This window comes from Lissotriton helveticus, chromosome 5_1, assembly GCF_964261635.1.
Source record: "Lissotriton helveticus chromosome 5_1, aLisHel1.1, whole genome shotgun sequence".
Taxonomy (NCBI): Eukaryota; Metazoa; Chordata; class Amphibia; order Caudata; family Salamandridae; genus Lissotriton; species Lissotriton helveticus.
In genome coordinates, this window is record NC_136065.1 from 2,119,436,228 (window position 1) to 2,119,569,629 (window position 133,402).

Genomic DNA, 133,402 nt, shown 5'->3' on the forward strand with positions numbered 1-133,402 from the left:
CCTATTTGCTCTTGCCCTTGAGCAATTGGCCGCCTGGATCAGACAGGATGTATTCCTAAAAGAGCTTCGATGGGCAGAGGGTTGGGAGGACAAGATCTCGTTGTATGCTGACGATATCCTCCTTTACCTTACCCGGCCTCGGAGGTCTTTGATCGGAGCACTTGACATTTTTACTAACTTCGGCAAGAACTCCGGATATAGTATTAACTGGAGTAAGTCCCTCCTTTACGTCCTGCATGGTAGCCCCCCTGTGCTTCAATGCGGCTGTCCCATTAAGGTCGTCACCGAGGGCTTCACATACTTGGGCCTCTTTATATCCAAGGACAAGGCAGTGATGTATGATAGGAATCTGCTCCTGCCCCTTCAACGACGTAAGCGTGATGCCAGCACCTGGAAGAAGCTCCCGGTCTCCCTGTTGGGCCGGGCGTCTCTGTTTAAAATGATGGCGCTACCCCGGTTCCTGTACGCCTTGCAGAACTACCCGGATCTTGTGCCGTCTTCCTATTTCATGGCTATTGAGGCGGCGCAGAGGGACCTTCTCTGGTCCGGTGCTCCCCGCATTGCACTGCAGAAATTGATGCTGGGATGGTACGACGGGGGGATAGCCTTACCGGATATCCGTAGGTACTACTGGGCTGCACATCTCTCGCTATTAACCACGGTACCTACTGTGATGGTAACAATCCGGGGTATGGTATGGACGGGTGGCTCTTGCCGGGGGGAATTACGAAGCAGCACTCTATTCCAGGCCTGCCAGACATGCACTTACAGGGCCAAACCCTTCACTCGGTACAAGTGTGGCACGCTGTCCAACGCAACATGGGCTGGCACAACACTCTCACTATGGCCACCCCGCTCTGGGTCTCTGAACGACTAGGCTTACTGGGCCGCACCAAGGGGTTCCGGAACTGGGACCTCATTGGTATCTCTCAGGTAAAGTACCTCTGAGACGCTAAATGGGTAAAATCCTTCACATACTTACAAAATACATTTGAACTAGCGACCACGGAGTACTTTAGGTATCTGCAAGTCCGTCACTCACTTCAAAAGAACATTCCACATGGCACTGTGCCTCCTCCGGCCTCCCCCCTGGGAGGACAGGCTACTAGACAGTCATATACAGGAACACGCAATCTCACTCACATACAAGAAGCTTATCAATAACCTATCTGACTTACTTCTGGGCTTGAAGGGGAGGTGGGGGGCGGATGGTCTGGAAATCGACGAGGAGGAGGGGAGGTGTGCTCTAACCTCCCCAAAAGAGGTGGCTAGGCTAAAGAGGATGGGTAGGAGCGAGGATGATGGGTGTCGGAGGGGATGCGGAATGGTTGGCTCCTTCTTCCACATGATATGGGAATGTCCGATACTACAGTCATATTGGGCAAAAGTGGTCCGGTATATGCAGGGTGTTTGGGGAGCGGAACAGCGTCCAGAGGCGAAACGTTGCATATTGAACATATGGGAGCCAACGGATCTACCGGCGAGAGGGAAGCTTTGGGTGATGCTTGGCCAGATGGTGGCTAAGCGCAACTTTCCAAGACATTGGGGAGCAGTTGCACCTCCAAGACTTGGAAACGGGACATGGATTGGTGCATGCTCCAAGAGAGGACTGTGTACATTGCCCGGGGATGCCCCAAAAAATGGGGGGCGGTATGGGATAAATGGAACGAATACAGAGGTGACATTTGTGATCCGCCCCAGCCTCGCAGCTCGCTACTTGAGGCAGGAACCTGAGAGAGATGATAAACAGCGATGTAAATGCCATGTAAATTATGTAATGTTGTATTCCCTGTGTGAACCACTGTGCGCCATGTAAGTCTAGGGTGCAACTCTGTACACCATTGTTTTTGGTTTTCTTACTTCAATAAAATGATTTTTTTTTTAAAACAACAAGTGAATTTATTCACTATTCACAGAAGAACGCCGGGAAATGCGTCCCGATGGCTCCGAAATCGGCACTCAGTGCGCCCACAAAATGGCAGCCGCGCTCCACGTCATCACGCTAACGCGTAACGACTGGAGCGCGACACTACATATCTCCCTTCTTTATAACAACAACAACAAACATACAATTAGTCTCTGGGTCTCCAGTGCAAAAGTTACTTTACTGCACTCATCTCATAGTCTCGGTATTTGGCAAGTCTCACTATGTTTCTTCCTGCACGTGTACGCCTTACCGGAGTAGAGATGAGGCCCTTCTCACTGTCCTCTGCCGTGTTCGCCTGTCTCCTTCCTGTTCCCATGGGACTCCCTACTTCAGGAGTCCTGTCAGTCTTCTCCGGGTGTTCCTCTTCAATGGGGTTGTCTTCCTCTTCCTTATCAGCTCCACTTCTTTCTGCACCTATCCCTTTCCCCCTTTCGCATGGTGATTGACTGTCAGCGGGTGAACTTTGGTTCTCTGGTATCTGGGACCCATTATCTCGTGACCACTGTAGTATCTTGTTGCACTTTGCCATGCGATCCTGTGACCACACATTTCCGTCGCTCAGTAATGCCGCTCTGTCGTACACCTCCTGTACTTCCATGGGCAAGCTATATTTGCCCTCTCCCTTTCTTCTCAACTGGTCCAGTTTGACTCGTACCCACTCTCCATTTTCCAACATGGTATCCTTCACATTTCGCCTCTTATTGTAGAGCTCAGTGTATATTCTCTGCGCTCTCTCTAGATTGTGTTGAACCACTGCCGGCGACCATTTGCTTGTGACCGTCTTCTCCTTCCACGCCAGATTATCTTTGGTGAAAGGATCACGTCCCTCAGAATTTGGAATGGACTGTATCCAGTGCTAACGGGCGTAATGCGGTAGGCCCACAGCATACTCCTTACTTCCTTTTCCCAGTCTTTGCCCATCGCTATGGCTGCCTGTATGGAGCCCATTATGACGCGGTTAAACCTTTCAGCTAGTCCATTGCCTGCTGGGTGGTAGACCGCCGTGTGTTTCACCTTGATGCCATTTCGTGCAATGTACTGATACCACTTTTCCGATGTAAATTGAGGCCCGTTATCAGGAATCTAAGAACTGTTTCCGTGTCCATCTCCTCCTGTATATCTATCTCTGGCCACTTTGAAAATCGATCAATGAGAACACACACGTACTTCGGGGTTCCCTGTGCATCCAGTACTCGCCCAAGAATTCCTCCCAAGGGTTGGTAGGGTTGTCGAACTTCCCCAGTGACGGCCGTAGCAGGGTCTGAGATTTATCCGCTCTTTGGCACTGGTCACATTCACGTACTTATCTCTCGATCTGGATGTCCATTGCCGGCCACCAGTACGCTTGAATGTCCCCTGGTCTCCAATGGACAATTCCTCCCGCACCTCAAAGAATTTTCTGTGTTCCGCCTTCAGGTGTCTTTTCTCCGGCATCCTTGCAGTAGGAAGCTTTTGATTTCTTTGATATCTGTGTCGTTGTCATACGCCTGTTTCCATTCCTGACCGCTTATCATTCTATCCGGGTCTTCTGCAAAAGCTACTCTGACATCGTCCTCGTCAGCGCCAGTGGGTGCTTCCTCCATGGCTGAAGCTCGGCTGAGATAGTCTGCCACCTTGTTTTTAGTTCCCGGGATGTACTCGACATCGTATCTGTAATCTAGCAACTTCAGAATCATCTTGGCGATCCGGGGTGTAGCGCTTGCATGACCGTGGGACGTGAGTACTTTGACCAGGGGTTTGTGGTCTGTCTTGAGTAGGAACCTCGTGCCCCATAAAAATTGGCAGAATTTCACCATGGCCCACACTGCCGCCAGCATCTCTTTTTCTATTACCCTGAATTTCTGTTCTGTCGGTGACAATGACCTGGACACAAAGCTGACGGTCGCCATCTCTCCATTCTTCCTTTCTTGCATGAGGACTGCCCCTAGTCTTTGTTTGCTCGCATCAGTGGTCAATATGGATTGTCCTTGTGGATCATATCCTTGTAGAGGGATTGCTTTGCTGATGTCTTCCTTAATTCTCTCAAATTCTCTTCGTGCCTCTCCTGTCCATTCAAAGGCTGTTTTGTCTTGTATGAGCAGCCTCAGGTGGTATGTCATGGTGGCGAAGTGCTGTACGAACTTACTGTAGTATTCGGCCATCTCTAAGAATGATCTTACTTCCTACTTGTTCTTCGGTGCGGGTGCTTCACATATGGCCTTGACATTAGCGTGTTTGGGTGTGATGCCTTGCTCACCTATCTCGTGTCCTAAGTAGGTCACTGACTCCATTCCAAACCGGCACTTATCCCATTCCGCTGTCAGGCCATTTCTTTCCAGTACTTGCAGCACTCTCGCCAGCTTCCTGTCGTGGTCCATTTTATCCTTGCCCATCAGCATGATGTCATCTTGGAAATATTGTACTCCCTCGATGTCTCTAAATAATTTGTGCATCAGTTTTTGGAACTCCGCCGCTGCTGACGCCAGGCCGAATGGCATCCGGCGGAACTGGTAAGGGCGTGATAAAAGATGTCAGTTTTCGGCTCGTGTGATGCAGGGCTATCTGGTGGTATGCAGACGTGAGATCACTGGTGGAGAACCACTTTGTTTTTGCTAGCATTTCCTCAATCCTCGGTAAAGGGAACTTCTCCAGGATTATGCATTTGTTCAGCTCCCATAAGTCCACGCACAGGCGTTGGGTTTCATCACCACCACCAACGGGGCCAACCATCCTGAACAGTTTATCGGTTCAATGATCCCGTTGTCTTCCAATCTCTGCAGCTCTTGTTGCACCGCTTCTCTGATCGCTATGGGTATATTCCTCACCTCGTGAGCCACTGGTGTGACGTTCTCTTTAAGATCAATTCTGTGTGTGAATTTCGTTAGTCTACCAACCTTTCCTCCAAACACCGTTGGGAACTAGCTTTTCATTCTTGTGAAATTTGGCTGATGCTCTGCGCTGGTCATCAGGACTTGCGTGTCCCCTCCTGGGTTCAATTGTGTTGTGTTGTAGCTAATCGCTGGGCGGCACACCAAATACAGGACACAGGTTAGTCGGGTACTTCCTTTATTCTCATGTTGTACAGCTGCTCGTCAACACGTCCACCCTCGTCTCTGTCCTGGTCATTGTCTGTCCTCTTCCTGTCCCATCACCGGAACTGGTGTCCGGTGACGACCTGGTCACTTTCCCTTAGGGCCCACAGGGTCCTAACGCCCTACTGTCGGTCGCCCACCCTATCAGGACACGACATCTCCCCCCTTGTTGCAAACAAATGTTCATGACACATTTATCATAACCACTGTCGCCCACCATTGACAGTCCTCATTCGCAGTTACATTGATGAAGGGGAAAGAACGAAAAGAGAGAGAGAGAGAGAGAGAGAGAGTGAGTATTTGTCATTCTACATTTCTTCAATGAGTCTCTGTTGTTTACTGCATGCCCTTCGTGACTCTAGTGTCTCCATCGCTTCCTTGTCCTCTATCTTCTACCTTCCATGTGGCTGCAGTTGTCGCTGCCATTTCTTCTTTCTCCGCCTTCTTTGTCCTTGAAATGCTATCTCTTTCTTGTTATTCGTTGTTTGTCGTAGACAGCCGTTATCATCCATCCTTTCACTTTCGTCACCGCCAGTGACTCTTTGGAGAACTTGTTGTCTTATCATCTATATTATTTCTGTCTCAACACCTTTGGTCCTGGCCCTGCGGTGCCTCTTTCCTTTATTTCCTTGGTGCGCTTGTCCGCTCTGCTCATTGCATGTCTTTGTCCTTTCTTTTTTTTCTTTTTTTTGCTGCTCTTTCTCCTGCGGTATGTCTTTTCGTGTTGCTCCTTTTTACCCCTTTTTTTTTCTAGGCTCTCCTTGTCCTTTTAGCCTTTTCTAGGCTCTCCTTGTCCTTTTCTCTTGTGTCCCTTTTGTGTCCTTTTTTCTTCTTCTTCTTCTTCTGTTATTCTCCTTTTCTTTTAGCCTTTTCTAGGCTCTCCTTGTCCTTTTCTCTTGTGTCCCTTTTGTGTCCTTTTTTCTTCTTCTTCTTCTGTTATCCTCCTTTCCTTTTAGCCTTTTCTAGGCTCTCCTTGTCCTTTTCTCTTGTGTCTCTTTTGTTGTCTTTGTGTCTCCTTTTTCTTTCTTTTTCTTTTATGTTCTCCTTTTCTCTTTCCTGTTTCTTTGGTCCCTTCTTTCCTCGTTATTTTACTCCTCTTTCTTCTTTCTTCTTTTCTTTATTGCTTTGTAACTTCTCTTTTGCTCTTTCTTTGTCCTTGCGCAATCTTTGTCCTTTTTTTTCTTCTTTGTTGTTCTGCTTTCTTTCCTTTTGTTTTCTTTTCTTTTCTTTGTTGTGTCTCTTTTCTGTCTTTTATTTAGCCTTCTCTGGCTTCTTCCACTCTCTTGTTCTTCTTTCTTATATATGTATATATTCTTTCCTTCTTTCTCCTTCTCTAAGTCCTCTTTGTCCCTCTTTTCTTTGTTATTTCTCTTTTCTGTCTTGTGTTTAGCCTTCTCTGGCTTCCTCCCCTCTCTTTCTTTCACTCTCTTTTGCTCCTTTCTTAACTCTTTTCTTTTCTTCTTTCTCTTTCTTTCTCTTTTTATTTCACTTATTATTCTTTTGTTTTCTCTTTTCTTATTGCACTGTCTTCTTTCTTTTTCTTATTGCTCTTTTTCCACTTGTGCGCTCTTTTGCCCGTTATTTATCCTTTATTCTTCAATCAAGACATTTATTTCCTTTGTCTCCCTTTTCAGACCTTTTCCGTGCTTATCTTTCTTTTCTTCTTTATCTTCTTTTTCTTCCTGTCTTTTCTTCTTGCTCGCGTTCTCCTTAATTCACCTTGTCTTATGTTCTTCTTCTTCTTTGCCCTTTGCCTGGCTTTGAAATGGCTGTTCTGTTCTTTCCTTTGATCATTTCTTGAGTCTCTGTTTCTTTTGGTATGCTATGTTGTGCTCCTTTTTCTTTATCCTTTATCTTTTCCTCTGGCACCTTAATTGTGTTTGTACTTATTATTCTTCTCTTTTATCTTCTTTTGCCCCTTGCTTTTCTTCTTTGTTGTTTTGTTGTGGGGATCTTTAGTCCCTTTCTACCTCTGTTTACCTTTGTTTCTCTTCGTGTTCTTTAATTGTCTCTTTTTCAATGTTGTTTCACTTATTTTCTTCTTCGCCTGGCCTTGAAATGGCAGCCCCGCTGTTTCTTATGGCCTGTTTCTCCAATGTCCCATTTAAAATGGCCGCCGTTATCTCGCGAGATTTCGCGATCGAAATCTCGCTTTTCCTGACCTCATAATGGCCTCCTCATTTGTTTCCCACTTTCATTGGCTCAGCCGCCTGACTTAGTGATGGCCGCCGAGACTCCTAAGCTCTCGCGGGACCTCGCGCCTTGTTTTCAAAGGCCCGCACTTGTTCTTAGCGCTTACCGCGATCTGCTGCATCTTTCCACTGTCGCTGTCTGGTGGGCTCCCGCGTCGCTCTTCCCGTCTTCCATCTTACTTGCGGCACATCCAGGGTGAGCACCTGCTTTTTCCATGATGGTGCACGTGCTGGACACACGTCGATCCGTTTCTTTCCCTCGTCGCCAGTGTCGTGTTGTAGCTAATCGCTGGGCGGCACACCAAATACAGGACACAGGTTAGTCGGGTACTTCCTTTATTCTCATGTTGTACAGCTGCTCGTCAACACGTCCACCCTCGTCTCTGTCCTGGTCATTGTCTGTCCTCTTCCTGTCCCGTCACCAGAACTGGTGTCCGGTGATGACCTGGTCACTTTCCCTTAGGACCCACAGGGTCCTAACGCCCTACTGTCGGTCGCCCACCCTATCAGGACACGACAAATTGTATGCCCAAGTCGCCTTGGTGGAACCATCCCAGCACCGAGGGACCCTTCTCAGCCACATATAGTTTGCACTCGGCACTGCGTTCTTTAAACACAAACTTTAGGAGTCGATTTCCGACCATCGGAATGGGTTCGCCCATAAACGTGACGGGACGTATGTCTGGAGGCTCAAGGTGTGATTACAGGCTAGGTTCGAAACTTTCACTCCACACTGTCCGTTGTACAATAGCGTACGGAGAGCCAGAGTCTGCTACCATCTTGACTGGTACCCCTCCGATGACCATGTTACATTGTGGTTTCCTGGAGCGCCTGCAGTCAATGCCCAGCACTTGTTCTTCGACGTACAGAACATTGTCGTCTTCATCTTCCCCATCTTCGTCAGCTCCCTCATCTTGCGCTATGTACTTAACTGTTGGCTTTTTCATTTTGCGACGACACACCTTTTCAAAGTGTCCTACAATTCCGCAATATATGCATTTTGCCCGGAAGGCGGGCAACGTTTATCATATGTCGCATGGGATGGGCTCCCGCATCTGTAGCACGTGGTGGTGCCGTCCTTGTTCGGTCTCTTTGCCTGGGTGGGACGTGGAGTCCATTTCCCTTGCACTTTCCCTTCCGTCTCCCTGCCTCTTTCCAGTGGTTCCGCTTCAACAACTCTGTTGACCATGGGCCTCGTGGTGTTCTCTCTCTTCGCGGCTTCCGCACATCTTTTGGATAGCTCTGCCTTTTTCACCATAGCTATAACTTCCTTCAGGGTAGCATCACCATTCACACATAGCTTGTCCTGGATCGCTGTGTTAGTCGTGTGCATGACTATTTGGTCTTTGATAAACTCATCATGCAAGGCCCCAAATTTGCACGTGGTCGCTAGTTTCCTCAATGCCGCCACGTAGTCATCGATGGACTCCTCCGTCGCTTGTTTCCTCTGCTGGAAATTGTATCTGTCTATGGATGTGCACACTGCCGGTCTGTAATGGTTGTTTAGGACTTCTATCGCGTGCCGAAACACGTCAGCGGCCTGCCGTTGCGCGGGGACCAGATTCTGGAAGACCCTGATTCCTTCCGGGCCTAAGTTGTGGAGCAGGATTCTCTTCCTCCTCTGGCTGGGAAATGCCTCTCCACTCTCATCCTCCAGAGCTTCCAAGTAGTTCATAAAGTATTCTCTCCAGTCTTCCCACTTCATCAGGGGCTTGCCCGGTTTGGGTAGGAACGGGATTGGAGTAGCCGCGGGCCGTGGAGGGAGTTACGGTGGGGCAGGGAGGCGGGGAGGGGGAGGGGCAGGGTGGAGAGGGCTAAAAACCGGCACATGGATAATTACAGGTAAGTAAACAATTTGATTAATAAAACGAATTTCGTAGCGCGCACTGCATCGCATTTTGCGATGCAGTGCGCGCTACAAAATTGGCGGCCGCGGCCGCGCTCCACGTCATCACGCTAACGCGTAACGACTGGAGCGTGACACTACAATCTCTGTACTGGGGTGAATGTATGACATGGTTCTGCATTCTGTCCATCAACTGTTGTTTTTGCATATATACACACACAATGGATGGAATGTGCTGTTATTGGTTGATGGTTACTATGGACACCCCTTAAGGACTCATGGGACTTTAAGTTTTTATTGTGTTTAACTTTAAAAGCTGCTGGCGCAATAAAAAGTGAAGACTGGTATTCATAATCTTCGCCGCCAGTCCTGACATAGAATTTGTTATTCTTTTCGCAAATGCTAAAAAAAAACCTATATTGCTACGATTATTTTCCCAGTTTAGTTGCCAGGGCGACTGCAGTTTGTCTTCCTCTTCGGTGCCTGGTTTCCGCGTCACTTGGTTGTCCGTCTTTTCTTTCCCTTAAACACTGCACACTTGTCCGCTTTCTATGACGTTGGCGATATTTGTTTTCCCTCACGTGATCTGTCAAAATATGACAGGAAAGTTTAGGTCCGAATCTTGCGCATGCGTTCTTTCATGTTTATGATGGCAGGATGTTAGAACTACATTCCCCAGCATTCTTCGCGGCTCAAGGCTACCGACAGCCCCGCTGTGTCCGCCGCAGAGCCTTTCGGGAGCTGTAGTCCGCAGTGTAGTGCCGCACAGTGCGCGGCAGGCCCCTGGGTGTCCACCGTCCGGAGGCCGGGCACTGATCATGGCCTCTGCGGGGAGCGAGGAGCGGCCGCACCAGAGGCCCTTCCTCATAGGGGTGAGCGGGGGCACGGCGAGCGGCAAGGTGAGGAGCGGGGGAGACCAGAGGCCGGGAGGGCCGGTGACAGGGCAGCCCTGAGGAGGGAGGGAGGGGGCCCTGAGGAGGGAGGGGGGGGTCGAGGGCGGGTTTCTGGGTCGACCAAGGGCCCGGGGTCGCAGGGTAGAGGTCAGGGGTGACAGGGCAGAGGTCAGGGGTGACAGAGCAGGAGGCAGGGGCTGGGCAGGTGACATGCAGCAGGAGGGCACAGGGGTGACAGGGCAGAGGTTAGGGGTGACTGAGAGCAGGAGGCAGGGGCTGGGCAGGTGACAGGGGGGCTGTCAGCAGTGACAGGCAGCAGGAGGGCACAGGGGTGACAGGGCAGAGGTCAGGGGTGACAGAGAGCAGGAGACAGAGGCTGGGCTGGTGACAGGGGGGCTGTCAGCAGTGACAGGCAGCAGGAGGGCACAGGGGTGACAGGGCAGAGGTCAGGGGTGACTGAGAGCAGGAGACAGAGGCTGGGCAGGTGACAGGCAGCAGGAGGGCACAGGGGTGACAGGGCAAAGGTCAGGGGTGACAGAGAGCAGGAGACAGGGGCTGGGCAGGTGACAGGCAGCAGGAGGGCACAGGGGTGACAGGGCAGAGGTCAGGAGTGACAGAGAGCAGGAGACAGGGGCTGGGCAGGTGACAGGGGGGGCTGTCAGCAGTGACAGGCAGCAGGAGGGCACAGGGGTGACAGGGCAGAGGTTAGGGGTGACTGAGAGCAGGAGGCAGGGGCTGGGCAGGTGACAGGAGGGCTGTCAGCAGTGACAGGCAGCAGGAGGCCACAGGGGTGACAGGGCAGAGGTCAGGGGTGACTGAGAGCAGGAGACAGGGGCTGGGCAGGTGACAGGGGGGCTGTCAGCAGTGACAGGCAGCAGGAGGGCACAGCCTGGGGTGACAGGGCAGGGGTCAGGGGTGACAGAGAGCAGGAGACAGAGGCTGGGCTGGTGACAGGGGGGCTGTCAGCAGTGACGCAGCAGGAGGGCACAGGGGTGACAGGGCAGAGGTCAGGGGTGACAGAGAGCAGGAGACAGAGGCTGGGCTGGTGACAGGGGGGCTCTCAGCAGTGACAGGCAGCAGGAGGGCACAGGGGTGACAGGGCAGAGGTCAGGGGTGACTGAGAGCAGGAGACAGAGGCTGGGCAGGTGACAGGCAGCAGGAGGGCACAGGGGTGACAGGGCAAAGGTCAGGGGTGACAGAGAGCAGGAGACAGGGGCTGGGCAGGTGACAGGCAGCAGGAGGGCACAGGGGTGACAGGGCAGAGGTCAGGAGTGACAGAGAGCAGGAGACAGGGGCTGGGCAGGTGACAGGGGGGGCTGTCAGCAGTGACAGGCAGCAGGAGGGCACAGGGGTGACAGGGCAGAGGGCCAGTAGGATTGCCACCCAGAACCATGCCCTGAGGACGCCCTGTTTCCAGGCCCGGGCTTTGATTTACCTCATAAGCACTGTGGCACACCAGCGCAAAGTCACTACAGAAGTTACTTGAACAGTTCAATCATTATCAATGCAAAATGTTCACTATTGTTCTGTCCATTCAAAAAGTGTACTAAATAACAATGTGTTCTTGTGGTTTGAGAGACTGACATTTATTGCAGTATTATACTTCTACTTGTATTGTGTACTCTTTTGTAACATGCACACGTCACTTTCCCTCTTGAAATGTATCGTTTGCTACCTCGTGTACTTTGTTTGCAGTTGATACTTGCACAATTGCCACCATTGCTTCATGTAACGTAACGTTTGTTCTTGTGTTTTGAGTATCTGCCATTTAGTGCAGTTTTATACCTCTATTTGTACTTTGTACGCTTTGGTAACATACACACGTCACTTTTTCTCCTCTTGTAATGTATCGTTTGCTATCTCTTGTATTTTGTTTGCTCTTGATACATGCACAATTGTCACCATTGCCTTATGTAACGTAACGTTTGCTTGTGTAACATGCTGACTTGTAATTTTTCCTCATGTTTCACTACTGTTCCTATTGTGAAGCGCTCTGGCACCTTCGGGTAAAGTCCGCGCTATATAAAAACGCATAAAATAAATAATAAATAAATAAATAAATGACAGAGAAAACTCCAGAAAGTGATCCAAATTCACGTCGAGATTTCAGTAATCAATCTTTAATCCAAATTCACACAGCCTTTCGCCTGGCAGGGCTTCCTCAAGGCTGCAAAAATTACATATAGAAACATCATATTATATCTAATTTTAATCACATCTATATAAAATCAACTATGTCACTGTGACATTAAAATATTCACAACTCAAAGGACTCTAAAAATATCCGTGCAAAGAACCATCACAAAAGATAACAACACAAGCCAATGAACTGTTGTTTCCAGTCCCGGGTTTTGATTTGTCAGCAGTCACTAACCCGGCACTCATTCAAGCAGTCAAGTGTACCACAGGCATGTGAATGTTTCAACCCTCACTCAGCTCAGGCCAGGGCCTCTTGTGAATAAGGAAGAGGTGTCTTTCAACCCTCACTCTCTCATCCCAAATCAGGGCATCCTGTTTATAGCATAACAGGTCCCCCCATCCTAGCAATATACACCATGCAGAGAGTTGTAGCAGAGAATTTAATGATGCACAGCCAGCGAGTGTTGACATTCAAGCAGGTCCGCTCCCAACTCTCACTGTCAATCATCAGAGCCTCACAAGGGTGACTTCAGCAGGGACATGGAAGGGTCCAGCAATAAGGGCTTGAAAGAGGAAAATACTACAGCCACCACACTTCTCACCTTTCTACAAAATAAGCTTCTTCAAACTATAGCACAAACATTGAACCTCACAGCAAGTCTGACAACACCTACATGTAGAAAAGGAGAGTTCATACTACAAAGAAAGCGATATTTCAGCAAAACAATGAAGTAACGTTCATTTTTTAAAAAAAAAATTTTTATGCATCTTGTACCGCGCAAACTAAAACCCGAAGGTGTCAAGGCGCCTAACAAAAAAGATCAGAAAGCTAGCACTCACGCGCTTAAATTATACGCTTGAACAAAGAGGCGGGTTTTAAGAGCAGCTCTAAAAGTTTGCAGGGAGGGGAGGGACCTGAGCTCTAGTGGGAGGTCATTCCACCAGTTAGGAGCCAAGATGGAAAAAGCCCTGCCACCCCATCTGGCTTTCCGAGTGCGAGGGACATGAAGAAGAAAATAGTTAGAGGAGCGAAGGTTCCTGCCAGGATTATAATAGGTCAAGATGGATCTAATGCCTGTAGGGCTACTTTTTGCCAAGGCCTTATAGACCATACACATGGACTTAAAGACAATGCGCTCCTTTATCGGCAGCCAATGGAGCTGCTTTCTAGCCAACGTTGCCGAAGAGCGTCGGGGAAGATCAAGAACAAACCTGGCTGCCGCATTCTGGACTACCTGCAAGCGCTGCAGCTGACTCTTATTCAGTCCAGCATACAGCGCATTGCAGTAGTCCAGACGGGACCCCAAAAGGGCGACAGCCAGTTGCCTTCTTGCCTGCAGGGAGAGGTAGTTCCTGATTTTCCTAAGAACATGGATTATACCCCAGCAGGTAGATACGGTCCTGATGACCTGTTGGTGCATATCAAGCATAGGGTCAATCATCACCCCGAGATTCCTAGCCGAGGAGGTGGGTTTAGGGCAGGAACCGAGCGAGTCAGGCCACCACTCCATGGACCAAATGTCTTCCCTTCCGCCGAACACCATCACCTCGGTCTTCTCCCCATTCAATTTTAGTGAATTATAAATCATCCACTGGCCGACGGCCTCCATGCAAGATCTAAATCTGGAGGCCGTCAGCTCTGTTGACTGGGAGAGAGACACGAGGATCTGAGTGTCGTCCGCGTAGGAGACTACCTCCATCCCAAAAGATCTAATAAGTCTGGCAAGGGGGGTCACATAGATGTTAAAAAGGGTGGGACTAAGCGCCGACCCTTGAGGGACCCCACAATGCACAGACAGGGATGGAGATAGAAATTTTCCCAGCATTACCCTCTGCTCCCTATGATCTAAAAAGGAGGAGAGCAGACCCAGGGCTGCCCCCCGGACCCCAATCTCACCCAGACGAGATGTTAAGACCCGGGGAGATAGGGTATCGAAGGCAGCCGTAAGGTCCAGAAGGATCAGGAGGGATGTCCGACCCTCGTCCACGCTCATACGGATAGAGTCGAGGACCAAAGTGAGGGCGGACTCGGTGCTATGTTCCCTCCTGAAACCATGCTGGGAAGGGTCCAAACAACCCGACTTCTCCACAAAGGCAGCTAGATGCCCATTTAAATGGGACTCAAGCATCTTTGCTGGGGCCGGGAGCAGTGAGATGGGGCGAAAGTTTTTTAATACCCCGGGATCTAGGGAGGGTTTCTTAAGGAGAGGCCTTACCACAGCATTTTTCCACTGCTGTGGAAAAACACCCTCCCTCATAACCCCATTCATGATCTCAAGTAACGGGGGTAAAAGAGATCATCGACACTGCTTCATGATCTTAAGAGGGCAGGCGTCTAATGGAGACCCTGACTTCGTTTTCTCAAGCAGCATGTCAAGATCTTGTAAGGAAAGCGAAGGAAAAGATTCCAAATAGCCGGCCACGGGAGGCTCCGCCACGGAAACATCCGGGACTGCAATGGCCGGAGGCTCAGCCGTTAGGAGTCTCTGTGACTCCAGGGAAGTGTAGATGTCCGATATTTTGGACTGGAAGAAGAGGGCAATGTCATTGCAGAGCTCCTGAGATGGAATAACGGGATCGGGGACCTGAAGAGATGTAAGGGAGTCCACGATCCTGAAGAGCTCTTTGGGAGATGAAAGGGAGGAAGTCAGGGTCACAAAGTAGTCTTGTTTGGTCCCAATGACTTCCGATTTGTATCTCTTGAGCAGGGCTTTGTGAGCTTCCCTGTCTTTGAGATCCCAACTTGCATGCCAACGCCGTTCCTGCCTCCTGACTTCCTGCCTTAGAACTCTAAGTTGTTCCGTGAACCAGGGAGCTGAAGGTCTTTTCCTGGCTGAATGGCACGTCCGAGCCGGCGCCAATTCGTCCAAGGCCTCTATAAGAGTATTATCATAGTGCGCGGCCGCCGAAGAGGGATCCATCTCCCAAGTAGGAGACAGACTAGGAATCCATGGGTCAAAAGAGTGTTCCCCGATGTTTTTGAGATTCCTACGTACTTCAAAAGTACTCTGAACTTTCCTGGGAGTTTCATGGCTAGAGAGAGACACGTTGAAAGGGACAGCCAGATGATCTGACCAGGAGAGGGAGAAGGGATCCGCAACTAAAAGTCTCTGGTCGTTGGAGAAAATCCCATCGAGCGTGTGTCCCGCTCGGTGGGTAGGGCCTTTCACCAATTGGGAGAGTCCACATGCTGACAGTGCTTCCAACAGCGTGGAGGTGTCATGCGATTCCAATAGCTCTAAGTGAAAGTTAAAATCACCCAAAATTGTTAGGTTCTCCCGACCAAAGTAGGGCTCAAGGAGTTGAAGCAGTTTTAGGCTAAAATCCGCTCTTGGCCCGGGCGGACGGTAGACCAAAATCCCATTAAAAGGAGAGTTAGAGGCATCCTGTAATGAGAAGTACAGAACCTGGGTGGCATCCTTAAGGTCAGATAGAGACATAGTATGACATTGAACATTGTCCCTATGTAGGATGGCTAATCCACCACCAACTCGGCCTACTCTGTCCTGCCGAGTCAGGCAGTACCCATCAGGAACCGCTTCAATCAGGTCTGGGCCCGAGGAGTCCTTAGCCCACGTTTCCGTAATAAAAACCCATGTCGGATTTTTCTCCAAAACCAACTCCTTGAACACAATGTTATTTTTAATGAGTGAGCGCGCATTAAGGAGCAAGCACTTAGCACTCAATTTACTCGAAGATACTGGCGCGCGAGGCTCCCGGGGGGGGACAGGGAGAACGAAATTCCCGCCAGCCAGATCTGTCTTGAAGCACCCACATCCCTTGGACACGGAGAGGTCCTCAGGGGTGAATCTGTGGAAGCATGGTGCAGTAATAGGCCGGAGGCGCAAAATATCCTGTAAAGAATATTTTAAAACACCATGCCCACCCATGACCGACCTATGGGTCCCGCCGTCCAGCCCGTCCTCAGCGCGGACGGGCGCAGACGGGCGCAGACGGGCTGGACTCTGGCGTGACTCCGGCGTAGCGACGGCTTACCCGCTGCGCGCACACGCTGCGCGTCATTTCCACTGCTTAATATAGGGCTCTAGCTAGTCCACCTGACTGCTAGAGCGCGGCGAATGTTGGCGCTCCCTTGCACCCACCCAAGATGGCGCCCGCCAAAATGCAAACGCGAGGGTCCGGCCCGCTCCAATAGCGGTGAAGGGCACAGTTTACAATGCAGCAATGCGACCAAAGTGTTTCTAAAATCCGGGGACTAACTAAATTAGCAGCAAACAACTAAAAGACAAAGCAGGTAATTAAAAACTGTAGCGCGATAAAAGTAAGCGCAGTGCAGCAAAGGTCGATACTGTTCTTACCTCAGCCCCTTTATAGTAACTGACCACGCGCTGCCTCTAGCCAGTCCACCTGACTGCTAGAGCGCGGCGAATGTTGGCGCTCCCTTGCACCCACCCAAGATGGCGCCCGCCAAAATGCAAACGCGAGGGTCCGGCCCGCTCCAATAGCGGTGAAGGGCACAGTTTACAATGCAGCAATGCGACCAAAGTGTTTCTAAAATCCGGGGACTAACTAAATTAGCAGCAAACAACTAAAAGACAAAGCAGGTAATTAAAAACTGTAGCGCGATAAAAGTAAGCGCAGTGCAGCAAAGGTCGATACTGTTCTTACCTCAGCCCCTTTATAGTAACTGACCACGCGCTGCCTCTAGCCAGTCCACCTGACTGCTAGAGCGCGGCGAATGTTGGCGCTCCCTTGCACCCACCCAAGATGGCGCCCGCCAAAATGCAAACGCGAGGGTCCGGCCCGCTCCAATAGCGGTGAAGGGCACAGTTTACAATGCAGCAATGCGACCAAAGTGTTTCTAAAATCCAGGGACTAACTAAATTAGCAGCAAACAACTAAAAGACAAAGCAGGTAATTAAAAACTGTAGCGCGATAAAAGTAAGCGCAGTGCAGCAAACCTATTCGTGTAACTCCCAAAAAGTAGAAATAAAGCAAACCAAATCGCAAATACGAGAGTTTAACGGGGACTTTGTGTTGCTGTGAGTATGCAAAAATGGTACGTTTGTTAAGACAGAAACACCATTCAAGAGAGGGACACATTTAGCATATTTGCTCAGTGTGACACTCTTACTAACACATCATGTTAGCTTCTTTGTAATTTACCCAACTGACTGTCTCCCAACAACCAAACAGCATGACCATTCACGTCTGACACTCACAGGGTTACAGTATTGACCAATAGCTTCTTTGAGCTTTACGAGGTCTCCATCAGCAAAATGTGATTCATTCACATTATGTGATTACAACACATCTTTCTCTTATCTCTCACTCCCTTTGCCTTCGCCCAAACATTGTGCAAGGTAATGAATGGCACATGGTTTATATGCAAACAACTATGGTAGAAGCGAACAGATACCAGCTTTTCTACCATGGATCAGTTCCAAAGGTTACTGACCTGTTGAAAAGTGGAGTTGTCCTGTACACCCACACCAATTCACGCACCGACTCAGCAATACATTTCTTCATTCTTACAGCACTCTGAACACACTCCACCAAAACCCGATTAAAATACACAACCATAGAATTAGCCTTGGGTCAATGTAATGGAGGTCTAATATGTCTTACGGTGCTCTTGTCCCCAAAAAATCACTCATGATGAAAGAGAGATACATTTGACACTATTATCTGTGAATACTCAAACTGGAACACCTTCTTTAATGAAAAAGTTTCACTTAGAAATTGACCCTGAACAGAAGCCGAGGGTTCATGCTGAAACTTAACCTCAACCCATCGAGTCAGATCAACCAGTATTGTAATGTAACTAAAATTAGTTGGTGATATATGAACTGGGCCTAAAAATCCAAACCAACTTTCTACCAATCTCTGGCTGAAGCAGATACTGGGATTTCGTCTGGGGGAACAAGTTATCAGTCGTTTATTACATATGAAACATTTAGGACATTATTTTATAAGATCTTTTCTTCTTGATCTAGCCAGGCGGAGTGGCGACCCCAGGCCCCAGGATTTCTCTCAAACTCTCTGCTGTTAGAATCAGAAGGAACATTCTGTTAAAATTACAGTACTCTTGAAACCTGTAGAAATGTGATCAGAAACTAATAAACTGTGAAAAGGGGTGTGTGTTTATCAGATATGATAAAGAAGTAATACCCTGAAATATAAATAGTGTGTGAATCACTGAAAACTGATCTGCTGTGGCCTCTTAAAATATTATTTAAAGAAATATAGGTGGTGCTGTCGCAAAACAAAGTAACAAAATGAGGAGAAAGCAGGTGGCTTTCATTTACATGTCATTACATGAAAAGGTAGGCAAAGGAATGGATATGGAAGGAAGAAGAGTGGACAAAGAAAACAATTGTGGATGGAAAGAACAATTTTAGTTTTGTTCAGAGTGAAGATGAAAAGAGTGGGGTCTATTTCAACTCTGGGTGTTAGGTGGACAGCAAGAGTTGGTATGGTATAGTTTCTAACTAAAGGAGAAGTAGAACACACGTTTTATAAATCATCAGTATATATGTCAGCAGAGACTGAATGAGGAAAAAATAGAGACCAGTGGGGTAGTTTAGTTAGGGAGAAGATGTGGTCTAGTGGCCAGGGTAGCAACTTTGGAACATACAGACCTGGATTTTAATTTAAGCTTCAGCACTTGACTGAAAATCGTGTGATTATACCAAACCATTTAATCTTCCTATGGTTAAAAAACGCAAACCTGTGAAATGTAATGCATTTGTAAAATGTGAAATGTTATTCAATAGTGAAATTCTAAACTTATAAATCACAACTTGATGTACACAATCTTATATTTTTTCCCCTGAACTCTCTATTAACGTACAGCACTCCATGGCTCTTTATCTAGGTTCGTGCTAGATAAATACCACAAATACTTGCATACAATAAGTACATCCATACTGAGTGTTCTGAGGGCCTAGCCTTGCGCAAGACTGTAGCAAAGACGCAGATGAGAAGAGGAGTTAAGGTAACCAAACGCATGCTGTGCCATAGTAGGAAAGCTGATCAGGTGCACAGTCAGTTATCATATGTGGCGGAGAGAGTAGAGCAGAGCACCCAGTGATCAACTGCATTGCATGCTGCTAAATGTCCACAGGAGCTGCTTTTGAATGAGAAATCTAAAGACTCCGTGGAACAACTTTCATGGAACTCCACGGTGGGACAAAGTGGCCTTAGTGTCAGTGTAACCAGGACAGCAGATGACTGGTCCCTTGCACCCAGCAATTTGGAACCTCACAGAATGCAATCTATCTATGAAGATAGGAAAGGTAGCTAAACAAGCGTCCTTTCCACAACAATGAATTTCCGCCCTTTACGTTTGGATCCAGTTCGAATAATGTTAAGTACTTCATACAGCAGTTCTCCTGTTTCCTGTCACTTTTAAAATACAACTGATAGTATTAACTAATTTAATGATAATGAACCAAGTCTGCCTTGCCGGGATTCAAACTCTAGACTTGCAGCTCATTCCATATTATCAGACGAATGGTCACTGAGCCTTTCTGATGGAATGGACTATCATATGATAGGAGACTTTGAATGGATGAATAGATTCGGTGAGGCTGCAGTCGGCCAATAATTGACTTCGCATTTGAAGACACAAGGACCTAGCGTAATTGAAACACTGCTACGCCCTATTGGCATTTGAAAAGGACACTAGGGAAATTCACCCAGGTTCACAAACTTGCCACTGCACCAGCCTGCATGCTTGTCCTGGCCTTGTTGAAGACAAGAACACTGAACTGCTTGCTTGTTCTTTTTTTTATTCTGGCTGGGAAAGCATAGCAGAGCTGCCACTCTGTCTGCCTAGATCAAGCCATGTTCTTTTCACTGCCTAATTCCTTCTGCAGCTTGGAGTCCATCTGCACAATACCTTTGATTGGGGAGTTGTTCTTTGGACAATGAGAATCACACAGCATGTACCCAGCCTTTATGGCAGAGCCTAATTACCTTCAGTAGGGTTATGAAGCCTACACAAGAGCATTTTAAAGTTGAGAGTCTGCCTTGGTGAGCACCACCTGTTCCCGCTACTCTAAAAAGCCTTGTGGACATGGTATTATGATAAGAACTGAAGTCAAACTGAAGACCCAAGTATTCCTATCTGACGTCTTCACCTCTGGCAACGTTAGATCAACCCGTAGGTATGAGAGACTTGTAAATCTTCTACAGGTTCTAAATTCCATTATCTTTTGGCCCCAGAACTTCCAGGGCTTATTTAATCATCTTGGATAGAACAACACATTTAGTGCATAAAACACCTACCTGTGGCTTTACAGCATGGCATAGCTTTGATTCCCGTCCTACCCTATGCTTCCATTCTTATCCACTGTACATACATGGCACTGCAATACTGTGTATTTTTCAGCGTTGTAGGCATTAGAAGATACAGGGACTGTGATGGGTGATGGTTTGGAGATAAAGAATCTGTAGAGGGGACATAGTATCCACCAGACCCAAACTTACTCAAAGTATGTCACATGCGAAACTACAGGAATCTCATATTTGAACACATTTTCTCTACACGTAAAAAGAAAGCTAATGGCTACTCGGATTGGGTGGCTGCCAACATTGGCCGACCAACCATCTTGGAAACATAGTGGTCCCAGGACTTGTAGACTAAGTGGGGCAGCAGTGCAAGACTTTATCCATTTGATTTGTATATGTCCCTTTTTAAAATCTAAGTGAATTTTAATCTTGAAAAATCTTTTAACATTATGGGCATTTGCTCCTGTCGAATAGTCATAATTAGGGTTCTTGAACCAATCGATTCTCAGCCTAACTGTAAAATGATGAAAGTTTTGATGTTTTTGAAAAAGTAATAAGGTCTGAGGAAGAAAACAGTACTCTGTGACGATTACCGCTCAAATAATTTCTACTTGTGATCGTAAAGCAATATACCATGAGTCACTGTCTGCTTGAACCTTGCTGTATTATTTGGTCACTGAGGCTGAGGTGTTTATTATAAATGAAACTTTACTGGCTGGATCATTCTGGCATTGTAGCACCTCAGGGCAATAGATGGCGCGTGTGCCCACAGTAATAAAAATTAACATGTCATAATGTACTAGTCAGTGAATATTGTCATGGTTTTTATTAACTTAAGCTATAAAGTATTGATTGTTTGCTCTTAAGAGTTACTGCACCACTTTAACTATTTGCATGAGGGGTCATGTCCACCTTTCACTTGTTCCTCTAGAAGTCCATCCAGCCCATTTCTTGAATATATTCTTGATATCTCTGTCTCCGTTTTACTTTGTTCCACAAGGGCCATACCCTTTTATCTGGTTGTCGCAGGAACCCTGAGTACTTGCTCTTATTTACTTTTCCGGTTTCTCAGTCCACAGTTTGTGAGAAGATCATGGAACTCCTAGGACAAAACGAGGTGGACCATCGTCAGCGGAAGGTGGTTATCCTGAGCCAGGACTGTTTCTACAAAGTGCTGACCCCTGAGCAACAGGCCAAGGCCCTGAAGGGACAGTACAACTTTGACCATCCAGGTACAGTCCTTGACCTCCACATAAAAGAGCAGAGAGATTGAATGAGTGAAGAAGAGAGGAGGGTGGGCCTGGTGTACTGAACCTGGACTAGTACAACTTTTTACCAACCAGCTGTAGTCGGTGACCTCAGTAGGGATGAAGTGAGTGAGGAAGGGAGGATGGTGGGCCTGGTGTATTGCGCATGCTCATGTTACATTGAAGCCAGACTGCTTCCATTATCTGGAGGGTGCTCATAAGAATGTCCAACCTTCAAGGGATAGGAAGCTTCAACCACCCAGGTACAGTATTCATCCACCTTTGACTGGATGGTGAGTGATGGCCTAGGGGTACTTGGGGAGCAGGCTGGTGTACTGAGGATGGGCATGCTTCTACAAGGTGCTGAAGATCGAGATAAATGCTGAGATACCGAAGGTATTTACTATTGGAGAAGGCACTCATGGGGACATTTTGGAAATACCCTCATACATCAACTAAAACAACACAACATTTCCCTTTCTGGATCTCTAACCCTGTTGTTTAAGGTTCTACTGTATTCTCAATAGTTGTAGAATTAATTGCACACAGACATTCTGGTCTATAGATAGTATCTACGAATTGACCGCAGTGTATTAAGGGCATTAACAGTTGGATGCCCAAGTATCATTGAGTTCACTAGTTTATTAAATCTAATAGAACCATAAACAATTGGGTTATAGATTCAGAAGTCAAAATATTGTATTTTTAAGGCCAGTAGAATGCCTCCACCAAGGCACAGCCCTTCCCAGGAATGTGGTGGTTAAAGATGGAATGCAGGTGGGAGGGAATGGGCCTCCAAAGTACCAAGCATGTGTCTGGAACACTGAACAAGGTCTGCTTCGATGAGATGCTGGCCCCTAAACAGCACTCAAGAAGTGGAAAGGGCACTACACCGCCTACCACTTAGGTAGAAGATGCATTTGTCCAGGATAGGTATGGGTTGGACCGTGAGTAGCGTGAATAGGTCTGTTGTCCTGAAGGTAGGACTTTTTCTACAAAGTATTCACCAAAGGGCAGGACCACAGCCCAATTGGGGCAGTACAGCTTCATCGACCTACACACAACCAGTGGCCAACTGGGAGAGCAAGGAGAGGTCGATGGAGGGCCAACGGATGCGCTTGCTGTTCTGAGCATAGGCCTTTAACCTTGAGTCAGGACTGATTCTTCAAAGTGCTGATCCCTAGTTTCTCAGATGGCCTTTGAATGGGAGGCACAGTTACCATGCAGGTACAGCTGGGTTTACTAGCAGATTGGCCTGCTTCAATAGCACTATTCCTGGAGCCTGAGGCAGTGTTCCTACATTGGAAGTACAGATTTGACCACACATGCTCAAGTCTCCTCTGCTTGAGGAAGCAAGGAGGGATGGAGCTGCATAGCTGAGGGTGGGAGAAAAAAGTGCTTTAAGAATTTGTATATTTTAATATTTCAGCCTCTGTCTTTGTTTGTTCATTTGTTTGGTGTGCTCGAGCTTTTGTCAGTGATGCCTAATCCAAGTAGTGGTCACTGGACTCTTCTCATGGACTGCAGATAGACATCAATGTATTGGTTTCAGTTTCAGTGATTCCTTGTAAATGTAAATGTAAATGTAAATGTGCTGGATTTGTAGAGCGCACAGCTGCCCGTAAGCGTCCCGGCGCTTGCTTAGGGAACCCGTCCTGGTATTCCCCTGTGAGAAACCCCGGCTGGGTGTCCACAAGGTGAAAGCCAGGCATCCCGCCGCGAGGGGCCGTAGTGGAGATTAAGCAAGCTATTGCCCAGAGTCGCAGAGTGTGACCCCCGTGAGTTGAGTAGGCACCAGAGCGAGAATTGTCGAGTCCGTGGAATTTTTTTTTTTTTTTTTTTTTAGCCCGAGACCCGCCGAGGCGGGGAATCGAACCCTGGTCCACAGTTGATCTCAGCTTCCGGGTCTGCCGCCTCTAACCACTGAGCCGCGCTTCTTGTATTGTAGTAAATGTGCCTTTACATCCTTTCATTTTTGTGTTGTTATAAGTTCATTTTTACACTGTTACTGGCCAATTTCTGGCTTTATATTGTATAGCATTGTAGTGTAACATTACTATACTCGTCAAGATTGCGTTGAGGCTGAAAATGTTTTGCGGTTGGTCAAATAAGTAATAACTTTTGTTTTGCACAGTTGTTGAAAAGTATTGGCAGAGGAGTCCTCCATTACTAGAGTTTTGGTGCTGTGCATGAAGCATGTGTGTTCCAGAATAGGCAAGTGGCAGAGCAACATTACTTGCAAATACACCAAAGAGTAGAGCGGCAGTCTGTAGCAGAAACTTGATAATATCTGTGTAAAAGGGAACTGAGAATGACCCTTAATGTTTGTAAAAAGGAATAAGTGAAAATGGACCCCATTAAATTCTGGTGTCAGGCTGCAGTTAAAGGATGGAGTGTCAGGGACGGGCCTGCTCTGTTTAACCACCTGGGGTTATAAGAGTAGACCCAGTGTACTGGAGGGTGCAACGCGTTGGTATCCGAGCAGAATGTGAAGGAGTGAGGGAGCCTGGGGTAAGAGTGACTAAGTATCTCCAGGACAACTTCTACCTTCTGTACCAGACATTGCTTTGTGCTTGAACGTAGACAGTTTCCTCTGCTTGACCTGCATGCTCTAAAGACTGCGGATTATCTCTTTATCTCTCTAGATGCTTTTGACAATGATTTGCTGCTGACCACCCTGAGGGCTATCCTCGCGGGGCAGGCCGTTGATGTACCCACCTACGATTTTGTCACCCACTCCAGGTAAGGTGCAAGAGATTTGACTGTACACTCAGATGTTACAGCACATTCCACAGCAGATGCATTATGTCTAAGCATGTATAAATAATGTAATTTGATACCTAAATATTAAGTAATACACACAAGCTTTCCAGCTTGTCTAGCGTGGTTACAGTGTAAGGGCCAGAATGCCCCAGCACCGTTAAAGAGTTCCCACTCCCATCCAACACCCTCTCCCACCTGCAGCTGAGCCACCTCACTTGTCTTGCTGACCATCTTTGAATACCTAAAAGCAGCACCCTTTCCCTCTACAATCTAAACACCTACTATTGATGCTGTATTGCTTTTCCTGCTAGTCCCCCTCTATGCTAGTCACTGTAAAACCCTCAGCATTTATAGTGCTCCATTGCTTTGTAGCTCGCTTGCTTCTCATTGTATGTGTGACATGAATACACTCATACGTTGTACAGATGTTAGTACCACAACACTATACAAGTTGCATAATAAATGGAAGAGGTGTGGCACCGCGGCTAGGGCGACTGACTCCGGAATCTGGGGATCACGGTTCGATCCCCGGCACTGGCGGCAGATTAGCCCAGCACCATGTGACTCTGGGCAATAGCTTGCTTAATCTTCCCAACGACCCCCAGCGCCTAGAGACCCTTACGGGTGATTGTGCGCTTTACAAATGTGGATTATTATTATTATCACATAGCATATGGTCACAGATTTCCATTGTATGATCTGACATAGGTAGAATTGATAGCCATCCATCCATTAGGTGAAGGTTACAAGGGGGAAGAGGCACAGCAGAGTGAAGCAGCTGTGGTGAAGACCAAAAGCCTCTATAGTTACCACACCTGAGGCTCCTTTTTTATTTCCAGCCTGATCCATCAGAGGTGTTGAGTTCATGCCAGATGTCACACATTCATTGTTTGGTGTTGGACCAGTTGACAAGAACACCTTTCCGCATTATCACAAAGCCAAATTCTCAACCAAATCTTCCTACAAAGCTTAATTAGGCATACGGTCTGACCTCAATCATACAAAAGGTATGGAATGGTTGTAGATAGTCTAACCACTAGCGATCACTCGAGGTAGCATTCTAACCCATCAACGTAAGTTGTGGTTAGAATAGACTATGCTAGCGCTGTACCCCTAAATGACTACAAACTGCCAGCATGCCATTGCATATAGCCATTGTTTACATCATTTTTCACTCTCTCTCAGGATACCCTTCCATCCACTGGGCTCTGTCTAGCTTTCAATGGGCTATATAACAATAGGATTGTTCCCTTTTATGAAGCAGTGATTATTGTAATTTTCAATATTTAATGTGAAATAGTTTTCACAGGCAGGTAGTTTGCTGTGAATTACTGGCCACTCCTTGATACCTCAATGTTTAAATTAATAAATCTCGATGAGCAGTAGGTGTACTTTAAAATTATTACCTAATTGCTTTATGGCTGGAAAGTCTTGTTACTGAAAAACATGATGCCTCAATTTCTGAACCTATTAGAAGAATCTCGGTGGGAAGAAGGATGTGTGACTGTCAGATACTCAAATGGAATGTCAGTGGTAACAGAAATACATTCCAAACGTGTTTCATTGCTGCAATAAGGTCAGGCCATCTATTTCATCCACCAGCGGATCTCACTTACCAATCATAGACAGTGTGCCCCTACTGTGGATGGAACTCGAGAAGGAAATCTGTGTACAGCTGATCCCTTAGACTGCTGCCTTTGAGAACTAAGCTTAAGGCAATAAATGAGAGGGACAGTAATGAAGAACTACATGAAACACAGCCTGTAAGAGCCACTTAGCTGCTGGAAATTTACTGATTTCATTTGTCAGCCCCTGTCCCGAAGGAAGAATTTAGTCAAATCCTGTGTCAGTCCTACAATGTCAACTGGATAGTCCTTACACTTGACTAGTATAGTGTGTGTGACAGTGCAGCTGACAGGGCCAGCATGTGCCTTTGACTGTGTGATGTGGTGCTGAAAGCACAGTTCTCCAATTGGTGCATATACTGCTTCCCTGTATTGATTTAAGGTTATACTGAATACATTATCCCACCCAATAAGACTGAACATGCCTCACAACCCCTCTCCTATCTTGTTACTTACAATTGCTGAGTTTCAAATGCAGCCAGGCCTGAATTAGCCTTTATTTATTAGAGATGGTTTGTACTTTACTGTAAAACCCTTCACATAGGGTCCCTTCACAGCTCATCCTTCTTCATGCTATTAATCTAATTCTATCCTCATACTCTGAAGTCAGATGTCACAGAGCTCCTGTGAGGGTGCTGGGCTGACTCTGTTTGCCTTTAAAAGTTGAGGGTTCCTCAAAAACATTCAAGGGGACCCTGTGTCAGTGGCTGCCTCCGGTGCAGTTTTACTAACATGTTTCTGTCACTGCTAGGCCACTGGCCTTATATCTTATATGCTCTCTACCTCGCACACTGTCTTCTTCTGTTATGGAACCACTGTGCAGAAGATTCCTACCTGTATTTATATCTTCCTCTACTCACTCCAGAGCCCTTCTTTCTATTGTAGAGGGAGGTGTAATCTACACACTCCTGTAATGACCGACTACATCCATTGCCTTACTGGGCTTTAACCTGAGGACATAAAGGCAGGCTGTGACCTGCCCTGCTTGTAATGGAACTACCTCCTGTGTACTAAAAGCGTCAGGGAGTTCTTAATCTGAAACATTGGGGCTCACATTCCCACATAGCAGAATACTGGGAAGGGCGACCTTCAGTTGAGCACAGCACTGCACCAGCTTTTGACCAAAATTGCAGTGCAATCAGTGGATTTGTATAGCTCTATTAAATTCAGAAAAACTTTTTGTCAGCAGCATATTATCTGTTCTCTGACTAAACAAGACCCTACGCTTAGAGAGGGAAACATCCGTACACTGCTCCCTGAATATTTCTGGGGTTGTCAGGGGTTGGTGAGAGGGGCAAGAAGAGAGGGAGGAGAGTGGGAGGTAAACAGTGGTCATTGACCAAGAATCAGGTAATGAACATTTAGTTGTAGCAAAACAACTCTCTCTATTTTAAGAAGAATACGATTGTCTTGATCCAAAACAATTAGGGTTTTGACTGGGTTGTGGCACAGAACAGCCCTTGCACTAGCACTTGTACGTGAAAAACAGAGATCTGTACTGGATCTGGGTCACTCAGCCGCCTTGGTTCTGTTGGACCTGTTGGGGGTATTTGATACGGTTGATCATTCTTTATGATGGACATGAAAGAGCGAGGCCTTCCTGGAGTAGTCATTCTCCTCTTTTCTAGACAACCAAGTACCGGCGGCATCTCTGCCACGTACTGATCCACCCCTATGTCTATGACATGTGGAGTTCCATTGGGCTCTCCAGTATCACCCAGGCTTTTCATTGTCTATGTCCTGCCCCTACTTAAAGTAATCAGACAAAAGTAATGGTCAATTCAAGCAACACAAAAGGTAGCATGACAGCATCTAGCGTTCTCTCCAGTAGTGCCCCTCTTGCCTCTGGAAATGTTTGTCATTCTGCTTCCTTTTGGATGGGAAATCCACACTCTTACTTAAGTTAATGCAATCTTAGCATCCAGCTTTCACTACTTAAAGCTACTGGGAAAGATTATTACATTCCTACCAAGGGGATTTCTTGCATGTGGGGCTTCGCCATGTGATTACTGTACCATTCTCTGTCTGGGCCTGCATGAAAGTATCCTTGCTAAATTACATCGGTTCAGAATTCTGCAGTGCCGTAGAGGCCTAACTCCAGAAGTTCAGTCACACCCTGCAACCTGAGTCCGCTTGTACTGGCTTTCTGTCAAACAAAGAGTTATCTTCATAATTCTCTGTAGCCGTTGTTAAATGCTGTCACTCAGATGGAAGATATATGAGCCTTCTATGGCCACAACATTGAAACAATCTGTATATATCAAATCCAATCATTCATACCTAACATCTTAGGAAAGCCTACAAAACCCAGGTCTTCTGATATGTTGTTGTGGCTTCTTTAATTTTCACCTTCTTTCTTTCTTGTCACAGTGCTCCTTTAGTGTCTAGATGTTTATTTGAGGTGTACTTCTGCTTACAATATTACAAGAGAAATTGGCAAACATCAGTGATTTGCAGCCCTCATGGTGTCTACTGTAGCCTTCAGTATCTCCAGGAACCACACAATCTTCTGTAGGCCTCCCTCTATTTTCTTTTCTCTTCCTATTCAGTGCTGCCCACACCCTCCAGATCCTCTACACCCCACACAGTATTCTGTATCATGCACATAAAATCATATACCCTCAGTCTCCTGTAGTCCTCACTTGGTGACCCGCTCAGTGCCCAATGGTCTAAAGTCTACTGAACTCTTTTACTGTGTCTCCTGTACACCTTATAGCCTCTGGTACCTTTCACACTATCTCACAACTACCTGGTTGCAGGCTCTGGTACACCTCACACAGTCTCCTGTATCCCTCTCACCTCCTGTGCTGTTTAACTTTCTCATACCTCTCACACAATGTCCATACCTGTTTTACATTCCCCTCACACGTTCTCCTGTACCAATCATGCTCCTAGTTTCCTGCTGTACTCCTCACAGTCTCCTGCAACTCTAATACTATGTTGTGTTCCCTCTTCTTACAGGCTTCCACAGACCACAGTTGCTTACCCTGCAGATGTGCTGCTCTTCGAGGGGATCCTTGTGTTCTATAGCCAGGAGATTCGGGACCTCTTCCAGCTGAAGCTCTTCGTAGACACCGACTCGGATGTCCGGTTGTCCCGCAGAGGTACGAAGTGGGCACTCATGCATTCCAGGGGGATTGGGGCGTAAGGGCATGGTGCGATGAGCCACCTGCTTTTGTTTGAAGTCAAACTTTAGTAAAAAGACAGGACTACTTTAGGAGAGGTTTGATATTGTCAGAGCTTTCAAGTGGCCTAGCAGGGGCAGCTGAGGCCTCACAAGCAACAGCAACAACACCATACCAATTCCTAACAGACATATAATACAGATCACATGCACCAGAAAGATGACACAAACTAATATAATGCAATATGAACGGTATGATGTAAAATTATGATTTCTGCTCCACATGGTCATGTCACCTAGTCTGGCAGCTCTTCTAATGTCGTCACTTCTACTCTACTTTTGATATGTGGTTGCAGTCAATGGAGAGTGTCTTTAAATGCAGAGTAGCTCCTACTCCCATGTAATGCTGCATATTTTGTAATCTGATATTACAGCCTTGCCAGACTGAATGCTTGCTTACTCCTCACAAGCACACTTCTAAAAAACAGCACTGCAGCTCTGATGATAGATCTCAGGTCATCATATACGCCATTCAAAACACAAGTGCCATTCTTAACCAAAATCAGCTGATGCAAGCATAGATGTAGCCTTGTTTGAATCCATTACTGATGAGGGGGTATCTTTAACTTTAGAGAAGCCCCTTTCATTCCTGCAACCTGTGAGAATTCCTCTCTTGGAACTCCAAAGGGAGCAGTAAATGAACCTCTGGATACAATTCTGGATTCTGAGGATACTCCTGATACAGAACCTAAGGCACAATTTATTTAAAAGGTGGTACTTGATGACCTTTTTGCTTACCTCCGTGCAAATATGGGTCTTGAGTTTCCTTCTGAAAAATCTATATCCCGCGAGTCTAATGTTTTCTACTAAATATATGCCTCTGTAATCTCCGTATCGTCCTTTACATTCAGATATAAATATGATTAATATAAAGAGGATTATTCAACAGGATGGCAAGGATCCTGGGAAGGCCTTAGTTCTCAGATCTTGAAATCAATTATAACCTTTTCAAGACTGAGAGCAGGAGTTTTTAAATTCTTTAAAATCAACTCTCTATTACCAAGAATTGCAGATCGTTCATTCATTGCTTCTGAAGAGTCGACATTAGAGGAGATTGATAAGAGGGTTCAGTTTTCTTTAAGGTGTCAACTTGCTGCTACCTGCTTAAGGAGTCTCTTACTCAGGCTACCCTTTGATAGTCAACACCTTTTGCTTGTAACTTGTTTGGGACTACTAGTAAAAAGAGCTGCAGGTTGTCGTCTTTCATTTTCTACTTCGCACAATCCATCCAAAAGAACACTTCGGTAAAAACATTTTCAAGTGGAGACTGACCTATTTGAGGAAGATGAAAAAATCCTGCATCTGATTCCAGAGGGCATCCCACAGCTGCACCACCTAAAACCCAACCTTCCTGACTTCTACAGAATCTTGGTAAAAAACATATGGGAAAATGGGTACTGAGGTGATGGAAAAAGTATACTCAGAGTTTTTTCTAGAGTTTCCTCCTCCAACCTTTTGTACAGCGCCTTCCTATTTTCTAATGATGGGAGTTCATATGTTATTACAGAGAAAAGCAATCTGTCCTTTGCTTTTGAAGGGGCAGGGGTCTTATTTATTTTTCTTGTTCCCAAATATTCAGAGAAATATTGTCCCATCTTCATTAGAAACATCAATATGTGCGAAAGAACTGTACCTTTATGATAGGAGATCTTCCAGAATGTAATTTCAATAGACCTACTAGGAGACTTCATGACTTCAGCAGACGTGCCGGATGCACACTTTCACATGCCAATCAATACATGTCATCAAAGATTCCTCAGGTTTGCTAATGTGGAAAATCACTACCAGTTTACTGTGCTGCAGTTTGGCCTAAAATCATCTCCAAGAGTCTTCCGAAAGGTCCTTCCTCCATTGGTAGCGATTCCACATCCAGAAGGCATATAAACCCATCTGTACCCAGACAATTGGCTTATTCATGTCTCAACTGTCAAAAAAATAGAATATCACCCTCAAAGAGCCTCTACTTTGCTTGGACGTCCTAGTTGGGTATTAAATGAAGAAATCAAGAAATATCTGTTCTCTAACCTCAGTGTCTAGAATACATAGAAGGTCTTTTCATCACTGTGAAAGGTATCCTTCCAAGCCATTGGATATTCCAACTTTACAGCCTCCTCTAGACTCTTTTGCAGACTCAGTATGCACCAGCATGATTATGGCTAGAAGTACAAGGGGACATATAAGCCACAGGGCCCGATTCACAGAACTAACTTAATACAAAATCCTAAACTTACTACTATTTTGGTATTCACAGAAGGCACTTACTCATTTTGGTATTCACAGAAGGCACTTACTCATTTCGGTGTTCACAGAAGTTAGGAGTCCTAACTTTAGGACTACTAAATGCCTTCTGTGAATACCGAAAGTCTTAAAGTTAGGATTTTTCTCAGTTTAGGAGTAGTAAAGTTAGGAGACCTAACTTCTGTGAATACCGAAGTGAGTAAGTGCCTTCTGTGAATACCAAAATGAGTACGCGCCTTCTGTGAATACCAAAACGAGTAAGTACCTTCTGTGAATACCAAAATGGTAGTAAGTTTAGGATTTTGTCTTAAGTTAGTTCTGTGAATTTAGCCCACAGTTGTTGTAGTCCCTTGAATGAGGTTTCACATGAAAACTTTAATCTAATCCAACATTTTGTCCTTCGCTGGTATCTGAACTCCAAAAATCTAGAGATTCTCATACCTATGACTCGCAACTCATGTCCTCCGTGACAATGGTGTCTATCTCCAGTGGACTTCACCAAGGAGCTAGATCTGACTACACCATCTCCGATAATATCAACAGATGTCAGTGTGGTTGGAAGAGACACTAAAATTTAGGGGGAAGGGAACAGGGACAGACTTGAGACGTTAGTGCCAACACATCCCAAAGAGCCAGCGGTTGTACTACTAAAACTTGTGATCATGCATACAAATGAAATATACCAGGGTTTTGAAATAAAATAATGAAAAAGAAAGAAATATGTGTAAAATAATATTAGTACATAAGGATTATGGTACTTACCCTGTAAGCATCTATTTGTAGCTTATAGTGCTGTCGAGTCATATACTTAGCATACTCCTGCCATCTAGTATTGGGCTTGGAAGTTTGCAGCTTGTATATCTTCGAAGAAGTCTTTCGAATCACGCGATATAGGTGACTCCTCCTCTATTCTGTATTGCATATGGTCATCAGCTCCATGATTGTTTTTGGCTCAACGGAGAGCTTGGTTTAGGAGCAGTGCAGGGACAGTAAAGACGAACATGCAAGGTATAGTTTGATAAGAATGAATGTTTATGAATATTGTATACGTCATCCATTAGCTTCCGGCGAGGAGGGTGGGTGCATATGAATCTACAGCACTACACGCTACGAATAGATGCTTACATGGTAAGCAACATATTCCATCAGTAGCATGTGTTGGCTGTAGATACATATGCTTAGTAACAAATGTAAAGCAGTGCTCCTCAAAAGCGGTGGCTAGCTGTTGGTTGAAATAGATGCTTGAAAGAGTGTACGTGATACAGCTGACCCATTCTAGCTTGTTGGTTAGCTAAGACACCAACACAATAGTATTTTGTGAATGTATGTGGGTTATTCCCTGTAGCTGCCTTACAAATATATGCTAATGGAATGTTTCCTCGGAAAAACATACAGGCTCCTTTTTTTACATGTGGGGTGAGCTTAGCTTTGTGGTAGCAAGTTTGAATGCATTTACTATCCACTTTGCGATTCCTGCTTTAGATATGGATGAGCCTTCTTGTGGGTTTGAGAAAGCTATGAAAAGTTGTTGAGATTTTCGAAAAGGTTGTCTCCGATTGATGTAGTACATTACTGCTCTTTTAACATCGAGGATGTGTAGAGTTCAACGGAGGGTGAGCACTTCAATTTCACTTATCAGTCTGAGAGTTATTATAGCCACTAAGCAAGCTACTTTCCATGTGAGGATCTTTAGATCTCATGAATGTAGTAATTCAAAGGTAGGGGGGCGTGGCTTGGGCGCCAGCTGTGATGGCGGCGTGAGCCCGGAGCTCCTTACAGGATCCCACATTTCTCCTGTAAAGCCCTGCACCGGCGCTGGCTCGACAGCCGGAAAGTTCGCCCCCCGCACCCGACACCGAGAGGCGAACGTTGCGGGAGAAGCGGAGGTCCGGCGGCGACAGGGGCAGCCTGCGCGGAGCTCCTGCGGGGTCGCGATCCAGCGCCTAAGATGGCGGCGGCGGCCCCGAGGCTGCGGTGACGGAGGTCGGCGAAGCTGCCTGGCAGGGGTGCGGGAGTGGCAGCGGCCGGCGGACGCCCGGCGGGACGGCACCTGCAGGCGCAAGAGGGGCCGGCGACACCCGCGCTGGGGGAAGCGCTAGCAGGATTGACGACGGGAGGGCTGGTGGCCCCTCCCCCACTGCTGTGCAGGCCCACGAGGCGGGCGGCCCTTGGAGATTGGGGCTGCGGCTGGCGATTGCGGAGGGGAGGAGAGGTGGTCGTCCCGGAGGCTGCCGGGTGCCAGCGCAAGGCAGTGGACCCCTGAGTTGTGGTGGAGCAGTGGCCTGAAGGGCGGCCCCGGGGCCCGGGCTGTACCCGACCTTCGGCTGGAACTACGAGGTTGCTGGAGAAGCTGCGCACACGTGGTGGGGCGGCTCTCCTTAGCGATCGCCTACAGGCACTGAGGGGACATCAGGGGCCGCTGTATCGAACCGCTGGGGGCTCTCCTGGGTCCAGCCCGGAGGGCTGTGTTGAGGGGTCCACGGAAGTGGCGAGCTCGAGGGCCCGCTCCTTGTCTCCGCTTTCGGGTCTCCAGTGTGAGCAGACAACGAGATACCGACTGGTGGAGGGCCATCCTCTGCCGCGGGGGCGCAGTGGGATGTGGCCCCGTGCTACTGTATAGCTGGAACCCGCAGGAGGCGCGGGGCTCTGCTGCTCCTGGGGACACACGTGGACACTGCTCCTTCTTTCTTTTCGGTAGTGCTTCCTTGCGCAGGACGTCCCCCGGTGGAGTGCAGCGCGCCTGCTCCAGGACACAGGCGCGGCCTGCGGATTGGGGGCTGCAGCGGTACAGTTCGACCCCCAGTGCTGTGTCGAACATTTGGGGGCTCTCTCTGATGGCGGACGTGGATGGCGATATGGCGGCTGGAAGGGGCCAGAACGCGACGGTGGGGCCGAACGGGGCTGACGCCCGACAAGAATGCCCGGATACCACAGCACAGGAACGCAGGTTGAATGCTCGCCTGGATGGCATATTGGAGGCGATTACTGCGACCAAGGAGTCCCTGCACCAGGACATAGGGCAGGTGGCTACGGGGCTGGGACTCCTGAGGGCGGATCACGCCAAGCTGTCGGATAGGGTGAAAGACAATGAATCGCTTCTTCAGGAGCTTAAGCCTGCGGTGGTCACGGCGGAACATAAACTTTCTGATATCCTGGCCCGACTGGCGACGCTGGAGAAGAGAGCGGAGGACTCCGAAGGTCGCAACCGCCGGAACAACGTTAGGGTGGTGGGCCTGCCGGAAAAAATTGAAGGGGACGATGCTGTGCGGTACATGGAGGACTGGTTCCGATCCGCGGTTGCTCCTGAAGGCTTGTCCCCGTTCTTTTCCGTGGAGAGGGCGCACAGGGTCCCATCTCGTCCTCCCATGCAGGGCCGTCCCCCCCGGCCAATGGTAGCCAGGCTTCTGCATTTCAGGGATAGGGACCTGTTGATACAGAGGGCGAGATCAGCGGGACCCTTCCAAGTGGACAATAGCCGAGTGACTATTTTCCCGGATTACACCCAGGAAGTTCAGCGGAATAGAGCGACCTTCCTTGCGGTCAAGAAAGAACTTAGAGAGGAGGGTATTCAATATTCACTGCTCTTTCCGGCCCGGCTGAGAGTGATACTGGATGAACAGACTCATTTTTTCCACACCCCTGATGAGGCCTGGTCATGGCTAGAAAGGTATAGGATGGGTACTGACCGCCAACACAAGGATGGGAAGGAGAAGAAGAGGCCGACGCAGATCCGTAAGTCTCAGTGGATCCGCAAACGCGACAGGCTAAAGCAGGCGTTGAAGGAAGAAGCGCTAGCTGCGGAACGGAGAGGAGCGTTGGCTGCCACGGCGACGATCACGGGCTCGCTGCTCAGGGAGTTGGAGGAGGACTAGGAATCGGAAAGCAGGGGCCGCAAGTCGGGTGGAGAACTCTCCGAGGCGGACAGCTCTGTGGGACCATCGGCCACGCCGCAAACGGCGGATGGGCTGTTTAATGTGTAACTGTTGGGGTGCGCTGGAGTCTCTGCAGTGGTGAACATTTATCCAGTTGGCCAGCGTTTAGCAGGTACTCTGTTGCACTTTACATATGGGATCTTGGACATGGGGTGTGGGTTGCCCTGCCGCGGGTTGGTGCCGAGTTACCCCCCTATTGCCCTTACGACTCCTGTGGCGGCTGCTACAGGTTAGTGAACTGTGTGTATTGTTGTGGGTTTGGATGGAGGCTGAAGCACCGTTGTTAGGTCCTGTCCTGGGGAGTGGGGTTGGGGTAGTTTTTTGGGGTGTTGGGGGGGGTGGGTGTGGCTGCAATGATGTGATGGGTTGGTTGATGCGGGCGGAGGGGAGGAGTGACAGCAGCAATGGGGTCGTCACCTGATGTGAAGTGCTTAACATGGAATGTTCGAGGTCTCAGAACAATGTCTAAGCGATACAAAGTGCATGCTTATTTAGTGAGGCGGGGTGTTCAAATTGCCATGCTACAGGAAACTCACTTAACCAAACTTGAATGTGATGCATTGCAGAAAAGGTGGCGGGGCCAAGTGTTTGGAACCTCTTACTCGGCGTTTGCGAGGGGGGTGCTGATATGGGTCAGGGTGGGGGTCCCATTCCAGGTCACGGATCGAGTGGTGGATCCCGGAGGTCGATATGTGGCAGTGAAAGGGAGGCTGCATGGTTCTGAGGTGGTGTTATGTAGTGTTTATGCTCCTAATGTTGACCAGGCCCGTTATTTTGATGTCCTGTCAGGCTCCTTGGCCCATTATCTGACATGTCCCATTATCCTGGGAGGGGACTTTAACTCTATCACAGATATAGTGTGGGATAGGTCCCACCCGCCGCTAGCGGAATCCCCGGTGCGGAAGCTATCGGAACGTAGAAGGGAATGGCAGGACAGGTGGGGATTGCTGGATGTGTGGAGGAGGCAGCATCCTACTGATATGGATTATTCCTTTCATTCGGCACTGCACGATCTACATGTCAGAATTGACTCCATATTGTGTGACGCCCATATGGCGGCCATGGTGACCCATACTGAGTATCTAGCTAGGACCGTCTCGGACCATAACCCTCTGCTGGTGGCGGTCAGGTGGCAGAGGGTAAGAACTGAGATCCCTACCTGGAGGTTACGGCCGGACACTTTGGAGGACCAGGTGTTTGGGGAAACGATTGGACAGGGCTTAACGCTGTATTTTGAGGAGAATGAGGGCTCGACTGCAACGAGGTCGCTGGAGTGGGATGCAATGAAGGTGGTGGTGCGGGGTGTGTGCATGGGACGCTTCTCGAGTGTACGATCGTCCGTTCTGGCGGATTTGGGAAAAGCGGAATGTGTGTTGAGAGACATGGAGAGGATTAGGCCGGAAAGACCGGACTTGCAGGAACGACTGTTGGAAGCGAAGGAGGTGGTGGCAAGGGAAACGGAAAGGTTGAGATGTTATGATTATAAGCTATACCTCATAAAGGTCCATGCGGAGCGGGACAAGGTGGGCACGTTGTTGGCAAAGATTGCTGACCCGGTACCGAGGAGTGGCCCGATTCTGTGCATTAAAACCGAAACGGGGGAGGTGGTCCATTCACCGGAGGCCGTTTTACAGCGTTTTCAGCGGTATTACACGGGCCTTTATGATACTAGGTTGGCGGCGGGTCCCTCGGATATCAGTGATTATTTACACGGGGTACAGCTCCCGGTGTTAGACGAGGAGCCGGCGAAGGATCTGGGGGGTCCGATCACCCTGCTAGAAATCCGTGGGGCTATTAAACAGATGGCCAGGAACAAGACACCGGGGGTCGATGGGCTGCCTATTGAGTTTTATGCCAAATACGCGGATGTACTGGTGCCCAGATTGTTGGCGGTGTACTCGGAGGCGATGACACTGGGGCGCCTTCCCGTTTCCATGAGAGAGGCGCTGGTGATCCCGCTTCTGAAACCGGGTAAGGATGCACTGGAGGTGACGTCTTACAGGCCACTGTCCATGCTGACGGTAGACTACAAAATCTTGAGTCGTATACTGGCTACCCGACTGCTCCCGCATATGACCATGTTGGTGCACAGTGACCAGGCGGGGTTTATCCCTACCAGGAACACAGCCATCAACACGCGCAGGCTGATCGGTGTACTGCAGGATGCTTTGGGCTCGGACGGAGCGTCGGCTGTTCTGTCGGTGCATATTGAGAAAGCCTTTGACAGCCTTGAGTGGTGTTACCTGGATGCGGTGCTGGAGAAGTTCGGATTAGGTGAGGGGTTTGTGAGCTGGACGAAGATACTATATTCGTCGGCCACGGCCAGGGTGCGAGTGGGGCCGCTTATATCATCAGCTTATCCGGTGCGTAGAGGAACTAGACAGGGCTGCTCGCTCTCTCCCCTTCTGTTCGCCCTTGCGATGGAACCGCTGGCGGCACGGGCCAGGACGGGGGACTCCTTTCTTGGAATCTGCTGTGGTGGTAATACTCATCACATTTCATTATATGCCGACGACCTGTTGTTATACTTGGAGGACACGGAGTTGGCCTTGCGTGGAGCCATGAGACTGCTCTCCTCCTTTGGGGAACTCTCGGGGCTCAAAGTGAATTGGGGTAAGACCTGTGTTTTCCCGCTGAGAGCGGAGGCTCAGCGCCCTGCTCTTGCGGCGAACGTGGTATGGGAGGACAGGTGCTTTACATACCTGGGAGTCCGGATCTACCATGATACGGGGAGCCTCTTGGAGGGGAATGTGGGGCGGTGTATCAGAGGGTTGCGCGACTGCATGTCCTTCTGGGCTACTCTACCTTTGTCGGTGCAGGGACGGGTAGCACTGTTGAAAATGGTGGCGCTCCCTCGACTGTTGTACTATTTCAGGACCTTGCCTATCTGGATCCCGCAGCGGGTTTTTCAGGAGCTGCGATCAATGATTATTGGGTTCTTGTGGGGGCAGGGTAGACGTAGGGTGGCGTTGCACACCATGACTCGGCCCAAACTTGAGGGAGGGCTGGCAGTGCCGGATTTTGAATTATATTATCTGGCAGCCCAGCTCCAGATTCTGACGCAGAATGTGGCTAGGGAGTTTAGGGGTCCTGACCGGGTCCGGGGGATGGGTATCCAGAGGCACGTCCTCTCCTATATTGTTATGCAGCAGCGGTTGGCATTGCGGGGGCTTACCTTGGAGGAAAAAACCCTCCGTCTCTGTTGGAACAGGAGCCTGAGGCGGGCGCGAGCGGTACGGCCGTATGCCCCGGAGATTCCCATTGGGATGTTGACGGCTCTACCGCATGGGGGCGATTGGTCACCGATAGCGGTGTGGGAAGAGCTGGGGCTACAAATGGTGGGAGATCTGTTTGTGGAGGGGGTGTTGGCCCCGTTTGCGGTGCTCCAGGAGCAGTTTGGTCTCCCGGATGGGGATTTTCTCATACACGCTGCGGTAACTACGGCAATACGGAAGCACTGGAAGGGGGGACTGACGGAACCGAGCACGACCATGGCCTGCCAATATGTGGTGATGGCCGCGGGTACAATCAAGGCGGTGACCTGTCTCCAATCACGGATGTTGAACGAAGGGCTGGAACCACTAACGGCGTTGAAAGCTACATGGGAGGACAGTGTGGGCAAGCCTATTCCGGATCCTGAGTGGGGCCACATTCTGGCTCGGACGTGGAAAGGTAGTAGGAATGCCAGGTTCCAACAAATACACTTCTTCCTTTTGCATAGGGCATATCTGGCCCCGGGGAAACTCCGCCGGCACTTTAAGGTGCGGGACGCGGCATGCCCGAGATGCCTGGCCGGTGGGGTTGAACTGGACCACATGATGTGGGGTTGCCCAAAGTTGGGTACGTATTGGACTGAGGTGGGCGCCCTTCTAAATGCAGTTACGGATAGGGAGGTGGAATTCGACATGACGGCTTGCCTCCTGCTGTGGTTTCCCCACACGGCCAAAACGAAAGTCACGAGCAAGTTCATTGATTTGGGACTAATGCTAGCGCAGAGGGAGATCACCTGGCGTTGGAAAACCGAGGAAGGCCCGGCTGTGGGACGCTGGACGAATGAGTTGTTGAAGTGGTCAAGGTGCGAGAGTGTGGTGAGAATGCGACAGGCCACGAAACTGGGGAAAGAGAAGGGCTTGGAGGCGGCTAGGGCTTGGGAAACGATTGTGCAAGCTTTGAGTGACCACTTAACGGTCGATACGGAGGAAAGACTCTCGGAGGCTGAGTTCCAGGGAACTGATAGCACGAACGTTTGATCAGTATTGACGACGCACTGTTATATCCAACGCACATCATAGCCACCCGCACTAGCAGCAGTTAGAGGGGGGGAGGGATAGAGGAGTACGTAGTCTGTCCTGTTAGAGCATTGCAGCAGATGGGAGCATTGCAGCAGATGGGGCAGAGTATCCACCATGCGGATTGACTTGTTCCAATAGGGGCGGGTTAGGCTCTGTGGATCTACTGCGCTGGGATGGTGTCAGAGTGGTGGGTACGTCTCCTCTAGGGAGCGATTGGGAAGGGGGGAGTTGTTGTTGAGGGTACAGAAAATGCGGAACCAGGATTGTGTTGTTGACCTACCGTCCCTGTGTGCCAGGCGGGGAGACCTCTCTTGCACACTGACTTAACGCCGCCCTGCCTCCGGGATGTGGGCTGATGGGCTGTGTACTACTGTTTTTCAAAGTGGTCTCTTGTGTGGGGACGGGCTGATGGTTGACATTCTCGATGTTTATCTGTAATTCTGCAATAAAAACATACTTTAAAAAAAAAAAAATTCAAAGGTAGAACCCAAAAGCCAGGTGAGAACTATATTAAGATGGGAAACAACATTTATAACGCAGTCGGAATCACGCAATACATTTACAACACATGCCTTTACCACACAAATCTTTAGCTCACATATGCCTCTACCACGCATGCCTTTACAACAAAATCATAATATATGATTTGTTGTAAAGGCATGCTTGGTAGAGGCATAGGCATGGTAAAAAAATGCGTGGTAAAGGCATTTGTGTGGTAATCGACGCCTCGCAAAGCCATGTGTGGTAATACCATCTTTGGTTCCACATACATCCTATTAAGATTCCAGGCCAGTGCTGATGGTATGGAGGGAGGAATTACTGTTCTTAATCCCTCCATCAAGGCTTTAATAACCAGAATCCTAAACAAAGAGATATGTTGCCTGTTTTGCATGTATGCAGCAAGTGCTGTTAAGTGTAACCCAATAGAGATGTATTATGCCTGTTGTAAATGGAGTAGGTAAAAAATAAGGTCTTGGACCAAAAGGGAAAGTGGTTGGATTTGTTTTGCACAACCGTTTCCACTTTGCTGTGTACCAAGCTCGTGTGAGTGGCTTGTGAGCTTCTTTTAGATTGGTTATACATTCTTGCAGAAGATTGAGGTACCCAAATTCCAGGACTTCAGGCTCCAGATCACTAGATGTAACTGTTTTTGGCTGGGGTGTGTGACCCTCCCCCACTCCTGAGTTGGAAGACGTGGCCAGATTGGAAGTTTCCCGCGTTGCACAACCGATAGTTGTAGTAGGGTTGTCAACCAAGCTTGTCAAGCCCATGTTAGGGCAATTAGAATTAGTGCGAGGGATTTTTGCGTGAGCTTCTTAATCACATAAGGAATGAGTGGGAGAGGAGGAAAAGAGTAGGCAAATATCCCTGACCAGCTAATCCATATGACATTTCTTTTGGACTGTGGGTGAGGAAACCTGAAGGCAACGTTTTGAAATTTCGCTTTCTGTTGTGTGGCAAAGAGATCAATCAATCAATCAATCAATCAATCAAGGCATTTGTAAAGCGCACTACATACTCGTGAGGGTCTCAAGGCGCTGGGGTGGGGGAGGGGGGTGCTGCTACTGATCGAAGAGCCAGGTCTTGAGGAGTCTTCTGAAGGCCAGTAGGTCTTGGGTCTGCGGGGGTGTGATGTGGCAGCGGCAGGGGTTGTCGAGGATCAGATGTGCCGAGGCATTCTGGATGCGTTGCAGTTGTCTCAGTAGTTTGGCCGATGTTCCTGCGTAGAGGGCGTTTCGGTAGTCCAGGCTGCTGGTGACGAGGGCCTGGGTTTCGTAGTCACGAAGTGTTGCTCTCCAGCGAGTATTTGGAGATGCTTCAATTAGTAGTTTCGCTTGTTTAAGGAGTGATCAAAGTTGTTTGATTGAGCTTGAGTCCTTGTCCACGTTTATGGAGTGGGGACACTCCATAAACGTGGACAAGGACTCCAGCTCAATCAAACAACTTTGATCACTCCTTAAACAAGCGAAACTACTAATTGAAGCATCTCCAAATACTCGCTGGAGAGCAACACTTCGTGACTACGAAAGTCATAATTGTACAAAGACGCAACCCGGTCTCGAGCGGAGCCGGGTCGGAATTATCACCGGCACTGCGACCTAAGGTTCTACTCTCATTACTTACAGCCCTGAGGAGTCGCGGAAAAAGTGTTTTCTTGCGACGAAACACGTGTCGGCTGGCTATGTATGAACATTAAAAGAGGAGCCGAAACACTGGTGTTCCCCTTCTTTGTCCAGGAAAACTTGAACTTTTATGTCCATTGAGACATCTGTTGTGCTTATACTTTATATGTAGTGTGCAGTGGGTTTTTGTTTACATTGTATACTGTGTGTCCTCCAACACACCTCTGAGAGGTTTAGGGACTTGCCTCTCACCTGCATGCACCTTCTATTTTACACCATATCTCCTGCGCATGACCTGTGAGCTGTGCGCCCAGTATTTCCTTCAGCCCTAAAAAACCCTGTCCGCAATTGCTGTACGAGGGCCTGGGTGACTGCTTTTCTCGTTTCGGTGGGGATCCACTTGAAAATACTACGGAGCATTCAGAGGGTGTTGAAGCAGGTTGAGGAGACGGCGTTGACCTGCTTGGTCATGGAGAGGGTGGAGTCGAGGACGATCCCTAGGTTGCGTGCGTGGTCGGTGTGTGTCGGGGCTGTTCCTAGCGTTGTCGGCCACCAGGAGTCGTCCCAGGCTGAAGGGGTGGAGCCGAGGATGAGGACTTCCGTCTTGTCCGAGTTCAGCTTCAGTCGGCTGTTCCTCATCCATTCGGCGACAGCCTTCATTCCATCGTGGAGGTTGGTTTTGGCGGTGCGAGGGTCTTCGGTGAGGGAGAGGATCAGCTGGGTGTCGTCAGCGTAGGAGATGATGTTGAGGTCGTGCTGTCGGGCGACGTGGGCGAGGGGTACCATGTAGATGTTAAACCGTGTCGGGCTGAGGTAAGAGCCCTGGGGTACGCCGCAGATGATCTTGGTGGCATTGGAGCGGAAGGGGGGAGGCGGACGCTCTGAGTTCTGCCGGAGAGGAAGGATGTGGTCCTGTCTAGGGCCTTCCCTCGGATTCCGGCGTCGTGTAGGCGTGTTGGGTGTGGTGGCAGACCGTGTCGAAGGCGGCTGATAGGTCCAGGAGGATGAGGGCAGCTGTTTCTCCGTTGTCAAGCAGGGTTCCGATGTGGTCGGTGGCGGCAATGAGGGCGGTTTCGGTGCTGTGGTTGCTGCGGAACCCGGACTGGGACGGGTCCAGGATGCTGTTCTCCTCGAGATAGTGGGTCAGTTGTTTGTTGATGATTTTCTCAGTGACCTTCGCCGGGAACGGGTGCAGGGAGATGGGTCGGAAGTTCTTGAGGTCCTTGGGGTCCGCCTTGGGTCTCTTGAGAAAAGCGTTGATCTCGGCGTGCTTCCAGCTCTCCAGAAAGGTTGCTGTCTCGAAGGAAATGTTGATCACTTTCCGGAGATGGGGTGTGATGGCTGTGCAGGCTTTGTTGAAAATGTGGTGAGGGCAGGGGTCTAACGGTGATCCAGAGTGGATGGTATTCATGATCTCGCTGGTGTCCTTGTCGTTCATGCTGGTCCAGGAGAGCAGGCAGTTGGGGCAGGTGGTGGTCGTGGGGGCAGTGGCTGTCGGGGCGGTCGTGGCGTTGAAGCTATCGTGGATGTCGGCGATCTTGCAGTGGAAGAAGGTGACCAGTGAGTCGCACTGGTCTTGCGAGGGCAGAATGTCGTTAATGTTGGAGCTGGGGTTGGAGAGTTCCTTCACGATGTTGAAGAGCTCTTTGCTGTTGTGTGCGTTGTTATCTAGGCGGTCTTTGAATTCGGCCCTCTTGGCGGCTCTGATAAGTTGATGGTGTCTGCGGGTGGCGTTCTTGTGGGCTGCGTGGCTGTCTGGTGTTCGTTAGCGGAGCCAGTTCTTCTCAAGTTTTCGGCATGTTCGCTTGGAGGCCTGGAGGTCTTCGGTGAACCAGGTGGCTTACTTGCTGGTGTGGCTGTTGAAGGGAGTCTTGATTGGGGCGAGGGTGTCGGCACAGTCGTCGATCCATTTTCTGAGGTTGCGGGCGGCAGTGTCCGGGTCGGTGGGTTCGGCGGGTGGGCTCTGGACGAGGGTGGTGGTTAGTTGGTCTGCGGTGAATTTGCTCCAGCAGCGTCGAGGAATCTGTTGGGTGCGGTGGTGCGTGGTGGGCTTCCTGAAGGTGAAGAGGATGCAGTGGTGGTCGGTCCAGTGGGGTTCAGTGGTGTCGTTGAAGGTGACGGGGCTTGCGGTGAAGATGGGGTCAAGTGTGTGGCCTGCGGCATGGGTGGGTGTTGTCACGAGCTGTCTGAGTCTGAGGTTGTCGAGGTTGTCGATCAGGGTGGTGGAGTTAGTGTCGTCGTTGTTCTCGAGGTGGAAGTTCAGGTCCCCGAGGAGGATGTAGTCCGTGGAGGCGAGGGCGTGTGTGCTGACGAAGTCGGCGATGGAGTCGCTGAACTGTGGTGGGGTCCGGGAGGTCTGTAGACGAGGGTTCCTCTAAGGGTGGTGTTGGGGTCGGTGTGGACCTGGAAGTGCATGTGTTCGGCGGTGCTGAGGGTGTCGTCGGTGTTGGTGGAGACTCTGAGGGTGTTCCTGTGGACAATGGCGATACCTCCTCCTACGCCGTTGGTACGGTCCCTGCGGGTGATCTTGTAGCCTTCCGGGTTGGCTATGGCATTGTCGGGAGCTGAGGTGGGGTTCAGCCTGGTCTCCGTCAGGAAGGCAACGTCTGGGGAGGTAGAGTCGAGAAGGTCCCAGAGTTCGACAGTGTGTTTGCGGGCGGAGCGGGTGTTGAGGAGGATGCATCTGAGGTAGTTGGGTTCGTTGGTTGGTGGTTTGGGGGGCCGGGTGCTGTTGCTGGTGTAGCTGCAGTTCCGGCAGGAGAAGGGTCCATGGGAGCGCTTCGGGGCAGCCAGGCAGCAGGTGCGCGATTGTCCGGTGTTGAGTGCGTGGAGAGTGCTGGAGTCGTAGCAGAGGCGGGCGTCGTGGTCGTGGCGTTTGCGAGGTCCAGGGGTCTTGGCGCTGGACGCGGTCCAGGCACGGATGGGCTTGCCTTTGGAGCACCATTGTTGCGCCAGCAGAGCGACTGCACAGTGGTCTGCATTTATAGGGGAGGGACGCTCATCTGGGAGACGGGAACACGGGTGGCAAGGCGCAAGGAGAGGGGCGGGGCCGGGTGAATAGAGGCGGGAAGCGAGGGGTGTGGACAGCAAGGGGGCCAGAAACCAGGGGAAACAAATGGGGTCAAAGAAAATAGCAGCAATAAGGCAAGAAGCAGGCAGGCGTGGATTCAAGAAAAATACAGGGCACACAACAATAATCTGAACAATACAATACAATAATCAGACCAAAGAATTAGCAGTAGCTCACAGCAGCCTCGAACCCACAAGGCAGGGGACCAGAGGCAGCAGCAGATCGCTGTCGGGGGGAGAGCGGGTCTGTGACCGAGGTCAAGGTCTATTTCTGATGTTCCTCACCATTGAAAATATGAGTGAAGCAGTGTTGAATCGATTTCCCACTTGTGTACCTGTTGTTGCATTCTGCTGAGCATATCTGCAAAGTCGTTGTCCACCCCTGGTAGCTATTCTTCTAGGAGGTGGATGTTGCGATTTATGGCCTAGTACCATACACGCTATGCTAGGCAAATTCGCTGTGTAAAATCCATGCCTACCTTTTTTTTAAGGTAGCACTTGTTAGCTAACTGAATTGCTAGAAGCTCTAGGAAACCATTGGCCATGTACTGTGAGATGTTGCATATGTGCCTCCATCCATGTATGGAGGCGCCTATTGTTATGGTGACCTGCGAAATAGCGACTTTGATGGGCCGACCCTCCAACAGATTGTTGCTGTTCCGCCACTGCAGAGAGTGATGGGTTGCTGGCCTATTAACAATTGATCTTGTATATGCTCCTCTGCTTTGGACCATTGCGACTGGAGGCATTGCTTTAGTGGGTGCATGAGCAGTCGCATGGGTGGTACTATGGCGATATATGAGGCCAACATGCTTAGAAAGCTCATCACTGTTTTGAATGTTATGTGACAATTTGGGTAAGAAAGAGGCAAAACAAGCTGGAAAGTTTGTACTCTTGTAGGACTGGGATATGCTTTTGCATTAGTAGAGTCTAGGGTTGATCCAAGAATCAGCTGCACCTGTAAGGGTTTTAGGTGTTATGTTGTAGTATTTAGCGTAAGGCCCAGCTCATGTAAAAGGTTGATAACTCTTTGGGTGTCCTGCAGACGTAATTTGCTTGCAGTCTTGACCAGCCAATTGTCTGGGTATTTGAACTTGTGTGGGCCCTCTCTTCTGTGATGAGCTGCTACTACTGCGAGGCACTTTGTGAATACTCTTGGTGCAGTAGTTACTCTGAATGGCAACACTTTGAACTGATAATGTTGGCCACTTACTTGAAAACGGAGGTAGTGTTGATGGGCTGGATGTATTGGTATGTGAAAATAGGCGTTTTTTAGATCATGGCTGTCATGAAGTATCCTTGCTTCAAGAGTGGTATTACTTCTTGGAGCATTACCAGGTGGAAGTGGGTCGACAGGATGCACTTATTGAGTGGCCTGAGCTCTAGTATAGGCCTTAAGGTATAATCTTTCTCTGGAATGAGGAAGTACAGTAAGTACACCCCCTGTCCTTGGTGTTGTGACCGGCTCTATGTGGCCCTTTTGAAGCAGAGCTTAAATCTCCTCTTGTAAGAGTGAGAAGTGTTTATTTGACATAGTTTGTGTTTGGGGTGTGATATTGGGAGGGTGAGATGCAAGTATCCATCTTTTATTATTGAAAGGACCTACTGGAGGGCTCAAAAATCCACACACCCGCTTGCATTGTTGAGCAAGATTTAATCAGGACCAGCTATTTTTACGGACTACTCGCCTTTTCTGAAAAGCTGAAAATCCTCAAACTTCTCTGATTTCATCTGGTTGCGTCAGACCGCTAACCAATGCCATCTTCTCTTCCCCAGACCATTTCAGTCCTGATGAAACCCTTGTATCCCTTCATGGGTCAAAACGTCGTAGACATGTGTACAAAGACAGACAACTTTCCATGATTATGATACAATGATTTATACCCTGTATCTGAAAATGTACTGAATATTAATGCTGTCTTTTTATATGAATCAACCAATACACGGTATATGCTCACTCACTACCTCACCTTTCTCTTGTTTTGGTTTCGGTTTGGTTTCACACCTGTGGTCTAATCATTTATATACTCTCTTTTTTCATGAATGACACTCACAAAATTGTTCAATTTAAGTGGTTCTTGTCTAAATAAAACTCGGTTCAACTGAACCATAGTTACTCATCATACAAATATTGGTTGTATTGTTATTTCACTTATTACAATTATTAAGTTCGTATTGAACAACAATGTTTAATTTGTTATATAAAATATGTTTTTGCTTTAATTATTAATTCTACACAAAAAGGTCTGTGGAACTAAAAAAATGTTCCTAAGAATGAGTTCAGTGGAAGAGCAGGAAGTGGAGGAGGGGGTAAATGTAAATGAGTAGGTGGGGGAGGAGGTGGTACTTGTGGTGGACACTGTATGGGGCTGGTACCCCTATCCTTGGACCCATGATTTTCTCTTCAAAGGTATTTTTCCTTTTTGGGAATGTCTCTATAGTTGGGAGAGGTGGATTGGTAACCACTCTTCCTGTGTGCCGGTTAATAAACAGCTTCCTTTGTTTGGCGTCGGTCGAGGTGCTCTTGTAATTTGGTTAGGATGGGCTGAACCAGCAGCTCACTTTGCTCTGTGACATTTTTTTCTTGGTTTTGGCACCAAGAGTGATTCGGGCGCTGAGACTTTGGATGCCGAAGATTTTTTCGGTGCTGAGGTGGACTTGGCCTGGAGAGATGTTTTTGGAGCAGAGGGCGTTTTTGGCTCCAAAGGCGTCCCGTGTGTTTTTTGATGTTGATTTTTTGTTCTCTGAAGGCCTCAAAGGCTTTTTAGGCATTGATGTGTGTGTTTTTGATGCAGTCTTCGAAAGGGGCTTTGATTTAGTACTGGTCGGTGCCTTTGAAGTTTTGGTGTCATATGGGGACTATTTAGGTGGAGATACGAGTGTCTGCTCATTCGGCTTGTGCCGGACAGCTCCATGTCCTGAGGGCAATGGGGTTCCGTGAGCCAGTGTGTGTGCTTTTGTTTGTGTGGGAGGCTTTCGCCAGTGTACTCATGTGCCTCATCGAATCTTCAGACTTGTACTCCTAGTCGGAACCTTCTGCACTGCTGGCAAGCAGGATGGGAGCGTCTATTGGCAACCTTTAGCTTCCTGCTGCTCCCCGATATCCTCTTCAGTATGGTTGGTACCCAAAGATATCTGGTGCATCCTCAGATGCATTGTAGTATGTGCTCATCGCCACTCCCTACATTGATGAAAAGTTTTCTTCAACCAAAAGTCCTGGCAGGCTTCACACGACGTTTCGTCGTGTTCTGGACGTACAGGTTTCCGACCAGATGTTGATTTTACCTGGAGTATTTGACTTGGCACTTAGGACAGAAGCTGAAGTGAGTCTTTGCATCACTCTTTGTGGGTCGAGAGACAGAAGAAGGCAGCGAAGTAGGAAGCTGAAGCCTTAGCACAGGCCGACAGAACAAAGGGTGTTGTAAAGACCAGTTATCTGCTGTTTTTCTGTGTTATCCATCAAAGGTTGATGAGTCTTACGCTGGAGAAGTGCTCAGGAAGCCTGTTGAAGCTTTGATTCTGGAGTCCAAATAGACTTCTGAACCGGATGACAGAGAAAAACAATCCAACAACTGAGCTGATGGCCATGCACACTACAGAAGGAGTGGGCTCAACCATATCTCAGGGAGTTCTTGTAAGATCTGGCCAGGTGGTCTTATAGAATAAAACTCCTCAGGCTGTTCCCGGTATCCTTTTATTCCTGGAACAGCATGGGATATTAAAATAATGAAGCATATACAAGGGTCAATTGGATGTATTATTGGTCCTATGACCCTAGTGCCAACATGTTTCAGCCTATCTATTGGCCTATCAAAGGTCCTAGGCTTTCTTCAGGGCTACATGAGTGTAGATGTTCCTTCCCTGGTTTGTGCAGACGAAAATTATCACACTGCTCCAGTGACAAAGAAAGGGCAGATAGCTGCTCCTTTTGCATGAATAAAGATGCACTTATCTTTAATGTTAAGGATCTTGTTCCTTCTTCTCCACCTACAAAGACAAAAACTGAGAAAAAAGACAAAACATAACACAGCGACTTATTTCTGCAATCATCGGTGCATCCCCCGGGTGATGTGCTTATAAAATTCACCCATGCTCATCCATTATTCTGGATGATTTAAGCCATCAATCCTCAAAAGTGTCCATTGCACACTCCTTCCTGTTATCTCATGTAAATGTCACTATTGTGATAAGTTTGTGATGTATATCGTGTTGTGGCGATATTCATCGCAATCTATCTTTATTCAGTACTAGTGTAGTAATAAGTGCTTGTGAAACATCGGCATGCCTATAACTTCTAATCACGCCCAAGGTAAAACACAACCATCCATCGTGCACTCGTACTTTATATACATTCATCTCTCCCATACCCCGATATGGGAGAGGTAACACTTCATGGGGAATATAGTCAGAGGGGTAGCCCTCTAGTCAGACACTGTTTGTTGCGTTTGGTTTTGGTGATGGTAAAAATGTTTCCATACCGGCATGAAACAAAGGGAGGCAAGAAACATGCATAGGTAATCCTTGTGTTATTACCAATTCTGCTCCCTGTCCCCACATACCTTTTACAGACTGTGATAGTCATCACGCCTATGAGTACTCACGTCTTCAAGGATCCTGCACCGCTCCTACACCTGTTTGGTACTATGACCCGGGCTTGCGCAAAGATCCCTGTACGTTTCCTGATTTTAAAGTGGCCACTCTGTACCACGTGCTGCCCATGGATCAATCCTGCTCACTGAGGAGCGACAAACTCAGTATTCACTTCAGATACTATTGCCAGGTCTACACAGGAAACAAAGTGGTTTGCCACCATGCGGTTAACATTTAATTACGCAGGCATTTAACATCTTTAGCAATCATCAAATTTGATTGCGTTTCCTCAGAACACAGGGATAGAAAACATATCTGTGTTAGCGAGCATCAAAGAGTGCCATTCATGAGTACTATTAATGCAATATAGATAAATGCGTAGTAAAACACATCCGTACCGTGGAGGAGTAATATTCAATATTCATGACGTGGAGGCCGCGTCTGTCCTGACCTCCTATGGTGTGTTTCGGGTGGGGGTGTGGCGTCGTTACTCCTCCTGCTACATTTTGGCTGTCTTTTCATCCGATTGCCATGCCCCGCTTGGACCGTTAATCCTTTTGTCTCCTGTCCTCTCACCATGGGGCGCCGTGTCGGCGTGTCTTTTACCTTTCTTTTTTCATATTTCCCTATTCCCTTTTATTGTTTGGTTTTTCTTCCCTCCATTTTCCTTTCCCTTCCTCTTCCCCCCTCCCTACCTAGTCCCCCTTCCCTTTTTCCCTTCCTGCGTCCCAGAGGGTACTGTGACGGGCGGGTTTTCATGCATTGTCTTCCGATCCCACTGTTCTGGCTTGGTAGTGTCCCGGGTGGCGGGCGTGTTACGAGGATAACGCTCAGGGGTTGACTGTATCTCACATATCCTGATTTCTTGAATGCATTGTGTTGTCCCCCTGATATTTTGCCCCACGCCCCCTTCTTAATGTTGAGGTTGATTACGGGATATCGGATGCCTCCGTATTGCAATTGTGCCTGTCATATGTCCTCTCCCCTTATTGTAAAATTAAGCCTTCTTTACTCCTGTGTTTTAGCCCTTTAGTTTCTGTACTTCTTTTTCCCTATTGCGATTATACGGCCTCTGCTTTGTGTTGATTGATTATGTACTATTTGCCTGATGACTCCTGACGTTTTTGTACACTGCGGCCGGCCGGCATGGTTGTGGGCCTCTATTTGTCTTCTTTTGATATCAATAAAGGTTTTTAAAAAAAAATAAAAAATAAAAAAAATATTCATGACGTGTGGTGTATGTCTCGTTTGAATTCAATACATATACAATAGTAATGATCTTGAATGTGTAGCTCAGTCTACATATCCCAACACTCCCCAAGCTGCCCACGTCATTTCCGGCAGCGCTCGTCGTGGTCACGTGCACCGCCATGGCATCCTTTTTCCCTTCCTTTAAGTGTGTCCTAAGTGTTATATGGAAACCCAGCAGACCTGTTAAGCAGAACTTGACACTGCAGCAGGATTTGACACTGTAATATCAAAACGGAGGCTCACAGTCCCCACTCTTCTGCCTGCTGAGCTCAAAGGAGTATGTCCGTTCAGGTCGACCTGTCAAACACGTTGATCTATTCTATAGCTCCTAGGACGAATAGCATACCTGATTTACACCTCCTTTAGTCCAAGTACAGGCTGGGGAAAGCTGGAGAATTAATGCAAAGTAGCCTCCCGGAGCTTCAGCCAGCAGAAAGGTAACTGTCTTAAAGTTACTTTTTCTTAATATTTTTCTTTTTAAATCCAACTTCACTATTGAATTGGATGTTTAATGACTGTTATAAAGAGTTGTGTAATTGAATTGAATTTTTAATAACTTTTAAAAATAACTGTTTGATTATTTTGCAGGCTAATCCTTTTCTTGCGATACAGTATCACGATTTTAATCTGTATTCTGGTTTTCTCTATGGCCAGCCAGACTTCCTACAATAAAAATTGCTTTTGGGTTTCAGTCACTGGAAGGATATGTTAACTTTACATTTCTACATATTTTAAATACCATGCACCCTACCTACATAGGAGTGACTTGTTAATATTTAAAAGGAAGGTTTTGACCTGTCAAAAAAGGTTATTTTGACAGGTTGGATTGCAGTGTTTAAACTGGCACAACCAGGCTACAATGGTAGGCTTGCTGCCATGTTTTACCCTGCTGACAGCTGTGGATGGCACAATAGGTGCTGCAATCTAGTAGTGACATTTATCTATCACGCCATGGGTAAATGTTGTACCATATACTAGGGGAGATTATCGAGGCTTTTAGTGGTTTATGCACTGGCATCAAACATTTAATCTCTAAACCTATTACTAATATAAACAGGAATCACAGGGGGTTTGAAAGCTCTTGCTCGCGGGCCAATAGAGATCTGTGTGAAGCATTAGCGGCTTCACCCAGAGATGTAACTCTAGTTAGATCACTAAGAGCCTGCTACAAGAAAGCTACCAAGATACGCTCTGATGAGTTACTGAAAGTACACTGGGACAATCTAGCTAAGGCTGCCCCCTTAAAGGATACAAATGGATTTTGTAAGGAAGTAAAATGCATAAAGCTCCAATATATCTAGTGAGCTATGGGAGGAGCACTTTGCTGGAATTTACACTGCTTCCTTAACCACCAGCAATAATATATGTACCCAAGTCCTAAAGGTCACTATAACAAAATCTGAAGTTGAAGATGCCATATATCAAAGTCTAGGGAATAAAGCACCAGGCCCGGACGGGCTATCTATTAACCTTATAAAACACGAACTGGACTTTTGGGCTCCCCTTTTATGCAATGTTTTTAATAATTTGACTAATGCAACAATCCCGAGCACCTGGTCGGCCAGTACCATCGTCCCCATTTTTAAACAAGCATTTACAATGCAACGGTCTCGCCTTTTGAAAAGTTAGAGCTATTGGCATTGTAAATGACAACATTGTTATTTATGTTTTGTTTTTGAAAACAGATAAATAAATGGCATTGTCATTTACAATGCCAATAGCTTAATCTCTCGCAAATGCGAGAGCTATTGCATTGAAGTAGAGAGAAAAGAGGTGCAAATGAGGTAAAGAGATGAGGCTCATACAGAGGAAGGGCGAGGGAGAAGTAGAGAATGGTGAAATAGGGAGAGAGAGACAGAGGTAAGACATATGTATTAAACGAGCGAGACATTGGAAGCAGAGAGAGGGAACGGAAACAGTGAAGGAGATAGAAAGAGAGATGAAAGCAAAGGGAGTGATAGATGGAGCAGAAGAGGTAGAGAGAGCATTGTAGAGAGAAAGAAATAAAATAATGGGAAAGGTGAGGGAAAGAGGACATCAATAAAAAGAGAGACATAGAAGGCCAATAGGTGAGGTAAGAGAGAGGCTAATGCAAGCAAACACTCAGGATGTGGTAAACCAATGTGTGCTTCCCAAATTATAACACGAGTAGAAAACTCATGGCTGTGCAAACATCATGCTTGACTCAGACAGAATGCCTGTAGCAAGGGTAAGAAACAATGCAGCCACCCTGCATAGGTAATAATGCAGGTGAGCACCAAGCAAGATAAGCAGATATGCAACACCATGAAGGGTTTAAAAACACACTAACCATCCACTGCACATGAATATATACATTTTTTGTACAACTAAACAATCTGTTGCAGCCGGGCTCAAAGATCGGAAGAGTGGACAGGACATCCCTTGCAGGTGAGCACAAGCATTCCCTGGCAGCGAACACATGCACGAGGAACATGGACAAACCATTCCTAGCAGGCAAGCACCATAACAGTTCAACCTGAATGATATTGACAGAAGATGTGCATTTAAGGCGAGGGGAAGACTGCAGTGAGGGGCCAGAGAACATCTTCCAGGCCTGTGAACATTCTCAGCTTAAAAACGGAACTGCTGTGCACGGAGACTTTATTTGGGCTAGGTGTATAGGGCACACAGAACTCTTCAACCCTGCATCTCCAGCATGAGCACCGTACAAAGAGAGTGAGTGTATGAATGATAGATGTGGCAGAGACATATCAATCCATCAGGAGTTGGTAAAGCACAACTACGCACTGGTCAGGGTCTCAAGGCACTGGGTCACCCCCTCACATGAGCTAAATGACGGGTACAGACAGGCCATGCCGATGTTAATTGCGAGTTTGTGCATCATGTCTGGGGCTTGTGTGGATATGCACAGACCGCATGTAACCGATGGATCAAAGTAAGATCGCCCACAAGGATGGAGATCAGAGCAAGCTCAATGTAGATAAAAAATCTTTATCTGAGCAGTTAAGTACAACCATTGGAATTCACAAAATAGGCTAAGGAGGACGACAAATGTAAGTCAATTAATCGAGGCATTTGTCACAATTATAAAACCAGAAAAGAGCTAGGATTATAAAGTCCATGGCATCGAGGAAAACGATTCTTACACAGCTAAAAACTCAAAACACATACAACAACAATTGGTGCTTACCTCCTCTGAATCCCGCTTGGATATTCCTTTCCTGATTTTCATTGTAATATTCCAGATGAAAGATTTTCTTCTCGAATGTATGAGACTGTGTAGAGTTTGGGGGACAGACAAGGCACATACACACAGTCCCCAAGCGCAAATTTTGACAGAGGGAGACCGAGACAGAAACGGACAAAAAAGGTTATGGTTACCCTCTCACTATGAAAACCGATGAGAGAATAGAATCCGCGTGCACCGCACTATCCCCTGTTGAAGATCAGTACTGGAAGATAGAGATGAAAAGAAGCAAGGGAAACACGGCACAACTCCCTAGCTCCTAATAAGCAGCCCAGATAGACACGGCAAGCAGACGGACAGACACGAAAAGAGCCCTGAAATCAGCGAATCTTAATCCAAAACGACCCTAAAAGTAACACAGTGACGTACTGCAGAGTGCGATCAGTAGACCCGGAATCTGATTTGGGGGTGAAGGAGAATGCTCAGTGATATTTTTGTTCGCAGCCCTCAGAGCCGGCTCATTACCAAGATGCTGTTTATATGCGCATGCTCAGACGAGACATGAGACTGCCTGGGAAAGGTGGATGTAGTGAATACGGTGCAGCGTGTCCCACGCGCGAGGCACAATGGAAATAAATTTAGCAGAGTGACAGAAACAGGCCTCAAGCCCAAAGGCAATTTGTAGTGGGGCCCCGAAAATGACCCTGCCACCAAACACAGCACCTCCCCCGCTACCAGCCCACGCTCACCACAACAGAAATGTAGTCTCCTATACCCCTGCCACGGCCCCTATCCCCACTCCCACACATAAAATAATGCCTTTACCCCCGTATCCATGGGATCGCTTTTCTCTGACTCCCAAGTCGCAGGGATTTCTAAACTCTTTCTCCAGTGGTATGGTGCATCTTGCACATTATCAAGGGCTCTCTTCTTTCCCAATCCAGCGTGAATAGGTAATCCTGCTGTGTCTATGTACTGACGAACAGATTTTATACAGGACTGCAAGTCCCAGATAGCATCAGGCTTGCCTGGTTGAGGTTCTGAAACATGCGCATGGGAAACAGAAGAACTCTTCTACGACCTCAGACTACCCGTCCCCAAGCTCCCACCAGAAAGCAGGACTTTCTCTCTCACTCACCTTTCCTTTCGTTGGCTTGAACGTCATTTGTACTGTCAGAAAGGGCCAGGAACAGAGATATCGCTAGCCCTCAGTTTCAGCTACCGTAAACAGCACTCCACGTCGCACAGAATGTATGTCAACTTGCCAGCCACGGAGCGTGAAGGGATAAGTAGTTCTAGCGGTCTCCTTCTGTCAGTGTCCGGGAAGGCAAGTGAAAAGCAGGAGTGTAATAAATAACAAGCGTCCTGCAGAAATTCGGGGTTCGGGACCTAATTACGCGGCTATTCTAGTCACAAAAATAGTAGAACACAATACATGCATTTAATTTTAATAAACAAATCCGGTACAGTCAAAGTTTCTTGTTTTCTGAAACACATTGCGGCGCATAAATAAAACAATTATAGACGTTTTCTGTACTGAACAAGACAAAGCAGTTTGGGGAGCTTCTTATGCGCCGTGAGTTAAACCCCTAAAGAGGCATCGAAGCGCATTAGTGCTTTGCAATTATAGGGGAATTCATGCGGTCTGATGTTTTGGAATAGATTACAGAGAGTTTCAGGAAAAAATGCAGGGGGAATTCATTTCCTGATTGACTCAGATTGAACAAAAACATTGATGCAGCCTGCTCTTTCCTGCAAAATCGGTTGAAAAAATATACTTTCCTGAAGGAGCCTCCTCGGTCACCTGATGTTGCCTCTCACCCGGGAAACAGTGAATAATTGAATACACACAGGACAACAATTAGAAGGAGGGAGATTTCGAAAACAGGAGTGGCTGGTAACATAAAAGCGGTAGGCGATCGATTTCTTTCATTTTGGCAGCAAACACGTTGATTAAACAAGCAACGGCAGGCACTTGCGACCCGCCCGTCCCAGCTCCCTGAAAAAATGGCGGCCGAAAACATCCGGGGGAAAAAAAAAAGTAAACACCCACATGTTCATGACGGCAAAAAAAGGGGCGGAGAGCGAAAAAATCGCCAGAACGCCCACGAATCTGCTCCAGCAATGACGGACAGATCTCTCTTCCAATGGCTAGCCTCCATTTATGGAGCTAGCCAATGGAAGAGCAGGCGGGACAAAGCCCCCGTACTGTTCTAACATAAGATTTCGCCTGCGCGAACGCTGCTGCGCAGCGGACGCCAGGCGAAACCTAAAAAGGGGACCGATCTAACCCTAGCTGTTACCGCCCTATCTCGTTGATAGATAATACCCTGAAGATCCTGGGCAGGGTTGTCTTTAATAGAATTAGGAATTGGGCGGTAGACAACCATATCTTAAATTGTTGCCAGCTGGGTTTTAGAAGCAATGTTGGAACTGTGGAACAGTGCTTAAATCTGAATCTTATTTTGGGGAAATATACGGTTGCACAAAAAGTTCCACTTTATTTGGGTTTTATGGATCTATCCTCAGCATTTGATTTCGTTAACAGATCACGTTTATGGGTAATTCTTTTAAATTATGGTTTGGATGAGGCATTGGTTTGTTTTTTGGCGTATTTGCACAGGGGTCTGTAGGCACGGGTGATGATAAGCAATGACAAGAAAGTTTCTGGGGACACACCATTGGCCGAGGGGTCAGACAAGGTTTTGTTCTGGCCTCTCTGCTTTTTATCATTGATATAAATGAATTACATAACTCCCTGTCAAAAATGTCTAGTGATGTACCCAAAATTAATGGCAAATTACTGCCCGTGCTTTTATACGCAGATGATGCGGTCTTAATGGGTCGCACACCCAACGCACTTCGCACTTTAGTCACGGGATTTGTGTCCTTTATGGCAGATCTTGATCTTTGCACAAATTTTAAAAAGTCTTATATAATGAGTTGTGGGCCGAAAAAACACTGTATTAAATCAATTTCATTTGCAGCGAACTACTGACATGCACTAGCACTTTTCCCTATTTGGGCTTAGTTTTTTCAGAATCAGGTTCGTGGAAAGCCCACACGGCCCACGGAAGAAGCAAACTTATCTTAGGAAGAATATGGCGAGATGGAAAAGGAGTCTACTCTACCGCCTCAGAGACGGAAGCATTAAATATTTACTTTGCTTTCCATTAGGCTTTAATAAAAATTTAGAGCGACTGAACTGCCCCTGCGGTATAGGTAGCAAACAAATCCTGTTACATTTTTTACTCTTTTGTAAATTTTATGTAAGATATACTAAATGGTACCTCGCCCCATATTTCAAAGCTCGGGCTATCATGGACTTTGAATTTGCATATATCGAGATATTAAAACTTGGAAGCGATTATCTGATTTTTCGAGTAAGCACATTCCTCCAAGCTCTAGTACGCTCTCGTGCCTCAATGTATGAATTTTAATGCAGTATGCACCTATTACTTTTTGTTGGAACTGGGATCACCAGCTCCCCAAGGGTAGCATGGCACGAGCGGGTAGGCATCCGAAAGCTTACGTGTAAAGCGACTATACAGCACACACAACCACTGAGACAGTAAAAATGGGCACGCAATGAGTGACGCCACTCCAGTTAGTTTGTATAAAAATTAGATAACTTTTATAAAGAGCAGAGTCAGGGAAATCAAGAATTACAGTATCAATATCTCATTAGTTTTCCTTCAGAATACATAGGTTTCAACACTTTGTAATAAATACTCAAATGAATAAATATTAAATATCAGATCAATATTGAATATTAGATTATATTAAGTATAGATAACCACAGGCCTGACCTTAGCCTTGCTCCTTGTCAGCACCTGAAAGAAATACAATAAGGAGACAACCAAATGACACTGCATCTCATTGGTTCTGCAGGCATTTTCACCCACTTCTCACCAACTAAGTGTGAGCGTTCCACAGCAATAAACATGTAAATAAATAACTGTATGCTTCCAGTAAATGCGGCACTAAAGGGGAGAAAACATTCCATTAAGGATAAACATTCATTTCATTAAGGATAAACATCCCCTTGTGCAGGATTAACCATTTATTATTATTTTTTTTTTTTTTTATTGTTTTTATTGACAATTTTTACAGCACATTTTACCCCCCTCCCCCCCCCGCACCAGACAATATCCTTTAACATTAGGTATACTTATACATCTTATAGAGAAAACAGATTTAGAAGAAAATAAGAAATAAAAAAAATAAAATAAAAAAATAAAAAACAACATGAGAAGGAATCAGTATAATAAAGCCAGTAAGACACAAATTAATAAAGAAAGGAGCTTGAAAGCACGGTAAACAAGATACAAATGGGGAACAAGAAACGAGAACAAAAATCGTCAAAAAGAAATGAGTACAATCATGATTACAAATTGACCCCTCTAGCTGTTCACCCCCCTAGACATTTGCCATCCTTCTTTTCCAATCTGCGATAGGCTTCCACAACTGTAGACCAAGTACTCTGCCCTTTTTCCCCCTACTGGCATAAATAGCTTTCTCTAAGTTGTGGATGCACAATAACCTAGCCAGCCAGTGCTGGAACGGGGGCGGTGTCTTATCTTTCCATGCAGATGCTATACATAGGCGTAGAACAGCCATAGCCACAAATATAAAGCCCTCATCTAGATATTGCGAATTGCTCCCTTCTACTCCTAATATTATTACTTCTGGTAACAGCTTCAATTTATATGCCAATGATTTATCAAAGAATGATTCAATACTTTCTATCAATGGAGAGAGGTTTGGACACCCCGCAAACATGTGCAATATATCTGCCTCCGAGCTGTCGCACCTTGGGCATCTAATCCCCTGTGTACCTCCCCACTGGGCGATTCTGGCAGGGGTGTAATACAATTTGTATATCGCCTTATAGTGTTGTGCCTGCAACGCCGCTGAGCAAAGAGTTTCTCTTCCTAAACCTTAAAGACTTTAAGAATACTCCCTCTGATACTCCTAGGGCTTCCCTCCATTTAGTCTCATATTTCTCCAAGTCGTCTCCTCGATGCTCTATAAGTTCTGCATATAATCTTTTAATTGTACAGGATTCTGCCCCCTCAATCATCTGCAGAATCGGATTTCCTTTGAAGCCCATCGGTCCTCCCCGTTTATTACCTAGGAAGCTTCTTATTTGCAGATATTTAAAAAAACTCCTACTGCTGACCCCAAATTCCTGCTGGATTTCTATGAATTGCCGTACCCCTGATTCCCCTATTAAGTCCCCCATATTTTTAATTCCTGAACGAGCCCATTCCCTAAATATAGTGTCGGCGAATATTTCTGGTGGCAGCATAGGATCCTCTATTATTCTAGTATATGCATGGAACCTCCCTAAGCCAAAACTTTTCTTGAACGATATCCATATTTTGTCCGCCGCTTCTAATGTCTTAAACCTGGTTCGCTTAAAATAGCTAGGCTCCGAATATTTAAGGAGGGCGTTGTTTGTCTCATCGCCGAGAATTATCCCGTACACCTCTGATGACCCTGTAGGATATTCAATTTCCCTCTCAGCTCCTCCCAGCAAACCAGTCATTTGTTGCAATGCTGCCGCCCAATAGTACATTTTAAGATCCGGTAATGCCCATCCCCCCCGTCTCGTGGCAATGACATATATTTCAGGGCTCTTCTTGTCTTCCCCTGGGACCACACAAATCGATTTACCATGTTCTCCACCTTATTAAACCAAATCATACTAAAAAACAGCGGGATAGTTCTAAATAAATACAAAAATTTCGGCAGCAAATTCATTTTTATGTTATTTACCCTATCCAAATCCTTTTTTGCTCTCGTAATAATAGGCTTAATGTTAATTTCTACCAATTTTTCTAGCTCTGCCGTGATCTTAATACCCAAGTACACCCCCTCAACAACCACCCGTGCGTCTGTACATATTGTGTAAGCGTTCTTTATGATTTGTGACTTACTTTTATTCAGAGCATACCCTGCTATTCGACCAAACCAATCTGCCTCCTGTTCTATTTCTCTTATTGCATCTATTAGGCTAGGTGTGATGACCGCAATGTCATCTGCATATGCTAGAACTTTAATATCTCCCATCCTGGTAGTTAGCGGAGTAATTTGTGCATTCTGCTCAAATCTTCGTATCAAGGGGTCAATGTACATGGCAAACAAGAGGGGTGAGCACGGGCATCCTTGCCGCGTTCCCCTAGTAATAACCAGAGGTCTAGTGCGGCCTGAATTTACCCTAACACAAGCAGTGGGCCTTGTATAAAGTGATTGAATAACTCTTATGAATACTTCCCCTATTCCCCCCCTTCTTAAAACTGCCCACAGATACTCCCAGGCCACCCTGTCAAATGCCTTTTCTGCATCCAATAACATGGCTGCCATAGGGTTCCCCTCTACATCCTGAGCATCAAAAAGTGTTATCATCTTCCTCACATGTAATGTAGTGCCCCTTTGTGGTATAAAGCCATGTTGATTAGAGCTAACCAATTGAGTGATTATTTTAGCAAATCTAGCTGCCTGTATTTTCGAAAATATTTTGGTATCTGCGTTAATTAGTGTTATGGGACGGTACGACCCTGGTTCTGTTGCGTCCTTCCCTTTTTTAAGTATGATTACAATGTCCGCCCCAGCCCAGCTTGCCGGAATCGCCTGCCCTTGCTGTACCCCCCTGAATGTTCTTGTTAGATCCTTAAATATGGAGGGCAGGAATACCCTATAAAATTCTCCTGGTATCAGATCTGGGCCAGCTGCTTTCCCCTTTGGTAAACCCAATATGGCCTCATTAATCTCCTCATCCCTCAGATCGGCATCCAGAAAATCTCTATCCTCGCTATTCAATACTTTACCCGGAGCATTTTGTAAATAATCCACTATCTCCCTCTTGTCCCGAATTTGCTCTTCTTTGTATAATTTACTATAATACTCCCTAAATACCTCTGTTACTGTTATCCCCCTCTCATCCGTGACCAGCCGCCCCGCATTATCTTTTATTTCCTTTATCTCACCCTTGGCTATCCTTTGTCGTGTACGTGCTGCTAAAGTACGTCCTATCTTTTCACTAAATTCATAGCACCTTTCCCTCTGTGTGTCGTATGTCCTGGCGGCTTTAATTGCCACCGCTTCTAAAGCCTCTGCCCTTGCTATAGTTAATTCCAATACACGCTCGTTATACTCGCGCTGATCTATTATGGCCTGTTCCAATCTCGCCTCAGCTAATCTCAAAGCATTATTTAGCCGTTCGCTCTCTATTTTCTCCTTCCTTTGTTTAGCGATAGAATAGCTAAGTGTCTCGCCTCTTACCCCCGCCTTAAATGTATCCCAATCATTCCCAATGGTGGTGCTCCCCCTATTGATCTCCCAAAACTCCTTGATCCATAAATGCATGCGTGTAATATACTCATCATCCTTCAGCAATCCCCTTTCAAATGTCCAAGATCCTACCTCCCTCTTGAACCCAATTCCTTCTATTGTTAACTTTAGGGGATTATGATCTGACAATAACCGTTGCATCCTGTCTATCGTCGAAGCTGTTCCTAGTGACCTTGAAACAAAAAAGTAATCTAGTCTAACGCATTTCCGATGTGGAGCCGAAAAGAATGTATAGCCCGGATCTAAAGGCTTCTGGGCCCCCCACACATCCAGCAATGCATTGTTCCTGACTAGACTCTGTATTGCCCCGCAAACCCTCTCTTTCCTCCCGTAGTATTGTCCCATAGAGTCTAGCCCCAATCCCCTGGCCCCATCAATGTTAAAATCTCCTGCCAAGATAGCAATTGGCGCCCATGCTGATAATTCAATATCTAAGAAATCAAACACCTCTGGATCATCCTCTGTTGACCCATATATAGAACCTATAGTGACCCATACCTCCCCTATGAAACACTCAATCAAGGCACATCTCCCCCACTGATCCTCAAATTTCTTCCTTGTTCTTATATTTAAATGTTTTGTCAATATAGCCACCCCTCTAATTCTAGCCCCCTGTTTAGAGTTGGCTAACACCCTAAAACCCATCTGTTCCAACAAAAAAGACCTATTCCCTTCCACGTGTGTTTCTTGTAAACAAAAAAAGTCTGCCCCGGTGTTTTTCAATAATAAACCTACCCGCTGCCTTTTTATTCTATCGTTCAGCCCACATACGTTCATAGTCACGATTTTAATGTTTGTACTCATTGAAAAAAGTTTTTTTTTAACTCTTCTAGTATACTTATTTTCTGATCATTTAGCCCAGCCCTTATGCTCTTATATCTACTCAATTCGTGCTTTTGTTGCTTCTCCTCATTTTTGTTAATTTCTTTTTTTTCCCCCTGTGTACTGTAATCTTGTTTTCCTTCCCTTCTCCCAACCTATACAGTCCCCCCTGTCTCTCCCCCTCTGGTGCAGCCCCCCTCCCGTGCCCCCCCACCCCCCTTGTCCACAGGCAACTAGGTCAATCCTGACCTACGTATGACTGGTTCCCAACCCCCTTGAGTGCAGCCGTACCCCCCCCCCCTCCCTACATGTATTCTCCCACATTAGATGCAGATACAAAAAAGAAAACCCCTCCTTGTTCATAAGTACACCCCACCAAATCAAATCCTACTGTGCTATAATCCTTCCTCTCATTAGGACCTCTTCTGACTCATTCTTATTCAGACAATATCAGACAATATCAGTTAATTTCATATATCTTTTGTTTGTATTGTCTACTTCCTTCTATTTTCTCTTAGTTCAGTCAAAAAGCTCTGTGCTTTAATTTCCGAGAAGAACATTCTTGTCCGCCCATCTAGTATTACTTTAAGCCTTGCAGGGAACAGGAGGTAGGCCTCACATCCAGCTTTTTGAAATGGGTCTATCATTTGCCGTAATCTCCACCTCCTCTCCACCGTGGCGTGACAGAAATCCGGTCGGGCAAAGAAAGAGTTCACTTTGAAAGCCCGGCGATCTTGTGGCCTAGCACTGTCCATGATCTCCTGTCTGGCCAGGAAGTTACCAATGTATATAAGTATAGCTCTTGGTCTTTCATTCTGTGCACCATATGACTTCTTAATTGTCAAAGGGAATCTGTGGGCCCGTTGTACCTCAACGTCCCAATTCCAGGTGGTGATCTCCGGAAATGATTCTCTTAATAAAGTAACCACAAAGGCTCTAGGATTCTGTTCCTCCGCCCCCTCCGGAATCCCAAGCAGCCTTATATTATTCCTCCTCTGCCTATTTTCTGCATCCTCTGCCTTCCATTGTAAGTCCTCATTGAATTTTTCCTGCGCCGTCTTGAACTCCTTCCACTGAGATACTTCATCCTCCAGTTGACCTGTTCTTTCCTCTACTTCTGTCATTCGACCAGCCATCTCCGCATACATCTTGTTCACTTTGCTCAGAGACCCCTCAATTTTTTTACTTGCACGTTTCGCTCTCTTAGCTTCATCCCTCACTTCTCCCTGCATTTGCTTAAGAGTAGCATACAGCATCTCCATTGTGGGGCCCTGTCCTTGAGATTGTGAGCCTGAAGGGTCATTATATCTAGGCCTACTCTCTCCTTCGTCTTGATACGTTTTCGAGGTAGCTGATTGGTCCCAAACCAGTTTACTAGGCCTCTCAATATGCCTAGTGCTGCTCCTACTTTGCAGTTTCCTAGTATTCTGTCGTTTCTTTCTTACCACCGTCTGCCTCTGCACACTATCATCCAAAGATGAATGGGTCTGTCCAGTCTCGGACTCTGTGTCTGTGTCTATGTCTGTCTCAGAGCCCTTTTCTGACGTAGATACCTCTGTCTCTTCTAGGCTTACATCCAAATCCAAATCAGTTGTCTCAGACTCAAGTGGTTGCCCCTTGTTTTTATGCTTGTCCGAGGCTTTATCTGTTTCATCAGTCTCGCCGTTTAATGAGAAGAAGATATCATCCCCTGGGGTCCCTGGTAGTGCAGCTGCCAGTGGTCCTAACATATCTGCAATTCCAATGACGGGGGTCCCCCCTGCTGAATGTGCAGAAGCACCACCTTCCAGACTATGATTACTTATTTGAGCTTTATTCACCACTCCTTTTTCCAAATTTAAGCCACTTACACAGACGCTGCCATTTTCCTCCATGGTCTTATCTACACCATTCCCTCCACCGCTCCCCTGGCCATCTGCTATTTCCCTGTGTGGCCCCGTACGTAGAGTGTCGTCTTGTGAATTCACTGTTGCCACCAAAGATTTATTGGAGATGACCCCTGAATCCATATCGACATTGGAATGGGGGACTGCATGCCCACTGCTGCTCGGGGTGTTAATCTGATTATTAGTCTGATTATCAGGCCCATTACCCCTGTCATTAGGATCCATTCCACCAGTTGTATCGTCTATTTTCTTACTTTCAGTTGTTGATTCACTCACCAGTATCAATGCCAGGGGTAATGCCAGGGGCACCGCCCCCTCCAGTCCTGCACCCTCGCTTGCCTCCAGGACAACGCTGGGTGTGTCCTTCCAATTTCGGTTCCCGGCGCAGTTATCAGCTGTCCCGGGCCTGGCTCTGTAACTCCTACCAGACTGCAATCCTCCACGCAGGTCTCTGCCTCCCCCATCGCTCCCGCTTGTTCGACTTGTTCTGCCTCTGCCACCGCTTCCCCGGGAGCTGGTTCTCGTGGCGGCACCGGCGTCATGTCCATGGTATCCTCCGCATCGGCTTCGGCACGTCTTTGTCCTCTGCATCGGTCCATCAACGCCTCTCTGCTGTTATTGCCGTTTAAAGAATCACTCCCAGCAGGAATGAGAATTAAGCAGTTCCATAGTAGAACTTTTCATTAGTTATGCACCAACATTTCATCCAGGAAGTAACCACTTCTCTTAGCAGAAGTAAACATTTAATAACAGGTAAACCATGCATAAGGCCTAGGCTGAGTAGGACACTAGGCGAAATATGGATAATCCCTGGGTTTGGGCCTAGCCCTCGCTAATACTCTTCATCCTGGCACTGTAGGCATTCTATTACAGCCCCTAATCAGGAGTTAACCTTTTATGGATTGAGGCCTATAACTGTAGGCCTTGGGACCTCTAAAACAGTCCAATACCAGAGTAAACGTTTCCTGCAGTAAAGATAAGCAGTTCAACAACACATTTCCTTGGGGTAGAGTAAAGGGAGCAATTCACCAATGCAACACATACATTAAAGGCATAGCCGTTCATTACCTCCTAATAAGCATTTCAGTATAACAACCCCAGCATTTCATTAACCCAGCATGGAACATCTCCTCATTTACTGGTGGGTAATTAACCATCATTTTCCTATAGAAGAATAACCATTTCCTTAGGCAAAGAGAACAAGGCACCAGGTAAGTTTACACATTGCCTCCAGCATGGGTAGAATAGTTCATTAAATCAACAATGACCAGTGCCGACAGTCACAGAAGCATTCCATTAAGGCAGTAATAAACAGTGCACTAGTAACATGAGCAATTAACTTGACCCCAGGCAGGGGTTAACGCTACTAATTGGGCAGTCCCTAAGCTCTGACCGGGGCTCTCGCCCAGTCTCAGACGTTCTGCAGGCACAAAGGGGGCCAACGGGGCCCAGCAACAGTTCTCCCGGGGAGGGGCGAACTCGGGGCCAACTACAGTTTTGTCCCCCAGGGGAGGGGTGAACTCGGGCCCTCCTCCCCGGCGTTACCTTCTTCTCTTCGGCCCCTCGGGGCCCTTGCGTAGGCTTAGGGGGCTGGGGGAGGGCTTGGCTCCTCGTGGAGCCCTCTAGTGAGGTCCGGCGACCACAGGCGTTAACCAGGGTTCTTCGGCTCCTTGGGGAGCCCTTGCGGAGGTTTCAGCTGGCCTCGGGAGGGAGGGGGCCCTTCTAGGGAAGCCCGCTCGCTCCTCCTGAGGCTGGTGGGGGCTCTTGCACTCTCGCTACGCCCTCCGGCGAGGACAGGCTGTACCCGGGCCTTTCGTGGTGCTCACGGCCCGGGAACCAATCAGGATTCGGCTCATGAGGGGCCTGGCCACAGCGGCCAATAGAGGAGCGGCTCCCGGGGGTATGACAGCGGCAGCCAATGGCTGCGCGGCTTCAGGCGGGGGTGCGGCCTATGACGTGCCGGGCGCCCCCGTCACGTGAAGCGAGTGAGCTTGCTTCCAAGGCCTAGCGAGGCCTGACTGAAATACGCGGCGGCCTTCTTCAAGCTCCAGGGCCGCCGCGGGATCTCTTCACCCTCAGGCTGGGCCACGGTGGTGATTCCGGCCTTCTCAGCACAGCGGCGGCCCTCTCCTGGCACAGAGGGCCGCCGGGGGTAGCCAACGGCGCTCCGGACCCAGCGCTTCTCAGGCAGTCTCCCCGGAGGTGAGTGGGGATTGACGTAGCACTCCGTGGGGGACACACCGTGCTCCCGCAGCACAGCGCCAGGAGCGGGGACAAGCCCGGTCAGTCCGACGCTAGGGCACATAGGTGGCAGGCAGGCTGGCACGGAAGATTTACGGCCCTCCCAGGTTCAGGGGTCACGGAGCATAGCGCTTCTCAGGGGCACACATTAGAGCAGCGCTCGGCAATTCCAGCGCTGGGTCAGTTTCAGCAATAGCGCTTCTCAGGCCATAAAAGTCTCCAGCACCTCAGCGCTTCGAAAGGGGGCACAGAAGGGGAGCGCTGGGTAGGCAGGGCCGGCACTCTTCAGGTAGATTATTTAAATCAGAGCAGATCAGACAGTGTAGGCAATGCCAGCAGGACAGGTAGTTCAGGGTGCTAGCGCTAGGGAATAAGAGCGCTTAGCCAGCAGTCAGTTTATTTAAGGTGGAATCAGATCAGCAGGTTCCACAGGACAGATCATACAACAGTGGCAAACCAGCAAAAGGGATCCCAGGTGGCGTCAGGGAGCGCGGGGAGCGACACAGCGCCAATACCTGGTTGATTTCTCAATAGTCCTGTGGTGGTTTGGTTTCTTTTTGGCGCTTTATGTTTCTTGCGCTCTTGTAGATAACAGTCTCTGGGTTCCTTGAAGGGGGGGAGGAGGTTGGAGTTGATGTCTGATATCAAATCTCCTCAGCCAGTTCCCTTCAAGTGGTCCCTGGGTTCCCCTCCCGCCGGGCCAGGTCAATGGGCTAGCTCAGGATTCCTCAACACTTGGAAGGCAGCACCTAAGCCCTGTCACTCCCAGTATCATAGGACCCTGACTAGGCCCCACTGCCTAAAACTCCTGCGTAGGTTCTCCTCCAGGTCTGTGCTCCCTCAGTCTGACAGGAAAGTTTCCCTCCCTTTCCTTATATAGTGCCAGTTGACAGTTGGTAGTGGCAGTTGGTGTCACCTCACCTGTTCCAGAAGGTTCCAGGAGGTTCCACCATTCTGGCTATGGGCAGGCTGGAAGGCTAGTATTGATACATTGTTTGAAGGTTCCAGCCAGCTCCTGGCTACTAGAGTGCGTCCACAAAGACCGCGCTTCAGTAGCAGGGGTCAGTGGCAGCCATGTTAGGGGAAGGGGGCACCTGCACCTTAACATTAGTTTAACATTACGCAGGGCATCTCCACTACACAAGGCCTATTCACTTTTGTTACAATAGGGGGAACCCTAAATTAAAGGAATAAAAAGCGAAAAACTTCTGGGAAAAGGGCCAAGTCCTACACTTTTCTAATCCTTTACTGTAGGTTGCCCCAGTGTATAATTTCGGGATCCATTTCTGAAGATATAGTTATCTCATCGATTATCAATGTATTTTCATGTAAACCATTGCTGATTTTGCACAGATCTACGTAAATTGTTTGTATTACCCATGTCAGATTGCACACTACCGCACTTTACTTGAAAACTTTGCCAGTTTTGCACAAACTGTTTTGAGTCACATTTGCACAATGCCATTTAAGCTGCTAGTCCTTTGGCCCACCCAACCCTTTTTTATCATGTTTTACTTCTGTACTGTGTATTTGTATTGGATGATAATGTATATTTATATGTTTTTAATATTTATTGTATTTGTTTGGTAGTGACGGATTGTACTTTTATGGATATTCTTATCCGAATAAAGATTATTTGAATTGAATTGAATTGAACTAGGGACTAATAGGTAAGTTAAATATGCCAATTAGGAGTATGCTTATTCAACCATGTTAAAAGGTGGAGCACATACACTTTACTGCTTGTTTGCAGGGGTAAAGTGCATCGAGTTTAAAGCCAGCACAAATATAGGGTCCAGCAAAAGGCAAAAAATATTCAGTGACAACTCCGAAAAGGTGGATTTCCTACACTCAAGATGTACGTACATAGGCGAGAAAGAGGGGCAATGTGGTACTAGTTAGATTACTTGTTGGTAATCTTCATTATGCTGAGTCCTACTCTTCCTCGTCCCGGTCGTACTTACCCACCTTCCTCTCCCCAGAAGTGGTGGTAGTGAATTGTAACTACTTGTTATTCTTAACAGGACTTTCTGTTCCTTTCTAATGTTAATGTAGCATTAAAGAAGGGAAGTGTTTAAATACATTTTACAATCTAATATGACTTTTAAGGAAGTTTTCATGAGGGCTGGAACCCCATAAAATATAAGGACTGGCGGAAGTAAGAGTAGGACACATTATAATGAAGATTACTGGTAAGTAAACGGGACATAAACAATGATTAGAAACAAGATTAATCGGGCTTCATGTACCACAAAACAATACATTAACACATTGGGAAATACAGGGCCTGATATACAAAGCTGTTTTGCAGTTGCAAAGCTTGCGATTCCCAAAATCAGATGGTTTGCGACTGCAAAATGGCTTTTCGTTTTGTATTAATTAAACCCATTTTGTGATTCAGTAATAGGTTACCAAACCGCAAAATGGAATTAGAAACATATAATTATTCACTATTTGAAAGGGGTGTTTTTTAGGAAGACCCAAATAGTGGTTTAAATGATGAATCAGTGTTTTGCGACCACAATCCGGTTGCAAAACATTTAAATTTTACCGACAAGGATGTTGAACCCTTTTGCAAATGTGAAGGTGTCCATTTGGAACCCCTCCTCTTCGTGAATTTTAAATAAAAAAAAAAAATGTTTGGTGGGTAGGTGTCCGCAGACCAGTACCAACTATCAAACAAACAAAAAATACCCTCCCCTTCATGAACTTTTTATTTTTTTAAACGTTTGTTGGGTGGTAGGTAGGTGTGTATGGGGCCAGTACCAACTCTCAAACAAACAAAAAACACCTTTCCTGTTTAATTATGACAAATCGTAAAGAAGGTTGTTTATCTGCTTGAAGGTATTGCGGCTAGCGAGTAGTAAAATGAGTTGAGGTTTTGAAGGAAAAGGATAGGATTCACTGATGCCCATCTTACTGGCAGATTAATTTTGGTGGCAGCTAAGTCAGTACCCTTAAGTAGATGAATTCTTCAGCCTAAAACTCAAAATATTGGGGATAGAGAAAATTCCCTGGAGAATGTGGTAGGTGAACACAGGTCTTGCACAGCCAGTAGTGATTCGCAAAGATTCAGGGGTTCCATCCAGAGCATGCACTTATTTGCTCGTGTCTTTTTGTGTTTGCACTTATTGTGGATTTAAATACAGGGTTGAAAATGCTCTGTACCTAAAAACAGAATGGGTCTTGCTTTTTCAGTCCCTGGTGAAGAAACTTAGTAAGAGGGAGGAACGGTTGAATCTCTCCCTTCTATAACTGATCATCTTATTTCCATGTTTAATTCCACGTGGTCCACGGTCCAGGGCACAATTTCCGGTGTTTACGAAGAATGTGAACTTGACGTTACCCTTCAGAGTAATTAGGCATGCAATCAGCTGTGCTACTTAAACATCCCAAGTTGTAAGTGGTTATTGCTCATTAATGTATTATGGAGACTTCCACTGAGTTTTAGATATTTCCGTTCCACCGTGTACTGAATCCTATTATCTTGCATCCTGATTATCATGAAAAGTTTGCTTTTTAACGATGTGGTTGATGATCTACTGATGCTTTTGTCAGCTTCCTGCAACTTGGGTGAAATTTGACGTAGGATTTGAGAGGTTTTGATTCTGCAGTTGTTTCTCTTCTTTGAATATTAATCAGAATCTTCTCTCCAAATTGGGAATATACTCGTTCCTGCATACTATTTTACAAGTGCTTATAAGCAGCAGTTCCAGTGTGACCCAATTATCTTTTCATTGGATCTTATACCTTTTGCCCAGAGAAGTGGAAACCACCATAATATTGAAAATAATTTTCTCTTTTTTCTATTGCAAGAAAGTGTACGGCTCTGTAGAAATATAATGATTAACAGATTCCATCATTACCGAGGAGCTTTTCTCTTGCCGTTTGTCGCTTGCTACTGATTACAATCCATGAAATGATACCAATATTTGATCATCTTTTGTGTCATTTCTCCCCTAGTGACAACATATATCACATGCTCTCATTTGGCTGGAAATTATCTTAACACCTATGACACACTACAAGAGTCCTACATTATTGGGACCCAGAGATAAGATGAGTCACAGGCTATGAATCACTCACCACCCTCACTCCCCCCAACCAGACAAGTACTTAACATAAACTGAATACAAGGTGTGAGTAATTCTGTTGTGGGGTCAATGCACTTGCCACCAGCAGTCTGACCAAGGTCTTGATAGTCTAAAATATCTGACCTCTCAGATGCCCTTTTTAAAAAAAAAAAATCTAGCTTTATTTTAATAAGCATTTTTCTAACAGCCTACATATTTGTGAGACCCCCTTGATGCTGTGGTCTCAGAATTACTGAATCACCGATGTTAGGTAAGTGCTAAATTCCCCTGTACAAATCACTGTTTCTGGTGGATAAAATTTGGTGCTTTCAGATTGAACTTAAGAGTGATGAGGGATTCTGTACATGTATGCACCTCTTTAAAGAAGACTACATACAATGCATTAATCACTTGTTGGCTTTATGCTTGCCTTTGACACGGCAAGGTTCATGCAATAGAAATATCACATACGGATTATGTTACCCTGTAAGCATCTGTTCGTGGCATGTAGTGCTGTAGCTTCACATGCTCTGCATAGTCCTGCCATCTAGTCTTGGGTTTGGAGTTGTGCAACTTGGTTTTCTTTGAAGAAGTTGTTTGAGTCATGAGGTAGAGTGACTCCTCCTCTCGGTGATAGTGCACATGGGTATCAACTCCTTTGTGTGATTGTTTTCCCACAGGCGGGTGAGAAAGGGGTGTAAGTAAAGTGGCAGTATAAAGATGTCCATGCTAAGAGTGTAAAACGTGACTGCAACAGCCATAAGCATCTGGGGAGGAGGGAGGGTGCATTTCCATCTACAGCACTACATGCCGCAAACAGATGCTTACAGGATAAGTAACATAATCAGTTTGATGGCATGTGTGGTTGTAGATACACATGCTCTGCATAGACTGTAGAGTAGTCCCTACTAAGGAGTAGTGGCTAGCATGTGGTCGTTTTAAAAAAGTGTACGTTTCACTGCCTGACCTACATTGGCTTGTTGTCTTGCTAAAACATGTACACAGTAATATTTAGTACATGTATGTGACTTTGGAGAACCCTGGTGTAGACAATGTAGCTGCTGTAGACATTTGAGCTATGTGGATATTTCCTAAAGAAAGCCATTGTTGCTCTCTTCTTTCGAGAAGAGTGTGCACGGGACTTTACAGGTAAAGTTCTTTTGGCTTTAATGTAGCAAGTTTGAATGCATTTTACTATCTATCTAGCTATGCTGTATTTGGATATAGAGCTACCTTTATGTGGTGGCAAAAAAGCTACAAACAGTTATTTTGTTGTCCTGAAAGTTTTGGTTCTATCTATGTATAACAGGAATGCTCTTTTTACATCTAAGTTGGGAAGAGCTCTTTCTTCTACAGAAACATGGTTAGGGAAAGAAACAGGTAGTTCAATGGATTGATTGGGGTGAAATTGAGAAACTACCTTTTGGTATGAATTTCAGATTAGTCCAAAGTACTTATTTTTGTTTATGTATTTCAAAGAATGGTTCTTCTAAGGTTAATGCATGGAGCTCACTAACATGCCTGAGTTGGGTAATGGCAACTACAAATGCCACTTTCCATGATAGAAATTGAAGTGGGCATTAGTGTAAAGGCTCAAAAGGAGGATCCATAAGCCTAGTAAGCACAGTGTTTAACGTTCCAGGAGGGTGCTGGAGAGACACAAGGTGGAATGACTCATTTGAGTCCCTCCATGGATGCTCTATTGGCAGTAATTCTGAAGTGATAAATGCTGTCTATTCTGGAGATAGGCAGCTATTGCAGCAAGATAGAAGTGTTTGTCATATTGGACTTTTGTAAAGGAGGAATTAGCAAATAGTGTCCTGCACAGTGGCCTTGATAGAATTGTTGAGTTTAGGTTGGCAATAACAAACAAAACTCTTCCATTATGCAGTGTAACAGGCTGTAGTAGTGGGTCTGCATGCCTGTTCAAGAATATCCATGAATTCTGATGGTAAGTTTAAATAACCAAACTCTAAGACCTCAGGAGCCAAATCGCTAGGTTGAGTATCTTGGGGTCTGGGTGCCTGATTTGTCCTTGATCCTGTGTGAAAAGGTCCGGCCTATTAGGGAGCTTCTCGTTCGGGACTACTGAGAGATCTAGTAGTGTTGTGAACCAGGACTTACGTGCCCCAGTGGGACCTACACAGATCATGGTGAGTGATGTTTGTCTGAGTCTTCAAATCAGAAATGGAATGAGAGGGAGAGGTGGAAAAGCGTAGGCAAATATCCCTGACCAGTTCATCCATAGTGCTTTGCCCATGGATAGTGGATGTGGGAACCTGGATGCAAAGTCTGGGCATTTCACGTTTTCTTTTGTGGCAAACAGGTCTACTCCCATTTTTGAAAGTAGGGAAGGAGGACTTGTGGGTTGAGTTCCCACTCGTAGGTCTATTGGCGCGTCCTGCTGAGCACTTCCACAAGATCCTTGCCTGTACCCAGTAGATATTCTGCCAACTAATGAATGTGACGGTAAAGAGCCCAGTTCCATATGGTTTAAGAGAGGTGTGACTATGTCACCCCCTGTTTTTGTAGACAGTGCATGGCTGTCATATTCTCCATCTGGACTAGGACAACCTTGTGAGATATATGGCGAAGGAACAGTTTCAGTGCAAGGAATACTGCCTAAAGCTCCAAGTAGTTGATGTGTGAGACTAATGTTTGGCATCCCACAGACCTTGTATTGTGTGGTTTTTGAGATGTGCACCCCAACCCATCTCTGAAGCAAATGTAGTTGGAGTGATTTGAGAAACAGGGTCCAGAAAAGGCCACCCCTTCAACAAATAGGTGGGGTTCCACCATTGCTGAGAATGGTGAGTCTGGTGGTCTGTCAACTCTAGATGCTGTGACTGAAACCACTGACGAGAAAGAGATTGTTGTAGTGGGCATATGTTTAGTCTTGTGTTGGGAACTATGGCGATGCAAGATGCCATCATACCTAGTAGATGCATGACAGTCCAAACTGTGAGTGTTTTGTTTGTCTGAAATTGAGGTAGAAGTGCCTAAAAGTTGTTAATCCGAGCGAGATTGGGTTAAGCTAGTCCTAACTGTTTGTTGAGGATTGCTCCTACGTATGGTTGAAGTTGAAGAGCTTGAATGTGAGACTTGGGGATATTGATGGTGAACCCAAATTAAATTTGTGTATCAGTTCTATTGTGATCTGTATGTGTTGTTGACTCTGCAGATGGGTGTTTGATTAGCCAGTCGTCCAGTGCGTGAGTACATGAATGTTTAGTCGACGTACTGCTACTACTGCTAGGAACTTTCTAAAAACCTTTGGTCCTGTAGTGACCTCAAAGATGGAGAGGAGTTGACCTAACGGCTAGGGCGGGCGACCTCGAATCTGGGGAACCGGGTACGAGTCTCGGCAATGACGCTGAACATCCTGTGCTTCTGGGCAAATCACTTCATCTCCCTGTGCCTAACAAAAAATGAATGTGTCCTCATGTAACGCAACTGGTGCTATGTAAGCGCTCTGATACCCGATACCAGGACAAGTTTGCGCTATATAAAACTCTGTAAAGAAAAAAAGGGTAGAACCTTAAATTGCTAGTGTTTTCCTGCTATCACAAACCTGAGGTATTTTTGATGAGCAAGATTATTGGGTATCCGCTCAGCCCTCCACAGGGCTTGGTCGCCCCACTCACTGCTGCCGCTCCTGCCTGCCTTTGCCGCCTCCTGCCTGCCGATTCCTTAGCTCGCTGCCCAATGCTCCTGGGAATTTCCCGCTGCTCCTGGGAATTTTCCGCTGCTCCTGGGAATTTCCCGCTGCCCGCTGCTTCTTGGAATTTCCCGCCGCTGCCTCCCTGCGGCCCCGCCCCCCTGTGATTCCATTCTCCGCCCCGCTCCCGCCACCCAGCTGCTCCTCCCTCCCGGCTCCTTACTTATGACGCCCCCAGAGCGACCGCGCAGCGGGAGCACCGATTGAGCGCCGAAGGTGCGCCAAAGGTAAGCCCGTCTGCGCCCGTCCGCGCCTGGCCCGCGCCAGGACCCCTGGCCCTCCCGCCGAGGCAAGACGACCCAACTAACCTACGACGCCGCCACTCTCAACGCACTCAATGCCGGCCGGACCCACGCCTGCTGCCGAGCCACCCCGAGACGCACCCACGGACCCTTCACCTGCTGCACCTGCAAGTTCACCTGCCTCCGAACCTGCCCCGCACCCGCCAAGACAAACACCAGCAGCAACCACCTCAAGTGCATCCTGATCAACACCCGCTCCGTCCACCGACACGCCGTGGAACTCTGGAACCTCCTCGACGCTACATCACCGGACCTTGCCTTCCTCACGGAAACCTGGATGAACGCCTCCTCTGCACCCGACATCGCCATCGCCATCCCGGATGGGTACAAGATCATCAGGAGGGACCGCATCAACCAGACCGGAGGTGGCATCGCCATCGTCCACAGGAACACCATCCGCATCACGACCGACGCCAACGACTCCTTCGCCGCAGCCGAACATCTCCACTTCCAGATTCACACCGACCCTAAGACGACCCTCAGAGGCACCCTCGTCTACAGACCTCCGGGACCACGCACACAATTCAGCGAAGACATCACAGACTTCATCAGCCCGCACGCCCTCCCCTCCACCGACTACATCCTCCTCGGGGACCTCAACTTCCTCCTGGAGAACAACAAGGACCGCAACACCACCGCCCTGCTGGAAAACCTCGCCAACCTCGGACTCAAGCAACTGGTCAACACCCCCACCCACTACGCCGGCCACACGCTTGATCCCGTCTTCTCTTCCAGCAAGTACATCACCTTCAGCCACGCCACCGGACTCCACTGGACCAACCACAGCTGTGTCCACTTCAGCTTCAAAAGATCCACGACCCACCACCACCCGCAACAGGTACCTCACAGGAATTGGAGCAAGAACCGCAGACCAGCTCACCACCTCCCTCAGCCAGAGCCCACCCGCCAACACAACGGACCCCAACGAAGCAGCCCGCAACTTCACACAGTGGCTGACCGCCTGCGCCGACGACCTCGCGCCACTAAAGAACCCTCCCAGCAGACCCAGAAGCAAGAAGGCATCCTGGTTCACCGACGACCTCAAGGACTCCAAGAAGACCTGCCGCACCCTCGAGAAAGCCTGGCTCCTCGACCGGACCACCGACAACATGACCGCCCTCAAACACGCTACCCGCAAGCACCACCAGCTCATCCGCACCACCAAGAAGAAATCCCTGAAGGAACAACTGGACAACAACGCCCACGACAGCAAAGAGCTCTTCACTATCGTCAAGGAGTTCTCCAACCCCAGCACCGGCACCAACGACATCACTCCATCACAAGACCTCTGCGACTCCCTCGCCTCGTTCTTCCTCCGCAAGATCGCCGACATCCACAACAGCTTTGGCGCCCCACCCACGCCCCCAACCGTCGAACCAACGCCCCCCACCGCCACCCTTCGCACCTGGACCACGGTGACCACCGAAGACACAGCCCGCACGATGAACACCATCCACTCCGGATCACCGACCGACCCCTGCCCACACCACGTCTTCAACAAGGCCGACTCCACCATCGCACCCCAACTCCGGAACATCATCAACGCCTCCTTCAACACCGCCACCTTCCCGGAGAGCTGGAAGCACGCCGAGATCAGCGCCCTCCTGAAGAAACCTACAGCGGACCCCACCGATCTCAAAAACTTCCGCCCCATCTCGCTCCTCCCTTTTCCTGCTAAAGTCATCGAGAAGATCGTCAACAGACAGCTGACCGCCTTCCTCGAGACGAACGGATCCCTCGACCCCTCGCAGTCCGGCTTCAGAGCCAACCACAGCACCGCCCTCATCGCTGTGGAATTCGCTTCCCCCCCCCCGCTGCGACATGAACCCAACCTGCTGATCTTTAGAAGGAAATTGAAGACCTGGCTTTTCAGCAGAGTATAAAGCTAGATTTATACAGTGATGTAAATAGCTCCTGATCCCGTCGCTGTGTACCCTCTGGGCTCCGTACAAGCGCTGGGATGCTCCTGAGTAGCCATGCGCTATATAAGAGTCTGAAATAATAAATAATAATAAATAATAATAATCGCAGCTACCGACGACATCCGGACCCTGCTCGACAAGGGGGAAACAGTGGCCCTCATCCTCCTGGACCTCTCCGCTGCGTTCGACACGGTCTGCCACCGCACCCTAGTCCAGCGCCTCAGCAACATCGGTATCCAAGAGAAGGCACTGGAGTGGATCATCTCGTTCCTCGCCGGAAGAACACAAAGAGTCCGCCTCCCCCCGTTTCGCTCCGAGGCCACCGAAGTCATCTGCGGCGTCCCGCAAGGATCTTCACTCAGCCCCACCCTCTTCAACATCTACATGAAACCTCTCGCAGCCATCGCACGCCAGCACAACCTCAACATTATCTCTTACGCCGACGACACCCAGCTGGTCCTCTCCCTCACCAGAGACCCCGACACCGCCAGAACCTGCCTACACGAAGGGATGAAAGACGTCGCCGAGTGGATGAAGGACAGCCGCCTGAAACTGAACTCGGACAAGACGGAAGTCCTCATCCTGGGATCTATGCCCTCCGCCTGGGACGACTCCTGATGGCCCCCAGCCCTGGGCACCGCACCCAAGCCAACCGACCACGCACGCAACCTGGGCTTCATCCTGGACCCCTCCCTCTCGATGACCAGACAAGTCAACGCCGTCTCCTCATCGTGCTTCAACACCCTGCGTATGCTTCGCAAGATCTTCCGCTGGATCCCGACCGAGACAAGGAAGACTGTCACCCAGGCACTCGTCACCAGCCGACTAGACTACGGAAACGCCCTCTATGCCGGAACCACAGCCAAGCTACAGAAAAGACTCCAGCGCATCCAGAACGCCTCCGCCCGACTCATCCTGGATGTCCCCCGACGCAGCCACATCTCCAGCCACCTGAGGAACCTGCACTGGCTCCCCGTCGACAAGAGGATCACGTTCCGGCTCCTCACCCACGCACACAAGTCTCTCCACGACCTGCGCCCCAAGTACCTCAACGACCGCCTCACCTTCTACACGCCCACCCGCCAGCTACGGTCCACCAGCCTCGCCCTCGCAGCCGTACCACGCATCCGAAGAGCCACCGCCGGAGGAAGATCCTTCTCTTACCTGGCTGCCAAGACTTGGAACTCCCTCCCCATCCACCTTCGGCTGACCCAGGACCATCTCGCCTTCAGGAAACAACTCAAGACCTGGCTGTTCGAGCAGTAGCATACCCCTCCCCAAGCGCCTTGAGACCCTCCCGGGTGAGTAGTGCGCTATACAAATGGCATGATTGATTGATTATATGGAAGTTGGCATCCTTTAGGCCTAAAGTAACCATAAAGTTGCCCATCGTTAGAAGTGGAATGATATCTTGTAGAGGGACCATGTGAAAGTGTTCTGATAGGATGTAGTAGTTGAGAGATATGAGATCTAGGAATGGTCCCAGTGACCCGTCCTTCTTTGGTATTAGAAAGTACAGGAAATACACCCCTGTACCTTGTTGATGAAGAGGAACTGGTGCTATATACCCTTTGAGCAGAAGGGCTTGGGCCTCTTGTTTCAGAAGAGTTAAGTGGTCTTGCGATAGTCTGTGATTGCGAGGTGGCATGTTGGGTGGCGTGGTAATGAGCTCCAGACAGTCGCCATGTTGGATAATGGCTAGTACCCATTGATGTGTTGTGAGGGTTTCCCAGACCGGGTGAAATCACATAACATCTGTCTTCCCCCAACAGGTCCGTGACCAATTTGTTTAAAGACTTAAATTAATTTCTAAACAATATGTGTTGTGTGCAATGCTTCAACACTGGTATCTAATACCCTCACAAGATTCTTCATGCATGCATTAAATACCTATTTATGCATACATATTTCAAGAGCACACAAAGAAGAACAAGCATTAGATATGCAATCGGGCTCGGATTTATTTGAGTTTGAGCTAATGGCATTGTAAATGCCAATGTATTGTTGCTATGTGTTATGGAGTGTGTTCATGTGGTGTGTACTGCCAGTGATCTCCTTGTGAGTGTGAGAATATTGCACCGTTACTGCCTGTGATGTCCTTCTTGTGAGTGTGAGAAGCTTGCACCTCTGCTGCCTGTGGTCTCCTTGTGAGTGTAAGAAGCTTGCACTGCTGCTGCCTGTGATGTCGTTCTTGTGAGTGTGAGAAGCTTGCAACGCTGCTGCTTGTGATGTCCTTCTTGTGAGTGGGAGAAGCTTGCACCTCAGCTGCCTGTGGTCTCCTTGTGAGTGTAAGAAGCTTGCACAGCTGCTGCCTGTGATGTCCTTCGTGTGAGTGTGAGAAGCTTGCACCGCTGCTGCCTGTGAGTATGAGAAGATTGCATTGTGCATCTCTGTGCTGTGCCTGTTCTTTGTAAGGGACTCTTGCTCTGTTGCTGCTGCTGCCTTGGCACAGTACCTGCTGTGAGTGTGTAAGGGAAGCTTGCACCACTGCTGCTTGTGATGTCGTTCTTGCGAGTGTGAGAAGCTTGCACCTCTGCTGCCTGTGGTCTCCTTGTGAGTGTAAGAAGCTTGCACTGCTGCTGCCTGTGATGTCGTTCTTGTGAGTGGGAGAAGCTTGCACCTCAGCTGCTTGTGGTCTCCTTGTGAGTGTAAGAAGCTTGCACAGCTGCTGCCTGTGATGTCCTTCTTGTGAGTGTGAGAAGCTTGCACCGCTGCTGCCTGTGAGTATGAGAAGATTGCATTGTGCATCTCTGTGCTGTTCCTGTTCTTTGTAAGGGACTCTTGCTCTGTTGCTGCTGCTGCCTTGGCACAGTACCTGCTGTGAGTGTGTAAGGGAAGCTTGCACCACTGCTGCTTGTGATGTCCTTCTTGCGAGTGTGAGAAGCTTGCACCTCTGCTGCCTGTGGTCTCCTTGTGAGTGTAAGAAGCTTGCACTGCTGCTGCCTGTGATGTCGTTCTTGTGAGTTTGAGAAGCTTGCACCGCTGCTGCTTGTGATGTCCTTCTTGTGAGTGGGAGAAGCTTGCACCTCAGCTGCCTGTGGTCTCCTTGTGAGTGTAAGAAGCTTGCACAGCTGCTGCCTGTGATGTCCTACTCACTACTCTACTCTACTCACTACTCTACTCACTACTCTGCACTCACTACTCACTACTCTACTCACTATTCTGCACTCACTACTCACTACTCTACTCACTACTCTACTCACTACTCTACTCACTACTCTACTCACTACTCTGCACTCACTACTCTACTCACTACTCTACTCACTACTCTACTCACTACTCTACTCACTACTCTACTCACTACTCACTACTCTGCACTCACTACTCACTACTCTGCTCACTACTCACTACTCTGCTCACTACTCACTACTCTACTCACTACTCACTACTCTCCACTCACTACTCACTACTCTACTCACTACTTTCTACTCACTACTCTACTCACTACTCGCTACTCACTACTCTGCACTCACTAGTCTGCACTCAGCACTCACTACTCTGCACTCTGCACTCACTACTCTACACTCTGCACTCTGCACTCACTACTCTGCACTCTGCACTCACTACTCTGCACTCTGCACTCACTACTCTACACTCTACACTCTGCACTCACTACTCTGCACTCTGCACTCTGCACTCACTACTCTGCACTCACTACTCTGCACTCACTACTCTGCACTCACTACTCTGCACTCACTACTCTGCACTCACTACTCTGCACTCTGCACTCACTACTCTACACTCTGCACTCTACACTCACTACTCTGCACTCTGCACTCTGCACTCACTACTCTGCACTCTGCACTCACTACTCTGCACTCACTACTCTGCACTCACTACTCTGCACTCTGAACTCACTACTCTGCACTCACTACTCTGCACTCTGCACACACTACTCTGCACTTACTACACTAGGTGGTAGTATTGGTGGTGGTGGTACGTGTTGCTATTCAAGAGAAATACATATCAGACAGCGCTTCGAAGGAAATAAGCGAACACCATGTCCTTGTAATCTGGAACACTTCCTTGCAAACACACATTTTTCAGAGCAATAATAAATCACATAAAAGTTCAATACAATAGACGTCCACATTTCTCAGCCCCAAAAACGCTGCAGACGAACGCGCGCCCTATACATGCAATGCAGAATGGTGAACGCGCTCCCACCATCTGGATTGCATTACAAGGGCACTCTGACAGCTCCTAATTAAAATTAATGGACTGCCGTGCGCGTAACCACACAGAAAATGCCAACATGGCGAAGGACAAATTACATTAAGCCTATCGCGTCAAGGCTACTAAAAACACAGCACAGCGAAGACGAATCACTATGCAGATGCCATAAAAAACGCGTGCGCACTAAGGAATGTTGCAGCCCGGACCCCTAAACAAACTTTTTTTTTTTTTTTATAATATAGGAGCTCGGAGCTCCGCCTCCCCTGCTGACGCAGGGTTGACGTAGGCCGAGCCCTAAAAAAGGGAAGAAAAATGCCCAATGGTCCTCATAATCTCCCTAATGGTGAACCAGCAGGTGCATGGTCTAGAGGGCCCAGATGTGGAGAAAGAGGAGATGGTAGTGGTGGTGGTGGTGAATGGTGTAAAGGGCTTGTAGCCTTATTTTATTTATTTATTTATTTTGAAAGTTTTATATAGCGCGGACAAGATCCTTGCAGATATCAGAGCGCTTTACGAAGAGAAGTACATGAGGGAGCATGGTTAACAGATAAATCAATAGGTCAATTAATACAAATAGGTGGCAACTAAGCCCAACATGACATGAGTACAAAATGGTACAAATAGGTGGCTACAAAGCCAAACATGTGAGTAATAAGACAGTTCATACAAATAATCAAAAAGGGTCAAACATGTAGTATAGATCGGTGCAGAGTACTAACAGTGGTCAAGATAATAGTTCAGGTGTATTTAGCCATGAGGATAGCTTTTACTTCATTTTTAAAGAGTGAGGTGGAAGAGATAAGCCTGGTTTCGGGCGGGAGAGCGTTCCAGATCCTAGGCGCCATTCCTGAGAAGGAGCGCTTATATGTTTTTTCCTTCCGGAATCTTCGAGGTTTCAACAGAAGATTGTTTGTGCCTCTGGTGTTTCTAGCTCCTCCAGAGATTGTCAGTTTCTGAGCGAGGTATCCGGGTGAGTTTAGATGTACCGCCTTGTGTGTCATGCAGGCGATTTTCAGATGTATTCTAGCTTCAAATGGCAGCCAGTTCAGGGATTTCAAGTCAGGGGTAATATGGGAGTGTTTTTTTGACCCAGTGATGAGTCTCGCTGCAGCGTTTAGAGAAGCTCTTAGGGGTGCGGTTGTAGTTAGGGGGAGTCCACAGAGGGCGATGCTGCCGTATTCAATTCGAGGGATGACTAGTGCTTGTACTGCGGTTTGGAAGTCTTTGGCTGGGAGGTAGGGTTTAAGTTTCCTCAGAGTGTTGATCTGGAAGTTTGCTCCCTTTGTTGCCTTGCTGATATGTTGCTGCATGTTCAAATTGGTGTCGAGTGTTATGCCTAGGGATTTTGCTGAGTCCACGATGGTGGGTTGGACATTGAGTGCGGTTAGGTCTTTAAGCCAAATTTGAGTGGTGGAGACCTTCGCTGGAGGTGAGATCAGAAGGAACTCTGTTTTCAGGGCATTGAGTTTGAGATGATTATCTGCCAGCCAGGATTGGGTGCATCTGATCGTTGAGTTCAGGAGCAAGATGTCCTTGGGGGACTGTAATTTGAGATAAAGTTGGGTATCATCTGCGTACATGTGAAAGTGTACATTGGATGCTTGTAGCAAGGTGGTGAGCGGTTCCATGACTAGGTTGAACAGAGTTGGGGATAGAGAGGATCCTTGGGGGACACCTAGCGTTAAGGGTATTGGCGAAGACATCAGGTTGTTGCTCTTGAATTTCTGCGACCTGTTGTGAAGAAAGGAGGTGAACCACTTGAGAACAGTTCCAGATAAGCCCATTCGTGTGTTTAGGAGCTCAAGTAGATTCTCATGTTTAACGGTATCAAATGCTGAGGAGAGATCAAGGAGGATGAGGAGGCAGGTGTCATTTTGGTCTAGCATTTGAAGTGCGTCGTCAATTATGTGAGTCATAGCCGTTTCTGTACTGTACCCTGCTCGGAAGCCTGACTGGTGCGGGTTGAGGAGATCAAATTGTTCAATGTGTTTAGACAATTGTAGTTGTGCGCATTTTTCCAGCAGTTTGGCGAGAGTGGGAATATTGGTAATGGGACGGTAATTGTTGAGATCAGAGGGGTCGGCTGTAGGTTTCTTTAGGAGAGGTGTGACCTGACCAACTTTTAGGGAGTCAGGTATGCTTCCTTGTTGGAGAGAGCTGTTAATAATTTTAGTCCAGAGAGGGATAAGAAAGGGGGTAAAGTCTTTTACTGCTGCAGCAGGAAGGGGGTCCGTGAGGTGATTGGATGGTTTCAGGGTGCTGAGCAGTTTGCCAATTTCTTCTTCTGAGTATGTGCCAAAGGTTGACCAAGTAGCATTGTTTTTTGGTTCAGTGGCTGCTAGGCACTGGGGTTTGGAGTAGAGGCTTGCGTCAATGAGGAGATCGCTCTTTATGTTGTCAGTTTTTTGGGTAAAGAAAGCAGCGAAGTCTTCACAGGATGGTGCCTCACGCGCAGTGATGAGTGGTTGGGGTTGATCCTTGGATTGTGATCTGATTAGCTCAAACAGTTTTCTCGGACGGTTTTTTGCTTGGTCGAGCTGGAGGCTGAAGAAGTCTGATTTTGAGCGTTTTATTTTCCTGAAGTAGGCGTTTCTCTTTTTCTTCAGATCTTTTAGGTGCATTGCCGAGGGAGCTGATCTCCAGGTACGCTCTGCCATTCGCATGTCTCGTCTATCTTCATTGAGTCTTGTCTTTTGTTTTCTTTTTGGGAGGTACAGGAATGTTTAGTCCTCCTAAAATATCAACTGCCTTGTAGGAGGAGATGAGGCTACGAGTCTCCCTGTGCCTTCTTGAATATGGATCATCCTCGGTTTAATGTCCATCTTTTCAAGAATTGGCTTGACCGCAGACAAAGAAACCAAAGAATGCTTCGAGGATTTGAGTTCAGTCGATTTCGTAATTGAGGGTTTCTTTTCCGGCACCGAAGGATATGTAGTTGGCTCAGAAGGTTTGGCGGAGACCAAAGAATGCTCTTGATCCGATGAGGTCTGTGCCAAAGCAGAAGACTTAGGTTTAACAGCAGTTTTCGGGGCCAGGCCCGAACGTGGGGCATACAAAGTCTCTTTACTGATCCGACCATTGCCTGAAGGCAGTGGTGGATCGGCGACCAGTAAAAGTGGAAGAGGTGAGTATTTGGAACTCTTTTTCAGTGGAGCCGGGTTTGAGGTAACAGTACTCATGAGCTGCCCCAGCACTTCCTCTTCATCGGAGCCGGAGATCTCCTCGACAGAGAATGCTGCATCCTCCTCCTCAATTCCCAGCACTTCATGGGCGTGCTCCTCACTGAAGATGTCAGGTTTATTGTCCTCACTGCAGTGAGACAGTTCCAGTCAACGCGATCTTCGATCACAAAGTGTTTTCATGGATCAGAAAAATCTGCAGGCATCGCAGTCGACATCGCGGTGGTCTGGCATCGCGCATCGGTTACACACCTAGTGTACGTCGGTGTGTGGATATTTTTCGTGATACTGCGGGCAGAACCAAAAAGCGGTTAATTCCATGAGGAACACATCTTCCGTCCTGATGGTGCATGCCAAAATGTAGGCAGCGGTCTGGAAAAGCACATGCAAGATTTACTATACAGTCGACAGGACCAAAGACTCGTACCAAACAGAGTTGAACACGGAGGCGAGGCACACACGTCCGAACCAGACAGGGTAGAGAAATCAATCTAACAAAGGAGTGGATGCCCACACGCACCATCACTGAGAGGAGGAGTCCCTCTACCTTGTGACTCGAAAAATTTCTTTGAAGTAAAACAAGTTGCACACCTCTGAACCCAATACTAGATGGCATGATTTGAACATTACAAACAGGCAAAATGCACACTTGAATCCCATGAACACAGAAATAACAGAACTTAGGCAGTAAATCCGCCCCACCCTCCTTAGAATGCTCCTAAAATATCTGCTTGTCTGGGTCAGTTCCATATCAGACTCAGCCTGGGGTCTGAATCTCTGGTTATGATCATGTATGAAAAGGACAGAGAGGTTCATGGCTGTCACAGTCGTTATTGATTCTTATGCAATGTGTGTCTGCAAACTCTTGCTTCACATTTCAATGTGTAAATAAGTGCAAGAGAGCTGCTTTCCTTACATGGGACTATTGATCACCGATTGCACTGATCAAATTGTATTATGTTGCAGTTTAAATTTCAATTACACAATGCTTGAGGCAAGGTAGCCAGTCTGGCATGGTTTTCAGAGAACACTGTATCTCATATGCCTTAAGACTGTAATCCGAGCCTGTGTGATTAAATTAAGAGTGTTGCTCGTGACAAGTGGTGACCTTTGCATCTTGAGATGATTCTAGCTTCACATTGATATACATAATTCCACTAACTAGTGGTTGGGTCCAGATAAACCTGTTAAAATAAGATTTGTATTCTTGGTATCGACCATAGGTGGAGTCTGTAAGATAGGGGCTGATGTTAGCCATAAGCCCACAATGCCACACTGTGACTGCCTTTGGTTTAGTAGCATGCTCGAGGTCAGATGTTGGGATACTTGACCTTCCAGAACACGACCTCTTCCATGATGAAGCATAGCGCAAGCAATAAGAAGTTGTTGCATCATATTGTGAAATGTACTTTCAGCTCCTGTTTGTTTTATGCAAGTTTCGTCTGGCTACAGATTTCCTAAATGAAGGTTCAAGGCCTCGATAAAGTGTCAGTAGATTTCTGTCCATCCAGTCTAGGATTTGGGTCTACTTCCTATTTAAAACAACTAGCGTCCAGCTGTGTTATCTCGGCTTGGGGTACAGATAGTGGCCATACAGAACAGGAATGTACCTGTCATCTAGCGCCACATACCTCCGATAAATGTTCTGGTGGGAATGTATGGTAAAATACTGCGTGAGTGTAGTGAAGGTACAGTAGCATTCTGTTCCCCCCATCGGGTTGGCTCTAGCAACGACAGGGCACTGTGGAACTACAGCACTGTTTTGTTTGCATGAAAATTCTCCTTACTGCAAATAAAATGGACATTTGTTGATCTTCGAACTGTTAGTGACTGCAATGATTGTGGGGTTCATTGACACGCATGAGGAAGTGGGGCTGGGTCCATGGCATTTTCAGATGATTCTAGTGTACCTTTTCAAGTAAGTAATGTGTCTGTCAAGCATGCCTCCCAGCACCTAGACATCTTTGTGTATTTCTCATTGAGGTTGCTCCGAAGTGAGCTCCCCTTCAGAGGAACATCCTAAGCTGCATGGCACATTGGTATTAATGGTAGCTTGTGCAGATAATGCAGTTTTAATCTCCAGGACAGAGAAAGACCTCTAAAGTCTCTTCAGTACATTCAAATCTTTTTACCACAGTCGGTCCCTGATTATTAACTTGGAAAAGATTAAATACATGATTATTGTACATGGCCTTGAGAGCAATTGAAGTGAATTAAGAAGTAAAGTCTGCTACTCCTGTGTCCTGGGTGTCTTCTTTTCCCAACCTCTAGGTAGGCTGTCACTTGGTTGTGGAACTGGAAACAGCTCCTTGAAGTTTTTCTGGTTCATACAGTGAGTGAAGTTTAATCTCCACATGGAGACATGAAGTCACTACACTTTTCCCGGTGCGAGTCGGCACTTTTGTCAATTTGCTTTTTTCTGCTACTCGGTGTAGAATCTGCTTCTCTCTGGCTCACCAATTTTACACCGCATGGCCGCTTTCCAACATTCACTATGTACCGCATGGCCGCTTTCCAACATTCACTATGTATTCAGATAGGAAGCCTACCCATGATCAGTACACGTTGTGTTGGTGCTGATACTTTGAGTCGAATGGTGCACCAGGAAGATGTGTCTCTTTCCAATAAAATGTAACACGATGTATCTTTGTAGAAATAAATTCACTCCTTTATTGTCTTCCATAAAACAGACATTTTCACATGAAATGATCGCCCAGCCAACGCGTTTCGTTCAGTAAAAAAATAAATTCTGAACTTCTTCAGGGCTAATCAATGTCTTGGTATCAGTGTCAGAAATAAGCTTCAAAGAATTTCCCAATACATGTATGGTCCATGGGGAATGTGTTCCCATGAAGTATAAACGCAATGATTAAATCTCCTGACACAGAAATCCAAAAGTCTAAACGCTGTGTGGGTGCTTTTTAACAGTACACCATTTCCCACAAGGAGAATGTGTTACTCCGCATTCACCGTTCCTAATGAGGTGTTGCACGCTATTATTGTGAGGCATATTTCTCTCTGGATGGAGCCAGGGGGTCAGGCTTCCTTATACCACCTTTTGGCAGATGGATTCCCTCCTGTGCATCTCCTTTCTATTCTTTAAAGGTGAAATCTCTTACTTCAGATGCATGCATGTTTCACCGGTGGTAAGGCTGGGTTGATGTCTATATTCAGGTATGTAATTGCCATAGAGCTAAGCAACACTGCTACATGGGAAACCTCAGACTAAGTGCAAGCAATACAACCAAAGTGCTAAATCATGTGCTGATGCATAGTTTAACCAAAAGATCTTAAGGGACGAGCTCCTTAAGGTGTTGCCACCCCAACCAATGTTGTCTTTCTTGTCCTCCAATCTTTGATAATCTTGTGTGCGATCTAACCCAATGTTGGAAATAGAGCTGAGCATGGATATAGAGGGGTAGGCCTGTATATAATTACAATAATAAAACCCCAACAACCCCTCTGTCACCCTTCAAACTGGGAACTCAAAGGGTGCACACTGCACTATGCATGCTCAGGTCTGTGTTGCACAAAGATCTGTAATAACAGCTTTGACAAGCTCTGTCACTATGTGACATGGCAAACCTAGGTTAGAAATGAGAGCTGATCTACAAAAAGGAGTAACAGATGTGCCTTAAAGATACCTTTATTGAGACCTTTGTCCTTCTATCATCATACATGTACTACTTGTACAGTGTGCAAACACACAAATATCATCTTTGCAGAGCAGAAACTACTGGCCAAAAGTGAACTAAGACGGACAGGCAAGCAAAATGAACAAACCTGCTGCCTTTTAGGGCCCCCCTGAAAGCAATATGTTATCATGTGTAATCTAGTATTAACAGTACAAATAGGTTTTGTATGAATTGCTGTTGATTGCTTTTGTATAGCCCATACTTGATGGAAATTATTTACAAACTAAATGTGATATTGTCTTGCTTTCCCTTGCAGTGCTTCGTGACATGAGACGAGGGCGAGATCTGGAGCACATCCTTACCCAGTACACCTCATTCGTCAAGCCCGCTTTCGAGGAGTTCTGTTTGCCGGTAAAATTCTAGGAAAGAAGTATTTCTCAGAGAGGGAATTTGAAAGGAAAAAATACTTTATACAGTGCACTTAATAGGGAACCAGCAAATAATAGTGCTCAACTTATAGTTTCATCTAGCGTAAACCTATCTCTGTTGCACCTAACAGGCTCGAGACTAATGACACTGAATGAACAGGTCTGAGACTGCCCAGGTCTTAGCAGTACTATGAGTCTCCAGGAATAAACAGGTCTGAGACTGCCCAGGTCTTAGCAGTACTATGAGTCTCCAGGAATAAACAGGTCTGAGACTGCCCAGGTCTCAGCAGTACTATGAGTCTCCAGAAATGAACAGGTCTGAGACTGCCAGGTCTTAACAGGAATGTGAATGGCCAGGAATAAACACACCTGAGACTGCTGAGGTTTCAGCATGATTGTGCGTGTCCAGTAATAAACAGTTTTGAGAATGCCCAGGTCTGAGAAGTACGATGAGTCTCCAGGAATAAACAGGTCTGATGCTCAGATCTTAGCAGGACTGTAAGTCTTCCTGAATAAACAGGCCTGAAGAGGCCCAGGTCTTAGCAGGACTGTGAGTGCCCAGGAATAAACTGGTCTTAGCAGAACTGTAGGTCTGAGGTTGTCCAGGTCTTAGCAGGGTGGTGAGAGCCCATGAATAAATCGATCAGAAGCTGCCCAGGTATTAGCGTGTTGGAATAATCGGGCCTGGACTGCTCATGTCTTAACAGGACTGAGTGCCCAGTTCCTACAAGGTCTGAAGCTACCAGAGTCTTAGCAGGACGGTGCTTCTGAGGCTGCCCAGGTTTTAGCAAGACCAGGAATAGGCAGGTCTGGAGCTGCCTGTTGCCGAGGGTGGCTACAATGACCCTAATGCCATGTTTTAGTTCAACTTGCATATTGTGGCTGTTGATTGTAGTTGCAGGTGCACAGGACCTACTGATGTATCCCCTGCCCTCCTAACTGGGGGTTCTTGCATTCTTGTTCCTGTGTGTGTGTTTAAAAAAAAAATGTGTGCAGGGGATGACGACTGAGAGACAAAGTGCAGGATCACTGGTGTCTACATACAGCGAACAACGTGGGCACGCCTGCAGACATGGAAAGCTTCGTGTCGGGTGTTCCCTGGGTCTCAAGTCTGAAACTGAAGTTGTCTGGTGGGCTGGAAGGAACATCTGCGACACTGTCAAACCAATATCCCTCCTGTACGTGAAATCCTTCCATTGTCCTACCAGACCCAGCCTTGTCATTGTCTGCCACCCCTGTGCTTTGGAAAGAAATAAGCCTGGAAAAGACCTGCAAACCATGATTGGAGGAGTGTTTTTTTAATCCCTTGACTACTGTGGTGTCTGAGCACTCCTGTGTGCAGAACACATTCTCCAATGTTTGCACAGACTCGGTACAAACTATCCAGAAGCACTTCCACTGACATTTGTTACTCGTGTCAGTGACATGTATAAATACATGTCATACATGACTGGTGCACTGGAATCCGTGAATACCGGACCCTTTGGTAGCCCTTTCATTGACACTAGGTCGATTAAACAAGCCTTTGGCACTCTGAACTAACCTTCTCTGGCTTGAGTGTATGACCATGATCTAATTTGTGTTGGTATATTTTTGATTTTAAAATCTATTGAACTAGATATAGTATAGATACTCCGCCACTGGGGCTCCAACCTGCTAAGTTGTTTCACCTTGCGCCCAGGTGTACCAAACAACTAAAGCAGGAATAATACATGCAACTTGATAAATTGTAGTTTTCTGTCTGCCCCCTTTACCCCATTGACTGGCTGGATATAAATACCCAGCACTAAACCTTAAGTTCTCTGAAAGCAGCAAAGAATGCTTAAACTCTTCCCTAATAAAATCATATTGACCATAGGGTCTCCTGCTATCAAAACCTAGCACTTAACGCATAAACACTTTAAAATTGTATTTCTGTTACAGAAAGTACAGGCAATACTTAATTTTGCATCATACCTACATGTAAAAAAAAAAAAAACACCTGTTCATGTTGGAGATGATTGCTCTGGCTGGGAGTTGAGGTTATTGTATATCACTTACTACGTCAGAGTAAGTTTAAGACCCCGTCACCTCCTACATTAAGCCTGAACTGCTCGTCTTCAGTGCCCCTGAGAGTAACTTGTTTATTCAACTGAAGTATAATTGTACCGGTGGCAGATATCAGTACCCGGTATGGGTATGCCCAGTACCCAAAAACCAACCTCTTGGCTCAAGGAGCAGGCCTCACAATGTATGGATGCTGAAGCCTTCGAAGAAGAGTGAACGCCCAGGTTGAGGCATGACTTTGAGGCCTTGAAACCATGTTAGCAGCCTAGCGATGCCTCTGTTGGGGTTGGATTAGAGATAGCTGGGTTAGTAAGAGCTTGTAGCAGGGTATTAGGAGAAGGTTATCAATCTGTGCTGTCCAGCTATACAGAACTTTGTTGCATTGTTGTGTATTTGAGATGGGGATTGTTTATGTATGTTCTATACAATAATGTGTTCGAACTGTTCCTCCAATTATTGTTTACTCCACGGGCTTCCAGGCGGTTTGCGTGTGGGCCCTGTCTCGAATAAACATAAATCATTCTCATGACCTGTTGCACTCTAAACTGCTTCATACATTTGTGATGTCAAGTGGATCTGGTGGAGGCATGAATACAAGTACCACTCAGTGCTGGCTGGAGTATTGAATTGTGAGTGCCATGAAGTGTTGTTGATGCAATGATTGTAAGTGGAATTCAGTATTGGTAGCTGTAAAATTGAGAGTGCCACTTACCTTGATGCTGGTTCTGTCCCCACGCCATGTGATTAAGTATCTATGGTAGACCTGTGCCAAATGTGCTGAATAGTCTTGGCCTTAAATGTGTCACCCTCTCTGTGTGTCACTCCTGAAACCATCACACACCACTCGTTAACCTCAGTGTAAACAGCCTTTCTAAAAGGAACTTGTGTACTACTTATTGCAAGGTACAGCACTTCAGTTAGAGGGGTACAAATCCTTCAATAACCAGAATTATGTATAGAATTCTAGATAGGTGACAGGGCATAACAGGATTGTTCTACTGAGGGGTTCTGGGTGACTTGGGCAGGACTGTGAGTGACAGATGCACTGGGGGAGTGGGGCGGTAGGATTGAGTGCCACACAGTGCAGACGGGGACAGGATTGTGTTCCCGGCTGTATTGGCAGGGGACGGACTGTGAGAATCAACGAGTACTGGTGTAAGTACAGTCACTACCTTCTCCTTCTGAGAAGCATGGGTACACAGACAAGAATATGGTGCTCAGTATCTTTGTCGCTAATACTCTGTGGTTGGCTGACTCTGCATTCACTGTACTCTAACATTTGCTTTCTCTGCAGACCAAGAAGTACGCTGACGTGATCATTCCCCGGGGAGTCGACAACATGGGTGAGGAGTGCATGTTTAGAAAGTTACTTTACTTAAAGGACAACAAGCAGGCTGATGGGGGAGGTGGTTGCCTTTTTTATTTATGTTAATTTTGCACACACCCTGCATTCTTCTATTTACTGTGAAGTAACAAGGCATTCTGTGCTTTATATCAGTCAGATTCACCAAGTTATGGGTGACATAGATGCTCAGAAAAGAACAACCTCAGGCATACATTTGTATGTAACCTGCATACCACACCTTGACTCCTGGTGGGGCCGAGTCAGTCTTTTACTCCAAAACAGAAAATCTGTACTTCTCTCTACCCCAAGCTCTCTCAACTGCTCATCTCCTTGCCCAGGGCATCCTAACACCCAGTTGAACACTCAGAGAGCTTGAAGTAATCTAACTGCACCCTCTGGACAGAATCCTGTACCTCATACTACTCTACTCTGGCTACATTCAAACCGGTAACCATGAAGACGTGCCGTCACCTCTCCTTCAAACAGTCAAATCCCAGAGCAAAACAATGGTGATCAGCAAGTTGGACTTACTCATGACATTCTGACTTTAAGCATTTTTTACCGTAAGACAAAGTTATAAACATTGCCACTTGCTCATTTTTATCGTGCCCAGAATATCTATTGTCCCTCTCATTCCACAACACTATGCAGGTTGACTTTCTGCCATTAGCGGGGCAGGCTCAAACACCCACTGGTACCGGAATCCATCCCAAATGGTCGAGTTACACTCTGCCATGTCCTCTACATCTTGCCAATCTTGATCTCCTTTCTGTACTCATGCACTCCCTTTGAGTTCCTCTCTTTCAAAGTGAGTGGTCCTCTTTATTCAAATGTTCTTCCTTTCCAACTCCAAACTACTCACTTGATTGAAATTAATCACCTTGTTAAAACCCAACGGTTTAACCAGGAAAAGCAACACCAGGAAATGCTACCCTTTCCCACCAATTAATATGTACATACTGTAAAGAAATCATACTTGCCTGTATCAATCAATTCGCAGGTTGCAGTGCTGTAGATTCATATGCCTTGCTAACTGTTTTTCTTCGAGCCGCTACACGTTTGCCCGAAGCATCAATAAGCTTCGACTCTTTATCTAGTAACTGACCCTTAATAAAAATGGGATCTGTGGGGGAAGATTTATATTTTTTGTCTACTCTAAGAGTAAGAATTCTAGCACTGACAGGGTCTTTAAAAATATCGTCTGTGTGCCTTAACATACCCTTGAGCATAGGGGGTGTTTGATTAGATTCATGTGATCCTAGGGTGTCGTAGAGAAAATCTTCCTCTAAAGACTCTTTATGTAGCTCCAACCCATGGTATTCTGCTGCCTTGGCAATAAATAAGCAGTTGGTATGACAGGTTGTCAACAGGTGGAGATGGCCTGGCAGGATAAAGATCTGGGTCTGTATCTTGTGGAGGATCAGTGGTGTAATCTGTCCAAGGATCTGGCAGTTGTGCATCATCATCGTCAGTGTCACCTATGTCAAGTTGAGGTGGAGGATGCTGACTAGGTGTAATATTTAATGGACCGAGCTGCGGTGAAGAGGGAGGAGAAGGAGATGGAAGTGTGTGGAAAGGACTTTTAAAGGAATTTTGTATGGGTCATCATCATCGGGAAGCTTGTGCTTAGATGGTCATTTAGCATGAATGCGTCCTATATCGGGATGAATATACAGTTTTTTTCTGTTTGGGATTCAAATAGATAGGTACTGTGTCTTTATTTGGATCCAGTTGTGTTGCAGGCAAGTCTTTGCTTTTCGGCATCAAAGTTTTTGGAGCCGAGCCGAAAAGTACTTTTGGTGCTGAAGGTTTCGACTCCGAGGGATTCTTGGGTTTCAGTGTTGAAGGTTTCGGATCCGAAGTTTTCGGTTCGGAACCGTTCTTGGGTTTGGAGCTTGAAGGTTTCGGCTCAGAAGTAGGCTTTGGCCGACTCAGTCCCAAGCTGGAAGTTTTTTTGGATTGTTTTGGTGCCGAGCAAGAAGGTGGAGCGTAGGAAACCTCTTCTCTGTGCCGACCTTGGCCTTGAGGTGGAGGTGGAGGTGGTGCCGACACCTTTGATTTTTAAGGGACGGCGGGAGGGGGAGAAGGTGTGTTCAGGACTTGCGTCTCTTTGTCCCTGCGGCACATCATCGTCTTCAAGGTCGATCTGCAATTCTGAATCGGTGTCGGACGCAGCCGAAGCCAGCTCTTCTTCTACTGCTGATACCTCTTCTTGTTCGGAGTCTTCGCCGAAGAGATCCGGTGTGACATCCAACCGCTGCATCTCTCGATGTGGAGCCCGACAATCACAGAGAGTTTTCTTTGATCTGAAGGATCGGCATGCGTCGCAGTCTTGCTCCTTGTGCTCAGGGGACAAGCACAAATTACACACCTGATGAGAGTCTGTGCACTGATATTTCGCGTGGCACAGAGGGAAGAATTTAAATGGGGTGCATTCCATCGACGAGGATCTGAAGGGACACAAAAGGGCTGGAAGGCCGCCCACAGATCTTCGGACCGAAATATCAAAGTATTGAGTTTTAATTCAAATTGCGGAGGGAGAAGCGCATTTGAGAACAATACCGTCGAGGTAGAGAGAAGTACTCATTGAGGGGGAACCTGAGGATCGATTCCGAAGCGGAGCGTAACAATACCCGTCCGAACCCGATGGCGGAAAAAAACAATCAAACAATGGAGTCGAAGTCCATATGCACTATCACAGAAAGGAGGAGTCACCTACCTTGTGACTGGAAAGACTTATTCGAACAAAAAAAACTTGCACACATCCAGACCCAACACTAGATGGCAGGAGTATGCGAAGCATGTGATTTACAGCTCACATGCCTCGAACTTGTATTGTCCCACCCATGGGCGTCCGCAGAAATTCTTCCAGGGGGGGGGCAAAATGTTAATGTCATCACCATCCTCCGACATGATGTGTGCCAGGTGGGGCACAAGAAACACTGGGGTGCAGGAGGAGCCATGGGGGGCAGGAAGCAGGCCGCATATGATCTCATACACCATAGGGTTGTTGTGCCACAGCTATCTCTCTCTTTTGTGGCACCCCAAAATCCATACCTGCCCTGGTCCCTAAAATTACCCACTAGCACCCCAAAACCCATATTCATCCTGAACCCTAAAATTATCCCACCCCCCAAAACTCATACCCTCCCTGAACCCTAAAATTACGCCCCTGGCACCCCAAAACCCATACCCAACCTGAACCCTAAAATTACCCTCTAGCACCCCAAAACCCATACCCACCCTGAACCCTAAAATTACCCCTGCCCCCCCAAAACTCATACCCGCCCTGAACCCTAAATTACCCCCCTGGCACCCATACCCAACCTGACCCCTAAAATTGTCCCCCTGGCACCCCAAAACCCATACCCACCCTAAAATTACCCCCCTGGACTCCCACCAGGGTGGGAGTAAATAAGTTTACTAATAAGAAGCAGGTCTGTGTACATATAATAGTGTAACAGATTTATTGTTAAGGTTATTTTTTTTAAATATAATAGATTGAGCTCGCAGCAGGAGAGGCGGCAGAACCTATGTGAATCTACAGTACTACAAGTTGTAAATCAGTTGCTCTGCTGTAGATGACCTGCTTTGGTATAGACTGAAAAGCAGTGCCCTCCTCTTTAAAGAGGTAGCTTACGAAATGTTTTGGAAGACGTTTAAAACGAAAGTTTAAGTATAATTGTCCCAACTTGTTCTTCTTGTTGAACATGAATATCCACGCATTTATGTTTTGTAAAAAAGTAACTGATAGACCATATTGCAGCTTTACATATGTCTGCAAGTGGGATATTACCTAAGAACGCCGCAGTGGTTCCCTTTTTTATGAGTAAAGAGTAAAGCGTGCCTTTGGCCTTGGTGTAGCACACTTGAATAACTTTACCTGTCCATCTCACAGGTCAGCTCTGAATATTGGTTTCCCCACGTGGGCTTGCCAGAAGCTACCTAGTGTTGCTTTGTTTTTCTAAAGAATTTTGTATGGTCAATATAGTACGAGGGTTCTTTTGACATCTAAAGTGTGTAAGGACTTTTTCACAACCGACTGAGGTCGCAAGAAAACAAATTGGGAATTAGCGGTTTGATTGACATGGAACAGGGACACAAACTTAGACGGGAGATTTTCCTAAGAGTGTTCAGGCGCATATTGCAGTCCCATGAGCCTGGTGAGAACAATGTTGAGGTCCCATGAGAGAAACTGGTGGGGCTTTTGGAAGAATTATTCTGTTGCAGCCTTTCATAAAAGTGCCCACTGCTTGTATTTTGAATTTTGACTGGTGCAGTTGATTTTGTAAATAAGCAGCCACACCAGCTAAATGTACCCTGATTGAAGTTCACGCCAATCCCGCCTTCTGTAAGTGCAGCAAGTAACACAAACTACTGTGCACATATATATCCTGGTGGCGCTTTGACAGTTAGCTTTCTCTTGAATAGCAGAGATATTCCCCAGCGTAGAAGTATTGTTGAAGTGCCTGAATGTTTATCTCCCATTGGTGTGTATACTTATACACCCAGCTGAGCAGGTCCGCAAACTCTGGAGAGGTGTTCAGCCAGGAGAAGGACTTAATGCTGAATGGCCCAATGTCAGATTGTCTGTGCTAGCCTTGACAACAAAGGTGAATTCGTCCCCTATTTTTGAAGGAAGTACATAGTGGTCATATTGTCTGTATGAATAAGCAATTTTGTAAAATGCTCTGAGCGCTAACTGAATTGCCATTAGTTCCAGTATATTGATGTGCAGACTAACGGCCTGATTCATGAAAAATGAAATCTGCGACTCTCAATTTGCGATTCACAGCGAATCGGAAATCGAAAGTCGCAGATCGGAATTCATCATAGTTAGCGATAAAATAAAGCGAATCGCACACGGGCTCAAAAATCGATAGCGACAAAAGAAATTCGCCGAATAATCGCTATTACCCATATAATCCGTCTCTATTTAGCGCCATCGCAAATCCCCATTAGCGAAATCTCGCTAGTAGCGAGATCGCTAAAACGGGAAGTCGCTTTTCGAGCACAGTGATGACATCACATCCAGGAAGCAGGCAGTTCCCACCCCCATTCAGAACTGCGAGGCTGATCTCGAGGCTGCAGCTGAACAGAGCTCCTTCCAGGACACCTCCAAAGTTTCTAAAGTAACCAATTTGTGACAGCAGCAATGTCAGAGGAGCCTGCACCAGGGCCCAGTGACACCGGGCGCAAGAGGAAGCTCAAGTTCTCTGAGCAGGAGTTGGAGCACCTCATTGAGGGAGTGGTTGAAAACCACTCCAAACTATTTGGGAAGGACTCCAGGAGGGTGCCAGAGATGGAGAGACGTCGAATCTGGCTTGGGATATCTGCAAAAGTGAACGCTGTGGGGGGGACACACAGGTCACTGGATGAGCTCAAAAAGAGGTGGTACGACCTCCGAGGTCGTGCCAAGGAGAGGGTGGCAGAGAGGCTGGGCGAGACATATGCTACTGGGGGCGGAAAACCTACTGTCCCTCCCAATACCCCCATGGAGGACCGCGTGGAGGACACCCTGGAGACAGAGGCGTGCATAGGTGTCGTCAACCTGGACTCATCCCGACCCAGCCAAGGCAGCCAAGGTAAGTGGCATGCGACTGCGACCCTGTCCCCTAACAATGGTCATGGCCCTATAGCCTCCCATATACATCCCAAGTCATGCAAACAATGCACATTAGGTCATGGCCAAAAGCATTGTGGAACATGTAGTCTGCCCATAATGTAAAAGAACCCCAATGCAGCCTCACATGTCCCAAAATAATCAATGCCAAAGCCACGCAGGGAATGTCAACCAGCATGCATGTTGCAACTGCACGTGTGACAGATACATGCAAGTAATGTACGTCCAATTCCCCTCACAGGTGGCGCCGACAACAGCAGCGACAGCGACATCCTGCATATTGATGAGTCACGAGAGGATGCCGAGGAGGTGCCAACACCGACACCTCCTGCACCATCAGTCGCAGCACCTCTCCCCGCAGCCAGGGCAAGACCAACAGCGCCAGTACCATCCGGCGCAGCACCTCTCCCCGCAGCCAGGGCAAGACCAACAGCGCCAGTACCATCCGGCGCAGCACCTAACTCTGCAGGCAGGGCAAGACCAACAGCGCCAGTACCATCCGGCGCAGCAACTAACCCTGCAGGCAGGGCAAGACCAACAGCGCCAGCACCATCCGGCGCTGAACCTTTGACAACCACAACTCCACCACCAGCTGAACCATCTACATCTGGTGCAGCTACTGTGGTGACAGTGCACACACCCACTGTGGGCAGCCAGCAGAAGAGGCATGTCAGGGATCGCCAGCAGAACACATCACGCAGCGGCAGGAGGGGGATGGCTGTGCGCAGGCCAGGCCTGAGCATTGAGCGCAGGATGCTACGCATACACCAACAGCAGGCACGAGGGCAAGGGGCCATTCAGCTGCAGCTACACAAAATTGGCCGCAATGTGGGTGAGAGGATAGAGCGCATGACGACAGCCATGGAGGCCAACACTGCTGCGCTCATATCGCAGCGCAACTCCGCCCGCCGCCGCCACCGGCAGCTCCTTACGCGCCTGTCAGCCTACACCCGCTCTAACTATATAATCGGGAATGCCACCTCCCAGCTCTCACGACGGTCCCTGGCGCAGCAGCAGCAGTTGATCCAATGCGTTGAGGATATTGGACGAGTGTTGGAGCAGGTCACCACTGCCGTGCTGGCACTCCATCCTACTGGTACAGGCAATGGGGGGGGGACGACACCAGTGAGGGCACCTCCAGTGTCAGCAGCCTGTCTGCCTCAGTGGTTGGCGTGTTACGCCGCAGCACCAGGCCCACTACAGGGACACGTGCCGTCCCAGAGGAAGAGCCAGAGAGGCGTTTGGGGGCTGCGCGCCGGAGGCGCAATTGAGTTTCATGTACATTTCCTGGAAAATGCTGCTGATACAAGCATGTCCAGTGTCTAGTTAGGAGCAGTATGGCGCAATACTGCTGGCATTTGATGAATGTAGACATAACATTATTATTGTGAATTTAACAATAATATTTATTCATGCATCATACATGGGCCTCCTGTCATTATTTACATTGGCATGCAATTGTGATTTGTTGGGTGAGGGGAGTGTGGGCTCTAGAAACTGTTCATAGTGATGTGGTTGCGGCGTCTGTGTCCTTCAGCTGGGTTCTCCCCGCGTGCATGGCGCACATGTGCTGGTGGCCGGTCATCCCCTTCCGACTCACTGCCAGAGATCTCTACAGGTATCCGGCGCTTGGTTGCAATGTTGTGTAAAATTGCGCACACAGCCACAATGCGGCAGCACACATCAGGACTGTAGTACATGGCCCCACCTGTCTTGTGCAGTATGCGGAACCGGCTCTTAAGTTGCCCAAAAGTCCGTTCTATACAATTCCTTGTCCGTATGTGAGCAACATTGTACCGCCGTTGCTGTGGTGTAGCAGGGTTGAGGTATGGGGTGAGGAGGTATTCCCGAAGAGCGTAGCCACTGTCACCTGAATGAGAGGAGCAGAGGGTGAGTGCCTGTGCTGCGCAGCTACTTCATTGCAATGTGACATTGTTGACAAAGTGTACTTACCAAGTAGGTGTCCTTCCCCAAAGTCTCCCCTGGCCAGTCGTGTGTGGAGGCCGCTGTGCCGGAATATGAATGAGTCATGGGTACTCCCTGGGTACTGGGCCACAATGTCAGTTATGAATGTCTTGGCATTGCAGACCATCTGTATGTTAAGGGAGTGGTAGGACTTGCGATTCCGGTACATGTACTCCGTCGCAGCTGGTGGGCAGATGGCGATGTGGGTGCAGTCTATGCATCCTATCACAGATGGGAAATGAGCCACATTGTAGAACTGTAGCTTTGTCAAGTCCAGTTCCTGTTGGCTGGTGGGAAATTTGATGTGTCGGTGTAGCTGGGTAAGCATTGCGTCAACAAAACTCCTGAGGCAGCGTGACATGGTGGGCTGGGATATCCCCCCAGCAGCCGCTACTATCCCCTGGAAGCTCCCAGAGGCCAGGAGGTGCAGGCTAGACAATACCTGTACATGTGTAGGCACAGCATTGGTCCGCCTTGTTGGGTGCTGCATCAGGGGGTGAAGGTCCTGTATTAGCTGGATTATCATTTCCCCATTCAGGCGGTACTTTGCATATATCTGCTCCCTGGTTTGGCCCAGCAGGGTGACCCGCTGGCGGAATATCCTGTCCTGTATTCTGCGTCTCCTCCGTGCTGCTCGCTGTAGCCTTCGCCGCCTGACCACCATGTACATTCCTGGCATTGTGAGACTCCAACTGCTGCTGCTGAATCTCCTTATGTGTTTGGAATATTTTCTAATGGCTTTTATGGTTACCACCTGCTTTGGGTTGTCCTTAATTAGCGCCTCGCTAATAGAGAATTTGTGTTTTTTCGCTATTAGAGAATTTTCATGAATACCGATTGCGCTTGTATTGCGAATTCGCAATTATTTTCTCAGATTCCGTGGTTTGGCGCACTCCTTCCGGGAATCTGAGAATCTATTTGCGAATTCGCTATTTTTTGTTTGCGCTTTGGATATTTTCTTGATGAATGCCGATTAGGGAAATTGCGCCCGCAATAGCATTTTCGCAGCTATTGCGGGCGCTATTTGGCTTCATGAATCAGGCTGTTAGTTGCTGAGGAAACTATTGGTCATGGATTGTGAGGTGCTCCCCACCATATAAGGGAGGCTTCTGTGTTGATAGTCACTTGCAGCTGCACTTACAGTCGAGTATTGACCTGCCACGTAACACGTTTATGCTGTTTCACGATAACAGCTTGTGCTGAACTCTGGGCTTTGCCAGCACTAGATCTTCCCACTGACGAGTCACTTGTGCCCATTGTCTGGCAAGGTACTAGTGCAGAGGATCCACGTGCAACTGAGCAGATGGTACTAAGACAAGACACCATCATTCAACAATTTCATCATCATTGTCACATCAGCGGATGCGACGTGCAGTAAAGGGGAACCAGTCTGTGATACGCCATCACTCTCTCGTGGTTGCGGTAGGCTTTGACCATTACTGTAATAGCTCCCAAGAACGGTTGCATCTGTTGGGTACTTAGGTGAAATTTTGTGGCGTTGACTCTGAACCCTAAACTCTTATGTGTGGAGTTGAGACAATGTTGAGTGTGAGCTTGACATTGCTCTCTGCTAGTGCTCTTTACCTGCCAGTTAATGAGGTATTAAAATACCCGAATAGCATTGTGGTGACATTGCGTTGTAACCACTACCCATCATTTTGTGAACACTTGTAGAGCTGTTGTGACCTCAGAGGATTGTACTTTGAACTGATAATGCTTGTCACTTACCAAAAACCTATAATACTGGTGGTAGGCCGGGTGGATGCAAGTAGATGTTGAGTAGTAGGTAGACGCTTCGCATGTGTTCCCTGACACAGACCAGCAGAATGACTTCTTGTAGTTGCTATTTTGAAATGATCAAATAGTAGCTGTTAAGCAAACGGAGGTAGAATATTGGCCTCATCGCCCCGTCTTACTTTGGAATTAGAAAGTATAGAGAGTAAATGCCTTGTTCCCATTGGTGTGGTGCAACCGGTTCTGGGCTCCCTTTTGAAGCAACACCGGTACTCTGGATCAATGCTTTAGCGTAGGGATAAAATGTTGGGTGGTCTGGTTTGGAACTCTAGACAATAGCCGTGGGTGACGATGGAAAGATTCTTCTCAAGAATGGAAGATATAGCCTTATTCATCCCCTGATATGTTGTGTGATCAGGAGAAATGTGAGGAAGATTAGTGCTTTGTGGCACTTGGTGCTTTTGCTTCAGGTACCTCTAGCCTTACCATAGCGGTTGCACAGGAAGCCTCCTCTAGGGCAAGACTTGGATGACTAATGTAATTGAAAGGACTATTACAGTTGTGTGTTGTGAGGCAGCTGCAGACTTGGCTCCTCTTTCGCTTTTTACATCCAAAACCATGACCTTGCAGGCTGGGTTTTGAAAGCCCCATACGTTTTTCTGTGTTGGTCTTTTTGATCTTCTCAAGCATTGAGCTCACCCCCATTTACAAGGCATGTTTCTAAAGGGTTGCTGGATTTCTGGTTCGAATCCTTGGACTCTTAGCTAGGTGTGCTTTTCAGGGAGAAATCTAGTGTTAGTTTCTCAGGAGGCAGTGTCAGCTGCATCGAGGGCAGACCTGATGTTGGCGTTGGAAGTAATCTTCCCCTCCTTGATGAGCCCCTTTCTGTGCATCTTGTATGCATCCAGAACATGTATTACAAGCTGTTTCATCTTTCCCAGTGGTACCTGTTGTGATACATTAGCCTAACCGAGTTGGCCTTCGCTCCATTGTGTGGCAGCACCTACAGCTACCCTTTTGCCAGCAGCATCAATCTATTTGCTCTCTTTGTCAGGCAGAGGGCCATCCCCAAGCACAAGACGAAGACCCTTTTGCTAGTGGCATGAACAACCAAAGAACCATGTGAAATGTGGACCAAGATATATATGGGATCCTATGGCGCCGATTCATACTTTGCACGACCAATGGTGTGACGGGGAGGTTTTCATGCTTCTGAGCATTTCCAGGTACAGCACTGATTGCTCTGCTTTTGAAAGCTTCTTGGTAGAGGTGCTCCTCTTCCTTCCTTTCGCTTCATGGAGTTTGACTGTGTGATACTCCACTGCATGCTGGATTACTATGTGTAGGAGGTGATATCATCAGAAGAGATGACCTGGCTAGGTGCTGTTCTAAAGAGTGATCATCTTGGGGAATCAACATTGTAATTAGGCCAAGCGTAATCTCTGTAGTTTAATCCGAAAGGGCTCTTCGTAAGGGTTATGTTATGTTAACATCATTTGCTATAGCGCTCAACTCACCCGGGGGCATCTCAACGCTGTATCAGATCCTAACAGGAGGTGCGTACCATATGGATTCAGAATAGGCATGCTTTTAGTGATTTCCTAAATTTACAGTATGTGGGGGTGGATCGCAGGGCCAGTGGAAGTTTGTTCCAGTACCTTGGAGCGAGATATGAGAAGGCTTTACAACCCATGCGTGTTAGGCGGATACGAGGGACACACAGTAAAGCTTTGTCGCTGGATCTGAGTGCGCGACTCGGGCATAGGCCCTTAACTTCTTTTGAAGATACAACGGACCTTTGCCTTTTAAGGCACTATAGGTGAGACAACAGATCTTAAAATGAGAACGTTTCTTCACTGGGAGCCAGTGCAGTTCCTTCAGCAGGGGAGCTGAGGGAGTTCCAGAAGGGCGGTTCATAATAAGCCTGGCCGCCGTGTTCTGGACCACTTGGCGTTTGGTGAGCAGTGATTCACTAGCTTCTGCGAGGAGAGCATTTCCATAATCCAGTCTACTTATCACCATGGCCTGGACCAGTGCTCTACAGACTGTCATGGGGAGGAAGGGAAAGATTTTGCACAGTAGGCCTAGATTGTAGCAACAAGCGCTCGTGGTTGCTGCGATCTGATCTTTCATCGTAAGCTCTTATTCTAGTTTTATCTGGGGTCTGGAAGATACTTTGCCATATCAGACTCTGTATTTGTTTGCACAGAGTGTGAAGGAGATTGGGACGGGTCAGGTGACTGTGTTGCTGTTGGGATTTGCTCCATAGACCAAAGTTTGTTATGGACTGGAAACATTCTGAGCTCTTCAGAAAGTGTCTCCTTTATTATACGTTGCTGTTTCTCGGCCTGGTGGTCTTGGTTGTGTTGTATTACAGTGTCTAAAGATTTTCTTCTGCCTGACTTCAAGATTCTCGTCTTGCATATCTAGGGTCCACTCTGCCTCAAGACAGGTAAATACTTTGAGGTTGACCTTGGTGTCGACCTCTGCTCCGAGGCGGGCAGTTTCGTTTCTCAGGGCTGTGATGGAGTCTTTTGATGTCAAAGGTCAGGTTGTTTTGAGGCCAATATTGTGCTTAAGTTATGGCTCTCTCAAGGCTGTTCTTTGCCCTGAAACTGAGGTGCTACTGTAACAAAGGTCCCTAAGGAAACATTTAGCAAAACTATACTCTGGGAACAAAAATATAATGCCCAGGAATCATTACAATGAATATATAAATGGCATTTTGTTATCAACTTAAACACGTGAAATAAGGAAAATTACCACCTCCGGGATAAACCTCACAATTGTCAAAACCAAAGAAACAGGCACAAAACATCGAGTGACCATTAGTAATATACAATGTCAAGGTCGCTGGTTCTTAAAACAAAACACTACTGTACCCATGGAGCATGCACAGAATTGTCAAAGGGTTCGATCCATAGACATAAAGGATCATCATCAGGACAACAAATTATTATATGCCTGATCACAACATAGAGAGATAATACAAATAGTAAACACTTAGCACAATCGTGGTGATTGTTTCAATAAGTGATTTGGCAGAAAGCCTAGCAGAGCATAGCTGCACGATTCTCCAAGATCGACTCGATTTACTAGCCAGGCCGGGAGAAAGTGGAAACGTTCACTCGAACGGACCCTAAAACATGTCCGATAGCGTCAATGTATACGAAGTGATAGGCTTTCAATATCCACAGGAGTAATCACTTCGAGCAGTCCACATACGTTTGTGCAGTGATGTCTGGTTAACGGAGTGCGTTCGCAATGGAGGCTCATGGCAGCATTCTGGAAAGGGGTTCTGTGGGGAAGCCGAGATGTGGTCTTTGAATCTTGGTGTGGGTTTCGGGGCACTGAAAAGCTGGAGTCATATTCTGGACTCTGCACTACCCCCTCCCCCTGCCATATTTCCCCCTGCCACTCCCTGAGTGTGTCCCTTCTACGTCCTCTACGAAGGATGGCTCGGGAGAGCCCTGGCACTGAATTCTATAGTGTGCCCATCCTCCTTTTCTTTTAACCTGGATGGTCTTAGTGCACTTGAAAGCCTAGCAAGCCGAACAAGACGACTCCTTGAGGTTTTTCAGGAGATAGAAGTAACAGACCCTATATTGTTCTGACCAGATGATTTTGTTAATGCCTGTGCTTGACTGAAAAACAACTTGCAATGCCTGCACCCAACACTCGATAGCAGCAGTGTAAAAAACGTGATCTACGGCAGCAAATACTGCAAACATAACGATCTTGATTCACAAACTTTATTGTGCTGTAGATAAAGTACCACTACTCCTATACTACAAAATGCGCATTAAGGAGAGGGAAAAGGACCATTCCAGGGAATCAAAGGTTTTTTCTGTGTCCAATAGAATGGCGGCAGCAGGGGTGCCTGGGTTAATCCTATGGATGACCGAGAACAGCGTGCAGAGATTGAGAGAGGTGGAGCGATGAGGTACAAATCTGGCTTGAGCTGGGGAGATTATGAATTACATTAGTTGGGACAGTCAGTTGGAGATGACCTTCGCCAATATTTTATAATCTAAATTTAGCTGTGATAACGGACGGTAAGAACCATTTTGCGTAGGGTCCTTGCCTGGTTTGGGGAGAAGGATTATGACCGCCTCACGGTGAGTAGGGGAAGAATCTGTCTTTCTAGGGACTCTGCATAGACTTCAATAAGTTTAGGAGCTAAAATATATTCAAATGTTTTGTAGAATTCTCCCCTGAATCCATCTAACCCAGGCGCCGCGCCGTAGAGCCCCGAATGGTGTCTATGGCAAGAAGCACATCTGCAACAGAAATGGGTTCAGCTTAAAAGTCCTGCATTCATTTTTTCATGATACACTAACGCAACCTCGTCTAGGTAGCCCTCTTGTTCTTCTTTATCATCTCCAAGAGTAGAGGAGTATAAATTGGAGAAGAACCCCAGGAAGCTACTCTGAATGTCTTTTGTGGTGGTGTAAGTGTGTGAGTCGGAGACCCGCAGTTCAGTGATGTATGTTTTGTGGTAAGGTGGACGCAATAATCGAGCAAGAACTTTACCAGGCCTCTCCCCTTCTCCGTACTATCTAGCAGTCTGGTACTTCACCAGGAATACAATTTCCCTGTCTGCAGTGTCCCTGTAATCCTCTAACAGCACCAATCGTCTCTGTTCATATGTAGGTGATGTATATTGTGCAGAGGTCTCATCCAGACTTTTGAGTTCTCGCTCAAGTCTTGACAGTGTGTTACGTAGATCTTTGAGGACGCCGGCATGTTTTGCAATACATGTGCCCCCAAGAACCGCTTTGAAGCCCTTCCATAGAACCGCCCATGAGTCTCCTGAGCCAGTGTTTATATCGAAGTAGTCTTCAATGGCCTCGTGTATCTCGGCCTTGAAAACTTCATCCTGTAAGGCGCGGTTAGGAAACTGCCATTTGCGTTCAAAGCCCTCTGGGCGGGGGAACTGGAACTGCAATTTAACCGGGGAATGATCCGAATAGGTCCTAGGAAGAGTCTCCACCCGCGAGCACCAGCCATATATGTCGGGCGAGAGCAGCCAAAAATCTATCCTTGTCCATGTGTTGTATTGTCCTGAATAGTGTGTGTATTCTGTCGTATTTGGGTTACGTTGACGCCACACATCTAATAGAGCAAACCGATCGCAGAGCACCTTGAGTGCACGGCGAGATCGGGGTTTAGTGTCCTGTGCCATAGAGGTACTATCTGCGACGGGGTCAGGCAGTAAGTTAAAGTCCCCACCAACTATCAACGTCTGTGGATCAAGCTTGTCGAGTTGTGAGGACAGAGCATGGGAAAATTCTGGGGTATCTACATTGGGGGCGTATATGCACAATAGTGTAACTTTCCTACCAAACAGGGTCCCAGATACTGTCAAATAGCGTCCCTCACAGTCCTGTTGAAGGGAACTCAGGCAGAATGGAACCCCACTGCATATTAAAATGGCTGCCCCCCTGGCGTATTTACTATAATTTGCAAAATATCTATTTGCACACCAGCTTGAGCCAAAGTGTGCCTTATCAGTCTTGGGGATGTGCATTTCTTGTAAAATAGCAACATCTACCATGTGCCTCATTAAATAGTGTATGACCTGTCTTCGCTTCCGAGTGTTATTCAAGCCCCTCACATTCCATGAGAGTAGAGTGAGGTACGATGTACCCTCTTCATTACCGAACTTGGTCATCTAGCTGGTGCAATGTTTCCGCTAGTGCAGACAGTTGACTATGAACAGCAGTGATTGATTTGGAATGCTGTAACCATATGAAAAAAGACTGACTTGTAACTGAAATTAGCCACCCACCACCCCCACCCACCCGGAACCCAACCGGGGAAGTGCCATACCCTAAATGCAAATGAACGTGAAGTACCAAATTTCTTTACACAGAAATGACGTTCTTAACAAACAGTACCCCAAAGTGAACCTAACCATACACAAAGCATAGAATATCCCCAGTTAACTGTAATAGCAATACAAAATTATGCAACGTGTTCCTGCAGAGCGAAACAAAAGAGCTTGTAATATAAAGTAGTCCGATCATCCTGTGCCAGCATTCGAGAACAGTTCCGCGCTTGCATCTGAGAAACTGTGTGGGGGTAAGACCTAGACCCAGCCCATATCGAGGGAATGTTATTCTGTTGGTATACTCGGCAGAACTCTTGCTCCTCCGACGGGTTATCAAATATGCGGGCCCTGCCATCCACATCAACTTTCAGCCTAGCAGGATACTGCATGCCAAAACGTAGACTCAGGTTTCTCAGGGCGGCCTTGACACCGTTGAATTTCCGCCTAGCCTCTTGCACCATGGCGGTAAAGTCTGGATAGAAGGACAATTTGGCGCCTTGCAGTCCACATCTCTCTTTTCTCTCTCCAGGCGGAGAATCATGTCCCTTTCCTGGAAGTTCATGACACGGGCTACGATGGGCCTGGGAGGAAGAGCGGGATTGGGTCGAGGGCCCAGTGACCTTTGCGCCCTCTCTATGACAAAGCCAGGGGTGAAAGCCTCCTTACCGAACAAACCCAACAGCATAGTTTCAATGAACAGATCCATTCAGCCGGTGGGAGTTGTCTTGGGGACCCAACAATGCGCACGTTATTCCGGCGACTGCGCGCTTCCAAGTTCTCATTTTTAATGGCCACTTCTTTTAAGATGCCCGCCACTCATTCTAGGCGTTTAGCTGACTGTGCCGTCCCATCTTCAATATCAGAGATGTGGGCCTCTGCCAAATCCAACCTTCTATTGTGCGCTTGAACTTTAGCACCAAAGCTAGCAATGGTGGTGTCGAGGGAGTCAAAGCAACCGTCTAGCGCCTTAAAGCCTGCTCGCATCTCTTGGAGTAATGAGTGCACTGTGTTCGTGGATCCGTCTCCCAGAACTGGGTCTTGTGCAGATTCCGCCATGGTGGAAGTTTGCGCGGGAGTGGTGTCTGCAATTTTTCCAAAAGGGAGCGTTCCCTGTTTAGGATCCTTGCGGCCCACGCCGCGCAAAGTGTAACTGCCACGACCAGCTAGGTCTCAGTGGGTGCTTCCAGGGTGTACTTCACCCCCCCTCCTCGGCATGTGGCGGATCAGGCAGCAGCCTCAAGCCCCCAACGATGAATCAGGAGGGCTATTGGTCGGCCCGTGGGAGTGCTGGGACAAATAAGCAGGGGGAAATACCCCACTTCGCGTGCCTGTATACTTAAAAAGAGGGGCGTACTGCAGCCCCGCCGTCCATGTCTCAGTTGCTGTGGCCGCTGATGAACAGCAGGCCACAGTAACCTTTATATACAGGCAGTGCAGCAGGGTGGAAGGGTGTCTTCGCTGGTAGGCCACTCAGAGGTGACATCGCCATGCGGGCCAGCCTTCAGTGGAGAGAAAAATGCAGCCTGCCGGCCTGCAGCGCCGATCGCATGTGACGAGTGGTGAATTAACAGTGTCTCAGGGGGTGCCTCGCTCCTTAACCCCCAGATTGATTACTGCGCCTCACACCGGGCTGTAGGCAGGAGCAGAAGAACGTCCCGGGCAGAGGATGGCGAGGTGCGTGGTGGTTCGATGAGCGCCCCTCCCCTCGCAGGCCCAGTGTTAGCAACTGGAATACGGTGCTTCACTGGGTCAGATGAATCTCCCGGCTAGCTGCGAAATCTTAAAGGGGCTGCGGGCGGTCTTTGCTGTGGGGGGGGACGCGGCGGCACTCACCAGAGTCTCCCGCAGCCAATGCAGCTCCGAGTAGTTGAGGCCTCAGGCATCGAAACAAGAGACGTGAGCCGATCTCTCCGGGGGGGGGTGAGTCGTATCGCAGGGCCAGAACAGCCGTCCCCGGGCGTTCAGAGGCTCTGTTCTTCAACCAGAGGATTCCGCACCGCTTCAGGCATCAGTCACATCGTGCTCGCACCGCAATGCCAGTGCTAGCCCCAGGAACCCGCCATAATGCTGGAGGGCCGGACGGAGCTTCAGAGCCGAGCGGCCATTGTAGTCGCCGGCTTGGCCACCCCCCTGTTTTTTGCCTCTATTTTAACAACTGCAGCAGAGAAGATTTCATGAACAATCCTTATATTAGAGGGGCTACAACTTCTTTAATGTATACCAAAGAAATTCTGTTTTCTCTGTAATGATCTTTATGAAGCATGTTTGTCACCTCATATGTTTTCTGTGTTCTACTTTACATTAAGATTCTTTGTCACTAGACTTGTCGCTTCCATCTTTTTTTTTCTTTAAAGCAACCTAGGCAGGGTATGTATCAAAGAAGGGTTATTTTCTCTATGATACGGGAAAATCTTTAGGGAAAGACAACATCAGCCATCACTGGGTTATGGTGATCAAATACCCTTTCAAATGTGTCTGGTTCACACGCCAGTGTTGAGGGGCTAGTGGAAGATCTTGGACCCTCTGCTGGTGCCTCCGGGAGGTCCGTTAGAAGTATCCTACCCATATTACCTATACCTTGAGGTCGAAAGTGGGCCCAGGTATCTAGACAGCCCTTAATGAGCTTTAACATTAAAGAAGGTCCATGACGGTAGAGGCCCATCGTGGTACAATGGGGTCTCGTCCGCAGTCTTCGATGTGAAGAGAGGAATGAGTGAGACGCATTCAGAACACCACGCCACGCGAGCGCTCCAGAGAAACGACCACAAGACGTGGGCAGCTGGTCTATGCTGCAAGAGGCCATGTGATGACCCGCTGTTTAAGAACAGAGAAGTTCAACCAAGACACATAGGAGTGGATTTACTACAAGCAAAGCAGTGACAGTACTAGCAACTATAAACATTACATGTAAAAGCTGTTTTAGGCTGATAGCTGATCCCTGTACAGCACCAAAACTACTTTGCGCTTGGGGTGTCTGAGTGAGAACACCACAAAACACTACGTTTGGAGCAGAGCCAGTTCTACCAAAAAGCGTGACCTGGATTTATGCAAAATCTTAACGCCAAGTGAAAACAGGCACAAGCAAGGAGTCAAGCATTATATTGCCTGATATACCTGTGTCAAATATGTGCTTTACACCAACTCATTCATCTAACATGTCTAACCCCTGTGTGATTGTTTGTACTGGAGAGTGTACCTCAAGTACAAATCTTATGCCACGCGGTGCTCACCTTTGCACCAAAGCGCAACCCTGACCGTCTTGTTAAACAGCCATTTTTAGCACGAGTACCGCCAGTGATGTCTGTGCGGTAGGCATTTCTCAAAAAATCAAATGTGGCGCTATTGTTTGTCCTATACACAATGTAGCGCTTCAGATTTGTCACTCAGAACACCACTGCCTGAAAGATAGTAAATCTAGGCCCTAGAATATCTCAAAGGCAGTGTAGTCACGTTGGCTTTGGCACTCACAGAGCCACGGTCATCATGTCCGCACAGGAAAAGATGGGTCTTCAGAACATACATAGGAATCAGATCATGGCTCAGTATCAGATTTTGGGGTATTATGTTATGCGTATCTATAAAGCGCTCTATCACCTGCAAGGGTATCCTGGCGCTGAGTTGGTGTGTGTGCCTGGGTCCATTCATGGTAGGTTGGTTAATTGAAAAGCCAGGTCTTCCGCTTCTTGCTAAATTCTGTAAAAGAGGAGGTGGCTCTAATGTGGAGAGGGAGGTTGTTGCACCCGTAAGGGGCGACGTAAGAGAACGCTCGTCCTCCTGGTCTGGTTCTGTGTATGTGTGGGGATTGTTCAGGATGTTGGTGAGTTGGAGTCCCTGTAGATCACACCTTCAAGTTCAGCATTTTTTGTTTGATTTGGTCAGAACCCAGCACCAAAGGTAATGAGGCTAGTATCTGCTAGATTTAGATTTCTGGAAATGCAGGTATCTCATTTTCGGGATAGTTTCTTAAATTCTGGTTCGTTCTACCAGATGCAGAGCGGCGAAGCAACCTGTTTTTAAAAAACATTCGGAGAGAAGGATCTCCGCAGGACATCTGTAATGACAATAACAATCTTTTTTTGGCGAGGCGGACCTTCAAGGAGATCTGTAGCCACCTCCTCATCCTAAACCTAGTTTTCCTTCTACTTTTTCAAACCATTAGAATACCTATGCATTAGACCGTGTTCCCGTCCAAATATTTCAGGCACTGCTGCTGGGTTTGGAAATGGTACCCACTAGAAGAAAAAGTTGCTCATTTTTGGTAATGTTGGTTCTGGTGGGTACCAGGTTCTTAATTGTCCGCCTTCTATCACCTAACTCGGAGTGCTCCTGGTCCTTCGCTGGTGAGAAATATATGGTAACAGACATTACAGGGATCCATTTATAATCGCGTAGGCCAATACTTTGGCGCAGTAAGAGTATGAGAGGTTTTCAAGGTTCAAGCCAGATATCTGAAATATTACAAAAGACAAAGACTCAGCAGAAGAACAAAGTCCATCCGAACCAACGGTACCGAAAGTAAGTAACCTTTCCTTTTTTAAGAAAAAAATAAGTTGACTGCATGACATTTTAAAAAAGGTTCACTTTATGAATTGAAAGCATACTTTAGTGCCAGCTTTCAAGACTACCTAGGTCTTTAAATTAGGCATATAAATGAAGAACTTGGTTTCATAAAGCTTGCATCTAAAGGTGTGCATCAACTTAATAAATGTTTCCTGCTTCCAAGAGCACATATTTTATACATTTTTCTATAATAAAAGTTTTCTTTAACTAACACAATATTCCCTCTCAAAGATAACTAACGCAGCGATTTCTCCCTCTCATCTTTGGTTTGTACTTGAATGTCTTATCCATAGGTCGCACCTGTCTGTCTCTCCCTGGTCTCTCTTGTTCATAGGTACCTTTCTCTTTCTCACAGGTGCCTGTCTCACACACCAGCCTCTCTAATTGGACATCTCTGGGTGCCTCCTGTTCATAGGTGCTGCGTCTCTTTTTGGTCTCTCTCTCTCTCTCTCTCTCTCTGGGTATCTCTTGTTCGTAGGTGCCTGTCTCACCCATCAGTCAATCCGAGCTTTTCTTACCTTTCGTATTGTACTCGCTGTCTCTTTTGTTTTTAGAGGCCAGGCTCTGTTTCCTATGGGCCCATCTTGCATGCCACCCTTGCTAATTGTACCCTTATTTCTTCAACAGTTGCCATCAACCTCATTGTGCAACACATTCAGGACATCCTCAGCGGGGACCTGTGCCGGTGGCAGCGAGGCGTGGCCAATGGACACGGTCGGATATCCAAGCGCAGCAGCGCCGAGCAGGGAGACGCCGGCCCCGGTGCGGTCCTGGCACCAGGAAAGCGCGCTCTCATGGAGTCGAGCAGCCGCCCGCATTAAGGTGCCACAAAGAGGTCTTGAAGAAAAGATGTGGAGCAAAACCGGAGTAATGTACATGAACTTTTGTGATTCTCCTGCCCTCCCTGAGCAGCCCACCCCAGTTACACTCAGAAGGCTGATTCCAAGGGGTTTGTGGTGGGTTTAGGGTGTGTGGCACACCCACTTAACTGTGGAAGCTCAACAGCTTTGTCTCAGATTAGTAAAGTTTTGCTTTTTACATTTGCCTCAACACAATATTCAATAGAGGACAAATGAAGATTTTAGATTCCAGAATGTCACTGAAAACAGGCAATAAAAGGTAGCACGCCTCATAGTCGGAGGACCTCAAAGCCACCTCCAAGTTCACGCAAGATCCTGCCTTGATGGGCTTGGAGCCTTGAATGACATTCCACGATAGAGAAGCAACCTTGAAAAGAGTATATTTAGAGGTGCACTAATACAACCTGTTTTTAGAAGGAGACCAAAACAAGTGGGCGTGGTTGGTAAAAGAGGAATTGGGAAGCAGCGAAGCCAGGAAGAGCGGTATAGAAATGGGGAGGGAACAGGAGGTGTGAGTTTAGAGAAAAACGACAAATGAATGTGACTGAAGTGAATTTGCCTTTGGCATTATTGGAAGACCACTCATGAATGGATATGACTGGCACCCACCTACTTATCATACACAGAATTTTAGTTTAATACAGACCCCACACAACATAGTGTGCAAAGTAAAAATCAGACCTGGGCCCACCAGTGTCCGCACCCGGTAATTTAAGATAAGCAGACACATAGAGTTATAAAGTGAAGCTGAGTGTTTGAAGCATTCAGCTTGGCAAGGTTCGTAGACCGTTCCAACCCCTGGCCACATGCAGAGCCACGTATTCTTCGTGGAAGTACCAGGCCAATAGAAGAGGCCGCCTGCTTCCGCCCCATCTTTAGGAAGCACTTTCCACACTGCTACCTCCCCACCTCTTCCAACTAGCACAAGGCTTCCTGCTGCTGTCTTCCAGGTATATATGTGTGTAGCCTTCACGCCCATTGATAACGCTGCTATGTGTTTTAATGTGATCAGTGTTTTTACAAGAGTGCTGTGAAGCTGGATCCATTAAAAACTGGGTCTGTTTGCACGATGCAGATTAAAAAAATATATGAACCCACTCTGGTCTGTCTTGGTCCGTCTTGCATTCAGAACTCATCCTACCTGCCTCCATTGGCTCATGTGGTGTCTACTGCTTTGAAGTATGCTTGTGGCTTTGCTCTGAGAAGTCTTCATAGCCTAATTGTATTCATCTGCTGTTTTTAGAGCTCATTGTTGTACACTCTGTGATTTTTGTTATTATGGCCGCTCGCTATCTACCACAGCTCCTTGGCGTACAGTCCCGACATTAAGTTGTATGTGTTCTCAGGGCTCATCTTCTTTCTTGACATCACTAAACAGTGAAAAGTCTTCAGAAACTTGGCCAGCTTTATGAAAAGCTTTACATACTTCTAACAACTGGATTGCAGTCGGCAGTGCTGTAGATTCACATGCTTTGATTCTTCTTGCTACCTAGTGCTGGGCTTGGATCATTACAAGTGCTTTTTCTTCAAAGAAGCGGTGTTCAGGTGAGTCGTGATACCTCCACTTGAAGCCCCCAATGCGCCAGGACACAGACTCCACCTTAGATTGTGTTTTCCCCAGTGGTTGATTGTATAGGCAAATAAGAAAAATGCCTGTGAAGTGGTAGTTTTTTAGATGAACAGTATGGTATTAATCAAGTGTGTTACAAGACCTTGCATCAGGGAAGTTGGGAAGGGTACATACGACTCTACAGCAGCACAGGCTGCAAACCTTTAGTTACTGGTAAGGAAAATGCTACTTTTCTGTTCTTGGCATATAGAGCTGCAGAGTTGCACACTGTGCATGGATCGCCACCTAGTGTTGGGCCCGGATGTTTGCAGTTTGTTGTTGTCCTGAAAAGTTCTTTTGAAGTCACGAGATAGGTGAATCCTCCTTTGGACCACGTTGCGCATGGGGATCGGCTCCATCCCCAGATTGTTTTTCGCCATTAGAGAAATGATGGAGCTTTGCAAGAAAAGGAAGGATGCCCATGTAATTTTCATCTAATTAAGATAATACTGGAACAGACAAGTGTAGCCGGGGAGGCGGGTGGGCGTGTGCAACTCTGCAGCTCTATACGCCAAGAACAGATGCATACTGGTAAGTAGCATTTTCCGTTCGAGGCATATGAGCTGCAGATTGCACACTGTGCATAGATTGTATAGCAGTACCCATCCCTAGCGGCGACCACCTTTATCTGTTGCAGTAGTTTGGAATAATGTTTTGAGAACAGCCTGGCCCACATTAGCTTGTTGCTTGGTTTGCACATCTACACAATAGTGTTTTGTGAATGTGTGCGGTGTAGACCATGTAGCTGCTCTGCAGATGTCATCTAGGGGAATGTTCCCTAAAAATGCCATTGAAGCCCCTATTTTTCTTGTAGAGTGGGCTTTAGGAGGAACAGATAACGTACCTTTAGCTTTGTGGTAACAAATCTGTATGCATTTGACAATCCATCTAGCTATCCCAGATTTTGAAATAGGATTACCTTTGTGTGGTGGTGAGAAAGACACAAAAAGTCGTTTTGTCTTACGAAAGGGTTGTGTCCTCTCTATGTAGTATAGCAATGCTCTTTTGACATCTAATGTGTGAAAAGCTCTTTCTGGTACTGTCTGTGGTTGCGAGAAGAATACGGGCAGTTCCACAGATTGATTGAGATGGAAAGGAGAAATGACTTTGGGTAAGAATTTTGGATTAGTACGCAGAACTATCTTATTGTGATGCATTTGCAAAAAGGGTTCTTGAATGGTTAGTGCTTGTAGTTCACTAACTCTCCGCAGAGAGGTAATAGCTACTAGGAACGCATCTTTCCATGTTAAAAATTGTAGTTCACATTTGTGTAAGGGTTCGAAGGGAGGCCCCATTAACCGTGTGAGAACAACGTTTAAATTCCACACAGGTGAAAGTGGTACTCTGGAAGGAATTATTATTTTAAGGCCTTCCATAAAGGCTTTAATGACAGGCACTCTGAATAGAGATTGATGTTGTCTGTTTTGCAGATATGCTGCTATTGCCGCAAGATGTAGTCTAATAGACGTGTAGGCTAAGTTGCAACTTTGGAGATGCAGTAAGTATCCTATGATGTGTTGAATAGACACATCTAGAGGATTAATATTGTTGTTGTGACAATATATTACAAATCGTTTTCACTTGGCTGCATAACATGCTCAAGTGGTTGGACGTCTAGCTTCTTTTATGACATTCATGGAGTCTGGAGGAAGGTTCAAATGTCCAAATTCTAGGATTTCAGGAGCCAGATCGCAAGGTTGAGCTAAGCTGGGTCTGGGTGTCTGATCTCTCCACGGTTCTGTGTTAAGAGGTGTGGAGACAGGTGCAATTTTTGGTGCGGTATTACCAACAGTTGTAGCAGTGTGGTGTACCACGGCTGTCTGGCCCATGTTGGAGCAACTAGGATGAGGGTCAGAGAATGCTGCTGTAGTTTGCGTACTGCTAGTGGCATGAGTGGTAGAGGTGGAAAAGTGTACGCAAATCTGTTTGACCAGTTCATCCATATCGCATTGCCTTTGGACAGTGGGTGTGGATATCTGGCGGCGAAGCCTGGGCATTTGCTGTTTTCGTGGGTGGCAAATAGGTCTATCTGAGGTTTCCCCCACATCTGAAAGAATGGCTGAAGAACTTGCATATGAAGTTCCCACTCGTGGGTCTGTTGTGTTTGTCCACTTAACAGATCCGCTATGGTATTTTGTACTCCTGGAACATGCTGGGCTAGAAGGAATATGTTTTGAGGTATAGCCCACCGCCATATGTCCTGTGCTAGTTGAGAAAGCTGCAGGGAGTGTGTGCCTCCTTGCTTCTGTATGTAATACATGGCTGTCATGTTGTCTGTGCGGACTAACACAGCTTTGTTTGATACTTGCTTTTGAAAAGCTTTTAGTGCTAGGAATATTGCTAGTAACTCCAGATGATTGATGTGGAGTAACTTTTGTTGTGGTGTCCACCTGCCTTGCATGGTGTGTTGCAGTAGGTGGGCTCCCCAGCCGGAGAGCGATGCGTCCGCAGTCAAGATTATCTGGGAAACTGGCTCTAGGAACGGTCATCCCTTGGAAAGGCTTTTGGTGTTCCACCACTGCAGAGAGCGATGAGTTCAACCGTCTACCAACACTAGGTCTGTCAATTGACCTTGAGCCTGGTTCCACTGACGTGACAAGCATTTTTGTAGCGGACGCATTTGAAGTCTTGCATGGAGCACTATGAAAATGCAAGAGGCCATCATCCCTATGAGTTGCATGAACACTCTTGCTGGAAGGGAGTGTTGTAGCTGAAACCCTGTTAGAAGAGTTTGTATGCTGGCTGTCCTTGCTGAAGTGGGATAGGCAAGTGCTTTTGAGGTGTTTATTGTGGCACCGAGGTACTGTTGTACTTTGGATAGTTGTAGATGGGACTTGGCTTGATTTATTGTGAACCCCAAGTCGTGAAGCAGTTGTATTGTGGCATGAGTGTGTTCCACGCATTGATTGTATGAGCTGGCTTTTATGAGCCGGTCGTCGAGGTACGGAAAGACATGGATGTGTTGTCTTCGTAAATGCGCTGCCACCACTGCTAAGCACTTGGTGAATACTCTTGGTGCTGTTGTGACTCCGAATGGGAGTACTTTGAATTGATAATGCCGTCCGTCTATTACAAATCTGAGATACTTCCGGTGAGCCTTGTGAATGGGAATGTGGAAGTATGCGTCCTTGAGATCTAAAGTAGCAAAGGAGCTGTTTTGTGACAGGAGCGGAAGGACTTGTTGGAGTGTGACCATGTGGAAATGGTCTGACTGTATGTATATCTTTAGCGGTCTGAGGTCTAGAATAGGCCTTAGAGAGCCGTCCTTTTTTGTAATCAGAAAGTATAGAGAGTAAACCCCTTTGTTTTGTTGGTGCAGAGGAACTGGTTCTATTGCACTTTTTTGTAGCAGGCATTCTACTTCTTGCTTTAACAGTGCTAGATGTTCTTGTGACATTGGACGCTGTTTGGGTGGTATGTTTGGGGGGGTAGATGTTAGTTCTAGACAGTAACCTGATTGAATAATTTGTCACACCCACCTGTCTGATGTGATGTTTGTCCAGGCAGGAAGGAATTGTTGCAGGCTTCCCCCCACAGGAGTGGAATGTTGGGGGGGAAGGGGTGGAAAGTCATTGGTTAGGGGTAGAGGCAGAGCGGGAATTGTTGGTGTTGCCTCTGCCGTTGTTGTTGTTACCCCTGTAACCCCCTCTTTGGTAGCCCTTAGTGAATGTGGATTGGCTGGGGTTTTGTAAGAGGTGGAGGGACTTTCAGAGGAGTAGCCTCTAGTGTTGCCTCTGTATGATGAGCGACGAAAAGAACGCCTGGGAGCTTGCTGTTGCAAGGCTCCCATAGATTTTGCCGTATCAGTGTCTCTTTTCATCTTCTAAAGACACGTCAACATTTGGGCCAAATAAATGTGACTCATCAAATGGCTGATTAAGGATGGAGTTTTGTACCTCAGGTATAAAACCTGAGATACGTAGCCAGGCATGTCTACTTTGTTGGGTGCTGGTATTAATTGCTCTTGAGGCGGTATCTGCCGCCTCTAGGGCACAGCGAATGGAAGTGTTGGTAATATTTTTACCTTCCTGTATAAGTTCATTGGCCATAATTTTGTATTTGTCAGGTAGATGCTGCATTATGGACTCCAGTTCCTCATAATGAGCTCTGTCATATCTGGCCAGCAACGCTTGGGTGTTGGCGATGCGTCAGATATTAGCTGCTTGAGACGGTTTTTCTTTGGCTGAGGCGTCAAGTAGCTTGGATTCCTTGTCTGGTGGGGAGGCCTCACCTGATGTCTGAGAATTAGCACGTTTACGTGCATTAGACACTACTAAAGAGTGTAATGGTGCTGGACCTTTAATATAAACTGGATATGTAGGGGCAGCTTTATATTTTTTCTCAATTCGAGGATTGAGGACCCTAGCTCTGACGGGGTCTTTAAAAACCTCTGTTGCATGTTTGATTACACCCTTAAGCATTGGTAAAATGGCAGTAGACCTTTGTGTGTTATCAAAAGTGTCTAGTAGGAAATCTTCCTCCACCGCATCTGTGTGTAAGTCCACTCCATGATATTGGGCAGCTCTTTGGACTAGTGGGTTAAAACCTATTGTGTCCTCTGGTGGGAATGGTCTAGAAGGGTATATGTCGTCTTGTGGGACATAAGGCACATCAGGGGTGTTGTAATCGTCCCATGGATTAGGTGACTGAGGGGGACTATTGGTCCCTGCTGGGTCATGTGCACCTCCATCAAAGTCTGTGTCTACATCATCTTGTGGATTAGGGGATGGTGTAGGTGAATGGTAAGGTGGAGTAGGTGTAGGAGGGGGAACAGTATGGGGAGGTGGAGGAGAAGGCACCCTTAATGGAGAGGTTGCAATTTCTCTCTTCTTTGGAGGAGGAGTATGTGCTGGCGCATCAAGTGGTCTCTTTTTGGAACTGAGAGTCAATTGACCAGTCTTAGGATCCTTGACAAGAGTTTTTTGGTTAGGATCAGGTGTGAAAAGTTCCTCTGAACAGGGCAGATCCTTTGGTGTCGAGGTTTTCGGCTCCATAGGTTTTTTCGGCACCGAGTCAGTAGCTGATTTCGGTTTAGAAGTGTGTCCTTTTGAAGTGTTCTCTTGTTGTAACCTGTTTCTTCGGTTCCGGGTGTTTTTTCGGTTCCGAAGCATGTGAATCTGGAGCTTTAGGCGTTTTTTTAGTTGGCTCCGAATGCGGTTTCGGCATCGATGAGCCGCTGCCAGTCTTCGGTGCCATGTGCTTCGGCGTCGGAGCAACGGTCGGCATGGTTGACGAAGATGGCTTTTTCTTCGGTGTCGGTGTAGGATCGGCACCGTGGATAGGCTGGCTCTAGCCCGAGCTGCCTGAAGGCTTAATGGGCTTCTTTGCCGGGCCCGAAGGCGGGGCGTGGGAAGCAGTCTCTCGGTGTGCACCCGGGCCCGAAGGTGAGGGTGTGCCTGAAGCCTTTTTAGAGCGTGTTGAGGAAGGGTTGGGGTCGACGATCTTACTTACGACCCGTTGAGCTGGAGTGACTTCCTCAACGGCGGAGTCTTCGGCGTCTGAGGAGCTGGTACTCTCTTCGGCGTGCTGGTGTTCTGGCACGTCGACGCCCTCTTCGAAGATGTCGTCGGGGATCGAAGCTGACGAGCGGGCCATTGTTCTCCGAGCTCGTCGGTCCCGGATCGTCTTCTTGGAGCGGAAGGAGGCACAAGCGGAACAGTCTTTAGCCTCGTGCTCCGGTGAGAGGCAAAGGTTGCACACCTCATGTAGGTCGGTGTGGGGAAACTTCGACCCACATCGAGGACACTTCTTGAATGCCGTCCTTTCCATGAGCCAGAAGTAAGGCCTAGGTAGGCCCGAAGGCCTTCGTCGACGACCGGAATCGAAGACTTCGAAGGTGAAGAATCACGTCGATGTGGAGCGCGATCGAAACAATACCGTCAAACTGGGTAAGGATTGCGCGCCAAAGGAAATTCGGTTCGTAACTGGAGCGCAGGAAACACATCCGAGCCCGATGGCGGAAAAAAACAATCTGGGGATGGAGCCGATGCCCATGCGCAATGTGGTCCAAAGGAGGAGTCACCTATCTCGTGACTTCCAAAGAACTTTTCAGGACAACAACAAACTGCAAACATCTGGGCCCAACACCAGGTGGCGATCTATGCATAGTGTGCAATCTGCACCTCATATGCCTCGAACGTAATGTTTTCCGTTTGCAGTCTGCACGACTGTAGTTTACATGCTCTGAGCAGGGTAAAGGGCAGTGGTTTGTGAGCAGGAACTGAAGATGTGTGAAACAATGTATAATACAGTTTGTCTCATTGAGCTTCTTGGCAAGTCTGTATATCCACACAGTTTACTGAACGTATGAATGCTATACCAAGTAGCTGCTTTACATCTATCCATTAAGAGGATGCTTTCTAGGAAGGCCATGGTGGCCCCTTTATTGCGCGCTGAATGTACCCTTGGAATAGAGAGGGCAGCATACATTTTGCCTTAGCCTTGGCATATACTCACATGCACTTAACTATCCACCTAGCCATGCTTCACTTCGAAATAGGCTAGATCATCTTAATGTTATTTCTGACCTACAGTATGGCTTCAGGCAAGTTAAAGGGACACTTGATCAATGCATCAACCTGCTTATAGTGGTAGGGAAATATCCAGTAGCAAAGGGTTCCCTGCATATGGCCTTTATGGACCTAATTCCTGCATTCAACTGTGTAAATAGATCGAAATTGTGGTTGGTCCTTCGGGATCTGGGCCTGGACGCAGACCTGGTAGCTTTTTTACCTCTGCCCACACCAATACTATTGCAGTGGTGAGATTTAACGAGGATGGAAGTGTGTCGGATGTTTAGGAGAGGGGTCCGTCAGGGATACATTTTGGCTCCCCTGTTGTTTACACTTTATAGTAACAAGCTAGGAGACCTTCTCTCGTCTAGTAGTAAAGACATCCTGAGAACAGGCTCTAAATTGATCCCTGCACTTTTGTATGCAGATGATGCGGTGCTGTTTGCCAGGACTGCTGTAGGCCTTCAAAAACTTTTAAATGTTTTTATGGATTTACTCGATCTAGCCACTAATTTTACAAAATCTCATACAATGACGATAGGTAAACAGAAGGCTGCTAGGTGCAAGTTTTTCTGTAGGGGGGCAGAATTTACAAAAGTGTCAACCTTCCCCTATCTGGGGGTGCAGTTTGACAACCGAGTGACCTGGGTAGCGCAAAGAACGCTCAAAAAGAATGTTCTGGCCAGAGCAGCTGGGGCAACTTTGGACTTTGCATAATGACTAGGGTCACAGCTCATACCCGCCCTGTCAAAGATTTACAGGGAAAAATGTGTCCCTTTGGACACGTATGGATGACTTGTTTGGGGACATAAGGATGTGAGGGATTTCCAGGGGGTAGAAAATAAATGTGTGCGCAGGATTCTCGCTGTTCCCCCTAGTACCCAAGCATTTGTTGTGCATTTGGAGCTTGAGGGTTATATCTCTGATCTTATAGCTGTTGCTCCCCTGTTGCGCTGGCTGAGAAAGTGGTCCTGTCCATCCATTACTTTGAACCAACTTGTAGCAGATTGCATTGCACTTGAGGGGGCCTTGCGTATCCCCTGGCTAATGTACATTATGGAGCAAACTAGATGGTTAGGTTTCATTGACCAGTATACTAACCCCAGGCCTCTAGGACCAAGGGCCATCTAGAAAATTAAACATCTGTTCTTGGCTAAGTAGCAGGGGATAAGGGAGGACATGGAATTGACCAAGCCTACGGTGAGGAAGTATGTCCTACTGAGCCGGAGTCCACAGTTGTAGCCCTCTCTATCATTTGTCACTAATGTGTACCATAGTTTTGTGTTTATCGGATTCAGATTGAATCTGGTACACTGGCTACTAGCCTTTCCTAAAGGCTGAACAAAGCCAGGCACTTTAAAGCCATGTCCTAGCGATATTTTCTCCAATATTTTCTCCGAACAAGACACCCTACAGTTGACCTTTTTCTGTGAATTTTATGACCCCCTGTGTAAAAAGGTTATCCTCCCATTGCTCAGACCTGGCAATTCATCCAAGTTAGGCCTGCATTATTATACTTGCACATGCTTTCCTCTCCTACGGTCTGTTTTGGGGTTGCCAGTTTTATTTACAGGGGCATTAAGACTTAGGAAGAGGTTGCTTATGTAGTAGCTAGACTGTAGTCGACTAATGCTCTCCAGGGGTGTGGAATGTAATAAAATATCTACTTGTCCCTGGGGCAGGTTGCTTCATAATACTACTTGTCCTGTAACATAATCCACTTGTCCCTTTTGTTATATGTAATGCAGCGACAAATTATGGCAGCAATCTCATTACATAAGAGCTTTGATATAGCCTCTCTATTATGCCAGGGCTCATACCATTGTAGTGTAGTTCCTATTATCCCAATAGGCTCTGCGCATTGGAATAATATCTTCAATAGTATAGACCTAGGGCAGAGGTTAACTAGGTCTTCTACCGACGATATTAGACTTAAAGTTTTGTGTTTGCCAGCTAGCTCAGAGTTCACTAGAAACTTTCTCGAATAGGCAAGGAGGATTTTAACCTCCCTGGATAGACAAGAAGGGATTTAGTTTCTGACAACCATAGAACATGACAACTTTGCTCTCCCCTAATCAAGAGTGTATCTCCAGAGTCGTGTGAAAACAATAGACAACTTATTTTACTCAGTCAGTACGTGCATTCTTAGTTTCACCAGTTTGTAGAGAAATAAGAGATGGGCGTGGTTCAATAAAAGATGTTATTTATTGATCAGTCTCTTTTCTCATACAAGAGAAATGAATCGCTATTATTGCAATACTTGTAGTTAAGTAAAGTGCATACAGTAGAGACAGAATTATAAAATAATACTGTAAAAGCATTGATATGGTTTCTGAGCCATATGATACTTTAAAATGGATAAAATAGATACATACATATATACATTTGACTAATCGTACTCAACTGGTGCTTCTAACCACGCCTACCCCAATGTACCTGACCTAAGCCTAATACGTGGGCGGGAGTAGATAAGTAGCAGTTTAAGTTAAGTTTGTTTTGCCAAGGGACTGACTCGAGAATTCTCTGCAAGGGGTTATTCAGTTCTGTACCTGAGATCTAGAATGATGGAGGGCTGGTATCTCTTATCCCAGGTCTTGATATTCCAGCTGCCTGCGAGGGCTGCTTGGAAGCGCCGGAGCTGGATTTCTCGGCAGGAGAAAGGCAGCGTCTCGTTCTCAGCGCGTCAGGAAGGCGGGGCAGCGTCTGTGGGCTTCGCTCTCTGCTGGGCTCCTCAGCACGTCTCGCTGCTCCGATCTCGTCACCACCGCATGTGTTTGCTTAAGGCAATGTCGGTAATATTTATACCTGAAAGGTGCCGAGATTGACGTAAGGATGGACATATATACGTCAATAAGGATGTCATATGAACGGGCTCGTTCGCACATTCTTTTGCTGAAGTTCTCGGTGAAATCAAAACAATGGCTTTGGGAATTTCCCAGGTCGCTGTAGGTTTGATTTGTTTTGAGAACTCCGTATGCCTTATCAGGGGCTGGAGGAATATCGCTTGTCTAATTAGATGGCATGCGTTATGACCTAATCAGATAACGCGCTTCTGTGCCGTGGTGTGGCTTAATCAGATAACGGTTTTTTGCACCGTTGGATGGCTGCTAGTTAATTATTAACCAAATCAGGGTCAGGAATAGGGGAATCGATACAGTACCTATAGGAATACATCACACCCACTCCACGTAGAATATGTCCCATTATCTAGGCATAGTGAATATCAGTAGCGTTTGTGTATACCGTACCACCCCAAAAATACATTTATATGCATCCCGGAAATTGGATTTTATAGAATATATGAAACACAATCACATATACTGTCACGTATACTATATGCACAAGCTGTCTAATAATGCTAAACATATAACGCATATTTCTAAATTCAGCATCAATAAACGCGAAAATTACACATGAAATGGCTCTAAATACAGGAAAAAAAGTGCGAGACCATTTCATCACAATCATAAATTTATGTATAACAGTGCTAGCATAGCGAATGTCTTGTGACTACCTAAAAATAGAAATTTAGTTCTCTAAGAATAACGTCTACTTTAAGCAGAAGATAAGTGTCCCAAAAATCGTAAATATTTTGGAATTGGGGAAAAGTTCTTGCAGTTTGAAAAAATTATGAGAACATTTTTCATATCGCTTTTCTTTAAAGGTTGAAGGCCAAATTCAGCATGTAGGGAACTCCGAGTGCCAATTTGCTCAAAGTTATTCCTGCTGTTCTGGTGAAAACATCATATCATTTAGACTGTTGAAAAAACTGTCAACAGTTTCTTGCGTAAGTTCCACTAATTCGGAAAAAGTTGTTACCATGCATTCATGAGCTTGAGCATGATTGCCTCCATTGATGTTTTGATCAGCATAGCTGACTGAAGGTCGTACCTGATCGATGCTGCTTTCATCTTGTACTTCACTACCCCTCAATCGTAGTGGTGAAGACTCCACGAATGCCGTCATCAGGATTGGTAGCCGCTGGGGACAGCACAATGCATGAGCCGTTACCGGACCCAACAAGGTATCTGCATCCATTGGCACATCCGATTGTAGTGCCAGACAGGTGTCCAACATGCATTCTTCGCCGCATAGCAAGCATCTTAATACAGGCATAACACAACTTTGCCACATTGGTCTAAATGAAAGAAACCAAGTCATGTTCAGGTCTCTAAGCCGGGATAGTCCAAGGATTTTAGTTACCCGGTCCCGGTAGCCAATGGCTAAGATCATTTCTTCCCTTGTCGCAGGTGTTTTGTCTGTGACATGGTTTGCCATAGCGAAATAACAGGATCAAAAATAGAATACCCGCTACTAGTCCTAAAAGGAGAGGAAGTCCGCCAAAAATGGAATGGACAAAGTCTGGAAAAATACCCAGGATGGCTTTGAATGGAGTTAAAGCACCCGAAAACACTGCTTTAAATACACTGGAGATACCAGTGGTATCAGAAATATTGAAGATTTCGTTCAGTATTTCTGCGAAATGTATGGGGGAATTAGTTGATAACAATGAATGAATCTCTTCTGTTGTCCTTGCAACTTGGAGATCATACGTTTCTTTTGATGACGTGAGCCTCGTCGGCGTCTGTAGGAGCACAGTCTTCATTCTGCTTAAAGTATCTATTCCAATAGAAGCAATTTTCAAATCGGGCCATAACCTTGCCTCCCTGTCTGCAGAGTCGCTGGGGAACAATACATGTTCACAGCACATGACCTTCCTAGTCACATTTATGAGATAAGGTTTTCCGGGCAGCAAACTACAACATCTGCGATCTACTATTAGAATGTAACTCCCGTTCGAGAGTCTCCTAAAGAATGGTTCTATTCGTGTTGCAGGTGTGCCTAGCTGGTAACATGAAAGGTTATTTGAAGTCCCTTCACAGGCTCCGTGCAAACTAATACCCTGACACAGAAGTGTACCGCTCAGTGATCTTGCACAATTATTGCCACTGAGAAACACTTTCTGGCCTTTATTGCTGACACATTCGTGTGTATAGGGCAAGTTCCATATTGACTTAATGTATCCTTTACCCAACCTTTCATACTGGCCTGCCTGTATATATTTTTGGCAGAATTGAAACTGGAAAGTAGTTATCGGAATATTTATTATTCCATGTATTATCCATTCAATGACGGGTCGTTCTGACATTGTCAATGGTAATCTCTCAAGTTTTTCAATGCTCAGAATTGTATAGTCAGCACCCTTCTGTGCCAAACTGATTTGTTTATCAGTGAGATTAAAGATATTAAATAATGACGTTGTGTTGATTAAACGCCAAGGCACATAGCCAGAACGCAAATTTTGTAACGTCCAGCCAAGCTGTACAATAGAACGCAATTGGGACTGACCGTGTTGTAACATCAGTAAGTCTTGCGATATTATATCGATTGCTGAAGACACAATGCTGTCCAGAGAATATATTCTGGAGGACAGAGTCATTAACCCATTGTCCACCACAGAAAGTGATTTTTCCAAATTAATACGGTCAATTTCCCGTATTTTTTCTGCTGTCTCAATTTGAGTTACTTTCCAAACTTCGTTATAAGCTGCATATATAGAGGCCGCTATGAAACGTTTTTGACGCTGTTTGCGTGGTCCCAATATGAAATCACGCAAGTTACTATCCCTGGATGTTGTCTTTGGGAATATCTAGGGTCTGGCCTAGTCAATGTGAACCCCTGTTCTTTGTTCAGGAATCTGTCTTGACAGTTATTTGTATCTGTGGGCCAGATCAACCATTTTTTCCATTCAGGATGTGTTCTGTTTTGGTTTAATATATGGTTTACGTCTATCTCAACATCTATAGAGCTATTACTGTTCACTGTTGGCTTTGGAATAGACGGTTTGTTCAAATCTTTGATTTTGGCTAAGCCAAGACAGGTAGTTTGTTGAATAGTGTCGTTCAAAAATATAATTTGTTCTGGGATCATGCAGGCTCTAAACAATGATTCTATACCTTGTACTTGCCAATCTCTTGTACCCCAAACAGTTTTTGCTTCAATATTATTGTTCCAGAAATCAAACCCAAATGTATTCATTTGTTCAAAGAATGAATCGGAATATATCAATTTTGTGTTTGTAAGCATGGTCTTCATACCTGTCTTATTTGACAATTTGAAATAAAATGTTTCTGCATTACTTGTGTTAAACCCTGAAAAGTATGAATATTTATCATAAAATGTTTTTGAGCTATCTTTTGGAGGAGTAGCACAATGTTCCCATTGGTTATAATTTAAAACATTTCTAGGTTGAGCAGATTTATGTAGATAATGGTTACCATAATGGTTGTAGCAGAACATCTGATCATAATTAGACGAACCCTGCAAATAATCATGTTCTGTGAATTTAGCAGACATAACAAGATCAGACATCATATCATTGATACTTTCAAAGTCCCAATCATCTGCAAATGAGCTTGGTTTTACAAAGTCACTCAATGAGATCTTGAATTGGTGTGGATACTTCAGGATTTCAACCGGACCATAGATTTCATAATCAGTTTTGTCCCATGCTACACCGCCTGGTATAGGATTGGCTGTGAAGTTTACTGAAGAAAGTTCTCTTTTCTCGATGTGTGAAGATGTGTGTGGTTTAAGGACCAAGTTGATTTTCTGGCTTGCTGTGTCCATTTTAGCATATTTCCCCTCAATGAAATGTCCCAAACATAGTACTAGGATGAGCCAAAGAATGAGGATAAATGCACCGAAGGCCACCCAAAATTCAATCCATGGAGAGATCAGATATGTTTCTTTCAGCTGTTGAAAAAGTTCCTTAGCTTTGTCTTTAAAAGTTTTTGTTGATGGCTGTTTCTTTGCTTCACTCAGGTCTTCAGATGAATCATCGAAGTTGATGAAGTAGCCGGATGCTGTTCTGTCAATTGTTCCAATTGTTTTTGGATTTTGCTTTGTTTCATTAGCAAAGTCTGCAGTTACATCATCATAGGTTGTTATTTCTTGATGAAAAGTTTTAATTTGGGTTTTAAGAGGTTCAAGTTCCATTGCTTTGTTGCATAGTCCTTGTTGATTCACTGTAGATTTCCCAAATGTGATCAGTCTTCCATTTTGAGCCTCTGTATTCGTAGCAAACATTGGTGTTCTGCTACTTCTTGGGAGTCCACTTGGCCTACTGTTTGTTATCGGCCACATGATTGTGGTTTAACCAGGTCGATGGATACAACTCGGTTCTCCTTTTTACCAGCAAGGGGCGGTAGTACTACTGATCTTGTCCCGTTGACAGACAAGACAGGAACTGCTTTTCTGTAAGAAGGCCCAAATTCCTTCTTTACCGCGATCTTTTCTCTGACTGGATCCCCGACTTTTGGAATCCAGACAGGCCTTGCTGGGACAGGTGGTTTCTCTTCAGTGGTTGTTGGCTGTTGTTTCAGTTTTATGTTGCTCAGGTCTTTTCTTGTTTCATTTAAGTCCTGCAAAATAGCCAAACGATCTTTGATATCAACGCTTTTGTCTTTAACCACTGAAGTCTGACTATCAAGATCTTGGATTATCATTCTAGTCCCGAACAATAGTTCGTACGGACTGAACCCTTTCAGAGAATTCCTTGGCAGGTTATTTAGACTACGTTGGACACTTATTAGATGTTTGACCCACCCAGTACCCGAACCTAATACCTTTTCCGTTATAGATTGCTTTATGTCTTGGTTTTTTCTTTACACCATCCCGTATCCCTCAGGAAGGAAGTGAGAAGAGTCCCGCTATGCTATGCTCATTTGGCCATGCTTCCCCATAAGCTTGAGGGCTAAAGGGAATACATTAGTCAAAACGTAGCATGCTCCTAGCGTATATGCCATTCTAGACTCGCAAATCTTTGTATAACAGTCCAGACGTCAGCCGAGCGCTGGGGTCTACATTATAAGTGAAAATTAGTCTTTTTATGTTAATATAACGATTTTTCGTGATGGGTACTTTCTTATTGTTGTTCTTTTTCTGGAGTGAAGTGCCATGGTAATAGTCCTCCTCGCTCGCAACTGCGATCTCTATTGCAGTCTGGGCAGTTTTTTACAAAAATGTGATGATGCAGGCTCATGCCTGGCCACCAGTACACTGATTGTACTTCTTCCAGAGAATCTTTTAGCTTAAGGTGTCTGAGACCCTCACCCATATGTGCGTCTGCTATTAACAAGCCTCTCCTGTCCGTGTTTGGAATCACTCTATCCCCCACTCCAGGGATTCGAGCAAAAGGAACGGAGTTTGCATCGATTATGTATGTATAATTGAGTGGATAATTGCTCGGTAGCGCCGAGCAGTCGCCTTTTGATGAAGTTTTCACCGCCAGCACAGTTTCACCGTCAATGTGTTTTTCTGTACGCTTTTTTGTAGCTACGGAAGCCGGTTTAGTTGCTACCGCTGTGGCTGTCTCAGCCAATGAATTCCCTGCAACGTGAACGCCATCACGCTGATGACTCAGTGAATGTATCACGTGAGTTTTTGTTAGTTCTTTCTGTAAAAGAACTACTTGTTCCCAAAGCACTTTTTGCTTTATTGTTGCACCTGTGTCATCTTTGTAATCGTTTTGAATCCATTTCTTCAAATCGTTATTGTATGTTTTGACGCAGTAATACGAATCGCACACAATAAGTGTCGGGAATTCGCGATCGGCATTATCTAGCGCCATTTTTAATGAAACTATTTCCGTTTGTTGTTCTGAATTATTTTCCACTGAGTGTGTTTTTGTAAGTAGAGGTCTTAATTTACCTCCGCGCCACACTTCTTTTACAATTTCGCATGTGGGCTTGTAAGCCAGCTCTCCCCAAACTGAGGGTTGAGCATGCCCGTCTGTATGTATTACACAGGCGTACTGTCGTAAAGGCAGAATGTCGATTGGCAGAGGGTATTCTTTCTCATATTCTAGATATTTTAATTCTTTCATTTCCGGGTCAAAATAGTATTTTACTTTGTCTGTAGCAACAGAATTTACCCATTGTATCCATTCTGGATTTAGTGCAGTTGTCGGTAAATTACATGGTGTTGTTAATGCCTCAAAAGCTGATTCTGCTGTTCTGACTGTAACCTGTCTACCGTCTGCTTGGTATTTTTCTTTTTCTACAGCTGTTTGAACCGCATGAACAATGTTTTCCTTAATGCTGAACCTTTTTTCAGCTTCTGTGTACAAATGTGATTTGTATGCTATTGGTACCTTCTCTCCCTCATTAGAGGTCAGGTATGTGAATCCGCATCTTCCTGGGATGACTCGAATCACAAGGTTGCGTGTGTTGTCACGTGTTTGTAATTTTATTTTAACTAACATATCTGTTTGTAAAGATCTCAAAATTTCTGTGTGTTTTTGAGTCCAATTGATTCTTTTAAAATCTGGTTTTATTAGATCATAGAGAGGTTTAATTCTCTCTGCATAAATTATAATGTAAGTTCTTCCGAAATTCAGGAAGCCTAGAATTGATTGTAGGTTTTTTAGTGTTCTGGGTGCTTAGATTACAGCACATTTCTCTAGGAAATTGTCAGCCAGGCTTTTGCCTTCACTTGATAGTTCATATCCTAAAAACAGGACTGTTAGATGGGCAATTCTTGACTTTTTAAAGTTGAATTTGTAACCCTCTGCTGCGAACCCAAGTATTATGGTGTTCACTCTCTTCAAGTGAGTATCCAAGTCATCATCTGTTAGATAGATGTCGTCGACATAAGATAATGCCTCGTCATCATATGTTTGTAGTAATTCTGTTACTCTCGCTGAGAATAATCCTGGGCTGTTCTTGAACCCCTGGGGCAAACGACAGAAATTCTTTTGCGTGCCATTTATTGAGAACGCCGTCAAATATCTGCTCTCTGGTGCTATATTTTGACAAAAGAAACCATTAGAAATGTCTAAGGTTGTTTTGTATTTTTTGCGCACTATGTTATTCATTAGTGCAGCACTGTGCGAGTTTTGTACTGCAAATGTTTTGCAACATGAGTTAAGGTGTCTGTAGTCCAAAACAAGACGATATGAATTGTCTGGCTTGGAGACAGGAAACAAAGGGTTGTTCATTTGTGAGGTGCAAGTTTCAATCACCCCCTGGTATTCAAGTTGATCTAGGATCTCTTTTACCTGTTTTTTAGCTTCTTGCTTAATCGGGTACTGCCTCTGGGCAGTAGGTTGTGATTTTAACTGGATTTTGTGAGGAGGAGAGTCCTCATCCCATCCCACATGATTTTTATATAAGGCAGGGGCTTGAGCTACTGCCCACTTTCTTGCAAGTGTATATTTTTTATGAATTGGAATATGGTTTGAGAAGGCAGGCATAATTATTTCTTCGCCATGTGGGCACTCCCTGACAAACTCTGGAGGCCAGTCTTGTTCAGCTAGAAGGATGTCATAGCCCTTGGACAGATTATCCCAAAATAGTCCCCTTATTTTTCTAGTCTTATCCCCCTCTATACGCAATGTTATTTCATATATTTTATGAGGTTTGCTAACTCTGGTATCTGCAGTTTCCACCTGAATGTATTCATTCGTGTCCACTGTCTCCAGATGATTCATAAGGACTTTGCGAGCTATGCTCACTTCTGCTGTGCTGTCTAGCATTGTCTGAGCCCATTCTCCGTTTTTCAGCTGTGTCCTCAGTATTCTCGGAATTGTTGATTACTTTAATACTGGCTACCTTCTTTTTTGGAAATTGTAATTTTTTATTCAGATGAGCAGGTTCTTTGTCTTTGGACTTGACGTGCTCTTTCCTTTGTTCTGATCGTCCTCTTTCCGATTTCTGCGAGGAAGTCTGAAAAGATTGAGAGGGACGTGTATCAATATCTTGATATCTATCAGGTTTCTTTATATTATCCCTATTTCTAAGGTTGTATTTTTTCACAGAGGGCTCCCGTTGGGGAGACTTGCGTCCTTGGTCGGGAGATCTTTCTCTCTGCCAAGGAGACCTTCCTCTGGACTGGAATCTTTTTTCTTTAGGATTGGATTGTTTATTTCCATCCCAGCTCTTTTTTTGATTGTTTAAATTATTTTTTATAAATACCTTTTCAGGACTTTCAACTAGTTGGGGTTTCACTGGTATTCCACCCAAACTATCTCTTCCTAGTTCTTCATAGGATTTTTCTATGATTCTGGCAATTTCAGATGGTTGGTCTGCTATATTTGTCTCTTTTAACCTCTGGCGAATCGCCACATTTGCTGCTTCTCCCTTTATGTTGGCTAATAATATTGCCGAGACCTGCTTGAAATCTTTCAGTAATTTCATACCGAGAGTTAAGGCGGGTTCTGGACCGTATTCATCTTGAATCTGTTTTAGCACATCTGGTATTACTGACATGGATGGTACACCATGTGTTTTTGTGTAAATGGAAGCAAAGACTGTTCCCCAAGTGTCACAGTCCTCCACATGTGGTGCGATTCCCATTGGAAGACAGATAGTCAGAATCCTATGTTTCTCAACAGGGGTGGTATCTGGAAACACCGCCTCTATTTGAGTTATTTTTTGTGCTAGCCAGAAAGGAATTTGTTCCCGTTTTGCGGGTACCTTACCTAGACAGGACTGTATGTTCTGTGGTGTAATTTTATTTGTGTTCCCCTGATGACTGGTCAGCTGTGGAATTTTAATTGCTGGTTGGATTGTTGAAGTCCGCATTACATATTGGACTAATTGTCTATGTATTTTTATTAATTGTTTTAGCTGTGTTAAAAGCTCAGGTGCAGGCATTTCTTCAATGTCTGGATGTGGTGTATATCCGGCTAGGACCGGCCACGTTGCTCCTGGTCTACCTAGTGGACCGAGCCTGGTGATGTGATTATTATGTTTTAGGGCGCCATTAAACAAGAGCAGATGCTCTTGGAATTTGAGTGGTATTTCCACTTCCTCGAAAGGAGTGTACTCATTAGGAGGTTCCTCTATTTTGTAATAGTGGAAGTCCTTTGTTACAGCGTTTGCTGCTGGAAAGTTTATCCATGAATAGAATACCTCTGTCTGCCGATATTCGTGTGCCTCAATTACGAATATGACTGTACCACCTCTTGGTGTCAGTCCATTTTCTATAAGTTTTAAAGTTATAGATTTTCTTATGTTGACCGGGATGAGTATTATATCCGGGTCATTTTGTAGCAGAGTATTATCAGCTGCTATGAGTCTAGCTGTCTCTCTTTCTTCTTCAGTGTCTGACATTTTACTGTCAAGAAGATTATTTTATTTATTTGCAGATCAGGTTTCTATGGAAACAAAAATTAGATGCACAATATTTTGGAACAGTGTATCCTTCAACGTTGAATAAACCAAGAACCATACATAGGAGTCTCCTCCTGCGAGGTTTGGCGGATATGACCTTTCACCCACTCCAGACGTCTTTTGAGTATTATGGGAAAAAAGGGGTCTGTGTGAAAAAGCACGACTGAGTTACTCTAATATCTTGCGTTAGTTTTATCGCCTATCCAAACGTTGGGCGCCATGTAGTGTAGTTCCTATTATCCCAATAGGCTCTGCGCATTGGAATAATATCTTCAATAGTATAGACCTAGGGCAGAGGTTAACTAGGTCTTCTACCGACGATATTAGACTTAAAGTTTTGTGTTTGCCAGCTAGCTCAGAGTTCACTAGAAACTTTCTCGAATAGGCATGGAGGATTTTAACCTCCCTGGATAGACAAGAAGGGATTTAGTTTCTGACAACCATAGAACATGACAACTTTGCTCTCCCCTAATCAAGAGTGTATCTCCAGAGTCGTGTGAAAACAATAGACAACTTATTTTACTCAGTCAGTACGTGCATTCTTAGTTTCACCAGTTTGTAGAGAAATAAGAGATGGGCGTGGTTCAATAAAAGATGTTATTTATTGATCAGTCTCTTTTCTCATACAAGAGAAATGAATCGCTATTATTGCAATACTTGTAGTTAAGTAAAGTGCATACAGTAGAGACAGAATTATAAAATAATACTGTAAAAGCATTGATATGGTTTCTGAGCCATATGATACTTTAAAATGGATAAAATAGATACATACATATATACATTTGACTAATCGTACTCAACTGGTGCTTCTAACCACGCCTACCCCAATGTACCTGACCTAAGCCTAATACGTGGGCGGGAGTAGATAAGTAGCAGTTTAAGTTAAGTTTGTTTTGCCAAGGGACTGACTCGAGAATTCTCTGCAAGGGGTTATTCAGTTCTGTACCTGAGATCTAGAATGATGGAGGGCTGGTATCTCTTATCCCAGGTCTTGATATTCCAGCTGCCTGCGAGGGCTGCTTGGAAGCGCCGGAGCTGGATTTCTCGGCAGGAGAAAGGCAGCGTCTCGTTCTCAGCGCGTCAGGAAGGCGGGGCAGCGTCTGTGGGCTTCGCTCTCTGCTGGGCTCCTCAGCACGTCTCGCTGCTCCGATCTCGTCACCACCGCATGTGTTTGCTTAAGGCAATGTCGGTAATATTTATACCTGAAAGGTGCCGAGATTGACGTAAGGATGGACATATATACGTCAATAAGGATGTCATATGAACGGGCTCGTTCGCACATTCTTTTGCTGAAGTTCTCGGTGAAATCAAAACAATGGCTATGGGAATTTCCCAGGTCGCTGTAGGTTTGATTTGTTTTGAGAACTCCGTATGCCTTATCAGGGGCTGGAGGAATATCGCTTGTCTAATTAGATGGCATGCGTTATGACCTAATCAGATAACGCGCTTCTGTGCCGTGGTGTGGCTTAATCTGATAACGGTTTTTTGCACCGTTGGATGGCTGCTAGTTAATTATTAACCAAACCAGGGTCAGGAATAGGGGAATCGATACAGTACCTATAGGAATACATCACACCATAGTAGGGTTTAAATA

At 46.7% G+C, this 133,402-nt stretch overlaps 1 protein-coding gene across 1 annotated transcript; it reads left to right on the forward strand.

The window, feature by feature from the left end:
- Positions 1-9,763: 9,763 nt before the first annotated feature.
- Positions 9,764-112,608, forward strand: UCK1 (uridine-cytidine kinase 1). Its single transcript, XM_078646182.1, has 7 exons — positions 9,764-9,935; positions 21,397-21,556; positions 24,217-24,313; positions 28,921-29,063; positions 87,434-87,528; positions 90,886-90,934; positions 111,279-112,608. The coding sequence occupies exons 1-7, from the start codon at positions 9,855-9,857 to the stop codon at positions 111,470-111,472; spliced, it is 819 nt and encodes a 272-aa protein (XP_078502308.1). The 5' UTR covers positions 9,764-9,854; the 3' UTR covers positions 111,473-112,608.
- Positions 112,609-133,402: the final 20,794 nt, after the last annotated feature.

Excerpts from the sequence above, each read along its gene's own strand:
- UCK1 (XM_078646182.1), top strand. The coding sequence starts at position 9,855 with ATGGCCTCTGCGGGGAGCGAGGAGCGGCCGCACCAGAGGCCCTTCCTC. Across the intron at positions 9,936-21,396 it reads GGGGCACGGCGAGCGGCAAG|TCCACAGTTTGTGAGAAGAT; the intron begins GTGAGGAGCGGG and ends CCGGTTTCTCAG. Across the intron at positions 21,557-24,216 it reads GTACAACTTTGACCATCCAG|ATGCTTTTGACAATGATTTG; the intron begins GTACAGTCCTTG and ends TTATCTCTCTAG.